We start from the raw sequence: 128,999 nt of genomic DNA, 5'->3' as shown, positions 1-128,999 counted from the left end.
ACAACAAAATTGTAAAGTAAGGTAGTTTAGGACAACAATTTTTTTATAAGGTAGTTTCTCGCAAAAACTTGAAAGTTAAAGGTAGTTTGGGACAAAAAATCCTAAAAATAATATGAACCTTTGCTCATATGTGGAAATAATACGAATTGTACTATTTGGTATAAATTATTGGGATTGCTCATAGACGACATAATATTATGATAATATATTGCCAAAAGCCTTTACAGAGAATACTATTTTGTTAACTAAAAATTAAAAAAATATGCTTACGTATATGATTTATTTTTAAATTTTTACTTACAAAATTTTCAGCGTAATATACTTACAATATTATGCCTGTTAGTTATGGATTAGGGGTCTAAAAAGTTAAAAATCAATACTCCGTGCGTTTTTATGTATTCTTTCTATTTAGAAGCTTTTTGATAGGCAAAAGAAGTCAAAATATGAAGAAAAACAAAAACTAATAACGGAGGGAGTAAGAAATTAACATTTGAAGATATTTTCTTATTGATAATTGAAGATATTAACGTTTGAAACCGTACATCGACAAGTGTGAAGTATAAAACGATCCAACTATTTCTAAACGGATGAAGTATCTATTAATTATGGACGGGCTATAATAAATAAAAAGTCTGTGTAGCAAGTATGCCTTGCATTCAAAGTGTAAGCTACTTCTTCTATGTCTTAATTTTCTACAAAAAGTCTGGATTTAGTACATGTATCCTCCTCTAACTTATGAGGAGAGCAGTCATATATGAGAAAAAGAATTAATTCCTGTGTTTCCTCTTTTGGTTTTTTTTATCTTCCCCCTTCACCTAGGAGGGGCCTAACTAGCCACTCGTATCAATTAAGAAACTGGCCGTTTAATTTTCTTAAAGAAGAAATGATTAATCCATGTGATTGGTTTTTGTCAATAGCAATTAGAAGTTAAACATGCATGTGTATGCAACTATGCATATTAATTTCATAAGTCGTCCAGCCTTTTTTTTTATTACTTTCTATATATATGTATTACCCTAAAAAGCATTCTCATTGGTCATTGCATCATGATTATTAAATGTTTAAATTGGCTCACATTTTAATGTGATTTTTGCATTCTTTAATTTGATCGGTGCAAAATAAATTAGGGTTATGCTATATGCAGCCTTAAGGGTTGCATATAAGACATAAATACATTGATTAAAATAGAATTTAGTTGTAAATTTATAACAAAAGTTTGCATTAAACTATGTAATAGATGATTAGTTAATGCTTGTTTTTTTTTTCATTTTTAGCTTTTTCCAATAAATTATACAGATTAGTTTTTTTTTCGTGAAATGGAATAGGATTACCATTGAATTCAAGTCGAGATATATATTACACATTGATATGAAATTTAAAACATAGCTAAACCGAATTATAGTACTTCATACAATAATTAGGAGGATTGTGGAAAATCCTAGTTACATACTTAATAAGACTAGTCCTTCTATAATGCTTTGCCATGAAAAGTATCACATACCATCATTTTTCACCGATCATCTATATTATCATCAAAGTGTTTATTAAGCGCTATATATAATTACAAAAATACAAAGATATATAATCTTAGTTACTTAGTGATCAGATTATCCATGATCAACTCAATTTAGTTTAATTTGCATAATAGCCTCTCGATAAAACACTCAACATCCAAAATGTAATTATCATAAATTGAACATATATTAAGCTAGGATATGTACAAGGAATGTATTACACCAGCTACACCAAATAAGCCTCATTACAAGAAAATAGCACATTTGCGATGAGAAACATCTTATTAACGACGAAAAATCTCATTCTATAGTGCCTATTGAAATAAATTTGATTAATGACTGTAATTGGTCTTACTATGAAAAGGAGGAGAGAAATATATTCATCCTAATGCGATGTAGCTTAAGGATGAGACTTCATTTTATGATGATCAAAGTCTCCTATGATATAGGATTGTTTGTAGGTCCATTAAAGATTTATACAATCTTTTTAGAAAATGGGACTTGTATGACATAATATACACAACCTTTAAGTACTAGAATCGGAAGTTGCATATGCCCCTTTCCTTAGGGCAAAGGCACCTTACATCTCATAATCTCATTACCCACAGAAATGGTAAGAGTAATACATCAAGCTAAGAAAAGTAAAAACTTTTCCTCGTGTATGCACCTAAGCACCTTTCTACGTACCCTTAGTACACAAACTAAAAAAACCCTAAACAAAAAAATCGAAAAAAAAATCGAAAATTTCATAAAACTATATTCTTTAATTATTTTTAAAAAAAAATTACCTTTTTAAAATTTTCTTTCAGAAAACTACCTTATATAACAAATTTGTTTCAATATACTACCATTTTACCTATAAATGGGGTTTAATCACTAATAATTGAGTCAGATTAAATTGTTATTCTTTCCTCCTTATCGTTTCTCTCTTCTTTTGTCGCTACTCCATCGGAAGCAACACTTAGGGCGATTGTCATTTATTGAATACTATTAAATATAAAAGTAAAAGGATAGTATATTGAAATGAATATTTTCTATAAGGTAGTTTTTTGAAAGAAAATTTCCAAAAGGTAGTTTTTTTCTTTTAAAAAAAGTTGGTTATAAAAGGTAATTTTTTGAAATTTTTACAAAAATTAATTAGGATTGGTTCAAGTGGTGAGTTTACTCATCTTACGTAGCAAAATCTAGGGTTTAATTCCTACCTCAAATATTTGCTTGGGATTTAAGAAAAGAGGGAGGTTTCGGATATGTGTGGCTTGTAATGAGCCGCTGGATAAGGACCCTATGCGAGGACAGGCCAGAGAACTTTTTCTTACCAAATTTTCTGAAAAATAAGAAAATTGAAAAAGACTAGCTAGCACGTGTCTAGTGGTTATATATGAGAACTGAGAAGTTGCCCTACTTATTAGTACTTGCTATCTTTATTAGAGTCCCATACTATATTTTTTAGAATTATTAATCTTTAGAGAGCAAATTAAAGTGCATTTTCCTGTATTTGTCACGTTAGAATGAACTTTTTTGAGCCATTCAGGAATCTCAACTTGTGCTTAGCTTGTGCATGCCCACATTACACATTCTCTCTTGAGTCTTGATCTTCTCTAATTACTTTTTAGCTCACTTAAGCTGTAAAAAAATCGTACCATTCATTATTCCTTAAATTTTGTAGATAGTGGTGTTGAATCAAATAATCAACCTTTTTTCCTCTAAAGAAATTATATTTTTTTAAACAGAAATTTTGTTTATTAGAAAAAGATACATATAGTTCAAATCCACTCACATAAAGTTTTTTCAGATTGATTACATGTTGTCTATATAAAAATTAGGCTATAGGTAGGTTTGTGGTTTTGAGACAAAATGCTATATATCCATGATTTATGGGAATCGAACAAATCTATGTAAAACGCTTCATTGTGTCTTTAGCTAATTATTTAACTAGACTAAATGAAATTGGAAGATGATATAGATATAAATGAAATTTGAATCCACTTATTTTTTATATTTACTCGTTTTAAAATAAATGAAACACTTATCTCATCTATGTGAGAGCTTTATGACATAAATGTTTTACTTATTTCAAAATGGAGTAAGTAAAATATAGCTAATCAAAAAGTGCATCGCATTCTAAAAGGTTGAGAAGAATAGGAGCGAACTTGTTTTACCCCTAAGGGTCCTTTTAATTTGATGGAAAACATTTTCCATGAAAATTGCAATTCTTTATTTGGTTTAATTAATTTGGTCATCTCCTCTTTTTTTGCACCCAATTATTATGCGATTTTGAGATATGAGAGTCAAAAGTCAGAAACTCTCATCACAAAATTTGAAAGGTGAAATCTAGTCATCTAGATAGACTTTATTCATTCTCACACAATCTTAGGGATTGTCCTTTTATCATAAATAATTTAAAAACATGTACATGTATATTTATGTGAATGTCCGGTAGCGAGGGTTCAGTTTTCTCGCCTAATTCATCTATGAGCAATGTTGTGCCAAGTTCTCATTTTCGAAGATCAACAAAGAAAAATCAATGTCAATTGCTTAATCACCTTGGTTTCAGTCATAATATGGAGAAGAAAAATGAGATTCAAGTTTCAAATAGAAGGTGTAGTGAGGGTTATCCCAATGGTTGATATGGTGTCATTGCTTCAAAATCGTCTCAAGGAGTTCATGCGTTCCATTGTTGTTTTGCTTGAAGTTGTCTTAGTTTGCAGTTTTTTCAGTTGGTGAGCCTGGGTGTTTCTTTATTTTTTTTTGATGTGGTAGTTGTGTTTTTTTCTAGGTTGTTCTAGTGGTGATATTGTTGAGGGGTTCTTGTTGTGTTTTAGAGCGTTTTGATTTTGGCGCTTTTGTATTTGTCTTTCAGTTCAAGGTGTCGTAGTCTTGACATTTCGATGTATGCCTTCAGAACTTTTAAGAGTTTTAATGAAGTGAACTAAATTGTCAAACAAAAATAAAAATGTGAATGTCTCACGCAATTTCAGTATTACCTAACACTCCTCTAACAAGCAAATATAAGCATTTCTCTTAATTTAGAATTTTAAAACAAATTTCCACAAAAAAAAAGTAATTTGCACAATTGATCCAAAATTCGGGGCATTAGGATTAGACTGGTACCCAAATGAATTTTCTGAAACAACAATATCGTAGCCTGTAACATAAACATTAGAAACAACGATAAAGGAAAACTCTAAAATTTAACAAAGAACACTAAATATCTAAGTTGATAAGGTCTTTTTTAAATTGATTCAATCATGAAATAACATGACGTGTGTAGCTAGGAAATAGTCCTTCAAAGTGAAATTTCCCTAGATATCCCTTTTAATTTGAATCAGTATTTGGGTGTGTCAGCTTGAGTTGTACGAGATGTTCATAAGCCCATGCTAAAGTTTCAATCAACTCATGCCACTATCCACGCTACGAAATTAAGAACATAAATCCCATAGCCCAAACAAGATATCCAAATAAAGGTTGTTACCCATAAATGCAAACAAGTGATCGATAATCGACGTGACTTTTTCATGGAATCTCAAGTATGAGTGTATGACTTCCCCTTCCACCCATGACCCAACCCACCCTTCCTTGCTTCCCTTGCACTATAACTCAAGTATTATGAATTCAAAAGGTGAATGCATTACTAATATATACCAATAACCTAGTCATCTCTCATAGCTCATATTCAAGTGAATCTTATTATTAAGATTGGGTAGATAGATAGTGCACTTCAAATTGCACGCATACCCTACTCAAATTCATTGAATTGACCTAGGCCAGGATTAGCTGCGCCTTTCATAAATGATAAGATCTCTATATAGGGACCAAACAAGCCAAATTTTACTTGATCCATCACATTCTTTCTGATATACACAATAAAGTTGGTCATTTCTTAAGAAATAATTGTGAATAAATGAATTAGTTGAATGAATGAAAGCTCATCTTCCCATCAACAACAATTCAATTATTATTCTTATTGACATTATATAAAAAGTTACATATATATTTATAATGGGATAATACCATTACACGAGGGGCTAAGTTGTTCATATAGATATGTAGGGCCTTAAACATTATATGCCTCTTGCCTAACTTGTTATAGTGCTTTGATTTGCCGACATTATGCATGTCTCAAATCCCATTTGAAGCCTACTTTTGCTCTTCTCAACTTGTCTTTTCTCGCCTTCCTCTCTTGTTATATTGCTCGAAAGCTGTCCTTCATCAATATGTTTTTGTTATACTATTTATTTTGGTTTAATAGCTGATCTTGTGTACAATGATAAGGAGGAATAATATCAACGGGTTAGCATGAGCGGTTAAGGGCTTCTCGCTTTCTAACTAAGGTCTCGGGTTCGAATTTTGGATATGGAAAAAATCCCATCTAGAAAGGATGTTGTCCTTTGAGATACCCATGCAATTTCCAGCAGGAGATTAGTCCACTCACCAAAGGCGATGGGAAACTCCTTGTAGTAGGACAAAAAAATAAAGGGGAATAATGTGTCATATATGTGCGTGGAAAATTCAATATACGCTTTTCTTTCTTCTGATGTCCTTTCATTCACTTATTTATTTTAATAATTAGTTAGATACGTTCGTTTATGACAATATATATTACTTAAAATGGTATATTATAAGTTATAATGAAAAAATGCTAAGATATTGCTTAATATTTTCACTTTCATTTTCTTATATGTAATTCTTAAGTCTGCATCTCATTTTGTATAAATTATTATCATGTTATTCGCACCTAAATAAACAGTTCATTCAGCTAGTTCATTACTATAAATTATAATGAAAAAATGTTAAGATATTGCTTAATAACTGTATATATGGTACTAGTTCAATTGAAATCAACTCACCTTAGTTCAATCATAATTCACTTTAGTTTAATTAAACAAAATTCAGTTTAATTTAGTTCCTAGTAATCCAAAAAAAAAAAACTACTCCCTCCGTCCCAATTTATTTGCTACAAACACTTTTTCACAAAAACCAAGGAGGGAGTGGGGACCATTGACATAAATGGAATTAACAAAAAAGCAAATAGGTAAATTGTGAACCTATGTATTATATATGGAAACATTTACAAAATCAAGAAGGGAGTGATGACAAATTTGTAAATAAAGTGTGGGACCTATGTACTATATATGAAAATATTTGCAAATGTAGCAAATAAATTGAGACACCCCTAAATGGCAAAATGTAGCAAATAAATTGGGACGGAGGGAGTACAACATTACGTAGTTCCACACTTCCACTACCAGTTGTGTGTTTATTGAATTACCCCCATGACTCCACGAGCACGTAGCGGAGTAGTAATTAAAATAGAAGTGTGTGTAGAAGTCAAACTGACATGGTCAGCTCACGTGCACGAGACACGAGGTCTGAGACACACGTGTGGGACTGACTTCGCCAGATTTTCAATTTTGAGAGGGTGGAAACTTGGAAGGCGACAAGAAGCATTTTTGTACCCAACATATATTTGCTACTCTTATTAGGCTAGTAGTTTAGTATTTCTTCTGTCTTAAAATATAGTTCATGTTTCTATTTTAAGAGTCAAACTTTAAAATTTTGATCAAATATTTTCACTAATGTATGTAAAAGAACATATTTATGTGGAATCTTGTTAGATTTGTCACAATGTGTACATTCATAATAACAATTTTTTATATTTTATCTAATACAGAATAGAAGATATCGTTGGTCAAAAGTACGTCTTGAAGATTGTGCAAAAAGTAACAGGAACTATATTTTAGTACGGAGGAAATACCATTTTCTTTTCACACACTTGTATATTTTTCATTGCTTAAAATCCTGTTCTTTTAGATTTATTTTCATTTCCGTTCAATTTAATTTTCGCTGTTCAAAATATAAGGTCTAAATAAAATATTTTTTTGGAGGGAAGACTTTAACTCTTACTAGTTTCCGTAAAAAAAAATATAGTATATGTTTTTTGTAATATTTTCACCTCAAAAATAATCAATTACATGTTTCAATATTACCATGATAAATTTAATATAACTGAAGATGGGTTAGGATAAGCCAATAAGGAAGAAGAAAATTCGATCCACTTAGACATTATAAATCCAAACGAGGGTTCATACTGAAAATCAATTGGCAATAGTATAGGAGTAGCTTCTCTATTATAATAATGAGTCTTTTTAGTTTATCTTCTTTTCAATTCTTATAAGAAAAAATAAGTTTAGATAAGTTCATATGGGTATAATAAGTTCTAATAATAAGTTGACCAGTTCAGCAAAAATAAACAAATATAAGGTCTGACACTCTCATAAAATAAATTCTAACACTCTCATAGAATAAAATCTAATATGTTGAATAAGGTTTAATAAAGTTAGATAAAATCTAATAATGACTAATAAATTCAAATAAGTAAAAATAAATAGAACAGGCACAATGTGATACTTTTCTCTTTACTTTTTCCGATACCGGACAATTAACATATACTACACAATAGAATTAATAAAGTCCAATAAATTTAGATAACACCAGTCTTGCAAAAAATAAACAGAAAAACAAGATGGGACGATCTCTCAAAATGACTAATAAATTTAAATAAGTAAAAGTAAGTTTTCCTAAAATAGCAAATTAATCTTAGGACGATTTACGTAATAATTAGGATGATTCTAAATAATTTTAAAACGATGAATAGAAGTTGAGAGTAGGAGTCGGAGTAGTGAAGTGGAGATAGAGATAAGGTGCGTTTACCAAGAAAATGGCAAAGGGTCATGAGATGGAGATGCGGGTCAAGCTTCAGCTCTGGCAAACTACTGCTGCTCATCACACGAATGAGAAGACGTAAGTGTCTGTGTATATGCACGTGTGCTTCTTCTGCTCACGACTTCTTACCTACTTTATTCACACATGTAGGAGAGAGACTGAGAAATTTGGGATTTCCCTAATACGAAGGTGTTTCGTGTTCTTTCATATATTTATGAGCCCTAATGCATACTTCGTTATCAAGTTAAGCTTTATTTAGTGGTAATAAAACTATAAAAGAACTTTCTAATTTAAAGTTAAGGGTTCGATTCCAGCATTTTGAAATAGAGTCTCCTCTTATTATTTTTCTCAATTTCAAAGTGTTTGGCCGCAAACTTAGATTGCGTTAACCTACGAGAGGTGTCGGTCTGGCGGCGAGCTTCATTTTACCACTAGTGGAGCCCCAAAAAAATGCATGCATCGTTTAGTAGGAAACTATAAATCGTAATATGACGAATTGAGGTGAGATAAACTGAATTGAAATGAAACTAAAATAAGTCTAAAAGAATAGGGCCTTACAAATATGTGTTTCTTTTTTAACAAATTTCCGTTATTAGTGTCTAATACTACTTTAAATATGATATTGAGCGGGAAGGGAAAATTCGTGAAGATATATATAATCATATGTTTGGAAATGAGATTAGACTATAACCCACACTTTTTTCCATTTGCAGACCGTTTTAATAGTAAATTTTGAACGCCACTTTTTAAAACTTTAACCAACTAAATTAGTTGACATATACGGTGAAATTCTCTTAAATCGTCGCAACTTGTCTTGTGGGGGAGTACATATAATAGGGATGATATGGTTCATCCATCCAACCTCATCAGGCTTTGTAGTCTGTAACGCAGTTTCATTGCAAGCAGGTAGTGAAATAAACAGGAGCTAACATGCCATTGATTGCTATAAAGTTGAAATTGGAGGATGAGGACAAGATGTATAGTCAATCATTATTATGATTTTGTCGGAATCAAGTCAATAAATTATAATGATTATGATCATGCAATTATTTCTTATCTAAACACATTTTTCTACACTTCAAAAAAAAAAAAAACACATTTTACAAGAAAATTTTACGTGATCCTTAATTCCTATAAATTCTTGGGCTAATATCTTAACCAATGAGAAATAAGTAAAAAAAAAAAAAAACTGTTTTATAGGCATAAGCATCATGCTCTTCATAGTTTCCGAAATGTGATCACCAATTTTATGATAGAGTATAGATCAATTCTTGATGCCTCAACCATAAGCTTAAGCTGATGGTTGAGGTCACAGGAATATATCTATACTCTATCAGATTCAACATGCATGCACTCTAAATTTGCTCAGCGAAATCGATTCAAACCGCTATCAAGTTGATAGGATCAAAGGACGGTTATTTGACCCAAATTTTCAAGTTTTAGATCCTTTTGGAATAGTATATGTCTGGAAAATAGATCAATACATATTGGAAATTTCCCATTTTGACAAATATGCAACTTTTACAAAGAATAATATAAATATTGAAAAATGTCGAGTGATTATTCGATCATCTTTTGATGACACAACATGAGTATATATTGCAATAACGGAATCATTTATTTATGAAGAACCTTGTATGATTACATTGCATAAAGCACTTCTTATAGGTTACACAAGACTTTCAATTGTCAATTACTTGAACTTTCGTTTTTGTATATCAACTAAACCATATGTAGAAGAAACTTCAAATATGATATTTGGTGATATTATCCTAAATTCCGAATATATGAAACATCATATATTCAATTTGTTTCTACTCACATACAAACTAAACGATCTGATATTTTAGATTATCCTAAATTTTGAAACGGATTGAATCAAATACTTTTTTGGTTGGATTACATGTGAATAAATTGTCATACCATTAGGAAAATACCAAAATTAATGGTTAAAGTAGCAAGTACTCCACTAAAAACAGTCAAACAAAGGAAGTATTGACTACTTAAAGCTCCCCTTTACAGTAGTCAAAATAAATAGTCATACTATTTTGACTAATAACCTACTAATTAGCTAACTCTTACACAGTTACACTAACTTGGAGTATTTGCTATTTTAAAAGAAAATAAATTATTGTAGTGATAGTTTGATAGACATATAATAGTACTTGCTTCTTTCCTGCTTCCATAAAGCCAGACATTGTTACCTTAATTAACATTGCCTTTCGGCATTTATCTTCTGCAACTGTTCTACTTAACAACCCCGGTCACACCATTACATATTATTACCCTCTCCGTCTCATTTTATAGCGTCTCATTTTATAGCGATCGTATTTTATTTTGAATTTTTTAAAATATTGTTCTCATTTTCCTTATTTTCTTATTATTTATTGAAATTATTAAGCCAATTTTAATCAATAAATAGTAGTAATAGATTAAAAAATAGAATGTGCTATAATTGTAGCATTATTAATTATTTTTTTAAAATCTTAATTATTAACGTTCTTGAATTATTCAATGGGTCAATATCGTATTAAGTGTTTATAATATTGCAAATTTTTCCACAATGTACGCATCGATAGTAAAACAATACTATGTACCTAGTGAGTGAATTATCCGTTGGGTAGGGGAGAAGCTATGTTGGGGTTTAAGAGGCCCATGGCCCTTGCAACCCCAACATAACTTTGAAAAAAAATCAATGGTAATTAATGGTTATATCTTGACTCTTGTTTTATATAAATTGGTCTTCCTCAACAACCATGTTTAGAATTCTCTATAAAATTAGCCCTTCTCCACATTCAAGCCTGGCTTCGCCCCTGTCGCAGGGTCAATATCGGATTAACTGATTGTACCCATGATACGTTGTGACTCTCTTGTAAGAGTGCAAGAATCACTGCGACAGCTCGACAAAATAATGCCTAAAGTGAGTCTTGGTTTGATACTACTATCAACAGATAATTGTCTTAGAAATAGAAATGGATGCTCTATAACATGATGAGGTATTTAATTATGAGAGTAATCATCATTAACAAAGAAAGGTACAATAATAAGAGTTTGTGTAAAAGATAAAAGCAGTTTGTTTCCTTTTCACTTTTCTCCTGTACCCCTTCTGTCTCCTTTATCGCTTTTGATTATAGAAGCATGATTTGATGTCAAAATGTTCAATTCTTGACGCAGTAATTTGATCAATAGTAAGGAATACAAGGAGGTATAATCAACTACAAAAATGTTGCGCCAAACCATAATATTACAAGTAATACAGATGGAGGGAGTATTTACGGTATCTCTATTATATAAGGCAACACATGGGAGACACCAAAAAATAGAAAAAATGAATAAAAGGGAAAAAAATAGAGGATAACTAACTATTTTATTTGAATGAAAAGAGGGGGAAAGTAGGATATTTAAACTGAACCTTAGTTTTTTTAGAAAACAAAATATAAAAACAATTTTTCTACCCAATTAATTTATTTTCTACTTCATTTGTTGTCACACATTATCGCACGCATTGCGTGCATGTAAGACTAGTAAATATAATAATGTAGCAAATGTAGAAAAGAATTGTTGATCAATATTAAGGTATTACATAGGTATCGATTTTGTTCAAAAAAATATCCCCTATAACCGTTAAAAAGCCTACGTGATACAAGTAAAAGAAAAAAAATTACATTTCTACCACTGAAACTATTTCACAAACTATATATATCTCAAAAACTAATTTAAATTAGCTTTTATCAAAATAACAAACCGCTAACGTTACAATGCCAATATTTCCTTTCTTCTTAATTTCATACCTACTAGGCTACTATGCCAATAAAATAGTACAAGGGGTGATATATTCAGCTCTATAGAGAAGTAGTTGCATCCCATATTCTTATTATCTAAAAATATGAAGTTCATTAGTCCATCTATGTAGAAAAGATAAAAAGCCCATTTATTACTCTCTCGAAAGATAAAAAGCCCAACTTAGCTATATTATGCAATAGACAAAATGCCAAAAGGCAAAAGTCCTTCCCCTCAACCCTTTACCCCACAGCGACACGACCCACTGTACCAGCCACTTCTAAAACCCCATATTGAAATTTCTAGATCCACTACTGAAATACATCCTTCGTTAGGAATAGTTGCATCGTTTCATGTTTTCACGCTTGCCGATGTCTGGTTTAAAACGTTAATATCTTCAATTATCAGTGAGTAAAAAATTATAAAAAGTTAATATTAAAAAAATATACAATGAAACGAATCCAGCAAATATTTTATATGATTATATTTTTCCTAAAATATAAATCATCAAAGATAATCAAAGTATAAAATGTGAATAGTAAATAATATGTAAATGGTGCAACTATTTCTAAACGGAGGAATTATAATACAAATGATTCACCCCTTAAATGACCTTCAATGAAATAAAACTCTAGTATCAAATCTAAAATATTTTATGTTCTATATTGACTCAAAGTCCAGCTAGCTTGTGGAATGTGGGCTACTAGTTTATAATTATGAATGAACCAATCACGTTGTACTTGAGATTCAAGTATCACGTTAGAGTTTGTGTACAACCTATTTTCACTTGATAAACAGGCCCGTATAATTGGGCTTGTAACGTTGGGCTGTTTCTAAAGATCGAGCTTTTTTATATTTGTTTGTAAATTTAGACCCAACTCCCAAGATAACAGCCCATTTTGAGACGACTGGCCCAATGTAGTGAGCCAAGCAACCATCACAATATTATAAGAAGTATTTAGGATAGAATAAATGATATTGTGTATCAATAATTTATTTGATAATTATAACTGATCAGAAACATCGTCTAAGACAAAATACTAATTTTATTGTAAGGGTGATTATATAAAAGATAGTGATATAGAAGTATCCTATAAGGGAACCCTTAGTACCTTGTTGTCCCTTTCAAATTCCCAATATACGTATACCAATTACGGAATATGTTTTTTGCACATCAATGCACGCATCGCCTGCATATGAAACTAGTTTTATATTATAAGTAATTTATGCGAGCCCTTCCATGAAGAATGGGTAGGTGGAATGAGTTTCATATTATTGTTATAACCATAAAGATTTAGGGTATAGTAATAAAAAAAATGATTCATACCTTATATAAAAGGATTCCAATTAAACTGTGATTACCGAATAAATGTTGATATAAGATCAGGACGGGGTGAGTATATTAGATCAAGAAATTGAATACCATTCATTACAGATGAATGACATCCTCAAATGAAGAATTAGAAAACGTTATAATTCACCTTATTTTTTAAATTTAATTTTCCTAACTTTTTTTTTACGAAAATTATGCATTGACACGAAAAGATTAATGTTATTTTTAGTATTTGATTCATTAACAATAATATCATATCTCATATTTAATGAATCACCCTACTTTTGCACATTGCACCTATATTTTTTCTTCACCTTTAAGCTTCAAAACCATCCCATTGAAAATAAATTTAAAAATGGAACCTAGTAGTTCTACCTTCCCATCACAATTGCACGTCTTGTCAGTTTTTTACTTCACAAAAAGAAAGTGAGAAAATTTAATGGGGTCATCCCAAAAAAGAAAGTCTTTTTAAAAATTAATAAAGAAAAAGGAAAGATTTTTAAGCTATGATGAAATATAAATAACTGTGAAAATTCATGAAAGTACTGTTTTTGTAATTTGTCCCTTCACATTTCTTTAATTCTTTGGTTGTTCCAACTTCAGTTTTTGCGCAGGTAATACACAATATTTCAACCGTTCTTCTTTCTCTCTCTTCAACTTTTGCACGTTTCATTTCATTGGGTATCTTACTTTATATTATCATCACATTTTGTTTAAATTCTTTGCGTATACTTCTGGAATCATTCTATCAACTTTTGCAAGATATCATCTTTAACTTTTTTTTTTGTTTTTTGTTTATGTTTATGATTGTTTTTCTCATCTGGGTATTTCCTGTGATTTTGGAAAAAGCTTGCTAAAATTGGGTATAATTGAAATTGGTGAGATGGGGAGGTTGTTTGTGGTGCATTTGGAAGGGAAGATCTATAGTTGCAAGCACTGTAGGACCCATCTTGCTGTCAGTGAAGATATTGTTTCTAAGGTATCAAAATCATCCCTTTATTTTTATTTTGAATATGATTAATTATGTTAATTTGATTTTTCATGTTGATTTTGGAATTGGGTTTTTTTGGATTTTCATGATCATGTATTATTTTGTTATGATTCTGTTGATTTTTATCTTGATTTGTTGACTTGATCAATTTTTTGGTGATTGTGGGTATGATATTGGAGGATTAATATTATTTGTTGATTAGAAATAAGTTTTTGCTGGATATATTTTTGGTGAATAAGTTGATGATTTTGAGGAGAATTTTTTTGGGTTGGTTTTGGAAGTTTGATTATACTCCTATGTACTAGACTTTGAGATTACTGATTGTTGATTTTGTATATTACTAGTTTTTGCTGCTACTTATTTTTGGTACTGATGAATCAAAGCAATCAATCTTCTGGAGTTGGTGATCAATGAACTTTGTTATGTTTGCTAGTTTCCCCCTTTTTTCTACTTACCTGTTATTAATAAGATCTATACTATCAGAAACTGGATGGTTTAGGAGTGCCTTATTGAATGAATGATGACCTTCATAAGAGAAATGGGTTCACTAGAATATTGCAATTCAGAAACTCAAGTTTTATTGGGTTTGAGGAAGTAGTTCTTGTCCTGTGGGTGTAGTGTGCATAAGATTGCTTTTGCTTGATTGATTCGTGGTGGGTTTTCGGATGTTTCTTTTGATTTTTGTTCTTGCCAAACTTATCCTTTCGATTGCTTCTAAGAAGTCATATCTGGAGTTGGTGTTTTCTTGATTAAACATATAAACAAGCCGCTTCATCTAGTCATGGGAAAGTGGGAAACCATCTAGTTCTGACTTGGAGTGGCTTTTATTAGACTGTCTTTGTTTTTATACTGATGTGCAGCACAAGACTATGAGAAAAGGATGTAAATATGATATAAATTGTTAGGAAGAATGGGGTGCTAGCTGTCTGCTTGGCATTGAGATAATGTATTGTAGGACCATTGTGTTGGATGATCATATCAAGGTTTTTGGTAATACAAGGCTCTCTGATTAAACTGTGAGAAGTGCACTATAGGGAAGATAAGAAGTGATACTTGTATAGTCGTATAGATTAAGATGACTGTTGTAAGACCATCTTGATTGGATCGTGCTGCACAGCTAGATATTGAATTATGAACCATTGTTGTCAGTGTAGGATTTAGGATTGTTGAAATGAGGGTACCATAGAAACAAGTGGATTTATAAAATATATCTATATTTAAACATATTTTTCCTTCTTAATAATCCCTACATATGCAGGTATATTGTTAAGAAAAACATAGCGGTGCATCTTAGTGTGCCCCGTGTACTCGTGGAGTGTGTGCTTGATATATGTGGATGTTGCATTTGATGTGATGAATAGGTGCTAAAAGGAAAAAAATTTGATGTAATCCATTATCTGACAACAGCTTTACATGTGTTGATTCAGTCTTTTCATAGCAGGCATGGAAAGGCTTATCTCTTCAACAGGGTGTAAGTTTCCAAAATCCAAACTATCTGAATTGTTTCTTTTATTAAATATAACGAGCTTTCTAGAAGCACCTGGATAGAGAACCTCACGATATTGCTTATATGACATGTCAAAGAAACAATTGTGCTATGTATTCATGTAATGAAGTTGTTCAGGCATTTGCCTGTTCCATTTTTTCCTTGTGCAATTGTGCCTTCTCTAAGTTCACACTATCTAGCTATAGCTGAGTCATTCTTCAGTGTGAGTTGAAATGTATTGATTCTTAGCCATTTGGATGAGCTATATATATAAAAATTGGTATCCCTCATGTCTAATTTGATATCCATAGACATGAAATATGTCAAACAGGAGTCATGGAATAATCAATTATTATGGACAAACTCACATTATCAGATACACATGTCTATGGCTGTGTCATTGGTTCTTTGATATGTATGGATAGAACCAATCGTTATCCATTTAGCTCCTTAGAAGAAATTTTCTCAAATTTGTTTGGCAGTGTCAATGTTACTCTTGGAGAGAAAGAAGATAGATTGATGATGACTGGGATGCATAGCGTGGCTGATATTTTCTGTGTCGGATGTGGATCAATTGTGGGATGGAAATATGTAAGCTTAGCAGGCTGAAATTCTATGAAACATCAATTCTCCTGTATGCTTGGACACATTGTTTGCCGTTAGTTACTGGTGTGGGATGTCTTCTTTCAGGAGACTGCCCATGAAAAGAGCCAGAAGTACAAAGAAGGAAAATCTGTTCTTGAGCGGTCAGTAGCTTTGTTAAGTTCAAGGAGATAAAGCGAGGCTAAATGAAGAACGGTTCTTTAACAAGGTGAAAGATGGCCGATCTGGTAAACCCACTTGGCATGGGCCGCACACCATTTCCGCTCTTTTCTTCACCAATGAACCTGTTCTCCATTTAGCCTTTTTTCAAGGAGAAACAAGACCTATCTATTACTTTGTGAGTATCGAAAAATTATGACGTGTGACGGGTCTTTTTGGTTAAGCAGGTATAAGGTGTTTGGCCCTGATGGTAGCAACTATTGGGTCACTCATGAAGCACATGTTGGCAGTAGTGATGCTGATGATGTTTGATACATTGCATGAAAAATAGATGGCTGATTGCCTCTTATTCTCTAATTGTACATAATTTAACCCCCAAAAACCTTTCAATTGCACTTGTGGATTCCCAAAATTGTTTGCTTATCAACTTGGCTGTCTTTATGGTTGGCCACATTGACATAATTGGGAACCCTCCATTGTTTCTGAATTTATGTACCATGTATTCTGTTTAAACTGTCTTTGTAAATTATCTCAAATTCTCAATGTTAAGCAATTACTTCAAACTATGTGTTTCTTTGTACTTTCTATCAAACGATTGGATTTGGCTCACATACCTTTTATAATTAATTGTCACATGCTTTGTTGGATCCAAGGATATAACTATTGCTATAAAGGTTAACTGTAAATTGGTCCCAAAAAAATTCAATACTTCTTGAAAGAAAAAAAAAACAGTATGAAGTACTACATATTTATGTTAAAAAAAGGATGATATAAATCCTTTTGATGAGAACCAAGAACCCTTGGGTCCAATAGTATCGCTTCCTATCTCTCACATGGGAGACCAAGGTTTGAATCTTGGTGGAAGCAAATTTCAATATTGTTGGGGAGGGGGAGAGGGGGGTTGGGGCTTGTTGGACCTCTGGGTGAGTGTCCCTGTGCGAGGGCAAGCCCAGAGGTAATTCATCTTACCATGAATCCCCAAATGGGGCCCAAAAAAAATCCTTTTGATGAGAACTAACTAGAATTGAAACATGGCACTTCCCCAAATCCCCAGTTAAGAATTCATTTATGACTAAAGATTTTGGTGAGGGATAAATTATGAATAGGACCTCTAGTGAAAAATTGCTGAGAGCTTTACTCGATTCAGAATCGTTCTACACATTTTTGTTCAGATCATAAAAAAAAGTGTATCTAGTAAAAAAACACTGCACATTTAATCATTATAAGATTATATTGAAACCAAAAACATCATTTTTTTTTTCTAATATACCTATTATCAATTTATATGTTAGATTTTACCTACTACTTGTATAAATATACAACCTTTTGTAATAAGTAAACTATTATTTTTGTTGAATATATCACCAAAAATTATCTTGAACATAATATGTTACATTTTTCAACCGTTCATTCTTAGAGGTTAAAAGAGATCCATATATCTAGTTGTTTTAATTTACATGTCGAGCATCAAACCTTAGTCGTGCACCAAGTGATGAAATTCCCCTAGCACTACTTCTATGTATTTCCTTGACCGAAACCATTGTTAATGACATTTATTCTATTTGCAAATTGCAAATATACCGTCGTTATAATATCAACATGTTTCAAGACATTGAAGTAAAGTAGCCCAGGAATCTAGCGATAAAGCTAATGCTATTAGACTATTCGAGTACTATTACATCGATAGCCTAATCTTGACATAACTACATCTATTCACTGGATAGATTACCCACTCCTAATAGATCATTAAAGAATAATTGTTAAATGTTGAGTTAGATTTCACCTTACATTAAATTATATTAGTAGTGGGTCAACCAAGTTTTATCTGCATAACCGTACCTCTCGATTACTTTCATACATCAAAAGTTTGCAATGACCAAAGATCATTCTAACTCGAAATTTTGAATGTGAGAGATTAGTCGAATTACTCGTTGCAAATACTTGCAATGCAACTTCCTATGCTACTTATATGCCTATATAGATGAGTGGAGAAATCAAATCATTTGCTCCATATGCAAACCTCACACATTTGCAATTATAAATATATACCCTTTTTAGGATTTGTAATAAATCATTTGCTCCATATGTAAATCTCAAACATTATAACCTATGACCATCGGTTACTCTTGAATAGTTGTTGACAAGACCTATAAATGTGATGTAGTGATGATAAAGACTACTAATGATGATAGTAATACCAATAATATGCCCATTATTGTCGATGAAACTCATCACTTTGTTGATACTTTGGCATTTTTCTGATTCCTTTAAGATAAGGCATGTGGATGGAGACATTTTTTTTTTGAGGGGATGTGGATGGAGACATTGTGGAGCAGGTCTTGGCAGAATACTTCTCACAATTACTTCCTCCGTTTTATTTAAAATGAAATATTGGTTAAAATGACACTATTTATTAATTAATTTCGAGTCTAATTTATCGTCATTATATAAAGAAAAACATAGTCAAGTGGGATCTTGTTAGATTCGTCTCGATGCATACTATCAAATTATAATTTTTTTATATTTTTTTACGTGTACACAACTAAAGATATTGATGATAAAAGAAGCGCGTTGGGTTGCGTGAAAAAGCAAACGTTTTATTTATAACAGAACAAATGAATATAATATTATGAGGATTTCTATTGTTTATATAAAAACAAGAACAAATGGCTAATAAATTTAAATAAAACACACAAACTTTTAACACGTTATCCATCACATAAGCCAGTTTTTTTGGACTTATTTTCAGTTCGGTTCCTCGTTGTTCAGTTTATCACAGTTTAGTTTAGTTCATACACTCTCTCATGTTCAACTTTCTCGTAGTTCAATTCATTTTCTCGCAGTTTAATCCATTTTCTTCCAATCCAGAAAACGTAGCCTATATCGTTTAAAGGTCGGCCACGTTTGGCTTTTCCGTAATCAAAATATATCAACATCAACAAAAATAAATTTTCCTTATATGATTGTAAAATTTCCTACTAACTATTTTCAATGGAGCACTTTAGAGGGTTTTGAAACAACACAAAATTCAAAATGGAAAATTATGAGAAATAGAAATGAGCCTCTTTTGACATGATCGACTAATTGCAAATATTAGTTGGTGATGCGAGTTGAACAAATTCTCATGATTATGAAGTTTCTTTTCCAAAAGGAAAAAAAAAAAAAAAATTTATTCATATGAGCCACAAAGGCAGTATACAATATAAGAAGGGAAGGGGGATTCGAACATGTGACTTATCGTTCACAGTACCTCAATCTTAGCCACTATGCCAAAATTCTTGATAGAAAAAAAAATTATTAGTAGTTATTCTCAGTAACAAGTAGGTAATTGTTCACGAAATTATTGCTCTTTTGATTGGTTTTCCAACTTTTACCAGTTATACTAGTTGATATCGATGCATTAATTTTTTTTGTTCGGGGAACATTTAGATATCTAACAATGAGATGAACGTCTTACTAGAAAACATATCAAAGCTACAAAAAACATGTAATCTATATCCAAAAAAAGTTAAGAGAACAATAAAAATCTCTTGATCACATAAGTATGCTCTTAAAGTAAAAACCTTGCAAAATCAGAAATGTGAACTACTATTACTTAGAAAAATGTTTGTCCAAACTTCTTTTCTAATGTGCAAGAAAAAACTCTGCATAAGAGAACATAATCCTAATGTCTCCAAAACTTTCTTAAAATTAGTACAAGATAATCTCAAGTGCATTACAATATTTGTGTAAATTGTAATTCTGCGATTACAGACGATCACCTTATCGTTCTCCACATAAGACGGACGTATCTCACTATTCTTACCCCTTACAAAAAGGAATGACGAGCAGACGAGGTATTCCCAGTTCCTAACAACTAAATAGAATTTGTTTACAATCGAGAGTTTTCGAGAACAAAGGGGATATTATAGAGGATTTTGGGAGAGCAAGAAAAATCATGGGGTGTTTTTGGGCATGTTAGGGACAAGTCTATATTAAAGAGGAGTTTATGAGTATCTGTAACTGTTAGAAAAGCTTACCTTTTTAAGGAATGACAGAGCTAGTAAGGATCAAATTGTCGATACGTCTTTATTCAGTTGAGAACGATTAGGTGAATAGCCATGTTTCTTCCTACTTGGAAGACCAGAGAATCCCACTGTCCTCAAAGCAATTCAGGGCGCAATGCGCTCTCAAAGGATCATGATCAACCTCCACACTTACACACCAACTAGGGGGAGCAGTGATTACCACATAACATAAAATGTAGGAAGAGTTGAAAGTAATTTTCAGTGCTGATCGATGAACTAATGATTTGAGTGATCTGGTGAATGACCAGCTTGTTTCTGTTGATATCTAAATGGCTTCAGCGGAGTGGATTGTTGTTGTGGTCTCTCTGCAGTCATCCGGGTACTATGACCTCGCGGACTAAACAATGATGGTCCTTTCATTCTGCCTTTAGCTTTCCCTGCAGAATTTGCTGTGGTTCAGTGAAGATAATTCAGTATGATATTTCTAGGCTTATTAGGGTGTAATTTTTTCTTATGACAACAGAAAGCAAATTTTCCCTAGTTTCATGACTCTCCGCCCCCAGGAGAAAGGCCTACAAAGAACTGGCTTTTAACATGAAAGTAACATCTACCAGTACTAAGCTATGAGATGATTACTCTACGATTAGTAAGACGATTTTGCATCAAAAGAGGGGTCTATCGACTACAGTTTCTTTCTTCCCTTAAAAAGACGAAAGTTATTGCAGTGCATTATAGATCATTCTGGTATAGTATATGACAGTAATATACAAAAGAACCTAAATGAGCAACCCATGTTATTGCGCAGTACTGACCTGGATCTTTGCTCGTTCTGGCACTATTAGATTTCCTCTGAAACAAAACCTTCTTATCTGGAAGTTTCTTTGCAGGGATCTCACTACATTCAGGTAGTGGTGGTGTCTCATCAGGAACTTTGAGAGAAGAAAGTGTGTTGCATTTCTTCAAAGGTGAAGATTTCTTCTCAGGAATTTCTGAGCAGCCTGACTTTGCAGTGTGCACTAGCAAAGACGAGTCACCAGCTGCTACACCTTTTGATTTCCTTAGGATCGGAAGATTATTCTCCGGGATTTCCTGAAACACGGACATTGTATTGCGTCTTTGCAAGAACTGCTTATTTGTGGTTGTGGTCAGGCCATTAATCCTCCTGAAAACTGAAAGTCTCTTCTCAGGAATCTCTAAGCACATAGACTTGGTGTCATGAGCTGGTGAAAATGAGCCTTCAAAAATACCATTAGCCATATCATCCATATGAGATGACATAACAACCTCGCTATGTGATTCCCAACTCTTTTTTTTACTGATCCCGTCATTAAGCTTCTCTTTCTCAGCTAATCTATAAGAAAACAACTGAAATGGTATCTGTGATACAGGAGTTACTGCAACATTAGCCTCTGACACGAACTTCTTCATGAAACCGGCCTCTATATCACAATAATCTACTTGAACTATCGACGGAATTTCAGAGTGAGCTAGATGAGGATTTATCACAATCAATCTCTTGATATAGCGTAGTATCCTACAAATTGATGAGAAATTTGGTCTCTGAGTTGGGTCTGTTTGCCAGCACCTCTTAGTCAGATTTGCAAAATACTTTGGCAAAGCAAATGGAAATAAAGGCCGCTCTCCTGCCTTTATATTTCTACTCATTTTATCTCCCTGAAGATGCCCATCTTCGAAAGGAACTTTTCCTGTCAAAACCTCAAAACAAAGCATCCCAAAGCTATAAACATCAGCTTTCTCAGAGTAGTACTTGAAGTCTTTTCCACTACTACTTCCTGCCTTTTCTTGCTCGATCAGGACTTCAGGGGCATGCCAAATAAAAGATGGTTGTATTCCATTTTGGTTCGGCGAGGAGGTCCTAGAAGCCACAGTTTTAACACCCTTTAAACCAAAACCAGAGATTTTAGCATGAAAGTAACCCTCTGAAGATGAATTTCTAGGCTTGATAAGAACATTCGAAGGGTTCAAATCTCCATGATATATCTTCTTTGAGTGTAAATATTCCATACCTCTCGCGATTTGGAGCATGATATCAACTGCAGCTGGGAAAGAGAAGGGCATCCGCCTTTTTGAACCACAAACCTCTTTAATATAGGAGTTAAGATCTTTGCTCATCAACTCCATCACAACGAAATACTCTTTCTTTTCCTCGTCATGAAATCCACAAAGATAATGACCTACATTAGGGTGTGAAAGAGACATCAATGAAGAAATTTCCGAATTTAACAATGAAGACTCTCCAAAAAAGTGTCTCAAAACAAAACTCTCCCCTAACCATTGTATCTCTTTACACTGCATTATTCCCCCACCTAACCGCCTTCTCACTTGATAATCTCTTGCTCCAGTTAAAACCGAAGTACTATGGCAGAGCAATTCTTCCTCATTCAGTTTCTTCACAAGTAAATCACTGAGTTGTTTACTCATGATAGACGAACCAGAAACCTTCTTCTCCTTGATCATTCCTATCAGAAGCCACTTATCCTCTTTCGGAGCATTATGCATTTTACTTAAAATATCATTGGAAATCAAATATTGTTTCCCATATTTCCAAGAGAATAGTTTTGGATCATTCCAAGTCATATCATACTTGTTAGAGAGTATGATTCTCTTCTTCTTCATCTCATCTATGTCAAGCCCTGATATCTCCCCAGCTGTTTCAATCGCTTCGATAACGATTGCAAAATAACACAGCAAGTCATGCATATGAAATTCAATACACTCTTGACTGTTATGAAAGTAAATCGCTTTCGCCCACCAATTTTTATTAGAATCCATGCATTGTTTCATATACAATTCTGCTTCTTTAAATACTCTATGAAGCTCCTTTAAAGGTTGATCTAATGCTCTCCATTTTGTGTTCTTCTCTTCTAATCTAAGGTTTTGCTTAATCTCTTCTGACAATGTCTCAAAGGCTAAATTAAACATGTCAAACAAAAAACTGCACTGCCTCTTGTTTATCTGAATATTGTCTTGTAATATCATTAAAGCTTTCATGCTTCCTAAAACTTCTCCAATTTGCCTGAAGTGTTCCATTTTATACCCAATTTTTAAGGGTACAAATTCTAGATATCTGTTTTTTTTTTCTTTCTGGGTCTTTTCTCCTAAGAAAAAGTGTCTTCTTTTGTGATCAAAATTTCTGGGTCTTTTCAGATAAATGTACCCTGTAACAAAATATTAGAATAATCAGGGGGAAAATGTAAATGCTAAAATTTTACCTCATATTGATCAATACTCCGTCCGTTTCATTTTAAAATCTACACCCTTACACTTTTCACACATGTCAATACAAAACTTTACGGACGTATATCTTTAGTTTTGTATTTATAAAAATCATAAAATGTACATATTAATAAAATACATGTTATGATGATCTGACAAGATCCCATATGACTATTTTCATCCGTGTATAAATCACAAATGATGGTCAAAGTGAAATTTGTGAATAGTGTAAAATATCAAAGTGTAACAATTAAAACGAAACGGAGGGAGTATAATTTAGCTTAACTGCAAAAACTATGAATTTGAACAATGAATGATAATCCAAGATAAAAATTAAAAAAGAGAAAAAATGTAATACCTGTTGATCAATGTCCCTGAAACGTTAAAGTTTCATGCAAAATGAAAGTTGTTTTGCCCGAATTACATGTAAAATCCCAGGTTGGTATCAAAAATCCTCCCAAAAATGAAGGGTATGAATAGGGGAAGAGAGAAAGATTGTAATAAATCTAGCAAATTTATCAAATAAACAACATCAATTTTTTTAGTTTTTTTGGAGAACAGTATTATTTGTATTTAGTTTTTTGAGATTAGTATATAGCAATGTAATATTTGAGGATTAGAGGGAAGAAATATTTACGGGATTACATAGATTTTTGATGACCGCTTATTTCACAAATTCTGGGATTATATAGTTGTACTACATTTATTAATCTCTATAATTTATTATGTTCATTTGAGGAGGAAACGCATAGCTTCAATATGTTAATTAAAGAGGGGCTTTTCTTAATGTTGCAATTACTTTGACTATTACGTGACACTTCGAAATTGCAGAGTCAAACGTGTTCGTCTTAGAAGGAAATAAGCTAAATTAGCTAACCACTCCTCAGATATTACTCCCCCTATTTTTGGAAATTTCCATAGATTACAAAACGATCTTTGATCAAATAGCCTTTATAATATTTTTATCAGGAAACAAATAAAAACTAATATTTTAATCCGAATGATAAGGTTAGTTACGAATGTATTACTTACTATTCATAAATTTCATAATTGATTATATTAGTTTTTCGTAATATTCTCTCTAGTGTGAAATTGAAAAATGGACACTATGGCATGATAAGTTGTTCAAAAAAAAAAACTTCTAAGAGATTGGAGATAAAAATAACAATTTTAATAAAAAGGTTTAAATCAAAAAACGTGTCTACATGCTTTTATAATTACATATAATTATAAGACTTTATAATGTTTTACTTTAAAATATTAAACATTCAAATTATAATAGATTAGTGGTTAAATTCTCACATTACATTTCAAAGGTTATGTGTTTGAATCCTAGATTAATCAGAAATCAAGAAAGTAGATGCAGCATCAAGCTATCAACACTCCGCACAAGGCTCGGCCTAGAAATTTGTTCAACAATTTATAACTATATGCATAAGTTGAAAAATAAGTCAGTTCGACAAAGGGAAGACACAAAGTTGGGATTGAAAAAAAAGGAGCTAATATAATCACCAATAGAACCAAACAAATGGGTTCAAATTTGAGTCTAGTTATAGTCCACAGCCTCATAGGAAAACAACCCCCAAATAGTAATACAACAACAAAGTTACTAATCCTGCTGAAGCAAAGAACTCCACGTAAGACATACCTCCTCCCTATGTGAGTGAGAGGAAAAGAAGAAAGCGGAAAGAAACTTGAACCATCCATAAGAGCACCCCTTTACATGCAAATACGCCGTATAATTGTTTCAACATTAGCATAACAATCAATGAAAGGACCAACAGTCACCATGGCACCTACATAGCAACGTTACCATGAACTCCCATGTCGCAAACCATGTTTAAAGATTAACGAAACTAACCAAGCAAATAAACCATTCTTTCTGAGAGCTGTGGGCCAACAACCTTCATGTATCTCAATAATTGTTTTTCTACTTGCGCTCGATCATCTGGACGAAGAGCTAGTTGCAAGTCCTTCAATTTAAAAAGGAAAATAAAGAGGAGAGGCATCGTCAATTGTAAATTCATATTGGTTCTCATTCCAAGATTGGCCAAGTAAAAACTTTAGAAACTTTGCTTGGAAGCACGCAATAGTTCTGTAAATTATAATATACCTGATATCTAAGACGAGTTCCCCTCAAATCAAGAAAAATGCGGCCAATGTCGCCATTCTCAATTGTAACAGCAGCATGATCATTGGTTTCAGGTAACAGTTCATCATCTGATGAATCAGAATCGGAGTTGAGTGTCTTCTGATCTCCACCTACATGAGAGTCATTCAAATCTCCATCACCAGGGTCATCATGCTGCTGATCCAAGAGCTTTCCCAATTCTTGGTCCGATGCTGAGTCCCCGTTTTGCATATTAGCATAGTCTGACAGCACGGCATACCGCGCTCTGTCAAGCAACGATTTCGCGACATCAAATGTGATCCACCTACAACAAGATCAGCTTCTGTTAAAGAAAGGAAATTAAGACTATAAACAAACTCTTCAAAGCAAGAATACAGACACAGATAGGATTTCCAGTTGATATGCCAAACTATCAACGCAAAGTGATATTTGCTACAAAAGCTCAAGCTTGTCACCCAACACAAACACAGGAAAAAAGAGAGGGAGAAGTGGCAAGCCCTACCTGCTCTTCCCAGTAATACAACTAAGGGGTTTTTTGGTTTGGGGGTTTCAAGAAAAGGAAAAGGAAGGAATAATCAGTGGTGCGTGACAAACAGCTAAGTGAGTTTCGGACTCAACCAGACAAAATGATGGTCGATTCATGGTCCGACCAGATTTCAGTTACAACTGACTTGCAGTGGCAAGTTGAACTCAAGGTCCAGTGAATTCATAAAATCAGTTGGCAGAGAGTTGGAGGGTGGGTTGACACTGAGGTGGTGGGAGATGGTCAGATGATGAAGGCAACAATGGACGAAGATGGTGACAGCAACGATGTTTCTCGGGGTCCATTGAACGACAAGTTGACAATAGTGTTTTGAGGTGTTAGCTTCAGGATGAGCTTTGTATTTTAATTCAGAAACCAAAGAGAATAAAAGGAAATTGGTATTCTTTCCCTACTTAAACCAAACAAAAGAATTGAGCTCCTTCTCTTGTTTCCTTTCTCTTGTGCGAACCAAGCTTCCCCTAAGACCTTAATACAGGGAAGGGAAGATTTGATAATGTGCATAATAACATGCTCAGGAAGGCACTAAGGAAGCACCGCACACTTATGCTAGTTATCACATTCAAGAAGAGAACTTACTTGTAACGGAGAGGACATAGAAGTTCTGATGGACGATAAGCTGCTTTATATCTCATCTTGCTGCAGGAGTGAATGTAATAGCCAAGATAGTAGTATTGAAGACTTGAACAATTATGTTGGTTCTCTTTTACACAACTTATCTCTTGTAGGACAGAGTATTTACCAAGTGATAGAAAAGCAAGATCAGGGTCCCAGAATAAATATTTGCTTGATACACACTGAGGAAGGATATCAATAACCCCAACTGCGATGAGTCGGCCATCAATTCGATACTGTTGATGGAAGGAGCCAAGCCCACAAGGAGGAACACTATCATCACCAGTTGGAGGAACATATATCAAGGGAGTATCAACAAGAAACCTCTTATAAGAGTGCTGCGTGATGCTACCAGGTTCATCATCATGAACTTTTGTTTGATATTTTTTATACAGGGCAAACTCTTCGGGATCAAAACTGGACCTATTCAAAAGTATCTCCAGTTTTCGTTTCTTTCTCTGAGGCTTTTCGGGTTTCACACCATGTCCTTTACTTTCTTGCAGTGAACATTCTTTGGAGAGAGCAACTAGATGAGAATCTTTATCAGAATGGACCTCCTTTACTGCAGAGTAGAAGTTTAAGTGTCCATTGCAGGCTTTTACCGATAAATCGGGAACTTCTACAAGATGCTGCAAAACATTTGCTAACTCTTCTGAAATGTATTTGGAGGATAAATTATATGAAGACCCATTTGCAACCAAACTATCTTTCTTTCCTTCTAACACCAGGACATCATTTTCATCTGACTTTTCCCGTTTCAATATAGCCGCTATCTGAAATGAAATATTGCTTGTATATAAGAGATCTTCTGATCCTTCAACTAACCGTCTCTTTTTGGTTTGTGAAACCATTTTTACTATACCTTTAGGATATTGAATATCACATGGTAAATCCTTGCTTTTAACAAATAACTGGATGGCATCATCAATCTGTTTGGATAGATAATCCGATAACTCTTCTTCCTTGGTCTTCTGTTCATTTCTTCCTAGAGATCCCATTCGAAACGAGTTGGACAATTCATCATCATGAACATGTCCTTGTGAGTTCCCAGGTTTTTCATCATGTTCTTGTTTTTTCCCATCCCATATTCCATCCAGGTACCTAGACATTAATCACAGAAACAATTAGCAGATTGGCAAAGCAATGAAGAACAGATATTATACTGTGTCAGGTGATTCGATAAGGCACATTCACCAGTGCACTAGAAAGGGTATCCACAGATGAGAAAGTAAATAAAAAAGATAGAAAAGGGTGCCAGATCAAATGAGTTCTTTGCCTTTGATGTAACATAAAGTTTCTAGTTTTCTTGTGCAAAAGCATTTTCTCATAAAGGGTTGAAAAAAGCGATTAATTAATTAAAAACTTGAAAAAAGAAATCTAGAAATCAGCAGCATAAGATTCACACCAATATAAAACTAGGAATATTTTGCTGTAAAGACAAGTACCAAAGTTGCATTAACATAAATTTCAAAGTCCAAATTTGAGAACAAGAGTCTTCGATCATACCTTTGCATTCGCTTGGACACCCGAAGTTGCTCTTTAGAAGGTGAGAAATCATTTGCCCTCAGTCTGATAGTATAAGCAGGGCAGCATGTCGTTTCCATCTCAGGTTTGTAAAGGAAACAACCGGATCTTCTCCAACCTCGGTCCAGAAGATCTGTGAAAGGAACATCAAAATTAAAAGCACCCAATGTAGTTTACCAAGAAAACATATAATCATTAGAAAGTCGGTATTCCCACAATGATTAGGCTGGCTATTGAAAATCAATGAGAACATTTCTCTGAGTTGTACAATGAAGAGTGTACTAAACTTAATACCACAAGAGGAAAAAGTGCATGTCGCCCTGAACATGTGAAGCCATTGGAAAAATTATCGAAACATCTGATAAATCTCTTTAGATTACAGATGTCTATTCTAACGCCACGGTCCACTCAGGATTACTTTATCTTGAGAAGGATTGCTGCAAATTTTGCAGTAAAGTCACATGTGACAATCAAATTGTTCTCTGACTCTCTAGGTGATCGTCAAGGTTTTTATTTCTTTCCAACCACTCCTTAAATAAAGCTCGAAGAAGCAACCAGGTAAGCGCATGTGTTTCCCTATTCAATGTCGAGCACAAGAAAGACATGCAAAATAAAAGGACAGGGGCAAGAGATCAGTTGAGTTTCTCCGTAGGCAACACTATGATCTTCAACTACTTTGAAGATAGTTAAACACATTGAGGCGAGAACTTTTAACCACCGCACAATATAAATAGTTTGAGCTGCAACTCTCCTGATCACAAGCCAAGCCCTTCCTGAAGACTTCACCTAATTCTCGCTTAGTGAAGTAAGGTGTTGAACACGCAGAAAATCATCCTCCAAGTGGGCAAAAGGGAGAGATAGGACTTGAAGCTTTAGTAAGGTGAGAATTTACTACAAAGGGTCAATCCTATTAGAGATTGGCCACCAAGTTTTAAGGGTCTCATAACTTTGTTTAGATGAATAAGCAGGGCCGTCCCAAGCGTTACAGAGACCTGTACGACTACCATTAAACGAGGCCTTAGTCGGTGAACATGAACTACTATTTAATAACAACTATTAGGCTCCCAAGTAATTTAAATTTTCATTTATTAACATTTTACTTCATATATATAACACCAAATAAGGTTATGGGATCAAATTTTATAAGATGCATTTTCTATATTTTTTATTATATGCGTGTTTATATAAATTAAACACACTAAAAGATAGCGCCACGTGGCATATATCCTTGCTTAGGAACACCTTTTAATATATTAGTATAGATATGTTGTTAAAGTTATAATCCATATATTTTGAGTTCTATTTTTAACCTTCTAACAATGAATGATAAAGCAATATTGAAAAAGGAAAATAAGAGGTGGTAAAGGGCCGTCGAAGATTCGAACTCCTAACTTCACAGTAACTTAAAAGAAGATGCCAACGATGCAAACTAATTCCTTAACCACTCAAACAAATATAACTTTACACATACTTACTATAACAATTAATAGGGCTCTCATTTTCCTGAGGCCCTGTGCCGAGGCCCATGATGCACATGCTCATGGCCGGGCTTGTCAATAAGCCAGGGGACACCATACGGACATGATGGTTTTACCTCTCATCCCATGAATCAACTCCAAATTGGTCGAGAGAGCAAAAGATTATATACGGGGTAATGGTAGGCAAAATGTGCCACAGTAGCCCTAGACAAGCATTAGTAGTTCCTCTTATTAGTAGTCTAGTAGTTAGTATCACATATAGAGAAGAAATCCTTGCAATAACAATATAAGCATCCTGAAGATTACTACTAGAGATTTAAACTATAATCATGTAAGTCTATTGTCATAGCCACTATTAGATTGATTCAAAGCACCTTTATACGAGCATACTGTCCATTGTCCAAAGATTATATGATCTTATGTGACAATAGCATCCGTTTTGAAACTATAACAATAATAGGATATTTTAACATTAGAGTTCATTTCCTGATCAAAGTGAGCCCGACCCGCAAAATGCACGGGCTTGGGCATTTTTTTGGGACCGAATTCTGGCCGGGCCCAATTTTTTTTGGGTTTGTGATAGGTTTTCGGCAACCTAAAAATCACTTTTTTGTTCAAATTTTTGGCCCGGTCTGATTTTGGCCCAAAAAGCTCGTTGTTTTTGCTCGAAATTGCGGGTTTTGGGGAACAAAATATTGGTCCGGCCCAACTAATGGGCAAATTTCTTTAGGCGCGGCCCGGCCCGACTAATGGGCAAATTGTTTGGATAAACATAAATATTATTATGGAGATCGAAGTGATAAGTCACAAAAGGTTTGGCATAAAAAGGCTCTTGATGCAAGCACAAAACAGGTAAACTACCTTTTTTAGACCAAACCTTTTTGTGACTTATCACTTCAATCTCCATAAGTAGTTCTGCTTCGCTAGTCAATTTAAAACACCACTTTGCATAGTTCTGCCATCATCTAATCAAAGAAGGTCCTAGAAAAGTGAGGTGTATTCTCTTCACCTGAATTTGACTTATCTTAACTTATCTAAACTAAATTGATATTGTAGTTGTGAATTTAAAGTAGCACTTATTGGAACTAAACTGAACTTGTTTGAATAGCTTGAAACTTATTACAACTTATTTGGATAAGAAGTTTCAAGGTGAAGTAAACAGAGCCGGGATGAATGTGCAATTCTCTTCACTGGCTAAGTGGCTAAAAGGTCAAAGCACAGAGCTAACTATAGTGCCAAACTTTCATGTGGTGAATTGAGCTTTGGTCAAGAGAAATTCTAAGTCTCTTTTGGATAAGTCTGATGTATAGTAGAGGCAAAGAGCAAATATGGAAGAAGCCTGGATTTCCCCTCTGGGCTCACCTATCCTTATTCCTTTTACTGTTTCAGAGCCAAGCCCTCACTCCAAATATGCCCGAGAACCGGCACAGCACCAAGAAAACCTATTCCTCTTGCTGAAGGAAAGCCTTAAATTCAGGGGTCACCAGTAAGAAAGTGGATAAGAAGCAAGAGGGAAAGGTTCTGCCAAGTAAGTACGTGGAGAAGACGCAAAATAGGAACAACTATTTTATGAAGACCACGATGCTAAGCAGTATAATGCATAAAGCACTAACTTAATCATGTCACCAGGTAAGAAAGTGGATAAGAAGCAATACGTGGAGGAGACACAAAACAGGAACAACTATTTCATGAAGACCACGATGCTAAGCAGTATAATGAATAAAGCACTAACTTAATCATGTCAATCAAGGCCTCATAGACCTCCATAATGCAAGATATAATACGATAAAGATAAGGGAGTTCATCAATATTTCACACAGGCACAAATCTCTATCACTAGGGATAGTAGTGATCTGACGAGATCCCAAAAAAAACCAACCTTGATAATCATAAACAGTAAGGCTGTTTGCCCATAAACCTGCAAAAATCAAACGTAAACATAAGTACATAAATCATAGCCCTTTGTCAAGTAAATGAAAAAGAAATTGAAGTTACAAGCATGATGATGCAATCATGCAACAGCGTAAACTATACTGATGTTTGTATTAACATTTCAGGAAACTTCATCAGCTTAAAAGAAGCAGTATTTATCAAACAATCTCATTTATATCTCACAATTTCAACACAATCATCACATGTTTAAAGGATATGATCTCATTAATCTGTTCAATTTCATGATAACTGACTAACTTCAAGTCTTCAACAGCATTTTCACTGTATTTCACTTTGAGGTACAACGAAACCACCGCTCTACTAGTATAATAATTTGCTGAGTTTCCAAAGAGTAATCAAGAATATCACATAACTTCAATCAAAAATCGAATAAACACATGAATCATACAGAAAATACACAATGATTAAACCATTACTTTGATACATTCCAAAATACATTACCATACATACCAAAGTAAATCTTAGTTTACATTAATAACAAACACATAACACAAAGAAAATCTAGGAACAGAAAATTTCCATAAACGTCGTAATTTTAAACAAAATAGAAAGAAAACATCACCGATCATCACATTTATCCACAACGACACATCAATCTTTCATACTTTTGTTATTTACCGTCAAACATTAACACTAAAATATTCATGATTATTCACAAAATTAACCGAGATCATCATTCATAACATCAAAAATCATCGTCAAAAAAATTGATGAAGCTAAATTCAAATCAAAGGAATATAAATTTACCATGAGTTATACTGGAGCGACGACCAGATTTACAGTAACCGCAGGTAGAGCGACGCCTCCCGACATCGGCGACGACACTTTCGCCGCTGCTGCTGCTGCTACTCGATTCGTTTCTCATCATTTGAGTAAATCAATAAATTATAATTACACCTTCAAATTAGTTCAAGAAATCGAAATTCAATAATTGAAAGGATTCAAATTCTACAAAATCGACAGTTTTAATTGATTTGATTCTCGTCTTTTTGAGAGCTGAAAAAGTTGGAATACTGCCGAAACAAATCGGAATTTCTAGCAGAATTTGCTAAGCTCAGTTTTTGAATTATTGATTCGAGTAAATTGAGGAGGATGAGATGTTGAATTTTAGAGATCGTCACTGATTATAAGGTTTGGGTTAAATTGTAGGATTGACATTAAAGAAAGACTCGAGCGGACAATAAAGTAAACGAATTCCGGAATTAGAAAAGAAAGAAATTCCACTTGGTAATGCTACTACACTCGAAGGCGTCGTGGGCGCGATATCGGTATCGAACGTAAGATTTGTTCATTTCAGATAATTCTATTCGTCAAAATTTAAAAATCATTCGAAGGTAGTTCGGTATCTTATTTGAAGTCCTGGATAAAAATAAATAAATAAAAAGTGATTGGGCTTCAAAAAGTCTAAAATAAATAGAAAAAAATTCCACTTGGTAATACTACACTCCAATGCGTGATGGGCGCGATATCGGTATCGAAAGTAAGGTGTGTTCATTTCGATAATCCTATTCGTCAAAAGTCATTCAAAGGTAGTTCGGTACCCTATTTGAAGTCCTGGATAAAAAAAATAATCGGGCTTCACAAAGTCTAAAAAAAAATTCCACTTGGTAATGCTACACTCGAAGCCTCGAAGGCGTGATGGGCGTGGTATCGATATCGAACATAAGGTGTGTTCATTTCGGATAATCCTTCGAAGGTAATTCGGCATCCTATATGAAGTCCTGAATAAAAATAATGGTCGGGCATCAAAAAGTCTAAAATAAATAGAAAAAAAATTCCACTTGGTAATTAATGCTACACTCGAAGCATCGAAGGCATGATGGGCACGGTATCGATATTAAATGTAAGGTGCGTTCATTTCGGATAATCCTATCCGTCAAAAGTTATTCGAAGGTAATTCGGTATCCTTGCGAAGTCCTGGATTAGAAAAATGGTCGACCTTTAAAAAGTCTAAGATAAACAAAAAAAAATGACAAAATGAAAGTTATTGTACAAAGTTTTGGACATTTTTGGTGCTTGAAAACAAATCTAGTAAGATGCAACGGTTATGAAAAGACTTTTGAATCAGTTTCATGCCTTATAAAGAAAATATGGTGAACTTTTTGAAATAAAATTATAAAAAAAAATAGGTTGTGTGAGGTGTTTAAAGGCAACGTAATAGGTCCGACCACTTAAGATTCATCATAAGTCATATCGAGACTCTCAATATATGAGGTTTTGGACACAAATAATAATAGTTCGTACAAACCAATCTTAGTTCAAAAAAACAATGATGGTTGTATTGTCCTTTATTTTCCAATCTTATCATTTCAATAACTTCAAAGAACATCTACATATTAGAGGTGATCATGGACTGGATTCTGGTCGGGTTGCGCCTTAAAAATTGCCCACTAGTGGAGTAAAAATTTTGTGCCCAAATCCCGCTATGCCGGGCCAAAAAATAAGACTGAAAAGTCCTTTTTGACTAGTCCAAAGCCAAAAAAAATTTGGACCGGACCCGACCGCCGACCAAAATGATCAACTCTACTACATACTATGAAGAACTTTTCTTGACCTAAAAATTATTGTTTATGATATATAATGTTGATCGATATATATACTATTGATGCATGATGAGATTCCCTTATGTTCCCAAATCTTAATTTAACATAGATAAAGAGGTATTACTAATAAATAACACAATTATTAAGGGTATAAATGACATTAGCAAAATCTTAGTGTATTAGTACGGTACAAATATATAACGGGTAATTTTCATATGAATTTTTAATTCAATTTTAGGTGGTTAGCCTTACCTTTAAACTTCCTCCATTTTTCCAGCTCTACCATTTCTGCCGTTTGCCAAAGTAAAATTTCAAGCATCAATATATTGAATTATACATACGCACAAATTTTAAAAAAGTTTATTTGAAAATATATATATCGAGACAAATCTAACAAGATCCTACATGACTGTGTTTTTTCTTACCTATAAATAACACAAGATGGTCAAACCGTCAAAGTGAAAAATTGAAATAGTAATTTAAGTGACCTTGTTTCAAATTTCAATTAATAAATTGTTAACTAATCTTAAATATATATATATGGATTAATGATAAAAATTACTAAAGTTGTAACGATATTACAAATAAGCTCATATGGAGTTATTGATGATGATATATACGAAGTACATAGTTAAGTACATATGTACAATGCCACATAATCACTTAAACGTGTGACGCTGGAAATAAAAAACAAGCTGACAACGCAAAAAATAAATAAATTAAGTAGATCATAAATTACTCACATAAATTACCATGCCAACTAAGTTCGAATCATTATCTCAATCCCCCCATACCCAGTCCACCCCCTTTCCCTCATACCTTCTATGGCTCAATCTTTAACACCTCATTCATCCAATTTCAAGTAACTTATCGACATAACAAAAACTTAAAATCGAATCACATTTACCACATTTATTAAACTATATAATTAATTCAAGACAAAATTGACCTCAACGTCCCGAATTATAGTCCGGGTGCACCCAACACCACCAACTATGACTAATAGCCTAAACACCACCAGCTACGGGGTGAGGTGCAGCCTGTACCATAAAAACCCATCGTCTTCAACAAAATTTTAGGCTTCCATCCTTTTTTGTGGTACAAAATGCACGCCCCACGCCCCCACCACATAGTTGGTACTATTTAGACACTAGTCGTAGCTAGTAGTATTGGGTGTACCCGATCTATAATTCAGAATGTTGAGATCATTTTTACATTAATTCAACCATAAAAGCATAAAAATCATTAATAGCAATAATAGTAGGCCCAAACCCCCACCCTTATTGAAGTAACAAGTACTCAATATCCCTGAGGACTAAAATGAGAATCCATAATTTTTCGAGTCCAACAAAAGACCAAGTCTTTTATCACTTGAGACACACATAGAAACCTGAGAACTTGAGGTTGGGGCCAATTTTATAATACACTTGATTAATAACTTCTGTAGTAGCGTAATTGATTATCTGTCGTTTTATCCTATCCTTCTTTCTCATAAATTCGTCTTTTACTTGTTTTTTTTTCTCTATCTCTCTCTTTCCTTAAATTGAAATCCAAACAATCCTTTCCTACCCTCTTTTTATTTTTCTTTATCTCCATTTTATCCATCATTTTCAAATCTATTAACACCCTTGCCACTCTCTCTCTAACTTTCTCTCTCCTCTTCAAAATCTCTCGATCTCTCTCTCTATCTTTCTCTCTCTTCAATGGTGGCTAATTCAAACTGAAGTACTCAAATTCAAAAAACTTTGCGATCTTTAGACGTTTATTGATTTCTGAAACTTCTTAATTTTTTCATGTGATTCAGGATATATTGTTGAAATTTCGCTGGAAAAAATACTGGTTGTTTAGTTATTCTTGAGCTGATTGAGTAAGTTGCGCCATTTTCAGCAATTTGGAGTTCGTTGTAGATCTTTTTCTTGATATAATCAGTTTAAAGAAAGCTGAGGTTTAGATTTTGGAGTTTAAGCGTTGTGTTTTTTTGGTAAGATTGATGAGAAATTAGGTATTTTTTGATTTGGTTGTTGGTGGTTGAGCTTCGTAAACTGTGCTAGGGTTTTTGAAGGTATTTTTGCGATGAATCGGAGTTTCAGAGGTCCGGAAACGCTAATGCCGTCGATTAGACCGAGAGTTCCACAGCTGAAGAGTCTTCATTCTTCGACGATGAGAGAGAAAGAAGATGACCTCGCATTGTTCCTCGAAATGCGAAAACGCGAGAAAGATAAAAATGATCTTCTTCTTCTTCAAGACGCAGACGAATTGGATGATTCTTTAGGTATTAAACTAAATTTTTTGAAAATTTCTTGCTATTTTGGTTTAATTTGATCTTTGATAGCGTATTTTAGTGTTTGTTGACTTCAGTAGTTGTTGTGATTGATGAGGAAAGACTCGTTATTAGGTCATATCTTTCCTATTTAATCGATTGATTTGATTATATTTGGAGTTATTGATGATTCGGCTTATATATTCACTATCTGCTATGAATTTGAATTTGAATGTTATTGCAGTGTCGCAACCTGGAAGTTCGCCGCTGTTTAATATTCCGTCCGCCACGCCGGCGAGGAAGACGGATGACTTTCTAAACGGAGAAGGCGAAAAGAATGATTATGACTGGTATATTGTAACATTATTCGTCTCGATGTATTTAATTTTTAGGTTATTAATGAATGATCCTCGTCATGTAGTTAAGGAAGAAAGATGATATGGTTTGCACCTGAATTTTATTAGGTTTGTTTGAGTGATTTTATCTTCCTTAACAGACCTTTAAATGGCATCTAACTACTCTTATGAGTTGCTGCTTGTATTTGAAGCAAAACTCAATGATGATTATAAGTTCCCTTCCAAAAGGAAATTTGAAAGAGATTGCCCATCTTCCAAGCTAAGACCCTAATACACTTTTCTGTAGGTTGTTGCTAGTGCACTTTTTTGATCTATAATAATTTATGACAAAGAGTGGTTTAGACTACATCAAAGACGGACTACGATAAAGTATGGAGTTCAAATTATCTGCAAGATGAAAATTTTAAGGCATTGTGGCTATTGGTGTACCATTGTCATCTTTAGGAAAAATACATGTGTCATATTATTAGCCTCCTCCTTTTTCAGGGTAGCAACTTCAGTATTGTACTTAATAAGAGCTATGAAGATGCTCGTGTGGAACTCTCTTTTAATAACAAATAGATAATCTTCTTGTATGCGGTTGGGAGTGATTCATACCGAAAATCAAATTTGGCCGTAGCGCATTGATTTAGAGTGAAAAGGAGAGGGATGGAAATAAAGCAGATTCAATTTTCTTGCTTGGATCTAACATGGGAAAAGGGAAGGAAAGAGAAGAGATATAGAGAATAGAAAGCATTCATTTTCCTTTCCCTTAATTAACGAAATCCTTCCATTGTTGGAAAGATTTGAAAGGAAAATCCAAGCTCACTTTCCCCCCTTCTTTCCTTTCCCTTCCATCTCTTACCTTTCCCTCCATGATTGCTATACGAACAAAGTGTTACCCCCATTTCCTAAATCAATGTATTGTACAGATGTCATGGATATTTCTTAATATAATCTGATGTAGGTTAGATTTGCAACTTGAAACAATCAAATGCTAGAAGAAAAAATAATAATTATTCTTGGAGATCCCAAAATGTAAGTGGGAATTTTATGTTCAGCCATGGTTTTCCTCCCTGTTAATCTGGTGTTGTTTGATTTTGTAATAAAACACTTGTCTTCTAAAGTTGCGAAACTAACATACTGCTTTTTGTTGCCATGTTATGAATTTGACATTGCCCACCAACTAGGTTTAGCTTAGTTCTCTTTACATGTATTTACTAGGTAGTGCACATTGAGCTTGATCTCCCTCTCCCTTCCTTTTCAATCTGGCAAAATTCTTTTCTTTAATTGTCGTATCCTATCTCTTTTAATTGAACATGGGCAGTTAGAGGTGGCATTTGTGTTTGAAGTTGGTACTATTGATGCTCCCATTAATGAATCCTGGTGATATGTGGACCCTGATCATAGATAGTTCTCTTTGGAATTGCCTTAGTATCAGGCAGGAAGTTGTCTATCTAATATCTAAAGATGGATGTGTATATGCTTCCTTTTTTTTTTCTACTGATGTGCTTACCGGCATTCTCTCTTTGGTTTCAGGCTTCTGACCCCTCCTGGTACTCCCCTGTTTCCTTCTTTGGAGATGGAATCAAGGAAAACCTACATGGATGATGGAGAAGCTCCAAAACCTCAACCTACTGTACTGAGATCAAGAGTAAGAAAACACACTAAAATTAACAGAAACGAGGTTGTTTACTTATTAGCCCCAGAGAATAGAGAGTATCTGTTCTATCCAAATGTTTTTATGACTTGTACAGTGAAGAGGGTAATTTAGTGACAAATGTTATGTGGAAAGCTATCCAAGTTCTTAAATTTTGCTCTCTGTAGCTGGTCTCGGATGGTGGCTTTAATTTTCCTCCTATTGTCACAAATGTGTCTGTAGTTTTGCATGTCTATCGAAATTTGATAGTCCATAGATGATTCCAGCAATGCAGCAGGATTTGTTAGTGGTCAAGCTGCTTGTTTTAATTATTTTTATGGTGATTGCTGGCTATTAGCATCTTATTGTTAGAGGTTGTTTGATAAGTCGTACAAAGAGAGAGAATGACTATATTTTTATTCTATTTTTTTTGGTGGGGGGGGGGGGGAGAGAGTAGTGGGCTATGATGTTTCTTATCCTTGTAGCATACTTTATATGATCTTGGGTTGTTCTAAGAGCATCTTTAAAACTGTTGTGCAGTTGGCAAACTCTCAGACAGAGACCACTGTGAGAAGTAGCTTGATGCCAAGGCAGCCAACTGCATCTGCTGGGTTGTCTTCTTCTATTTCAGGCATGCGGAGGCCTTCTTCATCAGGAGGTCCAGGGTCAAGGCCTCCCTCATCAGGGGGTCCAGGGTCAAGACCAGCAACACCAGGGGGTGGATCTAGACCTGCAACACCTACTGGTCGCCCTACGTCTACATCTTCTAAACCTTCAAGATCCTCTACTCCAACTTCTCGGAGTACAATGTCTTCTTCGAAGCCCACACTTCACTCCTCTTCACCCAAGCCCTCTGGTTCATTGACATCAGCTCGGTCCACAGCTTCTGTGACGTCTACCAGGTCTGCAGGTCCATCAAGGTCCTCGACCCCTACAAGATCCACTACTAGACCTACAGTTCAATCAGCTGGGCCATCAAGGTCATCGACTCCTACTAGGTCCACTGCAAGATCAGCTACACCAACAAGGCCTACTGCAAGATCTTCAACTCCAACAGCTAGGCCTACAGCTCCTACATCCCGACCCACATCCAGGGCATCGACTCCAACTCGTCGTCCGTCAATGCCCTCAAGTGGTTCTAATGTCACTGCATCTCTTAACAAGTCATCTTCTTCAATTAGTAGCAAGTCAGTGGGTTCAGCACCATCTAGGAACCCTGTGCCTTCTCGTGGTACCTCTCCAACTGTTAGATCGCGGCCGTGGAACCCATCTGAGATGCCTGGTTTTTCTTTAGATGCTCCACCAAATCTGAGAACTACCCTCCCTGATAGACCACTTTCAGCTACACGTGGTAGACCTGCAGCCCCCTCTGCCCGATCTTCTTCTGTGGAGCCTATCAGTAATGGAAGACATAAACGTCAGTCTTGTTCTCCTTCCAGAGGGCGGGCCCCTAATGGTGGCATTCATTCTAGTGGAAGTTCTGTGCCTGCAGTGAGTCGAGGGCATTCCAAAGTAAACGATGACGTGAGCCCTGTAGTTATTGGAACAAAAATGGTTGAGCGGGTGATTAACATGAGGAAATTGGGACCACCAAGACAGGATGACAAACATTCTCCTAGTTTATCAGGGAAATCGGCATCATCCCCTGATAGCTCTGGCTTTGGACGAACACTTTCTAAGAAGTCCTTGGATATGGCTATACGGCATATGGTGAGTTCATTAATCTTGCTCATCTTCTTTCTTTTTGATGGAAAATCTTGCTCATCTTTTTTGTTCAATTTCATGATCCGTTTTCGTAAGCCTATAGTATTACAGTATCACATATCCTCCAATATGTTTTCACTTGACTTCTGAACTCAGCTTCATTAATTGTAAATCACTTTTCATGTTGGAATCTTATGTTTCTATAAACACTTAGATGCCTCCTTGAAATGCAATAATCTATGTCATTCAGACTCGGGTATTCGTGTTGGACTTGGGTCCTTGTCCAAGTGTCGAATCTCGCCATTGGTGGAGGGTTCAGGGAGGTCTAGACATGTTCATGTCAAAAAGAAAAAGGCATATTTAGCCTTGCAGTAACTACGAAGCAGCCTAGACTAGTTTAGACTCTAAAGAGACGACTTCCAAGAGATCCTATTGTCTCTTTCCCAGACCTCCTGAGACCCCATATCACAGTGATGGATCCTTGCCTCTTGTGGACTATTATCAGTCAAGTTATATTTCACATTTTAGTTTGTGTGTATAATTGCTACATGTATGTTTGTTGTGTAGGATATAAGGCGAAGTATCCCTGGTAACTTACGACCATTGATGACAAAAATTCCAGCATCTTCCATGTACAGTGTGAGATCAGGGCCTACGGGAAGCAGGACAGCTAGTGTTTCTGATTCACCCCTTGCGACGAGCAGTGCCAGTTCCGAGCACAGTGTTAATAACCATGCCGGGCATGGTAGTGAATTGGAAGACGACCTCGCCAGTGAACGAGGTTGTCAAGCTTCACCTACCGCCGTACATAGGTGACACTTGGCAGTGTGCTCCGAGAAAATTCTAATGCATTTGCTTGTCTGTTGGTTTTTGATATTATCAGCAATCTGGGGGTATTTGGACACAAGGTGGTTTTTTTCACGGAGTTGCAGGCTGTTATGATGTTGTGTGTAAAGTTATCGAGCATCCACAAAGTATTTAAGTTTATATAATTAACAGCCCGTGTACTATTAGAACTTATTAGCTGAACTATCATTCTAGCTGACTTTTGGAAAAATCTTGCCAACTACTGATATATTGGTATGCTAACTATGAAGATCATTGATTAACCACAACAGCTGTTTTTTTTGCCAAGATTTAAGATTTGTCTGCCTACTAAATCCACCTACTACAAGCACGGCAGAAATTTCAAATGCTACTGTTAACGAAGGGTTAAGTTTTTATCAGCAGTGATAAACCTTATCTCAGTGACTCACCTCCATCTTCCTTTACGAGACTACTAGGGTGTTAATCAAGTGAGTCAATTGCGAGCATAACCCTGCATGACTCGATTCAAAAACTAGTCTATTGTGCTTGAATCGTGCTAGATACTTGTTAAGCTCAATAACCCGAAAAACAAGGGAAGTTGGCATTGGTAATATCTATCCTGCTTCCTATCCCACAAAAGACACCCTGCATAAGCTAAGATGTCATCAGAGAGAAAGCTAATAAAATTTGAATTATGTAGCTTTAGCCTTCAGACTCCAACCATGTCAAAATGCTACGTACATTAATGCCAATAAAATCTGGTGGCTTCACATTTTACTTCATACATTACACTCGTCCCACAGGTATGTAATGAGCCAGGCCATAATGAACTAGAAAATCATGCACCGTCAATGTAGCAAGTCACTGACTCTACATTGAAGCAACACAGTGAAGGCTCAACCATCTACCCTCATATACTTCTATAACATACAGAGACCTTCAAATGTAAATCACCAATCATGCAGCAGCTACAGCCTGTGGCGTAACAGCAACAGCTGCGGTCTGGGAGGCCTCAGGAGTGGTACCATCGGTTTTGGCATCTGCAGGTGGTGAGGCCAGTTTAAGGTGGATAGGAGTATTGTGTTTCAGCTTCACAAGTATTTGCCTCATCCTTGCAAGGTCAGTAGGCTTCCCGGGCTTTGGTCCTTGAATCACAGCAATAGAAGGCTTCTTCTCCTGCTCCTTTTTCCCTCTTTTCTTCTCTATAGTAGGGACTTCATTAGGAATGAGCTCTGCAATTGTCTTCCAGTAATTCTTGTCAGCCTCCTTGTGAAACTTCTCATGGTTGGCCATAAAGAACTGCCAAGGAAAAAGACACAATTCAGGACACAAATCACTTTAATTATTCTACTATCTAAATGAAAAAAAAAAATCATTAAAGCTATGCAACTGACAACACAACATGGACGGATATACGCTAGTCTGTACTTTCGATTTTTCAACCTGTTGAGTTAACACAAGTCACCCAATTGAATGATCAGGTTAGCGTTGAACTAACAAATACAAAATGAAATGCTGCAACCCGTTTAATTAGAATAATTAAAGAATTTTACAATTTCAACACAATAAAAAGCCAAAGAGTTGTCAAATCAAATCAAATCAATCACTTAAAAAATTGTACACAATAAAAGAGGTTAACAAATTGGCGAAGTCTGAAGTAAATAAAGGCCCGCAATGTGAAGATTCTTACTCTCTTTGGGTCCTGGAAGTCTCCTCATGAAGTTTTTGATGTTTGCTTCATTTATGCTTTACTTTGTTTCTAGCTTGTTTTACAATTATGTTCGCGAAACAAGTGAAATAGAAATAATTGTAGGTCCTTTCAGTTTAATTCCTCTTGAAAGGTTCATCTAGTTCATACTTCATAGTTACCAAAGTGCCTAGATGATTGAACCATAAAATAGGTAAATAACATGTCAAGTATCACGAACAGTTCGTAAAAACAAGTTTGGTTACTGTTAAGTAATTCACAGCCCATGTATAAATTTGACATGAACATGAACATCACTTGACTTGACATGTAACCTTAAAACTACAAACCCAATTTCGGTTTGGATCCAGTAGAGTTGTAAACAAAAACTCTACTTGATAGTTTGGCCTGACCAGCGCTTCACAGATCCCCCCTTTCCTGTAATCACGTTGTAATCTTATTTTTCTCCCACCGAATCAAATCAACCACTTCCCTCCTAATAAAATCAAGTTTTCTCCCTATATCACAATAAATTCAGCCGCAAGATATAATGCCAATCATGCTAAACACTAGAGATCAAAGCATATGTGTTTCTACTATATGAAATTGAATGATCATATCTCGTTGAGAGTTCATTGTTTGTGTAGTTGTACTGTGATTGCAGCGGTAAGAATTAAAATGCTCATTGGGCCTTTGGAGAGAAAAAAGGATCACAAAAAAGAAATGAAGAAAAACTAATGGACTCTTGTGTTATGTTCAGTGCATCGTGGAGTATATAATAGATAGAAGCCTAAAACCATTCAAAGGTTAATCAATTGTTCAAGTGCATGAAATATGATCCAACAACCATAGCAAGTGAAGTAAATATGTCCCAAATCATATCATTAATTATGTCAACATTTTATTTGAGTAGTACTTTTATTAAAATTTCATATCATTGAGGTTTGATTGTAGACAATTATTCTCCATATTATTTAAGGGTTGACAAACTTGTTGGTAATAACTTACAGTTAAATGGAATTAAAAGAATCTCCACGATTTATAGGATTTAGAATATATCTTCATCTTTCATGTCCAGAGGCCAATTTGATAAATATATTCTTACTCGGTAAGCAGCAAAGCACCCATCAAAAGTAGCAACAAATTTGGACTTTCAAACAATCATCAATTTAGACTTCCACCAATCCATTTCCAAACAAAGAATATGAAGTAGACTTCCCGAACTCAATAAGTAACTGTCAGTAGTACCTTAAACAGGCTCCATAAGATCACGAAAATGAACTCTTACCTTCTCCTTCTCTCTGTTGTTGCTTATATTGTTCTCACATGTAACCTTTCTCTTCTCATGAAAGGCAACTTTGTAGTCATTTGCTTCCTCAATGATCTGGCTCAGTATTTCTTTCTCTTTCTTCTCCTTCTCTTCCAGTCGAACAGCATTTTGCCTTACAAACCAATGAAAACCATCATCACAAGCAAGAGTTCATCAATTAATTTGCCTACTCGTGTCAAATATCATAAGTGTCTTTACTATAAAAAAAATCAAAAAAAGAAGCTAAAATGGAGTCATGTTCAGATTACAAATGGAGTGTGAAGCTGAAAGAATCAAAGGCTATAACCTAAGGGTTGTGCACTTAATGAATCAAAAGCCTTTCAACTAATAGCTGTCAGCACAGTAATACAGCATCCATGCAAGTAGCAAACTAACAATAGCATAGAGTCCAAAGTCAGTATGCATCCTGTCATCGCATTATAAGGTATCTAGGTATATGAAGTAGATCCTTAAACCCAACACATTTTTCGGAAAAAAAGATATTATTTGAACTTTCTAGTTGCGCAGCTAATTCTCTCAAACTTTCTTTCTTCCCAAGTGCTTACTGATCATCAATGTAACTCACTCAGTCCTATGATAGATCATCGCGCTAATAATCACAAATAGTGTACGAAATTCTGAAACGCCCATCCTATTTTTCTATTTTGCCTGGTCATCAATTAATGTATATTCAGTTATTCACACTAGAACCTAAAACCAATTGTCCATTCTCAGTATTCTATTTCTCATGTATACTTTTCCAATTAGGGCTACCACTTTGAAATGGATAGAGTATAACAACCATAAGAACCACCACGCACGGCCGCTTACTTCACTTACAGGCTTTACATGGCTGCTTTAGTAATCCAAATTCCACACCTATATACATTTACATATTCTAACTCAGGAAAACCTAGTAGACATGCTCGAAAGCACGTATTCGATTCAAGAGGCCAAAAATGGTGCCCGTTCCTCACGTCAATCAAGATCATATAAGTCATAACTCATAATTCACACCAAAACTCGTCTCACTACTCATTTTGCAAACACCGTGAAATTACAATTCCTTCTTCGACCTAAATTTCAGAATTCTATAATCTAATAGCAATAACCTAATTCAGAAGAGAGAATGATCGCACCTGGATCAAATCAAATCAAAATCTTGAGAAATTAACACGGAATGAAGTTAACTAGTGAGATCAACAAATAGATCTTACAAAATCACTCAAAATTCCAGTAAATCACGACTAAAATTGAAGAAATAAAGTAAAAGAAAAGAATTCGACGCCATTGATAACACGCTCACCTCCGCCATTCGCGAAGAGCAAAACCTTCCTCCTGCATTTCATCAGGAGGCGGCAAAATTGCACCGTCCGATTCGACGAAAACGTCATTATCCAGTGGAATACCGTTAGATCCAAAACCGCCATTGTTGTTAAAGAAATCCGAGTCTTCGAGCTGCGATTCCCTGACTGAGTCGGAATCGGCGAAATTGGAGTAGCCTCCTTCTGCAACGTAGCCATTGTCGTCATCGTCGAAGGGGTGAGTTTGCGCGACGGAATGTGAGTCGGGACCGAGTTCGTCGAACGAGTCAGGGAAGGAAGACATTTTCGAGTGGAGGAGCTTTGAAGATATGCGAATTGAGGGGAGTGTCAGAGAATGTGAAATGTTCGCAAAAAATTTATTTTATTGTTTTGGTCGGTGGTGAATGGTTGTCCGAAAGGAGTTAGCTTAGCTAGGTGATGCGATATAAAGTTTCGGTCCGTCTCATTTTACATGAGACCATAATAAGAAAGAAAGGCTAGTACACGAAGCTAGAATACTAGACAAAATGTTATTTATATCAAAAAGATAAATGACATTCTTCGATAGTCTATTGATGACTGTTTAACAATTGGACTCAAGGATGATGATGTTTTGGAGACCAAATCTTCGATACAATCGCACACCGATCTCTAATGCTTTTGCTTCAGCAACTTCTGGAGCCCAACTTGCACGAACACGATGTGTTGCAGCAAATAACACACCACCATGACTATCACGCACAATATCTCCTTAACCAACCCTGCCATCCACCGCAAGTGAAGTGTCCACATTTATAAATTATCTTGTGCATTCGTACTAGCGGCAGGCACCAAACTTTCGGGTAGGTAGTGCGAACTTGTTGTGGGCGAGAGTAAATAGCCTTGGCATACTTGCCTTGCTCTTACGCATATCTCTCAATCCTCTTCAACAACACGTGATTAGGAGTGGTTTATCATTGAAAACTTTGTTGTTTCTTTCTCCCCAAGTACACCACATGAGGTAGGCACCTTCAATCCCCACTTTCATCTCAACCTGTTTCCAACTCTCAAAAACATCACACATTTAGAGCTAGCATCCACCACTTTCAACCCCTCGCATCCACTTTCCCTCCATAAATCGTTGAAACGAGGGCACTCAAAGAAGGCGTGGGTGGCTGTCTTGGTCTCTCCATGAATCATCTTCTCCAACGAATATTCATAAATCAAGGTGGTCGTGAATAGAGTCACTAACAAATATTATGTACTTGAATCAACTAAAAACATCAATTCAAGTTGTTTATAAATGACTCAACTCTGAACTCAATATTATAATACGAGGTCAAAATGAGCTAAACTCCATAACTCGGTTTGTTCCATTCAAGAAAATTATAAGAAACCTAAAATCCTGTTACACCATGATGGTTATATCATAATGATTCTCAGGATTGTTATATATGTCTTAAATCCCACGAGATCCCAAGTATTTTCCACTGCTGAAGAGTTACTTGGACGTGCACTTACATAGCATGGATGGGCAAACCAAACTGGCGTTCTTGGTTAATTTTTGAAGTTTTACTCCATCAGATGAATAATATTCACATACATGTAAACTAGTCTTATATGTACGCGATGCGTGCGTTGATTTTAAAATAGTGTCTTATATCCACTAAAAATGCAAAGTTGAAATGGAAAAAAATCTTAATTTTTTTTATTTTGCAATTTTTTATTCTATTAAATTATTAAGGGTAATTAAGTTTTTTTAAACGGAACACCATCTCCTCCCCTTCTCTTAAGTATAATAGAAATTATTACTTATCATTTTATCAGTTTAGTTCAGATCAATTCGGTTCGATGGAATGAAATTCAACACAATGAGTAACATGGGGGGTGCACTTTGAGAATTTCACCCACCCTATCAAAACAACCCCAAATTCACAAATCACTCTCCCTACTCTCTCTCCTCTTTTTCTCTCCACCCCATCCCAAACATCTCATCTCATCTCATCTCATCTCATCTCATCTCAATGTCAAGTTTATGGAGAGCAGCACTAAACCGAGTCATAGGAACCGAAACAACCGGATCAACTACCTCACCCGGTCCAGACTACGACGGAACCGAATTCTGGACCGAACCAGAACGAGCCGGTTGGTTAACCAAACAAGGTGAATACATCAAAACATGGCGTCGTCGTTGGTTCATATTAAAACAAGGTAAACTCTTTTGGTTTAAAGAATCTATTGTGAACCGGACCTCTAAACCGCGTGGTATTATCCCGGTTTCTACTTGTTTAACCGTTAAAGGTGCTGAAGATGTTTTGAACCGGCAATTTGCTTTTGAGCTTTCAACCCGGTCTGATACTATGTATTTTATTGCTGATTCTGAAAAGGAAAAAGAAGATTGGATTAATTCTATTGGCCGTTCTATTGTTCAACATTCTAGGTCTGTTACTGATCGAGAGATTGTTGACTATGATAACAAGTGATTTTTTGTGATCCGTCAAAGTTCATTCATCATACATCCGAGTGTATCGTATCCCGAGTGTATCATGCTAAGGTTTTAATTATTGGGTGAGGGAATTTATTAACTAATGTTGTGTTGTTGTTTTTGATTTTTGATTTTGAGTTTCTAGGTTGTTTTTTTTGTATATGGAATTTGTGTTGTTAATGCGAAAGTGAATTTGGGTACTGAAAAGGTGTGATCTGCCGGAGTTCATTCATCATATACCCGGGTGTATCATGCTAAGGTTTTGTTTTTGGGTGAGGGACTTTATTAACTAATGTTGTTGTTGTTTTGATTTTTGATTTTGAGTTTCTGGGTTGTGTTTTTTGTATATGAAATTTGTGTTGTTAATGCGAAAGTGAATTTGGGTACTGAAAAAGTGTGATCTGTCAAAGTTCATTCATCAAATCATCATACGCTCGAGATATCATTGATAAGGCTATTTTTTTGTGCATTAGCTCGTCTACCTATTATGTGATTATGTTTAAGATGAGCAATGTAAAAAAAAAATAGTCTCGTGAGGATAAAAATAGCCTGATCTGTCATGTGATTGATGGTATTGTGATGTTAATTTTGTAGTGATCATATTGAATTTTGGGTATTTTGGCTAATTTTTGCAGTATTATTGTGAAATTGAATTTCTGAATTCTAATTTTGGTGACTACTGATGAATTCTGGGGTTTTGGGTTGTATGAGTTATGAACTTATGACTAATTGGTTGTTTATGATTATTATTGGTTTTACTTGTTATGGTTGATGTTTTCCATGTAATAATAATAAGTAAAATTATTACCAGGGGACGTAATTCCCGAATTTTGTCTGAGAAAACTTGTGGTATTGTTGTCTTAGAATTTACTAGAGCATTTGATTCTTGTTCTTTCCTGTTCTTTCTGATGAAACGGAATAGATTCTGATTTTGATGTTATCAAATTCAGTGTTACCTAATTCGCGGGGAATCGCGAATTGAGAAAAGCGAATTATGGTCGGTTTTGGTTCATTTTTGGCTCATTTTGTGCGAATTGACGATTTCAAAAGGCGAATTAAATAGCGAATTAGGTAACACTGATCAAATTCACTGAGTAGGTGCAACTTGCAAGTGAAAAGATGTTCATGGTAAGGGAACTTGTGAATTGATATTACAGTTCAAGATGCCTACGGCGCATATAATGCATGAGCTAGATAGCTAGCTAGTACCATGAAATAATGATTCTTGGTTGGACTAATATTGTTTTTCCAAACACCAAGTTTAAATCAATGGACAAATACCTTTGGTGTCTGAACTATTTAGCACAGTTCATATGAAAGATCCTACAAATCAATAGTCCCTACCACGATGTTAATAAATCTGTATGCAACTCAATTACTATTCTGATTAATGATGACATTTCGTAAAGATTTGCTCGTAGAAGGATTCTCTAGAAATACTGGTATACCATGAATGGCTTGGAAAGCTATTGTAGTGGAAAATGCCTTGGTTCCTTGCTAGTTGCTATCACTAAAGATACATTGATGATTGAGCTAACTTGGAGTACTATCTGTGGTTAATGTGATCCATAAATGGAGAAAATTATCGCATTTCGAGATCAGAAAATTTGAAATTTGAGATCAGCTGCCTGTGGTTAGTTTGATTTAGGTTTTATTTGGTAATATTACCTGAAATGTAACTGAAATTGATGAGATATAACTTAAACTGATAAGGTACCTGATTAGTTAATTGTTTGGCAAAACTAGTTACATAAGTTGATTAATTATTTAAATTTTGTAAATTTTTATTAGATGTATCTCAACACTAATTGTTTTCAATGTATTTAAATAATAGAATATAAATATAAATATTTGAAATTATAGCTCACTTGAACGAAAATACCTACATTAGGAAATTTCACTACTTCTCCATAAGCAATTATGAAACAAATTTCTTTAAATTTATACTGTCATATTATGCGTAGAAACCACCTTGATTCTTTTACAATTTGATATTGTCAATTCTGTAAAATATATTGTTTCTGAAATTGGTACTTCTAAACTTGTCCAAATGTTAAACTTGGTTTACAAAATTCTGTATTATCTGGGTACTAAAAGAATCGTCAGAATGTTGGACTCAGTTGAAGTTAGATTCTGCGGGTATCTGAAACAAATACTTGGAGTTTATTGAAAACTCCGAGCTGTGTCAATCAAAAAATTTGCTCAACAAAAGAACTCTATTCTAAAATGATCACATGAAAGGTTGCCGATTTTTACATATTTTAACGACATTATTAATCTCCTGATCAGCCATTGACAGAGATTTAGTTGGAAGAAGTTAATGAAGATCTATTTCTGGAATAGAACACGATTAAAGTTTGTTATGTAACAGCTAATGTTCTCTAAGTACTGCCTTGTCTCTCTTAAAGCCCCATTCGCTGCTAAGATGCTAGCTAGCAGATTTAGCAGACTCGCCAGTCCAAAAAACGAATCCAATCCACTCATCAGGTAATTAGCCGATGGGATCCTAATCATTAGTTTCAAATTCGCTGCTAAGAGGAGCGTTTAGAGAGAACGATAGTAAAATTAGCAGCCAAAACACGAGTTTACTTCCGATTTCTAAAAAGCTTTACTATCCCTCCCAGCTGCCACCCCCTCTACAAGAAGAGCCAGTTTCTCTGTTTCATTCTCCTCCATCTTCTCCCCCATCTCTTTCACAAAAGTTGAGAGATGAAGATCTCAGGATTCAGGCAAGCAAATCCATTGATACCGGGAACGTGGTACATGGCCACGTTCCAGGGGACGCGTCCCGAAACGTGGTACGTGATCTAGGAATTCATCTGGTTTACTCGTTGCGTTCCCGTTTCCGTACCACGTTTCGGAACATTCTACGTTCCATGTAACAATGAGCAAATCTCACACCCCAAAAATTCACAGACCCCTACATTCGCACATAGCAAAGTGCATATGCATTTGCAAAGTTGCCTGCCTAAGAATAAACTTTTCTCTCTTCAGAAAATGCAGACCACACAAGTGAAAACAATGGTGATTCTCTTGATAATATATAATTATATATCACCAAATCAATACAATATGATGAGATCAAATTGTCCTCTATAATATACTACCTCTGTCTTTTTTTTTTTTAGATGCAACATTTGTCTTTTTGGTGAGTGATTAAAATTATCAAAAGTCGGATCTAAGAAAAAATGGAGGTAGTTTGTGTACTTCAGCCATTAACAATTTATCATGGAATTGCCTGTTTCTATCCTCATAATCATGGTTGAGAATTCAGCTTAAAGAGCACCATCGTATTTGATGTTTTTCACAAAACCAAATTCAACACCAGCAACATCCTTCTGAATCAATGTGGCAGGAAAACTAGTGCTCTTATCAGCTACATAGCAGAAGTAAGTTCAAAGTCTTCAACTTAAGTGATAAGTCATCATATATAATATGCAGATGAGCAAAAAACACAATTTCTTCCAAACCAATAAGGTTTACATTGTGACAAGAGCTAAAAATCATAGAAAAGTAAACAACAATTACATTGACAACTCAAGTATCATCCTGGATTCTAACATACAGGTGGGGATGGGGGAAAGGATTACCTCAAGAAGAATTCTATTCAGAAGCAACATAAACTAATCATCATCAATCCTTCTTGACTGGATTTTCAGATGGATCCTCCTTAGGAAAGATTGGAGCTTTAGGAGGACCTCTTCCCTTGTTCTTGTTCCTAGGTCGCGCCTAAAATTTCAAACCAAACAGTCTATGTCAGCACTAACGCTTTGTTATGTTCAATATAAGTAAACAAAATCAAAACGACTGAAAGAACTTGTTGTGTACTCTATCTATGATGTGCTAATCCTTTGGCTGATCTGTTCCTTACCATCACTTGCCAATCTAAGAATTCAGGAAAAATCACTTGCAAGTAACTAGATTCCACAACCTGTAGGCTTTAACTTTAATCCGTAATAAGAGTCAAAAGCTTCTCTTGACAATAACAGCCTCGGTGACAATCCAAAGACTAAAGATGTGAGAGGTGATAACAAGCTATACTCATATAATATAAATTTCTTCTTCTTCTTTTACTAGGGGAAGTGAACGATGCAGCAAATTCTCAATGAAGCGCCAGGAGGTAGTATTTGTTTGCATTTGAAATGGTAAAAGTACTTACATCTGAACAACCTAGATTATGTGTTATTAAACTTGGTGCATTTGTCTCACATTGCCAATATTGTATATAACTTGAAGAATTTGCCTTATTACATTGAAATATTAAATAGAAAGTTGAAAATTAACTTTGTGTACAATCATATACATCTCTTAAACCATCACTTTCAATATGAGATAATGATGGATTTATCTCCACAATGCACTATAAAGATCCAATTTGAAATCAATATGGTAATTATACAAGAAATTTCCAGTTCATAGTCGTAAAAAACACCATTTTTGTTCATAGCATCTTTTAATGCAACAACAAATGTTTTGAATGATAAGTGTTATATATAGAATAAAAAATGCGGTACATAAAACCAAGGTATCACCATCATCTACTAGCTATATTAAGATGATTATAGTTTGGTTATACAATTACATAAAAAGATGTTATATACAAAAATGCTGATAAAATCATAAGAGTCAACAGTACAGTTCTTGTTCTGTTTTATGTTTAATATTTCCTCCGTAACATAATAACTGCAACAAATGTGTATTATTTGTGATGTATAAAACATTCATTTGTTCTACTTATTATGTTAGGGAGGAAGTACATTCTATTGCATATTATCCATGACATGGACATATACTTTCTCCCCCATAAATATACACTAAGGATTTGTTCTCCTCAACTTATTTTCAGTTCAATTCACTTCAGTTCCCCTCCAATTATTATTTCTATTAGTTATAATTTAATTCATTTCACTTCCGTTCAATTCAGTTGTTTTACGTCGAAGAAAACGGCCCCATATACTACTTCTAAGTTCTAATAAACTTCTATAATCACAAAAATGGAAAAATTGAAATAAAGATGAGAAAATCAACCAACAAAAAAAAAGAAACTCACATTTCCAAAGGAGTGATTGAAACGTTTGCCTTTAGCGGTCTTCTTATCACCTCTGCCGCAGTAAACTAACACACACGAAATAAAATGGTGAATCATATAAATAGTTGAATAAAAAAGGGGGGAAAATTCGAATTGAGCTTAAAATCGAAGAAGAAATGAAAATTAGGGTTTTGAATTGTGAAATTGGGAGGTGAAATTAATGGATGAATAGAGATGAAAGTACTTACTGAGTGGGAGTGCTGGAGAAGTGGAGGCGACGGAAGTAGAGAGAGATAAAGTGGGAGGAGAGGAGAGAGAAACGCCGGCGACGGAGTGAGATTGAGAGAAGGAGAGAGAAAATGCGCAGGAAGCCATGGAAGTGGTTCCCAGAATGAGCGAAGCCATTGGAGAATGGAGAGTTTGAAGATAAGCGAGAGGATAGAATGCAAGCGGGTGAGGTGACGTACACTAATATAGGCCTTTTTTGGGTTGGGAATTTGGGTTGGATAATCCTACCTATGTTTTTTTTTTTTTTTTTTTTTAGCCAGAAAGAAAACTGATAATCCTACCTATGTAACTATGTTTCAATATCGACGATACGATTTGACTTTTGCATATTTACATACTGTCTTTTACCATGTTTTGTGATTTTTACGGTTAGAAAAACATAATTATATGGATCGTATCTTACACCCTTAAAAAGTTGGAAGATGGGAACTATTCATTTCTACAGTGTTCTGAGTCACAAACAAGCGAAATTCACTGTTCATAAGAATGGGAAAATCTGAGCCTTCCATCGTTGCAACATCTAAACCGCACGATTAGTTTTTGTTCCTTCTCCCTTATTCCTCGTATCTCTCTGTCTTCTCCCTCATATTTTCCTCCAGGTTTACAAAAGTTAGGGTTTTAGCTATGGCAAAACACGGAGAATCCAAGGATGAATCAACGCCAGAGAAGATCATCAATGCGACTCTTCTTCTTCTACTTCTGATTCTGAATTCGTGAGGTCAGAATTCGTGAACACGATTTCTCTCTCCTTGAATTTATCATATTTTGTTGTGTTTCGCGATTTTCTAGATCTAGAAAATTTAGGGTTTTGGCTATGGTTTTGCACGCAGAAATCGAAGGCCAAATCAACGCTTGAGAAGATCGCCCAGAAAAATCACCAATGAGAATCATCTTCCAATTCCGATTCCAAATTCGTCAGTCAGTTAATAGCTCCTCTCAATTGTTCGCGGTCAAGGCGGAGGAGATAATGAGGAAGATAACAAGTTTTAGAGTGTATTTTGAATTGTAAGTAATATATTTCATTGAATTCGATTTTTTTTTTCAGGGTTTGGTGTTGATGTTGAATCTATAAATCTATAAATCTATAAATTTGGGAAAAAAGCTAATTAGATTTTCTAATCCACTCTTCTCTTCCGAACTCCCCTGTAGATTAAGAAAAAAAATCCCGTGTTCTATTTTGCTGCAGCTTCCAAACCTCTACTCACAGACGGCACACAAATCCAACGTTTTTCTCAAAGCGTGGTAGTTTTCTCTATTTTAATCTTTAATTTCTTCGATATTTTCAGAAATGAAACCATAATTTTGATGAATTTCAGTTTTCGTTGATAAATTTTAATTTCTGTTATATTTATTTGCGATTTCATAGGGTTTGTTCTGGCGGGTAAAGGAAGCATTTCTCAACTGGAATGTATAGTTTGCCTTTGAAGAAATTACATGAATTCTCATGGATACTCATAGATCTGGGTAAGATTAGCTTTTTGTTGGCGATTTTAAGATGATTTTGTTTTGGTTGCTTTTGTTTGTTCTTGTTTAACGTGATAATCAGGTTTTTTAAAAGAAAAAAAAGTGTCCAGAGATTTTCTTCTGTATACTACTAAAGATGGAAAACTTATCAGGTGATCTACAGTAATTGTTTTGTATATGTGAAAACAATCTTATGTGCCCTTTGGTTTATAGAAATTGAGGCGCTCTTTGGTTCTGTTTATTAAGCACCATTTTGCCATTGTTTCTTTCCTGTTTAAGTGTTTTCAGACAGGTTGTATAACTTTGCCTTTTTTTCCTTTTTTAAATTAGTACATGAGAAGTTTGTATGAGTTGAATTCACACACATTAATACCCATAATATTCATGCAACTGGTTGCACGTTGACATCAAGTATAGTAGCTGAGTTAGCCAAAGGTTTACTGATGCTATCACCTGTTAAGGTGTTCTTTCTTTAATTTTGCCGCTATCTCAGTAGGTGTCCATGTGTATTAGGAGGTCATTGATACCTTGCCTCTGAAAACTTGCAAGCTTTATGTGTCATCACTTTCTTCTCAGACCTATTTTTATAGTTTACTAAAAGGAGGATCATGACATGGTTATAATCTCATCTTATACATGGATCTAAATTAGGTCTATAGTCCATTCTTCTCTTACTTATGCTATCTCGTAAATAGGGTAACATTCAAGCAAGATGTCTTGGATGAAACTGGGGACATGGCTTTCACATCATTTAGCGAAGAGTGTGAGAACCCTATGCAAGCTCCCGTCTGCTGAAATTTACTCGCAGTGAAAGACGTAAGCATTTTTCTTTTTGTTACAGATCTTATTTTTATTGTTAGTATGAAACAGTGCAATGTTTTAATCTTTGTGCAATGAGGTAGTCTACAACCCATATGTTGTAGCAAAGAAACCTATAATAAGCACAATGTATATTACACTTACAGGCATCATAGATGCACCAAAGACAAACCCTCTTAGATGCATGAGCAAATACATGCAGACAGGAATACTCATATTCAAAGACTGGCTTACGGTAGCTTGTAGAAAATTGTCTTATTAGAGTTAGCCCATCATGATGTTCCTTTTCAGTTAGCATTGGGATAGGCTCTATGTTATCTTATGTCATATCATCAAGTTTGATGGCATTCATTCTTGCAGGTTAGCCTATTATATTCATGGATTAGGGTCTAAGGATAATGCACCTCATGAATATCACATAATATATGGTGTTGATTATTAACTCTCCATTTTTAGTTGATATGAGGTAAAATCATACACTTGTGTAAAGCATGAATTACAATTCTTTGGGTTTGGTCATAACCACTATCAAATCAATTGGTCGTTTTGAATTTAAATTAGTTATACTCATTCATTTAAAAAGGTGTTATGCTTATTATGTTATTCCTTCTTTTATCTTCTTATCATTTGTTTTTCTCTTTAGATCTTATAATCTTGGCTTTTTAAGTTGGAGAATTGACTTTCTTGGCCGGAATCCGGCATTGTGGGCTGTATTATATTCTTATGTCACTGGATAAAGGCATTGATATTGGTATGGGTTAGAGTTTAATCCTGGAGCACGGAAAAATTTGAAGACTTCAAAACAATAGATAATATGATAGTATCTAACCATATGTATTAAACAATTTTTCATTTATTTAAATACGTTTTTGGTGGGTAAACACAGAAATTAAGCTTTCACAGATTAGTGAAATGTCCTTCAATACAAAGGCACATAATTATGGATGAGTCTCCTCTAACCTGACTCTAGCTTCTCCAATTAGATTATATGTATTTGGTAACCTATACTTTATTTCTATATCTACAAGAATATCAATGTGTTGAATGCCTCACTTTCGATAAACTTGCTTTCATAGCATGTCTTGTCCAGAACACTGAATGTTTCTTTCTTTCAATCTCACTTTCATACTTATCTCTGTTGGTATTATATTTTGTCAACTATTTTGTTTTATTGATAGTTAGTTTTTGGGATATGTTACGATTTGATATGGAATATGTTGAGTTCTTACGGTGGTACTTCGCTGTTAATTTTCATCGATTAACACAGATGGGTTTTCTGAAATTTGCGGATCTTCACCGTTTTTGGTGTTTAATGTTATTAATGGTGTGGTCTTGGGGTAATGCCTAAAATATTCTTGTCTCTCTTACCATCCATCCCCTTTCCTCTTCGAAACTGAAACCCTAGACCTGCACTCCGCTTCCACCAATGGCGATTCCTCTACTTCGCCATCTTCTTTGGTCGCTTTGATCCCTCTCAGGCGAAGACGATGAAGAATACGGTGAGAATGACACCCCGACTATAAAATCCGGCGATAACTTAGGGTTTGACTACCTTGCTATCAATCCATCATCCATCAACTCTCGAACAATCATTTTCTTACAATTGTTCGCGCCCAAATGAAAATCACATCGTCCACACCAGGTTAGATACTTAGATTTCTTTCATATAATTGGGTTTTTGGCTTCTCAAATCATATGTTCTTTTTGTATTCTTCAGATCCTTGTTTTTTCCCTCTAACTTTGCTTTTTCTAATTTGTGTTTTGCTTTGGTTTAGCCGTTTAGGGTAATATGAATCTCATCGCATCCGCTTTTTCTCTCGTATGTTTTCTTGAATCTCCTCGTAGGATTTGTGTATGTTGGTTTCATCGATTCTTCTATGGTTTCAAATTGCTTTGTTGTTTGATTTTGAATTTAGAGTTAGGTCTGATTTAGTATTTTTTTTATTTTGCAATTTGTCGAGAAATTCCCTTTTCTATGCTTTAAGTGAATATGATAGTTCTTCTATTATAAAAGCAGAGAAAAGGAAAAGCCTTTGGGTTAGTCGTTGCCTTTTCTCTCTCCTGTTCTTCGCCCAGCTTCCATGGATGACGATAAGGTAATTCTTCTTCTTCTCTCTCTTCCTCTTTTCTTATTTTACTGTATCGTTTGTGTTTAGATCTAGGCCGCCAAAATTATTCTTATTTTACCTTTTTAATGCTCAATTCGACATCAATTTATGAGTTTTTTGATAGCTAATCAACAACATAGCATCGAAGGAAACAAGATAATAATAATAAACAGATCCACATCAAAACATAAAATTATACGTAAAATTAAAAGTTACCCAATAACACAATCAAACGATACAATTGCGGAATGAAAATTGAGGTAAAAATTTAACAATCGCAAAGAAAAAAAAAGGCCTGGGTAAATACTGATTTTGCTGGGTTTTCTTTTTACGAAGTTGTGAGTAAAAGACCTTCAAAAATCAATACTAATTTCTCTCTTCAAAATTTTACTTGTATGATGTAAATTGGGTTAAGAGTAGAATAAGGTAGATCTGCAACAAAGAAAGAGCTTCAATCATATACTACTTGTGTGTTGAGTATTTTATTTTAACCACAAAACGTATAAAATTGTCTTATTTTGTTCATCTTAGACCTTTTAAAAGTGGGAATTAGCCACACTATTTCTTTTATAGTGTTATGGGTGACGAAAGGTAGATCCAGGGTTCTTTCTTGATTTGCTATTAGAGTCCTAACCGGTGTAAAACGTGCAAGTTAATTAGTTGCATTATCTTTAGTTGCAGAATATATTAATTCATTTACTTTTTTTGTTTTAAAATTCTGGTAGAATTGTTAGAAGTTTTATAATAAGATGGGTGATTATCAAAAAAGGAAATTCATCTTGAAGAATCAAAAAAGGAAGTTCAAAAATTACTTTCACGGAAGCATCTCCATATTTTTAAAGAGTATATTAAGATTTAAGATAGAATTATAAGAACTAATTATCATCATTTCATCTTGGATATCGAGAAGTCTGCTGGGAACAATTGTATAGGAGATAGTATTATAGTCAAGACCTTAGCTATTTCGAAGCTGCAAAGAGTCGGAGTCAAGTGACAGTTACTATTATATATATATTAAAGTTTGTATGCCCTTTATATGCAGGCAATTGCTGTCACCACATGTATCCGAGAATCGTGGCCAGTTTTGTTGCTTACGCGTCTTCTTTGCGTCTGCATTGGGCTTCTGTGAGTACCATTTTTGATGTGTTATTCTTAACTGAAAGATTTGATGCAATGTATATTCATTTGTATTGTCATGTAACTATAACATAACGTATGCATACTTAAAGCTGAATCATATACTATGTAGTAGCAGCTGAATCATATAGGTATAGCTCTAGGTTATTAGCTACTGTATGCCTGTATCCCCTTGTAATTAAAACACCTGACACATGCTTTTGTAATTGCCCTCCATTAGAGAAGTCATGGTTTCCTTTGTCATCTTTTCTCCAAGAATAATCTTCACACTTTTCTGTTTGAGATGCTCCGATATGAACTCTATTGTTGTACAAAAAAAGTGTGAAATCATACACTGATGGAGGGAGTTAGTAATTTTCTTAACTATTTCTTATATCTTATATTCTATGGTGAATGCTTTTTTTTATTTCACTGCGAAATAATATCTTTAGCAAGTATATTGTTGCAGTATCTCTGGCCTCCTATACTGAAGAAGGTATTTACATATTGGCAGCTAAACCAGCTGCTTCAGGTAGCACAGAAATGTCAAAGCACGCTTGCTGACGTTGGATCTGAAGGAGTTTCTTCACAAGATCTACAAACAAACAGTAATATGTGAGTTTATTGATATTTAATTAAAGGAAATTAATGAGTCTAACAGTCCAATATGCTTAGAAATGCAAGACATGTTCCATCCCTTGTCAGCTTTTATCCGAAGGTTTACAAACAGTAGAGCATTGTGCGTGCCCCTACACATGTTTATGGATTTTGAAACCAATTGTCTGTCCTGAATCTGAATAGTTCAGATGCTTTTTTTTATAAGGAAAGAGATAATATATATGTTCTGTATTAAAATTATGAGTTCCCTTCAATTCTTGTGTGAGTTAATAATTCAAGTTTAATTATGTATGATGCAACAGGGTTGTAACAGCTGGTCATCAGCTTGCTAAGAGCTTGGAGTTACAATCACTCATTGACTTGGGATTCTCTAAAAGATATGTTAGTTTTTGTGCCTTTTAAATTTAGAATAGATCATGTTATTTTGTATTGAAGTCCCTAGATGTTAGTTGAATCCAATGACTTCTTTTAAAGCATTGAAATAAGTGGATTTAGTTAGGCAATTGATATAGCTTACAGATATACATCGACATCCTGTTGAAGTATACCTTACAGTAATTAACTGTGCTGTCAATTTTCTCAACTGCACGAATTTGCACTCTTTAATTACTTCTTTTTCCCTAATACTCTACTACTCCATATTTGTTGTGCTACACGCAATTATGTCTTATACTCTTATTGAAGAAGTTGTGCATTTAAAAGGAAATTGTTATTTCCTTTTGAAGTGATTATTATTGTCTACCTTTATGAGTTAAGAGATTATGGTAGTTTACGTAGAATGTTCTTCTTTCTCTCTCTGAACTAAGGTAATATTCTCAGTTGTCTTTCCTCAAAGTTAACATTTTCTTACTTTTTTGCGCTAACTAAATGTTATATCTCATCCGGGAAAGAAGGTAGCATCAAAGCAATATTTGCGTTTATTGTGTTACATGTATCAGACCGTTTTTGTGCTGGTTACTACTATTAGCAATGCTCTCATATCCTGGCAACTAAGATGCAAAAATCTGGAAACTTGTAACTTGACTGTGTTTCTATTTCTTAATTGCCACATAATGCATGAATTTTAACGTGGGAACAATTTATCTTCTGCTCTTGACATAGTGCATATGCTATTCGCAGGTTTAGAATGATATGACTGCTCCAATGCAACATTATTTCATATTTACAGGTCACAGTTCTTATTTAACGGGGATTCAACTAAGTAGCGACTGCAGTGATGTACCAATAATCGTCAAGGCGTTGCATAGAGGAGTCAAGGTGATTGAACTTGATATATGGCCTAATTCATCGAAGATGATGTTAATGTTCTTCATGGAAGGTTGTAGACTTGTGTTCTTTCTCTAAATTTAATATTTATGATGGTTTATTGTTTAACACCTAACTTACTTTTCCTTCGGTATCTTTTTCAATTGCTACACTTTGTTATCGCGCTTGGCAGCACAAAACTTTGACTATCAATGTTTCCATGTGTTTTTGGTGTTAAATAGAAGCAGAGGAAATACCTCTTTAAACTATACTGATATAGTGATATTTGTTTTCATGTGTTGGTGGTTAAAGGAAGCAGAGTAAATACGTCTTTAAACCTTCTTAGCGCTTACCTTTTGAACTTTGTCTATACTTTTAGGACCTTAACAGCTCCGGTATCAATCCTCAAATGCTTGAATTCTATCAAAGAACATGCTTTTGCAACATCTCATTATCCATTATTAATAACTTTGGAAGACCACCTTACTTCTGACCTTCAAGCTAAAGTTGCTAAGGTAGCTTTTGAGTAAACTTTTTACATTTTAATTATGTCTCCTACACCTTTTTGTCTATATCTTTTCATGATGACTTATTAACTTTACTTTTAGATGGTTACTGAAATATTTGGGGAAATGTTGTACTGTTCCGAGACTAAGCACTTCAAAATGGTTTGGACAAACTTAGACGTCTTAGCTTGAGTGAACAAGCTCTTGCAAGGGGTACTATAGGAGAATTAATCTTACTAAATACTGTCTTTCATTGTAGTCCAATTATATGGGCTCACTTTAATAATAATATCTACTTATGAGTGATAAAAGGATAAAGGTGAGAGGTGAGAGGAGGAGAGAGCGAGAGGATGGAGAGTTTTAGTAGGACAAGTCATTCTCATATGAATAGGATATCAGTGGGGAATCGGTCTTACTATATACTTTTTCTTTCCATTTTAGTGTAATTATATGGACTTATTGAAATCTTACTAATTACTTAGCTTATGATTGAAAATAGGGCAAAGGAAAGGAGGGAGCCTCGACAAGGAGGGAAAAAAAGCAAGAGGATGGAGAGACCATGTAGAAGGAAACTTTTTCATTTGAAGAAGGAATTAGCCTTACTAATATAATGAGGGTATATATGAGGGTAAGAGGGGACTTTCTAATACGATGAGAGTAAGAGGGGACTCTCTAATATGATAAGAGTATATAGAAGGGGATCTAGCCTTATTAATTACTTTCTCTTTCATCTTATTAGTTTAATTATATGGCATCGTTGAAATCTTACTATTCACTTAGTCTATGAGTGGGGGAGGGGAGGGAAGAGAGGGAGATGGTAGAAAGAAGAGTGGTTGAGTGTGATGGAGAAGATAAAAGATGTTAGAGGTTGAACAAGAAAGGAGGTCAGAATAACAAAAGGAGAAATAAAGAGTCAAGTGCACAGAGGAGATTTTTGACCTTGTATCTTAATAACTAAACACAACTTATTAGAAAAACTACAATAATTATTAAATTGGAAAAGACCCGTCACAATCACCTTGCCGCCACCACCACCACGCCACCACTATGTTAAAACCACCATCAGAACCAACACCACAACCTCCCCGCTACCACCCTCTTCCATTTCTTTCAAAATCTTTGTAACCTGTCATTGAAGCATTGATAGAAAATGAAGAGCTTATTTCTTCAATGTTTGTAACATGTCATTGAAGAACAAATGAAAAATCTCATTTGATTCTAAGCTTTTGTTGTTCAGTGTCATGCTTATCCCAATTATATTTCTTTCTCTATTTGGTTGTCTTCAGTACCTATATAAACTATCATGTTATTTGTCCATCTTAACTAGCAAAAGATATGCTACTAGGGAGTATTAGATTAATAAAATGATTCTTGGGACGTAAGCCAATATCAATAGTTAGATATTTAGAACAATTCTTCAATTGATTCTGCATTAGGTTGGTTAAGAGTTAGACCTTGATTAATTCTAGATTGGTTAATTAATAATGAGTCCATGATTAAAAAAAAAAGGACACAAATATTTGAGGTGTTCTATTTCGCTTGTATATCTTCTAAAGGTGATTGTGATTCAAATGGGATCAAGTTAATCTACTGTTGCTAGATTTAAAGTTGTTTTGCTGCTTATACCTGCATCATAAGCTTAGAAGGCTAGGGATTCTAGCTAATGTTGATTCTTTCTTCTTGAAAATCTCTAATTCGAACTCAAACATATTTTTGTGTTGATGCTTTCATCTCAAACAATCTTGATTTTTTGAAATTACACAGGATTTGGGAGAACCAGTCATATGATCGCAAGAGGAATCCTTTTGAAGGATAAGGTTGAGATCATCATTGTCAAGGATCCTCTCATCACCACAGATTAGATGATTTTTTTTTTATTGAAGTATTCATTTGAAGGAGGGGAAGAATGGAGAGGATTAGAGGAGCAATACAATGTTGAGTGTTTTTGGTAATCTTAATGTAGAGTTGGACACGTCTAATTTTTTTCCTTTTGTAGATTTTGAAAATATCATCGATGTAGTTACACGTGAAAGGTTTTGCTTTTTAATATTGTTTTTGGTAATCTTAAGCTTCAAATAGACTATTTTTCCTTTAAAGTACATGTTGAGTACAATGCTTTCTTTGTTAGAAAACAACATTTGCTTAAGTTTTCACAATGAACCTGAATAGTCTAGGTGAATTCAACTTATTTTAAAAGTAGGAATGTCTTTAAATTTCAAATTATCTTTGTTCTTTGTTTGGTCTTATGTGAATTACTTTTTCCTACTTCTCTCAATCATGACTATGTGAATTATAAAGTGGAATGTCTTCCAAATTTCAAGTCTCTAAGTCCTTGTGGATTTGCACTCTCTACACAAAGAATTTACCAGCATCTTTCATTCACTGAAATGATGATTTTTTTAATCCAAGTCACGCCAAATACATCATATACTAGAAATAGGGTGCTACGATGGGAAATTATAAACATCTTACGTTAATAAGCCAAGGCTCCATTGACAAATGCTTCAAAGACATGATGGAAGCCTCCATGTTAACCAGTTCAACATTTTATTATTATTGGAAATTGCTAGATATTACGTTCAAATTGTTCTTTAAACAACCAATACCATGCATTTTTTTCAACGTTATATGGACAAGTAACCAGTTTTAGTACAAGCACATACTCTTCGTGGTTTGCTAATGCAATTTAAACACATTACGTGCTTACCACCTATTTGAAACCAATTGTAAAAAATGTTATCGTACTAATTACACCTAATAAATTATGAATACCGAAATTACACTATTTTGGGGTGTTGTACGCGTAGAGTATTGAAATCTAAAATGCATCTGACAAATTATGAGTACCGCAATTACACTATGCAGTGACAAAATGCACCTAACAAATTTTAAAATTAAGTATTGAACATTACTATATTTTCAATTATCTAAATTCTTGCTAAACATGAACGCTTTGTGATTAGAGTAATACTTCCTGTTTTTATTTCCACCGACGACATAAACGCTATTTGATACGAGTCTTGATGGACATGCTGCATCTCAGGTGCGATGAAGTCGTACTATGTAAACACGTTCTATTTCGTTATAGTCTACTTATATAGGTTCGCTCAAATCTTTTTTTTTTTTTTTTTGGCAATTCAAAATTGTTATTGAAAACCAAAAAAATTGGGTACAACCAACAACATTAGAGTAACAGACTACTCTTAATGCCCACCATACAAGCCACAGTAGCTGTTTACAACACTAACATTTGTTTTTGCTTCTCACTACATCTAACTGCAACTCTAAAAATGATACTTCTAGCAAGTTGATTAGGATTCACATCTGAATCTCTAAAAAATTCGCATTTCTCTGTAACCAGATGGAATACAAACTCTCTGTATACATCATAACAAACAGTTTACTGCTATCCTTAGTACTACGAGCTCTCCTGATAGCCAACTCCAGTTCATGATGAGCATTACCTTGAGGCTGCAAATTCAAATATCTGAGAACATTGCACCAGACTGTATTGCTGTAATGACAGTTGAAGAACAAGAGGTTCGCTCAAATCTTACTATATACTTAACTTATGAGTGATACTTTTTTTTTCTCCTTGATGTCAGAAATAGGATCATGCAATGGAAGCTTATATCAATTTTGTGAGAGTAGGTTGACGGTCCATTCAAAAGCACTTTAGAAACATGTGAAATAATACAACGAAGCAATAAGTGTCAGTTTAGAGAACTCTCTATAATTGTTACATTTAATTTTTAAATTGCACTTCAAACAACCACCAATTAATTGTGGATGTACACCTTACTTTTGTGCTTTGCCCCATGCACTCAAAACAACAAGTACCCATTTGGAATAATTACTTTACAATCATCTTGTTAATTGAAACAAACGTAATTCGAATAAGTACGCTATTTCGGAGTGGCGCGCACGTAGGCACGCAGTTAAAACATCATGTTCACATCCTTGTTTCTATGTGCAACTACCCACTGTTAGCATTAACTTTCATAAACAGAGTGCTGCAATGGAGTATACTCTATATCTTGCGAGAATAGATTGTAGATTCGCTTTAAAAACACTCCAATGGCACGCGCAAAAGCTCCAAGTTACCAACAAGTTTTGAATCAAAGTTGTTAACTTAACTATTAGAATTTCACTTGAAATAAATAAACTTATTTATGTATTTCTTTTGCAAATGAAAGTTATGAGGAAAAAACCGTTTTTGCAAATCGTTATTAATTGATTTGCCTAATGCACTTAATACACCTTCTGTATGTACCACCTTTTGGAAATACGTGATAAACAAATATTTTACTACTCAATAATAGCAAACTACAAATATCACAAGAGAATTTGTAAAAATTCAAAAAATCTTAAAGGACAAGAGAGAAGGAAGGAAAGGAAAAGAGAGGCGAATAATGTTGTATTTGACGCTATAAACAAAAACATAACAACCAAGAAAGAGGGGAGGACAAAGAGAGAGGAGCACTTCCAAAGATCTTCTATAGTCGCAAAAACACATATCAGAAGAAGGATAAAGATCGAGAAACAACATATAGGAAGAAGGATAAAGATCAAGAGGTAGGAACGTAGGTTTGGGATTCTGATAGTTTAATGTATGCATCACACATGCACTCGCACGTACTCGCACGCGTGCGCGCACGCATACATCACTAATAATATCTAATATAGTAGAAAGCATCAAATATCTTCTCTTTTTAATAGAGAAAAAGCATCAAGTATCTTAGCATATAGCTTGACATTCAATATACTAATTATATTTAACTTTATTCGAATATTACAAATACAACATTCTTGGATCATTGCTGCCTATGAACAATATGAAGTGCTTTTCAAAATGCCAGCCGAACATATTAGCAATTTATCGACTAATGTAAGCACTCTTGCACTTAACACTTTTTCTTACTTTGCACACATACTCATACTTGATTTAAATGTACATTGATCTAATTCTTCGACTATTTGCATCCTCTTGCTAGGCCTTTACCAACATTTTTTGTGAACTAATGACAACAAGGTACTTGATGCACATCACAACAACTGCATCAATTTCCAGAAATAGGGTGCTGCAGTGGGGAGCCCACTATCTACAGGATAAATTATAGCTCCGTTTCAACAACACTTCAAAGGCACGCGAGAAACCTACAAGTTAACACCAAGTTTTAAATCAAAGTTGTTACATTAGCTATTGGATTGTACTTCAAATAAACTTAATTATGTATTCTCTTTTCAAATGAAATTAACGAGTAAATAAATCGTGTTTGCACACCGTACTTCATTGGTTTGCCTGATGCAACTAATACAACGTGTGTACTCAGTGTCTGTTTGGAATACGTGCTAAATAGATATTTCACCATTTAAGGCTAACGGATTACAAATATCACAATTATACTATTTTGGGGCGCCGTGCGCGTAGGCGCGCGGAGCAACAACTAGTTACATCAAAGTGAATGATTATAAGTTATGTTCTCCATCACAATATCGAATACAACCGTATTTTGTGCAACTATTGTTGTTGATCGCACATAGTCTATCCAAAGGTTCAGGTTGGATTGTAGCGTTTAGATATATATTTTCACAATATTAACTTTTTATGATTTTTACATTTAGAAAATTATAGATATTAATAATTTAAGTTATACGCTGGTAAGTGTGTCAAGTATTTTGAAACATAAGGAGTATAATTCATGTTGATAATTTTTGTTTATATTAATAAAGATGGTAATATGTATTGAATGAAATATAAAAAGAAGTGTTGAATTGCAAATGTTAATTTACCTAATAAATAGTGAAAGAGTTTATTAATCATACACAAGGGTGTATTAAGTGTACAATACACTTAAAATTAACTTTTGTTCATTTGCTCATTTAAAATTGAACTCTCCTCTCTTTTTTTTAGTATATTTTGCTCATTTTGATGATTGTTTTATAACGTTAAGATGACATTCCTTGCATAAGTACGAGAATTTTAGGGATTCTAATTTGCAAGGGCAAGAATCAAAACCTTGTTACAATGGTGGAAGGAAGGCCTCCAACCAACTAAGCTAACCTTAATATATATATATATATATATATATATATATATATATAAACCTTCACCCGGAACTAGCAAAAATCTACATTTCACCCAAAGGTTTCATTTTATTATTATCACCATCAATCCAAGAGCGGTTCAATTATTATGGTGGTTTAATGCTGGTTTTTTTTATTAAATGAGAAACTTAATTTTACAATGATATGATATTTTTTTTTTCAAAAAATAAAGTTGTTAACAATAACATCATTGTTGCATCAAAATGACTTAAGATTGTCTAACATGAACCATCACTAAAATGACAAATGGGAGACTAAAAATATAAGAAAACAATAAAAAACACTTTTTTTATATAAGAAAAATTCTCTTGCAATAAAAAAGAAATTAAGGATCCTTCTCACAATGGATGAGAATCGAACTCATATTACAACCTTACAGAAACAGGAGTGCCTCACAATTAATAGGTCGACCTCGATCCTTAAACTAATAAAAATAAAAGGAAAAAACTATATACAGCCCTAAAGGCTGCAATAAGAGCCTTAGAAGGGAAAGTTTTTGAAAAATAAAACATTGATTACATTGACTTACGTGTGATTTTATCGTAAATATCAAAATTTATACTCCCTCCGTCCCATAATATAAGTCTCCTTTCCTTTTAAAGTGTCCCAAAATATAAGTCTTGTTTCTATTTTCAATCAATAATTATACCCAAAATACCTCATGAAAATTATTTAACTCCCAAAAAGTCCTCATAATTTCAGCTTCCAATACACCATTATTAATGATAGAATAGAATCTCATAACCCATTAAACTCCTCTACACATTAAACTATGCAATATTAATGTTAAGTTTTTATTTTTTGCTAAAAAGAAAAAAACAATGTAAGTGTTTCCCAATAAAAATGAATCTTTTTATTTAAATACAACAAGATTCTAGTTTACCTTAATTCCCGTGTAAAAACAGAATCAGGACTTATATTATGAGACGGAGAGAGTACCATTTTAGAAAATGTATTTAATGCTTATATCTAACCCTAAGGACTGCATATAACATTATTCAAAATAAAAATGAGGGAAAATACACAAACAAAACATAAAAAGATAAAATAAGATTCTTAAACATTAAGTAAAGATATTACTAATTCACTCAAAAAGAAAAAGTAAAGATAATAGTACTATTTTAACCTTTTTGACTAGGAGTCGAGTATATACTACTTGAATCGAAGTCAAGTCATTAGTAATTCTCCGACGTTTCATGAGAAGGTTTTTAGTAGGTGACCATGAGCGACTCCAAGGTTTTCCCGCCCGTTTTCTCTTTCTCAAACTCTCCAACACCTTCATATTCACCAGGTAATCCAACATTTCTTACTTTCAATCCTAAATTCCTACATAATTCTTTGGTTATTCTTTCATCTCTTTACACACTTTATAAGTTATAATTATATAGTTTTGAAACCCTTATTTTCACTAATATGAAGACATGAAGTATATGATGTTTTTTTTTTTGATAATGATGAATACTTAACAGGAAATGAGAGATTCACATTTTCTGGGGACTTCAATAACCGAAGCTCCGAACGTCAACGACACAATAACTTCCGATATCAAAGGCGGTCATCTGGCCACAATAAATCGGCACCGTCTTCATCTTCTTCTTTTCAATTTCGTCCGATCTTTGGTGAGTTCATTCATCATACACATAGTCGGTAGTATTCTTCTTGCTCCGTTTTTTTTTAGGACTCGTTTTGACTGTTGATACTATTGACATCTGAACTTCTAAACCTATGTAACTTTGACTATTTTTTGTGATTAGTAAGGGAAAATATAGTCACGTGGGATCTGGTTGGATTCATGTTAATGTATATTCTAATACTTTTTGTAATTTTGCTTATTGATAATTAGTGATATAAAGATTTAAAATAGCGTATTGACACGTGTATCTAAGAAAAACGAGTCAACTAAAAACACAAAAACACACAGGTGATATGAAGTATTAGAATTATGTGTAACTTACGTCCTAAAATTGTTAATGTAAGTAAGTCTAACCACGATGTTTTTACGTTAAAATTTGTAATCAAAGGTCAATTTGTTAACTTTTTAAAATCTTCAATTTCTTGAATTACGTATTATAAAGAGATTTAAAAGGTTTATATTTTGTAAATGAATCTAATAACACATAGAGTAATAGTTAACAAATCAAAATTGATGAAGATGATTTAAAAGTTTGATCTTGTAAACGTTGATTTGGTACTTGGTAGGAGTAATAAAAAAATGGGGAGGGAGTACTCGATAAGACTTGAGTAGTGAAGCTGAGTATTATGCTCGACACTAATTAATGTGACTAGCACCTTATTGATGCCAATGTCATGCATCTATATTGACACCATTTCACCGTTCCTACATACTTCAACATACATTTTCTTTTTCTTTTTCAGTGCAACACTTTCCTTTTAGGAGTACAAAATTATCGTACTAATTGTTGGTGATGTATGTTAGCTTATACTCCCTCCGGTCTTTATTAGTTTATCCATATTTCTTTTTGAGATGTTCTTTATTAGTTTACCTATTTCTTTTGTTTCTATTTGGAATGGGACCACTTAGTTTCCATCACACATACATTCAACTTAAATATAAAATAATTGTATCTCTTTCTTTTTATGTCCAATAACATCATGTCTCCTAAAACTCTGTGCAAAAGAAACGGGTAAACTAATAAAGACCAGAGGGAATATTATGTAATTTCCCGGTCCTTATTAACTTGACACACCCACCCGATGAGGCGATAATTAATGGATGGGTTTGGATTATGCATTTGGTTGACTTTAGCTTTTAAGGTTTAATTAACAAGATTATTGTTGAAAAGCCGAGCTGTTTGATACTTTCAATATTTGATAAGAGAATCTTTATACTTACATAAACAATATTTTCCTTAAAATTCTTCAAACTTCTTAAAGTTTATTTAACTTACTTGGAGTAATTGGTTTATGAGCAGCTGATAATGGAGCAGCAGAAAAAGCAAAAGAGAAAGAGAGCTCCAAAGAGACAACACATGAAAATGGGATTCCTGAAAATGGTAAAACTAAATTCACAGTTTTATCAGCATTGACAGGGACAATTCCTTGTAATTTTGAAGGATCTAGCTATTCCTCCCAACCCCTTGAACGAAGCTGCTTTGCTACAGGTAAGTGGTAAATGAGCGACTAAGCACACTGATATAGACGGGATTCAATCCTAGGTTTTAGGTACCACGTACTGGCCACAAGACCTAACCAATTAAGCTAGATGACATTAACACCAGAGTGGTCATTTAGTTCCTATAGAAAGACATTGGAAATTATATGTCCTAGGAAATTGGAATTTGAAATGTTGTTTGACTAACAAGAACATATATGAAATATATAACTTATTACTAAGTCAATCACATAAAAATGTAGAATTTTGCTAACCTATGGGAAACTTCAAATGTGCAATTGTGATATTCATAATGGCATTGTGAGAAAAGTTCAGTGAGTAACTAGTTTTCTATGAATTATATATATATATATATATATATATATATATATATATATATATCCCTTTTTTTGTAGAATATGTAACATATGCGTCATTTATCACAAAATTACAAAAAATGCTATTGAAATATGCAACTTAACTAGTCACTTGATAGTTCTTCATGCAACGATCGTGGTTCATATTAGAATTGTGTTTATTTCAATTTGATATGTATTTGATTAGTTTTGATTTCTCTTGTAGATGTCGTATGACTTTGAATCAATGAATTAATGTTCATTTTAAAAAAAAAAAATATGTTTCTTGTGTCACTTGATACTAGCGTGCACTTTTGTTCATTAGTTACATGTTGTCTATTTGCAATAATCTGATTACTATGCTTGAACAGAGCAACCAATCAAGACAGAAAGAGACGAGAAATCTGTTCCAAACCTATCTGCATCACACTCACAGATCATAGTATCTCGTCTTCTGAAGAACATACCTCAGAGTCCACATTTCTGGCCCTTAAGAGCTTATTCAGAGGCAGCAAAACGAAGCTTGATCAATGCGTGGGATCGAATATTCGAAGAAACAGTTGATCAAATACAAAGTGTTCAAGTTAATGGCTTCGGCATTGATGTCAAGAGGCTGTGGGAGACAACAGAAGAACTACAAATGATGGGTTATAATGTAGTACCATTAAGAAGAAGATTGGTTGAGCTCACAGATGTAAGGAAACAAATAAACCAACATAGGTTTCGAAAAATGAGATTGAAGACCAAGGCTGAGCAACATATGATGGAGAAAAACAAGTTGGAATTTGAAATTGTGAAGCTCAAAGCTAAGGTTGAGGCAGAGAAGGCGAGTTTCGAAGATGTCATGGCTAAAGTGGCTAAGATGAATGATGAGATGCCAAGCTTCAATGCTTTGTTCAGTAAGCTAGCCATCAAGCCGCTTTGATTTCACTGCAGGATTTTGTTCTATGATACATTTTGAGGTATTTGAGCAAGCGAGGCCTTGCTTCAATTTAAAAGTGCACATGTTAGCTAAGGAGTATTTAAAGTATCTTAAATTTAGTTAGGATGTCCTTCGTTTTGGAGTAGTAAGAACATGTTGGATTAATTTGAACTGCTTGGTAAGGCTGAATGTGGCTAAATATATATCACAAGACCTTTTCTGATAATTTCTTTTGAACTAGTGTTCTTGTTTTTGGGTTAATATTGCACTCAATGGTTTTTTTTTTTTTTTTTTTTTTTTTTTTTGATAAGGAGAACAAACTTAGGCTAACCCCTTAATTTGGGGGCCAGCCTAAAACATCCTTTCGGATGATGAGGGAAAAATCCAAACAGTACGGGGGGAACCAGCACAGTAAGGAGGGGTGGTCATGCGCTTTCTTAGCCATGAAGTCAGCAGCCTTGTTAGCTTCGCGAAAATAGTGACGGAACTAACAGTCCTGAAACCACCTAGTAGCCACACCTGCATCTATCACAATGTTAGAAATTTCCCACAGAATACACCAACAATTCTTCATAGAATTAATGACAGCTAAGTTGTCTCCTTCAATAATAATATTAGAAATATGAAGAGAAATAGCTCCTTTAACTCCTTCTCTAAGAGCCCAAGCTTCAGCTTAGGAAATGGAAATATTGGGCCCTAAAGACTTGGCACCATCTAGGAGAACCTCCCCAGAATTATTACGAATAACAAAACCTAAGGAAGCATTCCCATTTCTAATTTTAGAGCCATCAAAATTAAGCTTACGGTAATGAAGAGGAGGGGGGGACCAAATAAGATTTTGGCCCGATCTATCTAACTTGATCATGGGCTTTTTAATGCTAGAGGTGGAAACAACACGCCATTGTTCTTTGTTTTCCCTTGGCATGGCAATTGGTCCAGGACCCTACTTAGATCCGCCCAGATCCTACCCCTAAATTAGGTTATGGATCTTAATCTTTTGGACCCTATGGATAAGGATAGGGTATGGGTCCTGAATCCTGATACTATCGGGTAAAGATAGGGTGAGGGTCCACTCCTCAAATATCCATACCCTATCCATGGACCCACACCAATTAAAATATATATTTTTATTTTTTTTAAAAATTAAAAAATATATATCCTTTCCGTAAAACTAAAACCCTCCCTCACCCAGGTGCCTTAGCTACAAATCGCAATCACGTCTCATCTTTCACTTTACTCTCACTCTCTGAGTCTCGCACTATCACATTGTCACTCTCTCGCGCTGCTCTCACCCTCTTTCTCTACTCTCAGTCTTTCACTATCACAATGTCACTCTATTTATATTTTGATATATGAGACTTTTGGGATGTGCAAAAACTATGTATTGCTATGGAATGTGAATATGTGATATTATGTAAGCTAATTACAAAATTAATATATAGAATTGTGCTTAACGATATTATATACATGTGAAAATGTTCTGTAGTGATGTATAAAGAGTAATAATGCAGACAAACAATGATAGAAAATTATGTATTCATAAACTATCACGAACCTGTATCAGCTAAATTAGATAGAATTTTACAAACACAAATCTCAATATATACTCTCTCTGTTACTTTTATCTCGTAAAAGATTTTCATTTTTCCCACGGTCTTATACTCTTATTTAATCATTAATATGTTTAGTTATGTTTTAGAATGGAAAAAATAATAATCTTCATTGACTATTCGTCACATTACTTGAGGCCTAGGGATAGCTTAATACTTAATTTCCAAAACATGGTTGATTATGATTTATGAAGGTCTACTTTCCAATTTCCATGTTGATTAAGATATATGAGTAATAATCTCCTACACAACTTTGGTGTAAAAGATACTGAAACCAGTTGATGGCATCATATGTCTTTGCGGCAACACTATTACAGTGTTGCATCAAACAGGCAGCCCAACTCTGTTTTTAGGGTGAAAGCAACACATCATTAGACGCATGGCCTGTTTTTTTGGGGGCAATGCATATGGAGTCATGCACAATTGTGAACGACTCTATTACAGTACACCTTCCACATCAATAAAGAAAAAGGAGGAAAAGATAAACTACAAAGGGAGTATTTGATTGCGTAAACAAAGGATCAAGTACAGTTATGCCATTGTTGCTATATCAATTAAACTTTATGTTATAATCAAAGATGTCTTGGCCTAATGGTTAAGATTAGGATGCTGTGAACGATAGGCCACATGTTCGAATCCCCCCTCTCCTTCTTTGCACTTTGTACTGCTCCGTGGCTCATATAGATAAGAAAAATAAATAATTGTTTCCTTCAATGTACTACATGGCTTGCACGAATCCGCTTTCTGCAAAATTATTTTTTCGTTATATTGCTAAATTTTTGTCATACGAGTTTTTTGTGGGTAATTTTGTGATTGCAATGATGAAGGTAATGCTAATCCTCTATTCTTATTAAATTTCAGCTAGATTCTATCAGAAAATAAAAATTGAGCTACCTAGAGTTTTCGTTATCTATGGCAAAGTTTAAGGAGAATAATTTGTGACTTGGGTTAATGAGAAACTGTTATACAATACAATTGAGGTGATCATAGGCCAAAATTGAGGCTTTTTTCGGGTCAAGGTATCAGGCAGGACTATTGCCTCACTTGCCTGTTATGGCTTTGCTATTTTCTAGCTTCTCTTTGGCTGTTTCATTGGCAGACAGTTCATTTGTTTTGCGATAATCAAGTGTCTTCAGACATGAGACATCGCTGGCCGCTGCCAATAATTCTTTTATGAGGGCACTCAACATATGAGATCGATTGCCATTTCACAAGACTAGTTGCCAGCATCATTGCGAAACGCAATGAGCTGATATATTTACCCAAGGCTTGGTTGCAATACGGTTTTGTTATCTCCTGTCCGAGCCAGGATTCCCTGATCTGCACTCTTTCGCTTGAGGGCGAGTATCTCCTGACTCGGCCTTGTGGCCGCTCAAGTTTCCGATCTTATCTTCTGATTTTCTACTTCATTTCTATATGTTTCCATTGTTTTACTAGGATTGCTTTGCTTTATACTGTCAGTGTAGTGCACAGTTCATAGCAGGATTCAAACAGAACAAACTTTTCTCCATATTCTATTTGCTTCCTCTGATAGAACAGTTCTAATACAGATAACACAAAATCTGGTCCTGCAAATTAACATTAGATAGAAAAAAATTCCAATATAGCTTAAAAGAGTCCTATGCTACACACAGCATGAGGACCAAATGCACTTCCAATTTTCCCACATCCACAACTAACCCAACATCAAATGTATATGTACCACAACTGAAGCATTTTCACAACTAAATATTGTCTGAATCAAACAAGAACTAGAGCTAGGCTTCGCCACGACAATGTTACAACTAGTATTCACTCATAAGATACAAAAAGAAACAATACTAATTACTGAGCTGCTTGTTGATCAAAGTATTGTATAAATACTTAATGGATCAGTGATGTGGTGGTGCTGGCGCGGCTGGAGGTGCTGGTGGTGGCTTGCACTGATAGCATTTAGCAAAAAGGCCAAAAGTATTAACTTGCCTAATGAAGTTCACCATGCTTGCCCACCCTCCAAATCCGAAACCCACAATAAATACCCAGACAACTATGAAAGTGTTGAAAACATATACTGCTGTCCAGTTTCGTAGGAAGAAGGGAGGTTTCTCTGCGGCATTCTGCATATTCTCAAATCGTTCAGATACTGCAGTTACTAGCAACTTATGCTTTACATACATATAGAAGAAGGCTATTTGTAATAATCTATGTACTCCCTCCGGTCTTTATTAGTTTACCCGTTTCTTTTGCACAAAGGAGAGCCTTACGCCTTTATCATTAAGTTCAACTCAATTCACCCTCAACATACATGCATAAAAACAACAAATGGCAAGGCTCTCACCAAAGCAAGGTTAGGGAAGAGCAAGCAAAAGGCTAACAATTGGATATGAGATGACAAATGATCAACTAATCATAGAATATCGCGTATTCTAACTAACTACATCTCTTAATCATATATACATGGATTCATTCAAAATTAAAAACTCTAGACGCTTCACATATTATAGTACTAAACCTAACATACTTATAATCGTCATATTATAAACCTAACATACATTATAATGATAGAAATCTCGTTAACATGTGTAGATTATAAGTTAAAGTATTAAGTGAACAACAGTTCTCCATTTAGCCTCACTCAGTCACTCGCTCTTATATTTGCGAGGCGAACTTGTCAACATTTGCATGCTAACTACTAACTACTACGTGACTAATATTTCCAAACTTGTACGTACCACTCCACCTCCATATATCAAAGAAACCGTTAGAACTCAGATCTAACAAAATAAGTTGGATAAAATTATCAAAAAATCGGTGACTGACAACTACACATGCAAGAAGGTCAAAAAGGACGAAATCTAGTTAGGGGAGTCTTCAAGAAAATCTAAGTTAGATAGGGTATTATTTTCCCTGACTTTTTTTATCTTGAAACTCTATAGGTCCCACAATTTTATTTCATTCATATGTCTTGTCAAAAAAGATAAAAATCCAGCCTTAAAGTTAGGCAAATCTAGTAGAAGTAAAACCAAATCTAATAACAACACTATAAGAGTACAAAAATCATTCAAATAGACGGTCTAATTTTAATATAAAAGTAGATCTACTCACTAAATAGATTAAATTAGTCATCGAAAGAAATTAACATATTCACTATTGAGCTAAATTGCTTTTTAATATTGGACTTACCATTACTTAATTTTAATTTAAAAGTATGCGATCTTTTACAAGACAAACTCATAAGAGTATTACCAGAAATCCAATAATTTGCAAAGGCAAAAAAAAGCAGAAGAAAGCAAATAAGAGATGGGTCCAGAAACTGTACCTTACGGGCCTGGGCCGATCTGTAAGTGAGCATGTGGGCCATAGTTGGTATAATGTAAACAGTGAAGCTGACTAAGAAGGCCCCAACAGTAGAGTTAATGGGCCCAAAGAAGGGAAATATGATTGCTAAGAACCATATTGGTATTACCACTGGTAATCTAGCTATTGCCCTTAAGCATAAACTCTTGGTGTCATGTACCCCCACCACTTTTTCCCACACAAAGTACAGAGGTGTGCACGCAAATCCAAATGTTATAAACTGTACATGACAAAAGGAAAAAAAAAAATCATCATTTATATTCCTCGAAACCGTGTCACACAATTTTAAAAAGTTGTTGTCGAACATAGAGTCCTTTCTGAAATAAGTGAAACACGTCTTCTTTTTTTATGTGAGATTTTTGTGATTAGTGTTTCACTTATATTTCAGAACGGAGAAAGTATCAAAATTACAGTAGAGAATTAAACCTGGTGAATGAGCATTAAGATAACGGCGGCATCACGGAAACGATTACGAGGGAGGAGAGAAAAGGCATTGGCATGAGTAAGGAGTTCATCACCAAAAGCCCAGTAGACAGCAGCAGCAGATGGGAGTGTAAGGGTGAAAACATAAAGAGTTGCAAGTAAATAAATGTACTTGAACTTCTGTGGTTTCCACATAGCATGCATAATTTCCCTGGTAAATATAAATAACATAGGAGAATTTTATCAATAAGGACCCACAATTGAATCATAGTGGATAATTTCAAACTATATGCGTTTTTTTTTTTTAAGGTAAGATGAAATCCCTCGCAAAGAAGGGGGGAATTGGGGATCCCTCATTGCAAGGGGTGAGACAAGATCCCTTGACCTCTGAGATCGGAGATTTCAGACTATATGAGTACCATACTATATATGAATATGAGTATATGTCAATTATTACAAGTATGGTAGACAGTAAGTAGAACCATCATTCCTTATGGAGTATGGACCAAAGCATGAAGCACAAGTATCTTGTCATCATGAAGTCTATCTTTTTCAAAAAAACATCAACATTATAACATTTCCTACTATAAAAAAAGAAAAAAAAAGGCTTATCTCCAACATAAAAGGGCATAGTCATTGATTTAGAATACTACATAAACCTAACTTGTTTACTCTTTACTCTTAGTACTTGTATTACAGCTCAGGAACCTCATATCAGGTTGTACTAGTACTATATCAAAACTCAACATGTCTATTGGATCTAAGTGTCCCTTATCTAAGGGCCCGTCCGACATATTTCATTATTTTTTTTCGTTTTTGAAAAATCATATAATACATTCTGTACGAGAAACTTTTTAAAAAAACTCATATCCAAATTATAATAATCATGTTTGTTTTGAAGACTGACAATCAAAAACGTGAAACTATGTATTTTACGTAAAATTGTTACAGTGGCAATTAAATCGACGGTGAGTTAAAATTTTTTAAGTGGCTCCTAGCCTCCTACATATATTGGATCCTATAATATACACTTACTATTACTTACTTTATCATTGCTCAATCCAAACAAATATGAGTCAAAACTTTATCCTCAACAAGGCAAAGCATGCAATAAAAAAAAAAGCCAACTTTTCCAAAAGTTCCCTTTAAACCTATAACTACTAGCTAACATGAGAAGTTTACTAGCCTAAACCAGCCAATAAAAAAAACCCATTTGTTAATGCACACAAATCACACCTATTGGTCTTTTGTTAGGTAAAAAGCCATTAAGCAAAAGATTTGGAACTAGCCAAATATCAAGAAATTAAATTAATTAACAAATCACTAATCATGTTTTAAGAAATATGAGAACCATTAGTGACTAATTAATGAGAAAAGTTTATATATTAAAAAAATAAAAATTGACTAAAAAAAAAAGAGAAAAAGAAAAGGTAATAAGCCATGCATGTATCCAACATAGTAATAATGTTTGTCTACCACAAAATCCCTAAAAACAGGGTAACAAAAGCTAATAAGAATAAAGTCATGATTTATATAATTAATCTAATGGAAGAGAAAAAAAGGTGAAAAATAAGAGGATTTGCACTTACACAGTAACAGCATGTCCACCAAAAGTGTAGAGGATATTGGTTGCTCCTGTGAAATAGAGCACCAACTTTTTTGGACCAGAGTGGATCACACCTGGTTTCTGTAACAAGGTGTTTTTGCACATTAAACTTTCAAATTTTCACTTTATTACATATATACTTCCTTCGTTTCGAAACAGTTACACCATTTATATAGTGTTTACTATTCATATCTTGCACTTTCATCGTCTTCGATGATTTATATTTTAGGAAAAACATAGTCATATGAGATCTTGTTAAATTATGTATATTATTTTAATATCAACTTTTTATAATTTTTACTTATTGATAATTAGAGATATTAATGTTTGAAATACTGAATTAACAGACGTGAAAACATAAAATGTTGCAACTATTTTTAAACGGAGGAAGTATATATAACTATCCAAGATAAATCTTCCTAAACAGACAAAAACTTACGCAATTTAGGGGGGTGTTATGTTGATGAATGATAGTATGATACTTTTGGGAAAACAGTGGTTTTGTACGGCACTCAATTTTATTTTTTTTGCATTTCTTGATTGGTTAACTTTAATATTTTGTCTTTTTTCAAACAAAAAAAACATGCAAGGGACAAAATTCATGTGACTACATACCTAAGGAGTAACATTTCGTACAAAATTAGATAAAAGTCGAATCTTTGTAAATGATAGAATAGGATATTGTACAAATATCTTATGTGTATAAAAAAAAAGTATATTTTGAACGTCGATTGTGAGAACACTTTAATGTAACTATAGTATGATTATAATTTACATGTAGTTTCTTTTACAAATGAGATCGAATATGTATAGATCGGTGTATTTGTTGACGCGAAATAAATATATTATAATTTGGACTATTAATGTCAATTTAAGAAAAAAAATTGTACAATAAGCAAAAATTCAATCCTTAAAAAAAGACAAAGTTGATTACCTGGCCATGAACAAGGGCACCAATGGTCAAATACCAAGCAGTGTAAGTGGTCATTCCAAGTCCAAGGAAGGACCAAATTCTATAATTGTGAAAGGAGGGTATAAACACTGTTGTGGCACAACATGCCCCAAATATGTATGTCCATGTCCTTTTGTCCAAATGATCATTTATGTAGTATATATTACTGCAATTAAAACCAGGAAAATATTATATTATGATCTCAAATTGAACTTGCATTAAAAAAATTGGCATGAAATAGCAATTCAATTTACTTCCTCCGTTCTGTTTTAAATGAAACGTTTGTTTTTTCACGAAACCCAACGTGCTTCTTTAATCATTAATTTCTTTAGTTGTGCGCATGTAAAAAATATAATTAAAAAAGTTATAATTTGATAGTATGCGTTGAGACGAATCTAACAAGATCTCACTTAACTATGTTTTTCTTTATATAATGATGATAAATTGGATTCAAAATTGATTAATAAATAGTGTCATTTCAGTCAATGTTTCATTTAAAATAGAACGGAAGAAGTATAAGAATTATGTACTTACTAAAAAAATAAAAGCAGTACTAATCTAACCTTGCACAAGCTATAAGTTGTATCACAGATCCAAAGAGTAAGAATGTGCAATTGAAACCCAATCCAAGTCCCTTCCAGACTGGCCCTAGCAGGCCATCTAACACCTCAAACCACTGCAAACCACACAAAATGTTACAATCTGAACAAGAGGCAATAATACAAGTCCCTATTTATTAGTATTAGCATCGAGAAACACATAAATGTAATAATGTAGACGTGATTCGATTTCGAGTTCTGAGAAGAAATATGAAGAATTTCCCAGCTAAACTACCGAGCATCGACACATAATAGTTATTTAGAGTAACTAGGAAAATAACTTTTAGTATATATTAAAAAAATTCATTTTGGTTTCTTTTAGTTGCAACATTTTGACTTTTACAAGTTTAAATGCAGATTTTTTTAATCATTGATATATTTAATTTTCTTTTGGTAAATTTTTTGATTGAATACTTTGAAATTATATATTGGCATAAACCCAACAACATTTTACATATTAATTTTTGTTTTTATACATTAGAAGAAGAAAAAATCAATCAAAGTTGATCTGAATTATAGAAAGGTCAAACTGATTTGCTTTATTTGGTACATGTAGACACAAGTCAAATTGTTGCCATGGAGTAATAATTAACAAAAGGAAGGAATATAATTTTAGAAAAAAAATGGAAAGGTATGCTCAATTTTAACTTTTTAGTAAGCATAAAGAAGAAATATAATCCAAAAGTCATGAGCGCATTATAAGACTATCACTCATTGTTAAAACAACTTTTGAAACTCGAGTAAACTTCTCTAATCAACATTAGCCTTATTTGTTCAAAAAGTAGTCTGATTCTCACCTAATCAGAGAATTAACATGTGACAAAGTTATTTTAAGTATTAACCATGAAAATGGAGATATTCATTTTTAGAGTATCTAAATAACATGTGAAATGAAATATCTATATAAATATATTAAAAGGCGTTTCTAGATAAGGAACAATGCCACGTGACGCTTTTCCTAGGAACGTTTACTTTATGTGATTCATGTATAAGAAAATTGCATAGTATAGGATTTGATCATGTGACCTCAAGTTCATATGTATTAAAGTTTTAATCACTAGACCAAATTGTATTTAATTTTAACATTTTAAAGTACAATATTAATAAAAGAAAATTTTCCTAACCCGAGGCATAGCATGAACCTGATAACTAGTTCTTATTCAAATAGTGTAATAGTACTTACTTTTAGAAAGTCACATAGAGGCGAAACAAATTTAAATCTCCTCCATTAGGCAAAGGACAAGACTAAACTTGATTAGCCTTATTGGAATTTACTACATGATCAAACCTAATCAGACTTGATCCGACCTAATCAGTTTTTATTGGACCTGAAATTTATATTTTTTAGGTGAAGAGACCGCACCCTAAATATATACATTATCTTAGCTCCTAATTGACACGATTTTCTTAAAAGGGGAGGGGTTGTTGTAAACATTTACATTTTTAATAACGGCTACTTAGTTCTTGAATTCATGGTCAAAATTATTCATTAAACAATCATTAGAAATATCCACGGGATGTTTTTAGCATAATTGTCTTGGACAAAACTTGTATAATTAACCAACAAAGCTTGAACTTAGTTTAATGATTTGCCATGATCATGGGTCCAGTCGTAGCAATAACAACAAAGGACAGAATAAAAGAAAAGGAGGACTTAGAATTATTAGGGAAATTCTATTATTTAGGGTACACAATTTATTAAAAAAAATCTTTAAAATATCTAGAAAGGATAATTATAATAGTTTGTCTTGTAAGAGACCGCCTACTTTTAAATTAAAATTAGGCAATGCTAAGCCCAATATTGAAGCCCAATAGTTACTAGGTTAATTTATTTCGGTCACTAGTTTAATCCATTTAGTTACTAGGTCTACTTTTATATTAAAATTAGACCGTCTCTTTTAATAATTTTTGTAATTATAATGACTTTAATGTTCCAACCACTCTTTTATTTGATTTATTCAAGGACTGTTCTTCACAAAAACTTGTAAGGAGGGGCCATTTCGATAAATTCATTTGACGTGGGATCTCATTAATTTCTCATCTCTATTTAGTGGAAAACAAGTTATTCATTTAGCCTATTTCTTTATGAAAAAAATATAAGAAGCATTGGTTATAATTTTACTTAGGTTTTCACAATAATTTCAAACATTTTGATTGGTCACATGATACTAAAATTAGCAACTTCTTTTTGCTAAAGTGTGATCTTCGTTCATTAAGAATTCGAAATTAGCATATGAAGATTGAAATATGATACACAATAGAGTTAGTCTTGTGAGAGACCGCCTATGAAATTAGGCAATGACAAACCCTATATTAAAAACAGATTTAGCCCAATAGTGACTAGTTTGATTTCTTTTCGTGACTAGTTTAATCCATTTGATAATTAGGTTTACTTTTATGTTAAAATTAGACCGTCTCTTTTAGTAGTTAACCAAAATGTACTCCCAATTCTTTTTATTAGAAGTTGCATATTTAATGATGTGAATTTTGAGACAGAAAATTGGTAAGAAAGGAAATATGATAGAGACCTGAATGACATGGTTCTTGAAGCTGGCACCTTCTTTCTCTCTTCTGCTTCTATACTCAACATAGAGCACACTGATAAGATAAGCTGTCCAACTTCCCAACAACCCATAAAACACTTGAAGTACTAGTCCTGATACCATCCCCATTTGTGAGAATGAGTATGGCAATGTCAATAACACTTGAGCCACCTTCAATATAAAAAAATTCGGAAAAAATTAGAGCACTTGTCTAGAAAACGGATATAAAATAAAACGGGTTGTACACGATCACATAATACTAAATAGAAATGAACGATCACACAAAAAAACACTTCTTAGTTAACCTAGTCGAACTAATTTAGGAATGTAAATGGATCGGGTTTGACCCATTGATTCAACATACTAATAATTACTCTTATAGATTCTCGTAATGTAGTGTATGCATTACTCACATAGTCGCATACATGTAATTTTTTGAGCCAACTTCAGTATAAAAAAATTCGGAAAAAATTAAAGCACCTATCTAGAAAACGGATATAAAATAAACGGATTGTACACGATCACATAATACTAAATAGAAATGAACGATCACACAAAAGAACACTTCGTAGTTAATCTAGTCGAACCAGTTTAGGAATGTAAATGGATCGGGTTTGACCATTAATTCAACATACTAATAATTACTCTATAGATTCTCGTAGTGTAGCGTATGCATTACTCACATACATGTAATTTTCTAGATCGAATCTTAGATTGTCTTTGTTTAAGGCCTTGAAGGGCAATAATGTAAGTATCTTCTAGTAAAATAAACTATACTTTTCATATTTTTATTTCAATTTGGTTTCTATGAGAAGAATAATATTGTCGGGCTGAAAATAGTTTTCCCAAGGTTCAAAAATAATTTTCCTTATTCATAAATTAAATGTAAATACACTTCTTCAACCACTTTCATGCCTCTAGTCTCTCTTTCTCTAAAATTCTAAAACTAATCATTTTGTTGAAATATATTTTCTTAATTCACATAAATATATTTCCCTCCTAACTTAACACACTCTTAAATAACGAAACGTATTATTCATTTAAATTTTTCCATATGCAATCAACTCACAGGATTTTTATCATATAACCGAGTGTATCATATTATATCATATTCATAGTACACTCAAGGCTTTTTTTTTTTGCTTATTGCTTATTTGAAACCCTCAAATCAACATAATCGCATAATAAGTAGAGTTTCAACCTAGCAAATGAACAAAAAATAATCTTGAGTGTACCATGCACATAATACACCCGAGAGTATCCCATTCATGTACACATAATGCTTGGTCCATCAATAATATACCACTTCTGTTTTTTAAGTTACAACGATTAGACATATTCTATTCACACTTTATGTCGTTGCAACTAAAAAACACAGAGGTGGTAGTTTGTATATAGCCACACTTTGAGAGCTACCTAAAATGACCTTATAAGCTACCAGGTTGACTTGTGTGAGGTTCCGATCTAATAAGACACCTATAGCGACAAGTTACAACGACTACTAATAAGAAGTAAAAACCTGATTGGAAGCGCAACTAAACCAAGCATCATAAGCAGAGCCACCATGCCATAGAAAGTTCTTAAAGCTTGATTTCTGATTTTCTTCCTCTATTCTTCCTACTACATTTTCTCTCTCCTCCACTCCTCCATCAATTATTTGATGATCATCTGTTTGATTCACCATTGATGCTGCTTCTACTTGCTTAACAACCTCTGTCATTTTAACTCACTCCTCCAAATTCAATTTTTCTTTCTTAAAACAAAAGAAAGTTTGTTTCAGAAATTCTTAAAAAAGTAACCTAAAAAAGAAGAAAATCAGTTACATAAACTGACAAAAATCAAACTCACGAGAATTATCTCTTAAAAAAAGATGCAAACTTTAAACAAGATTATGTTTCTGGGTAGAAAAATAAATACAAGGAAATTTATATTAGAAACTCAACTACCCAACAATTATTCTCGTTTATGATTAAATGAGAAAGAAAAAGGAAAATGACATAAACCCAGATGAAAAAAAACCCAAATGAAATTTATGGGTATGAAAAACTTCGAATAACAGTATATTTAGGATTGAAGTAAGGAGAGAGAGAGTGTGAGAAAGAGACAACTCGAAGTGGACAAATTATCTGATTTTATGAAAAAAGAAGAAAAAAAAAAGGAAGAGAGAGAATTTAGATTTAAGATTTATCTCTCTAATTAAAGTTAGGGTGTGTTTGGCAGGTGAAGAAGAAATGGGAAATTGGAGCTATGAATTCTGAATTTTCTCACTCTAATTTTTTACAGAAATTTCTGGGTTTCAATTCAGAGTTTAGTGTCTCTCAGAATTCAGAAAAAGAAAGCGGCTTCAGCAGAAGAAGGAGAAATAATCATGGGTTTTTAAGGAGTTTTTTTTTTTCTTTTTTAGTGGGGTAGTGTATGTTTTTTTTAGATTAAGAAAAAAGGAAAATTATACATAGACGAAGAGTTATGTATAAGGGGCTTAAAATGGAAATAAAATATTAAATCAAACATTTATTACCTCAGTTGATGTGAAAATGTGTCTTGAATTCTTAAACTGTTTCTATTAAAAAAAATGTATTTAATGCTTATATGTAACTCTAAGGGCAACCTATAACATTACCAAAAAAAAAAAAAAGCAAAAGCTAACAAGCGTTTATAAATTCTGGCATGCCAGATAAGATAATTAAAAATGAAAATATCAAATAAGTTTAGACATTTATTATATCGATTTAATGCATGATTTTGGAATTCAATCCGAGATTTATACCATTTTTAGAAATATATTTAGTACTTATCCAACTTCCCGACAGTCTATTAGCTTTTAGCAAGATCTTTAGAAAAAATATCGTTGAAAATATTGTTGTTTTTTGGTGGAAGATATAAAATTAGTGTCTTTATTTAAAATCGGCGTGAAAGGAGAGCAGATAAAATAGTGGGAGTTGGGCTGACAGCCTCCAATGGAAGAGAAGATTAAAAAGTCTACTATACTGCCTACACTCTTACTGGCTACTACTGGACTAAAGTAGTTACTACTACTACTACAAAGTAGGGAGTGCTGAGTATTTATTGTATAAGTAGGGATGGAGTTAGTTTCTGCTGCAGTTTGCTTTCATTACTGTGTTTTTTTTCTCTGATTTTATTACTATCAAGATTGAAGTCTGAAGATACTATCTTCTTCAATGTTACTACCTTGGTTATCTGTTTGTATTTATGTACCTCTCCTCCATTTCATATTGTACCTCAACTAGGGTCGTACTAGTTGCTGGGGAGCTCGTCGCGTTTAATGAGGGCGTTTTGGTCATTTTCGCAAAAAGTTTACTAGTGAAAGTGGTTTAAACGGAGGTGTAATTTTTTAGTTTCGGTTACTTCACTTTTAGTTAGAGATGTTAGTGAGACAGGTTTGATGGAGATCCGTCTAGCATTTGTCTAGATTAGGTGGAGATAGGGTGGAGGTTTTGTGGATGGTGGGGTAGGATCGAGATGAAAATTGTACTCATTGGTGAAGATGGGGGCGGATGTGGATTTTATATTGTGCTCGGTACTCGCCTTATCCTCATGTGCCCCATTTACATCTTTTTTTGTTGACATTGTGTACACCTAAACTTATGTTTCTTATCTTCATACCATGTATTCAATTTATTGCACAATTTGCATCGTCCTAATATAAGTAAGTCGAGCAGATAAATTGAAACATCAATGAATTAAGAGCTCAATTTTTCATAGAGAATGGAAGTCATTTCCATACAAAATGTTAAGAATGAAAAAATTATCACCTTAATTCGATAAAAGTATATTTCACCCTTTTCGATTGCTAGCAAAAGACTGTTTCTAAGGGCAATGGTTTAGGCAATAAGAGATATGTTATTGTCAAGGTTGAAAGTATTAGTTAGCTAGAGGTGATCAAGTTGAGTCCGCCCCCGCCCGAAAATGGACAGGTTCTGGGCAAGATTTTTCGTCCCGCGGTCGGACTCGATTCGACTCGGCCCGGGCAGATTTTTGGCAAAACATTGGGACGCGAGCAACCTATTGAAAAAGTAGGCCAAATTTCGTCCTAGCCTGAAATAAGCTTTATTTGGCGCGGATTTTTTGACCCGGCTCGCAACTTTGGCTCGAATTGGGCTACTTTTTTTTGCCAAAATCCGGCCCAACTCATGATCACCTCTAAAGCTGGCTATTACGATCATATCATTTTTAGTTTGTTGATGCCTTGAAGCCATAATAAAGTTTGATAGTTTAAGTTTAGGAGTGGAATAAGAAACATTAATAGTTTTAGAAGTGGGTTTCACATTGTGATGGGAGAGTAATAAGCCTGCGTCTTTGTAAAATCAACATTCGCTCGTTCATACGGTCTCATAATTATTGTAATATTTTCAAAAGGAATTATATCTTTCCTCCAAAATGTACTAATAGACCAAATTCACAATAATTTATTGTGCATCCAAACTGACATTATCAGACAAAAACTGACTATATTAGGAAAAAAACCCGATTATATCATACGAAAACTAACTATATATATTAAAATTTTGACTATAATACAAAAAGTGATTATGTAAAAGGTGATTATATCATATAAAAACTGACTATATCAAACGTAAACTAAGTATATTAAATAAAAGCTGACTATATCATATAATTTCCGATGCACAATAAATTATCGTAATCCCAGTTCATTGAAGTTTTTTCGCTCTCCCTATGAGGAGGGTTTAGACATTAGAGTATAACAAAGTGATGCTTGGCTAAGCTGAAGGAATTATAGTACTACATGAGTCTACAAGATATGAAGAGGGTTTAGAGATTACATTTGACTATGACTAAAGTTTTTATCTTCTCAATAAGTTGATAAAGAGTATCGTGTTCCATCCAAATAATTTCTTTCCTACATACAAAAGCAACCAAAACACGAGTCATGATTTCTATAGATTCACTATGAGTACTTGCCAAAATTCTGTCAATTTCAGCCATAAAATTTAATCATCACTCTTGATTAGTTCTTTTAATTACACGATGAGGGTTGTTATTCAGTGCTTTATTCTCTCTTTAAAAATTCACTTTAGCATATGACCATATCTTTGTTTCTTCTCTACTTCTTTGACCACCATAAACTTCGATGTTCAACAACTTAATTGGATAATCCGATTTTTTTAATTAATTAACAAAGTTTTGGTGGATAATACTAACTATTAGTATTATATAAAATCTATTCAAATCCAATTCCATCTTATCTGCATTAATGTCTGCCTTATGTAATTAGCTCCCTTAAAGGGGGAAAATTTTCTATTTGATATAAAGGAAAAAAAGTCAAATACTCTTTCTCCTTAACGTATGCTAACGTATGTCAATAAAACTTTACCTTTGTTTTTATCAAAACTCAAAAGTTATACCATTTCTGTTTAATATTATTTGCCGTGATTAGATATTTTTTAATCATACTTTATGTCAAATCGTTGCAAATAATATAAAACGGAAGTATTATTTAGAACGTTCGATTTGGTAAAATACAATTATCGGCAATTAGCTCAATATTTCGAATAGTTGATGCACCAATTATCAGTTGATATGTGAATATTGGTTTTGGAGTTGATTTTATCTAATGCCTCAACAGATTATTTCGAGCTAAAATTTAATTTACCTTAAAACTCAACTTATATTAAAAATTATACTTATTACGTACATATATTCTATAAATAGGTTTAGACTACTCACATTGAGTTTTTCAAAAGTATTGCGCATTATTTAAGTATAAGTTTTCATTTCATTTCTATAATATGAGAATATAGGTAAAACATATTTCAAGACTGCTCATGAACATTTTGAATCGAACTTTATTGTACTCGGCTCTAGAAAATTTTAAGTTGAGTTCGAATAGTTTGCGAACTAGTCGTTAGGCTCATTAATACCCCTTGTGTGGGATAAAGGCTCGGAGAGAAACTTTAAACTAACTTTGTCAAGTTAACATTGTTTTTTTTTTTTGTGAGGAAAAAGTTGACATAGTTTATAGTAGCATATTATAAAGTCTTACTAACCTCCACTCCACAAAAAAAATGCAAAATTTGAGTTTTTATGGGCTCCAATGTACAACTTTGACCATAAATATCTTTAATTACGTATTAATAAAAATTATCAAAAAAAATTATTTTAAAACTAAATATTAACATGAATATAATAAGATCTCACATGACCATATATATATATATATATATATAATATATATATATATATATATATATATATATATATATAGTGATGGGAATTTATAATCAATACTTTTTAAATTCGACTCTAAAAAATACAAATATTGCATTCTTGTTAGAACGGAGTAAGTATATCCCTAGAGATTTAAGTGACTCTAATTCCAAAAACAAATGATAATACTTCATCCGTTTCGTTTTAAATGCAATAAAGGGGTACTATTTATGAGATACAAAAAATTCATTTGTTGCATTTAAAACGAAACGGAAAAAGTAGTCACTAGCAAGCGGAAATTATATCGTCCTCCACCTAACAGGGATTGTGTCGTATCGCGTATGTGACCAGTTGATTCCTATATTAATAGACGAACAAAAAGTAGTTATTCATCATATTGGGGGTTTTAATGACAATCATATCTTTTAATTTACACTTGGATTTACTTATGTTAATGGAGTATTAAGTTTAGATTCTTTCTCTAAGTGGAATACATATTTTTCAATAATATCTGGAAGAACAAAAGATGAGGGTTTTGAGGAGTATATGCCTAGAAAATGTAGACATGACCCAAGGTTTTGTAGTGCGTAGCATGAAATAATAAAGGTATTCTTCTTAGTGATTGAGCATCATAACTTTTTTTCCCAAAGGAATATCATCAACTTTGCCATCAATCAATTAATAGGAGTTTAACTTTGGTGTTTAGTGGAAGATGTAATGATTAGTAGTAAGTAATATTGATGAATTACTAATAGTTTTTTTAGGCTCCATCCCATGAAATAGTTTGCACTGATTTATAGTCATAGAGGGACTTGGATTCCTATCACTACTTTTGTGAACCTGAAATTGAAATTACGCAAAAGCTAATAAGTGTTCTTGGAGTGTTAGATAAGGATGATTAGAGATGGTCAATCGTGCAGGCTAATCCAGCCCAACCCACCTCGTGGGCCGTATGGGTCAGGTCGGCAAAAAGCTCGGTCCAACCCAACTCTAACAGTGAAATTGGAGAATGGGTCGTGGGCCAGGTTTCTTGAGCCCAACCCACTAAAGCCCGCTACTAAAACCGCCAACCCGGACCATGAACCGGACCAGCCCAGTCCAAGTAAATATTGAACCAAATTGTGTATATTTTAATCATATTGTATATATTTTAATCAAATTGCACATATTATAATTTAATCAAATTTTAAAATAATGAAATTGTTCATTAATATTAATAATTGTATATATTTCAATTTATTTTAAAGATTTTATATAACAATTATGAATAATTTCAATGATTCAATAATTTTTTTAAAAAATTCTCATGTCGGCCCGCCAGCCCGGTCTAGCCCACCAGATTCACAAACCGCCAGATTCGCTTCTCGGACCGTGAAAGCCGCTAACAAATCGATGTGGGCCAAGATTTTTCAGCCTGCGAACCTGCCCGCCCAACCTATGAATTTTACAGTCCAGTCCTGGACCGTGAGATCTCAGCCCAGCTCGCACCAGTGACCATCACTAAATAAGATAACTAAAAATGAAAATATTAAATTAATCTAAACATTAATTATATCGATTGACTCATAATTTTGAAATTCATTCTAATATTTATACTATTTTTAAAAATATATTTAGTGCTTATGTTAACGCTCCGAGAATCCTAACCATTATTCCAATTTCTTGCATGTCCCTACGGAGTAGGTTAGTCAAGAATAATTAGGCTACTACTACACCCTCTCTCTTCTCTCTTTCTCACCTAACATATCTACATTCTACAGGGTTACGCTTACCAAATATTCCATTTACGATATTATTTCATGTTTATGTTTTACCTAATTTGTAATGTAGATGATTTGGGAGCACTAAATGATGAATCTAGTCGCACTAACTTAAGTCAATATAAATATAGTTACACAGTATGAGCTGAAGAACAAATGAAAAACTTACAGTAAGAGTAAGTTTATTATATATATTTACAGTAGATATTAAGACAAATCTAATAAAATTTTAAATGACTATGTTTTTCGTTATGTATAAATCACAAACTATGATCAAAGTAAAATTTGTGAATAACAAAAAAATGTCAAAGAGAAAGAATTTTTAGAAATCGGAGGTACGTATTACTAGGTTAATTAATCACATCTATAATATATCTCAAACAAGTCTACGATATATGAAAATTTTAGTAGTTAAACAACTCTTAATTGTTTTTAGTAGCTCTTAAAGTTGTACATTTTACCTTTGTTCAAATTGAATTTGAATCATGCTAATCTTAAAATTATATTTGTTTCAACATCACCCATTTTCAGGTTAGTTCTTCATAATACAACTTTATATTTACCTTTTTCGGTATTTGGCTAAGTAAAATAAAGCCTTGTTTGGTTGACAAAATAAATCATGAGAAGTGCAAATTCCTAGAAAGTAGAATTATATGAAGTTGTTTGGTTGGCAAAATCATGGGAATTTGCACTTCCTAGGAAGTTCTACTTCCTCCAAAATGGAAAAAATAACTTTCTAGGAAGTATGACTTCCTATATACAACTAAACGATGCCTAAGAGTTTGCCTTGTAAAACACCGCCTACTTTTAAATTAAAACTAGGCAATGGTAAGTCCATTATTATAAAGAGAATTAGTCCAATAGTGATTAGGTTAATGTCTTTTAGTAACTAATTTAATTCATTTAGTTACTAGATTTACTTTTATATTAAAATTTTAGTGCCTCTTTTAACATTTTTTGGTAAAATAATGTCTAGAAATTAACAGACAATCTTCTTGGTTGCTCGAATTAATCTCTAGTAACATGATTGCCAATGATACTGGGCGTGATTAGTTAGGCATTGGACCGTGCTTTTATTTGCCTCCCCTGCATCAATCCTTAACCTTTTCATTCTTTTTAAAACATAAACAATGGAGTAATAACAAAAAGGCTCAAATTAGTTTACTTATCTAAAATATTTTATGTTGATAGCTATAATAAGGGTGCTTAGGTGTTTTATGTTACACCATAACCTATTACTCCCTCCGTCCCATAATATAGTGCTTGTTTCTTTTTTCACGGTCTCCAAAACGTAACTTTGACCTTTAATATCTTCAATTCTTTATTAATAAAAAATATAAAAAGTCGATATTATGAAACTACACATTGAGACGAATCTAACAAGATCCTACATGAATATGTTTTTTTATATATATAAATGAGAATATTCGGTCAAAGATTTTAAAGTTTGACCACCAAAAATGAAATAGGCACTATATTATGGGACGGAGGGAGTATATAACAAAATTTCATACGTATATAACGACACATTCTCCAACAAAAATGAAATAGATTATACAAATAATATCATGAATCTAATGTCATTTTTGTCATTTGTTTCAATGGCATTTGAGTTTTTATATGCAAAAGAAGTGGTGGTTTTGGAATGTTATACTACAAGTTATAGTGTGATTGTTACTCACAATTATTTATGTTTAAAATAAAAACCAATTATTAAAATCATTATTCAAATCTTAAAATCTTACTATTTTACGATTCAAAATATGGTATACGATTCGATTCACAATTCTAGACGAATTTTATACATTTCTGTTGACTAGCGAAAAACTCGCAGATCTAAATCATGCTAACAAAACAAATAATAGATATATATTGTTAGTTATTGCCAAAATAGTAGGTTAACTATTTTTTTCAATTTGCAGGTCTTTCAACTTATAATTTTAGCATATTTAATAAAGATTGAGTTTAATATCTTAATTATACGTGTTTGTAGAATCTTATTCTACAATTCGATTATAAAGGTCGTTTCCGCTTCGGAAACTAGAATCTCGATTTTAACAATTTTGATAAAAACAGTTGAGTAATGAATACTCACCAAACAGCACAAGCACGGCGAATTTGATGATGTGGGGATGAGAAAGAGAAAAAAGATGGAGAAAAAAAACTAAGAAAAGGAAGAAAAAAGAAGGGATTAATTAATGAAATTCTATAATGCAGGCATTTCTCATACGCAGTCACGCAGGGACCATTTATAATCATTAGAAAAAGAAATAGAAAACAAAAAGCGCTTTTGGAAGACCATGTTTAGTAGTCTAATCTCATCTTAAATATTGGATACTCTATATCAGATAAGTTCACACACTAAAAAAAAAGGATCTTTTTTTTTGGTTACAAATGGAGATACTATAATTTAGAATTTGAGGAATGATTGACTGCTTAATGTGCAATAGTTCTTTGAAATGACATCACTATGCATAATTGTTTTAGGAGTCCGTCGTATTAGAAATTGCCTACTTTCAAATTAAAATTAGGCAATGGTAAATCTAATATTAAAAAAAAAAAAGTAGTCCAGTACGATTAAGTTAATTTCTTTCGGTGATTAATTTAATTCATTTAGTGACTAGATCTACTTTTATATTAAAATTAAACCGTCTTTTTTAATAATTTATATAGTTTTAGTAGCACATATCCTATTTATACTTTATTGGGTTAATGAGATGGACCAAATCATAGTTGGTGAGATTTTAGCTTAATTGTAAAGGTGAATCGAGGTATATGGACACTAAGCTCGAATCGACCTTTGAAGTTTTGAATTTTGATACACAATGTTGATGAGATTTGAAATATTATGTTTAAGTGATGTTGATGAGATTTTAACTTAATTGTAAAGTTGCTTGAATGGAAATTACAATAATGTCAACAAAGAGTGGAATTTTCGCACGCACTTTCTATGAAATTCTCTCCCATCAAAGAAGTGTTTTATTTACTTAATAGGTGAAATTTGAAGATGTTAAATGATAAAGGAAATAATTTACGTAATTTGAATATACAAGTTATGTTGACAAGAGATTATCACAATGATGGGTATTTGAATAGTAATTTTAGAAAGTACAATAGTGAAAAATATATAAAATAGTGTATAACAATACCTATGTCAACCTTAAAAAGTATAAGGCCCTGTTCTTTTATACTTATTTTGAGTTCAGTTCAGTTTAACTTACTGTTTTTTTTTTTTTGTTTTAAATATTACTATTATAATCGTTATTATTATTCATATTATTATTAATATTATAATTATTATTTTTATCATTATTTTTGTTATTATTATTATATTTTAGAATTAAAAGTATTTTTATTATTATCTACAACACCAACAACAACAATTCAATAAAAATAATAAATAATAATAATTAGTATTGATAGTATTATGTTAACAACTACTGATTATAATAAATTATTATATTTCTAGAAATTAATTATACAGTTCAGCTCATTTTAATTCAGTTTCTCTCTGTTTAAAAGAACAAGACTAACTCTTCTTAGCTAAACGTTTCGGCATGATAGTTCGAAAAATTACTAGAGTATCCCTATTCCCTAATTAATAACGAGTGATCTGCATTATAAGTTATAACTTTGTGTATCTTGTAAAAAGTAACATACCTAAATGTTTGGAATTGAAATCAACTTATTACCAAAACAACTTACTTAGATGAAAGAAGAAAATTAGGGAACTAACATTTACTAGAAGAAGACAAATGTGTTTCCAATAATAGAATATCCTAAACTTGTCACAAGATCTTAAAAATCTTGAACAAGCACTTTCATGACAATTGGCAAACCATTTTTTTGGCCCCCTTTCAGGAACCCGTGGAAAGATGAATTTCCTCTAGGCTGTCCTCGCAAAGGGCCACTCACCCAGAGGCCCAACAAGCCTCAAACCCCTCTCTTTCCAACAATATTGAAATTTTGCTTCCAACAAAATTTAAACCTCGATCTCTCATGTGAGAGATAGGAAACCATATCATCGAACCAATGAATAGACTGCTAAATGTACGAATCCTTTGTGTATATCAATGATAAGAAAGAGCGGGGTAAGCATGCATTACAAAAATACTAATGCTGGCATTGTTGTTACGTTGATAAAGATTAGGCAATTTGAGGCCCATAAACACATGAACCAAACTTATCATCAACCTCATTAGTCCAATCGAAGCATGACTGTATGCACAGCACTACTACAACTTTATTCTTCACCATCCAAACTCTTTGGTCTTTACTCATGGTAGTTGGATTTGGATGGGTAGTTAATAATGCACTACCCTAAATTCTTTATGAATTCTAGCTGTTACGGAGATTGCATGGACTGAGAAAGTATGACTGACCATATACGGCAAACAAGATCTTGCACGGACCCATGGACTAAGAAAATACAAGATATATATATCGTGTGGCGCTCGTTGTAACGATAGTAGAATTTGCATACGGAGTCGTAAGGACAGTCAAATAGATGAGATTCGATTCGATTTTATGAAGTATAGCACCAGCATCAAATCCTTTTGTTTTTCAATATTAAATTTTTTGATATAGTAATTTAATAATTTAATATACTTTTGGAGATTCCCACGAGAATTCTCTTTTATAGTGAGAACTGGACTTTTTGCTTTTTTTTTTTTTTTTTTTTTTTTTTTTTGCTTATTTTAAGTAACTTTTGCTCATTTTCTGAAGTCTTTGTATATATCATGTGTCAGTTGTTTAAGGAATATAGACACACTAGGTAATTTATACAGTACTTCCTTGCTAGCTCATATCTTTTTCTTTTTTTTTATAATTCCTTGCTAGCTCATATCTAGAGGTAGAAAAACACTAGATTTACTTATTTTCCAAAATTTGAAAAATAAATTGCTCATAAATTTTTAAAAGAAAATTAGATTGGTTAGAAAAATAAGTAAAGTTCATAAAGGTTAAATAAAGTTCAGATAAATCAAGATTGATTAATGAAAAGTACGTAAAATTCAGCAAAAATAAGTTGAATAGACCTGAAGGTTATATTACAAGGCGACGATTAGGTGGGTTGAAAATTGAAAGGACTTCCTTGCACTAGCAAAGTGAATTTTACATCACACGTGATGAGAAGCTAGAATCTTAAAGCAGAAGCAAATGGGGAAGTAAAAGCCTAAAAGAAGAGCATGTGAATTTAGGCATTATAATGGAATTTAACAGAAACGATTTAGATAGAGCACTATGACAGACACAATCAGCTCAAGTTTCCATTCGCAATCATTCTAGCACTATTATGTCTGCTTAGTGCAAAAAAATTTAGTTCAACATTTTCTAGTGCTAACAAATGTTGGACTTCAGAAAGAGAAACATACAACATTCAACGCAAAAGTCATATTTCAACTTTTATTATGATTTTGATTTTGTTCTTACTAGTTCTCTTTCCCTATTACTACCCAATAGAATAATACTGTTTTACATAAATTTAAAAGTTGCAAGACAAAATACTTCAGCATTTAAACAAAATCCTATCTTGAACTTTCATATATGATCTAGTTCAATGCATCTAGCATATAGCAATGCGAAAAAGAGTCTTTATGTTTACTATTGGAATTGAGCATCAGAATCAACTCACTTCAAGATCTAGTATTGCTAGCCTATTAGGGCTTGCGGTGAAGATAATGATACGACTTATCCTAATACGGGTGCACCGATGAGGATGGAGCATGCGTCGAGGATGCCATGGAGACAGTGGAAGTCATCGTTGTTTGATGGGAATCGGCAATACGAGCGGAAGCGAGGCAAGAAACGTGAATAGGGTTGAAAGATCAAATATTTCTTGCTCTTGATACCATGTGAAGATAATGATACAGCTTACCCTAATACGGATGCTTGGGACTCATATATATAGTATATTATACAAGAGTACAATTACAAGAATACCCTTAATATATCTCTATTACTTGCAATGAGAATGGACATTGGCGATGAATTCAGGATTATAGTTTGGGTTAGTAATCTCATCAATGTAGCCAACACATGTACCAATTGTTACCCAAGCTATCTAATGTCTCGTGGGTCATTTCTAAGAACATAGCAAAACTGACCTGAATCATACTCGATAACTCGAATGTAACCTAAATTAAGTAACTACGTTATAAATCGACCTCACCAAACGCAACCAGTAAATTTATTGACAATAGATCCAAAATTTGACAAGCTCAAGCCACACCCAATTACTCATCTCCCACCTCAATATGACCTAAACCAAACACAATGTAAAAGAGTCGTTTGCCGGTTGTATCCTATTCAATCACCAAGCTCTCTCCCTCTGCAAAACCGTAATCTTCTTACAAGGTCACAATTTAAGAATACCCATTGATTAGTTAAACTAAGATATTATTATCATCCTAATTTTTGTCGAACAAAACAAGTTCATGATTTTTCTAATGAAAAAAGAAAGTGGAAAAAAATAAGTATTCATGATCGAGTTCTTGTTTCTCTTTTTTCATGCTCCACAAAAACACCAACAACGCAGCAACTCTTTATTCAAATTTGACATTTGATAAAACACTAAGCAAATTCCCTCCTGTGATGATTTATCGACAACAAAGTTTTGGTAGCACCGAAGGAATTAAACATTCATTAGTGATAAAAATCTCGGGGACATCATAAAGAGGGAAACATGATAAAGCATGGCATTAGTTTAGTGCACAATTGCACATAGCATTTCTGGCACATCAGATTTCACAGTTGATTCATTGATGTGAAGTAATCACATCGAGTTTTCAAGTTTCTGAGCACGTACAAACGCACGAAATTGTCAAAGTAGAAAAGCAACTAATGCCCTTCCATTTAGAGGAAAGTGGCCGATTCTCAAACAAACGATTGGATACATTTAAAGATTAAAGCAAAGCAAAGAGATATGGACTCTGTTTTTTATGCTTTTCCCGAGCTTTTGGACATTAGAATTATCAAGTCTTATAACTAAAAACATTTTTTCAATGAGAGATGTTTGAACATTAAATTGTTTATCATCAAACAAGCGAGCGGATTAAGGGTCCATTCTGTTCAACTTATTTTAACTTATATAAGATCAGATCTGATAACCTCAGATAAGATGTTCTGTTAACTTATCTGCACTCATTTCAGAAAAAGATAAGATCAAATAAGATTTTAAAAGTTCTTATAAAATAAGACAAAATAAGTCGAACATAACAAACCCTAAAGAAAGGATATTTTGGTAATCGATACTTATGTGGGTCCCAATCCCTAGCCTCTTTCTCATTTTCTTGTTTGGTAAAAATAGTTATGGTGCTTAGCTATAATCAACCTTAATGGACTTTAAAGCACAACGATTATTGTATGTAGAGGTGAAAATAACGTGAGGTCAGGTTTAATTCAGATCATATCTAAATGATGAATCATTTGGTTTAATTCATGTCACATTCTAGTTATGTTAACTTTTGGTATAGATTGGTTTTGGTTCTGGTGCCTGCTGCACGCATCATATTAGAGCTTCAAAGAATAAGGTGCCTGTACTTTCGCTGAGACAGAATATACTGTATAACAGAAATCATAAGAACGGTCACTCCAAAGGTTAATCAACCAAAAAATACACTCTATAAACACATAAACAAGTGCATACAGCCTCGTAAGAAAGGAGGAATTGGTTCCAATATGCCCTTAATCCGTTATATACGCTGTAGAATTGCTTCTCTCAAATCAAATACAATTATCTATTTCTATTTACATGACATTGCGATACATCCTTAGAAGTGCCAAAAGAATTGGTATTTCAAAACGGAAGCTAAATATAGAATGTTACGAGCCTGGTTATGAAACTCATACTAGACGATGAAGAAGACGAACACCACTAGGAACAATATTAGAACAGCAAATAGTTTGATAAGCAATGACCTGTTTGAAGATATACGGGTCAAATGTTTTAGTAAAGCATTGTGAGCACCTTCCACATTAGTCCGAGATTCTTCCATGTTATCATCAATCCTAATCGCAACAAAAGAAAGATGATACAAATTATGATCAATTTAAAGTCAAACTCAATGCAAATGTTTGAAATATATGGATGACTAAACAGCAAAAAGAATTTGGATGATTAGCAACCTAGAGATTCTCATGTACTATAATTTCCATTTCTAAATCAGTAAAGCCGTATCAAATTAGGCGTTACATTAAGGTGTGACAATCATAGTTACAAGACCAACCTAATAGCGAGCTCCCCCTGCTGTGCCACCATTGTAGCCAGATGAGTAAAGATTCCACTTAACTCTGAGATTGTAGATTCCACATTCTGAAGAGCTGAGGCACGATTTTGTGAATAGTTCACTTGCTCAGGAGCAGCCTGCTGTAGCATAGACATTTCCATGTTGTTGGATGGTATAGTCTCAGTACCCATCCTCCGCCTGCCTTAACACAATACGATTATAAGTAGTTAATGGTTACTATTCCAGCAAAATCTCCAAAATGTCCAAATTGATAAAAGTGGAAATACATGATCCATATTAATCTGTTAGTCTTAACGGCCCATGAGGTAGATGGTAATAGTTGGAGGTAATGGTAATCAAGTTACATTTATTTTGTACAAAAGTATTATGTCAATATTTATTGCAATGTTTTTCCACACCCAAAAAATTGTGATTTTTTTCATCAAATTCCATTACCATCAATTACCGCTTTAGAGGTGATCTTGAATGGAAATGGAAATTTCCAAATTCCATTATCACCCATTACCATAGTAATGAGTAGAGGATTTCCCCTGCAAATTATATATGATTTCATTAATGATACTGGTTAAAAATATCACCTGAGTTGACTCCCTGCCTGGATTCCACTTGATGGTGTTCTGCAGGGCAAAACACAACAATATTAGAAAAAGGCCTATAATGGAATCAAAGCCTACGACAGATGCAATGCTAGAAATCGTTGTAGTGATATACTGATATGCAATGGCATTGTGAACACAGCAGGTGTATGAAAGTTTGGATAAAATTACTGACACTGTGGGTTCCATAGATGCAGAAACATTTGATGAATTTGACCATGGAGGTGGCTCAGTTATGGGTTTGGTGGGGTGCTGAAACGGGTTGTCTCTTGATGCATTAGCTGAAAATAACTGTTTCCTGGTTTCGTGGGCCCTGATATTCTGCATAGTAGAAAGAAAATACACAATTCTTTATAACAACAACAAAAAAGGAGATCACAGAATTTCAAACTTCCACATAAGACTTGCCTGTGTTCTGGCGGTTAATACTTCCTGGAACTGTTTTGTAGCTGCCATTAGTCTGTTTTTTATGTCATCACATATAGCATTTGCATGAACGGCCTTATCATCAGAATAACTACTAGATGTCTCAACGCTCTGAAGATTTTGTAGATCTACAACTGCTACATTTAGTGCTGTGATATCACTCTTTATCAAGGCTGTTAGCTCTTGAATTTCCACCGTAGGATCATTGAACATTGAAGACTTTTTTTCCACTAAAAAACAAATATGAATAAGATCTAAAATTTAGTATAAAATTTAAATGATCACTGACATATATTATCTGCTTCTAATGACTTAGTATATTAACTTGTAAGCATTATAAAAGTAGATAAATAAAATAATTTTTTTTAAAAGAGGTGGAATTTGGAAGGTGAAACCAAGCTTCTATAAAATCTGCTTAGTTAATGTCATGCTAACCAGATCGATATCTGATCATAAGTCAAAGGTTATATACGGGACCCTTGGTTCACAAGAGACTTGTGAAAGAGTAACAAAGTTACAAGAGACTTGAACACCAGCTTTTCTTATAGTACATTTCAGTAACATCATGAATATATATATATGACTTTCACCCTGAAGGCAGATATGTCATTGTAACAACACACTAATAACTAGTTCTATACGAAGATAATACAATCCTTGCAAGTTGCAAATAGCACATTGACAACTTAAATTGGAGAAGATGGTTTGGTGAATGATGAAAACAGTGATATGTTACCTTGACATGCTCCCCCCACCAGGCTCCCTAGGAAACTTAAAATCTAAGAAATCCCTTAGTCATCATTTTTTATATGCTCCGTTACAGAACATCCCATTTTAGATGAAACAAGCACATATGTAAACAAACACGCAAGTGCACACACATTAGAAGTGATCTGCATGAATGTATAATTACAAGAAAACTTCGGTTAGTGCTAAAAGTCAACCTCTTGCCTTACGAATCAAACCTCCCCAGGGTTCGTCTCAGTGGGATTAATATGGTTGCTATTGTTTTGCTTCTAGCATCTATTTGATTAAAGATATCCTCAAGCAAATACCCTCAACTCATTTTACCATCCATCAATCATAACCAACACACATTATGTCTGTAAGGCAGTAAGGCTACAAATCTGCATCACATACTGCATACACCAAAATAATTATTTCCTCACATGATGATTGCCGATTTGAGTGTCGGAAATGGGTAAGGATCCAAGAGTCTTAAATGGAAAACTCTTAGGATAGCATGGTAGAGTTACAACTTACAAATGTCAAAAGCTACGAAGTGGACATAGGGACAAGGATGATTTCATTTGTATTCAGAAATATATGATAGTATTAAAAAAGCCTAATTCTGGAAGTGTCTTAAGTGTCCATACCCATTTGAGTGTCAGAATTACCACATGGTCCACATATATTGCGATAGAATGAAGAGTAATGAACCCCGAAAAGGTACTCACTAATCAGGGCACATTTTAACCCTTCGAACTATTTAGTCCAGTAAACACTGATCTTTCTTATATACTTCTCGGATACCCTTGATTATTAAGCACATATTAATCCGCTTCGGCCTTCAGCTACACATTATCCTATCAAAGTAGCCCACGCCCACCTAAAGCACAACCAACTACTTACATCAGCTTAGAATTCAAATCTCATACTCCCTCCATCCAAAATGTTCATAATCTCCAACTAAATCCTACTTAGGGCATTTTGCATGTTTCCAAACCCATTATACTAATCGTATCCCTCCTACCATCTTTACCTCAATCAAATAAAGCGACAGTATCACGAAACACTACTCAAGATTTACCACTACATAAAAAGTTGGACAAAACTTAATCTGGACATCCCAAATCCCAATATACATACTCATAAACATGTTCTATGTCACTATTATTTTCGGACAAAGAGTGTAATAATCAACTACATGTTCATATTCCAAACAATCACTCACTCTCAGCATATATCTCCTTACTTTAGTCCATAAATTCCTAGAAAACCTAAACTATCAAATCAAAATATCACAAGCCATCAAAAACAAATATTCTAAAATTTCAACAACCCTAAATTTCATAGCAATTTAATATATAAACAGCTCATAATCGCAAAATTCAAAATCAATCGAATTACATGACGAAAAAAACAGAGAAAAAAAATTAGGTCATCAGCGAAAAACTTTACATTGGGCGAGGCGGGCGATTTTCCGATTAGCTTCATGGATACCTAACCCGATTCGAGAAGCTTTAGTGTTGAATTCCGATCTATACAACGACGCCGCAGTTTTTTCCGGCGAATAAATCGACGTTGAAGGATGATTTCCGGCAGAATCGACGGCGGAAATGCCGCCGATTTTCTTCAATGTTTCTGAAAAAGATCGAAATTCCGCCGTTCGATCTCGATATGATGTAATTCCGATAGAAGCCATTGATGAGAAAAATCGATTTGAGGAGAGAGAAGAGTTTAGTCGTTAAGAAATGGAAGTTGGGATTTCGTTTTCATTTTATTTATTTTTTTTTTTTGATTGGGAAATTAAGTCAGCCCAAGGGCTAACCCCTACCAAAGCTACTAGCCTCGTAGGAACTACCAGCACATTGGCTGGTAAAGCATGCAAAGCATGCTAAGGAAATATCCCAACATAATGTTGGGGGTAAGGATCGAACCCCTGACCTCAAGGATCAGAGGGAAGTGCTCTACCACATGAGCTAACTCCTCATCCTTTGGGATTTCGTTTTCATGTGCTTGACTCTTTTTCTATTTCCCTCCATCTATTATTTTTCTCCCGGGGGAATATTAGATTTGTAAAAATATTTGAGGAAACTATTTTTTTTTCTCTAAAGTTTAGTAGAAATGTAAAATAGCAAAAATAATATCTCCTCCGTTTTATTTTAAATAAAACATTTGTTATTTTACGAAATTCAACGAGCTTCTTTAATCATTAATATTTTTAGTTGTGCACACGTAAAAAAATATTAAAAAGTTAGAATTTAATAATATGCATTGAGATAAATCTAACAAGATTTCACTTGACTATGTTTTTTCTTTATATCATGCGATAAATTGGAGTCAAAATTGATCAATAAATAATGTAATTTTACACAGTATATTATTTAAAATATAATGGAGGATGTAATAAACTTTTTTTATATGTCTTTATTATTCTTGTGAAGTGGAGGTACTTGGACTGGAGAGATGTAGAGTAATAACATGAGGTATCAAATTGAGCAATTGGAATACAATTTGTATGAATTAGAAGATACTAAATAATAAAGTAGGCATGATGAAAGAAAATAGAAATTCAAAATTCGAGTGAAATTACAGTTCACTATGAATTCAATATAAAAGGATGATTTGATGGTATAGATAGATTTTTCTTTTGAGTTATCTAATCTTACTACTTCTTCCTTTTTTTTTATTTTATTACTTGCAAGTTAAAAAAAAAAAAAAAAAGAAAGTATATGATTCTCCAACGTCGATATTTTAAGAATTACATGCCACAACTCCCAAATGGACTAACCAATGTATCTACTATATGGCTAAATTAGGATTGTAAAATAATGCAAAAAATGTACGTTGTGTGAAGACTGTTTGCTTAGAGCTCGGTTCCCTATCTACTCATAAACTTCTCGATTTAAACGATTGAAAATCCTTATTTAAACGAGCAAGCGTTTTGAGCTAATTGCATAGTTTCTTAGTGCATTTATTTAAACCCATTTGATTAACCATCTCCATGAAATCTAAAAGATTATCCTCACCCTTTACGCATTACTCCCAAAAGCTTATTTAAACGAGCAAGCGTTTTGAGCTAATTGCATAGTTTCTTAGTGCATTTATTTAAACCCATTTGATTAACCATCTCCATGAAATCTAAAAGATTATCCTCACCCTTTACGCAGTACTCCCAAAAGCTTAAGATGCAGATACTAGACCAAGGAAGTAGAAGCCTTACAAGTTAAGGTTAGGTCAGAGCACAAATGTTATTTCCCATACTTTGTTAGATTGAAAGATCTACCCCATCAATAGTTATTTGATTCGGCAATGGATTATGTTGTATTGATTGTCCTGGTTCATTATAATTTATTTGAAGACGCATTTGATATGATATTGCTTGATTATATCTTATTTTTCTATAATACCAATTGTAAATGTGTTTGACCTTTGAAATTTCACTTTTTAAAAAACGTTTTAAAGAAATTTAATTTAGACTAATTCATAAGAATTCGGGTGACGAAATCATGAAAACTCCCTAAACCTCAACATTTTTTTTTTGCCTGTTGCTCATTTGAAACCTCTAAATGACCATAATCTATACAAATATATTAAAAGGCTTGTGTAACAACGACGATGTGCCACGTGGCACCCTCCTCCTGCCACCAGATTTTGCCACGTGTATGTTAACCAATAAAGTGAACCCCATACCTTATGTAAGGATTTTCAAAGAATCACCATCTCATCTAACATCTCTTAGTGATCCATGTTTCCACAAAATTACAAATGTGTGTTGTAATTAGTTCATGTTATTAAACATATCACTTGCATCCTTAACAGTAAATAAATTTGCATGTTCATTAAAATAATTATGTATGCATGATACCATTTGAAGAGTAGTGTTGACCACTACAGTACTACCCCTAGGGAGTTTTAGTTCATAATAGTACTACCCGTAGAGAGTTTTAGTTCATGTAATCTATGTATAATAAAAAAAATTAGAAATTGCGTAGTATAGGTTTTGATCCTGAGACCTCAAGTACATATACTAAAGTCTTAACCACTAGGCTAAGGGCCTGTTCTCCCCAGCTTATTTTCAGTTCAGTTCAATTCAGTTCAGTTCAATTCAGTTCAGTTCAGTTCAATTCAGTTCAGATCAGTTCAGTTTAGACCAGTTCAGTTCAATTCAGCTCTTGACAATACTTTTACTCTCACATATCACTATTCATTTAAGTTCAGTTCAGTTCAATTCAGTTCAGTTCAGACCAGTTCAGTTCAGTTCAATTCAGTTCAATTCAGTTCAGCTGTTTTATGCCGAAGTGAACAGGCCCTAAGTTGTATTTATTGTTATTATCATAAAGTATTATATTAATAAATAAAATTATTTCTTACCCGGGGCATAACTCGGGCCTAATAACTAGTTTACGAAATAAATAGCTTCAAATGAGTAAGAAAAAAGCTTACGCCCAAATGTAAGGCCGACAATCATATCGTTTTGGGCCAAATTCAGATCGATCTATTTACAAAAATGGGGCAACACCCCAAATCTCGAACCCGCCCTGTTCAGTGTTCACATAAACAGGTCATAAATTTCAACTCGAACCCGAATGTCAGAGAGCTGGACCTCCCATCTTCGAATTTTAAATCTAGGAATACCAAATCAAAATTGGGCCTTAGATTCTATAGTTATTAAATCTCATAGTTCAAGTCCCTTCTAATGGGACTTAACCCACACACTTTATGTCCAAAACAACCATCGGATCATAACCATAAAAAAAAACCCCAAACCGTCAGATCTAGGTCAAAACCCTAATCTCTCTCCTCATCTCCATCTTCCAACTATAAAAACCCTCTCATCAACATCCTCACTTTTTTCGTAGCTGTAAAAACCAAATTCTAGGGTTTATAGAAACTCTCTTCTCCCCCAAATTCCACAGCAAAATCTCCAGAGGTTAAAGAGACGGCGCCACCTCGCTGTCCGCCTTGACAAAGCACTTCTTCATCGCTTAGTCTTGGCCCTCGATTTTGTTTTTCTTTTTCAAAAAACCCCAAAACAATTTACGACATAAACCCTAATTTCTCGAAAAAAGCTTCAATTTTTAATCAACAACAATGGCGGTGAAACCAACTAAGGCAGAGAAGAAGATCGCCTACGATCAGAAACTATGTAATCTTCTCGATGAGTTCAGTCAAGTTCTCATTGCTTCAGCAGACAACGTGGGTTCGAATCAGCTTCAAGGTATTCGAAGTGGTTTAAGGGGTGATTCTGTTGTTCTTATGGGAAAGAATACTATGATGAAGAGATCAATTCGTCTTCATGCTGAGAAAACTGGGAATGATAATTTGCGTAAACTTGAGCAACTTTTGGTGGTATGTTTGTAATTTTTTTTTTTGAATTTGGGACGAATAATATTTTATGATTTAATGTTTGATTTTTTTTAATGGTTTTTTGGGGTGTAGGGTAATGTTGGGTTGATCTTTACTAAGGGTGACTTGAAGGAAGTTAGAGAGGAGATTTCCAAGTACAAGGTATATTCTTAATTTTTTTTAATTTAGATGTGTTTTTGCAAGTTATTATTATATCATTTGTTGTATGTTTTTTGAATTGGGTTTTGTTGTTTGATATTAAGTTGAGGTGATGTTTTATGGTATTGTTTGTTGTATCATTAATCATGCTTCACTACATTATACTACTACACACTGAAATATTTTTCGAATTACTTGTGTGCATCTTAATGGGGATTAATGGTGTTTATAGTAATGTTTGTTGTATAATTAATCATGCTTCACTACTTTATATTAGTTACACATTGTGAAATAGTTTCCAGATTACTTGTGTGCATCTTAATTGGAATTATTGGTGTTTGGAAAGTGTTGGTTTTTTTAGTTTATTTGGAACCTCTATTGTTAATGGAACTGTGTTGGATAGGAATTTTCTCACCTATTCATGTTGGATGCCATATTTGGGATTCTTCTTCTGGCGACCAACTTTAGAATAATTGGTTATGGTTATGTAGTCCAAAACCTGTTATGCCAATAACACAGGCGACCATTAGAGTGTGATATGGCGACCGTGAGAGTGTGATATGGTGACCGTGAGATATGGCGACTGTGAAAGTGTGATATGGTTGTAATTTGCTAGGTATAGTATGGGATTTGGTGATTATAATTTAAGATATGTTTTCTCAAGTCCTTTAATGCATTATGCTTATAGAATATGATAGCGAATAATTACCAAGATAATGGTTTTTGGAGATGTCCACTTATTATCTTTATTCATATTTATTTGGTGATTCAATTGTGATTCTATGCTGTATTGAACTTGATGCAATGTTTCTGAGTAGGTTTAACAATTTAACTGGCTGATTAGTGTATTGTTAAGTCGCTTGTAGACTTGTTCTAGTCTCTGTGTAAATTGTTTACTTGATTCTTCTTTTTGGTTGTCATTGACAAGTTTGATAATTTGAACAGGTTGGAGCTCCTGCTCGTGTTGGTTTGGTTGCTCCAATTGATGTTGTTGTCCCACCTGGCAACACTGGTCTTGACCCATCCCAGACATCTTTCTTCCAGGTTCTTGCCATTTATATGTGGTGACAGTAACTCTTTCTTATGATGGTGAGTTTCTTTTTAACTTTTATTTCTCCTTTCAGGTGCTTAACATCCCTACCAAGATTAACAAGGGTACAGTCGAAATTATCACTGCTGTCGAGCTTATCAAGAAGGGTGATAAGGTGGGTTCCTCTGAGGCAGCTCTTCTTGCAAAGCTTGGAATCAGGCCCTTCTCATACGGTCTTGCCATCGAGTCTGTTTATGACAATGGGTCTGTATTCAGCCCTGAAGTGCTTGACCTTACTGAGGAGGACCTTCTTGCAAAGTTTGCATCTGGTGTCTCGATGGTCACATCTCTATGTCTTGCTATCTCCTACCCGACTTTGGCTGCTGCTCCCCACATGTTCATTAATGGGTACAAGAATGTCCTTGCTATTGCTCTTGAAACCGACTATGACTTCCCTGAGGCTGAGAAAGTTAAAGAGTACCTCAAGGTTTGTGGTTGAATTCTCTATTCACTAACATTTCTTATGGTATATGGAATGTCTTTACCTTGCTACAAAGTGCAATGGTAGTAGGGTCAATATCATACATTGTTACACATATTTTCATACATAAAATTGTATTTGATCTTCGTGTTACTTTATTTTCGGGTTGCAGGATCCTAGCAAGTTTGCTGTTGCTGCTCCTGCAGCTGGTGCTGCTGCTGCTTCTGGTGGTGGTGCTGCCGCTGCCAAGGAGGAAGAAAAGAAGGAAGAGCCTGCTGAGGAATCAGATGATGACATGGGTTTCAGCCTGTTTGATTAAGTCTTGTAACTTTTGAGTATCAAATGTTCCATTAGGAGTTGATGTCCCAAAAGTCTTTTATGTTTTAAGTTTTAGACCAACTTTGAATCTTCAAGTTTTGTTTCTCAGAATGGCGGATAATCTCATTTTTTGATAGTTTTATGAAGACTAGCTTGTTTTTCTTCATCCTCTTTTTTGTTCATGTTCTGTGCTGATTCACTGTAGTTCATATATGTGTGGAGGATTGTGTTCCATCAGCTGCGGGCTGCGGCCATTAGTGTTAAGAAGGGTGGAAGCAGATCATACCATTGAGTCAGGACAGAAAAATATACTGACAACTGCATGAAAATGCCGTTGTTTTAGCAACCAGGGTCTCAAGAGTGCATTGCCTTGTATCTGAGGGGTTGTCTTGCTTAACATGGTGGTGTTTATGTTGTGGAATATCTAAGGACTATTTTCTTGCTTGTTTTTTTAGTAAGGGGACTCTGGAGGAAGATATCAAAAACAATTTCATTATGTTTACGGTGCACTAACAATGTCGAAGGTTCTGCTTTCAGAAAGTGAGTTGAGCGCTAAGCCTAGGCTGCAGTGGTGAGTACTATCTATAGTGAAACCAATCCTTGCCACTTGGTTGTGCGGGTAAGCTGGGCAAATTTCTGTGGTACTGTGTTGTTTGTGGCAAAGGAGGTTGGGTTCGTTGCCGCCTTTCAGGTGGTGAGGCGATGTGTGGTTTGCTGACACTTTTTCGATTGTAGGTGGTAATTTTTGGTAGTTCAGTATCAAGAAAAGAAAGAGGTGTATGGGTTGAGCAGCTGTTCAGGTTGCAGGTAGCAAGGTAGAGCGTCAGTTTGCGTTGATTCAGCAAGTTATGTGTTCAAGTCCAATGAGAAAGTCCTCTGATACAAGTTGAGAAAGTAACAAATTGATGAGTGAAGGAGGGAGAGAGAAATGAGAGGGAGAAAGTATAGATTAATAAGCAGGGAGAGGTATTGTAAACCGAGAGTGTTTGGTTGGGAACGAGTGTTTATCTGAAATTATATTTTCATACTTTCCTTTTGTTTGGTTTGGGTCGGACTTGAGAGGGAAAAATCCGGAGCTAATTTTTTTCCAAGGGCGGAAAATCACTTTCCTCTTGAGGTAAGGGAAGCCGTACTTTTCCTTACTTGTTTTAGTTAGTATTTTTTCAACCAAATAAAGGAAAATTTATTAGCAATTAAGTTCTCCTTTTGAAATTATTTTCACGGAAAATCAATTTCAATCGAAAATATTTTCCGGCAAACCAAACACACTCTAAAACTTAAAGACACTGAACTAGAAAGAATAAGAGAAAGATGAGACTGAATTGACATTCGAAATACCTAGTTTATTATAGCTCTTTTTGAAAAGAAAGAAAAAAAGAACGAACATTAAGGTGATACGTTTTGTGTATTTTTAGACGACTAATATAAATTGTAGTTATTAATTGAGCTATATTTGCTTGAAAAAGTTATATGTTTTTTGTTGAAATATGTTGACCTATTATTATTCATACTCTTGAGCAATACAATTGCTTAACACAAGACAACATGTTTATGTATCTTCATGAAGCACACAAGAAATGATTGAACTAACAAACATATTGATATTCCATCACTACATTAAAGAAGATATTATCTTAATTATGTGTAAATTTCTTTCTTGTATAATTATAGATAACTGTACATCTATAAACGTGTATTCAGGTGAGAATCATGTTGGCCTAGTAATTGTAATGCATTCCTTCCACCCTTGCGATAGGAGTTCGATTCTCACTCTTTGTAAGAAGGATCCCCAATTTCCCCCTTTCTTGTAAGGGAATTCTTCAGAAGCACCATTAAGTCAATCATATATAGTTTATGGACCACTAAGATTGAACTAAAAATGTAGTCTTTGTCCAAAAGTTGAACTTAGATACATGATTTTCGAAATTTGGCATTGACCATACAGTGTGTGTTTTGATAGTTTTCGGCAATTCGCCAACATATTGTACTAGATCAGAATTTGCAAAGCACTACTTTGTGGTGGTTGTTATGCACCTCTTATACATTATCTTATCAGAATTCGATCCTAATGTTTGATGTGATTGTAGAAAAATGGTAAAGAGGAGATGTTTTTCTTTAGGTCTAAGGATTAGTTAGCATAGGCGTTTACCCCTAACCCCTACGTTTAAGATAACAATGGTAAGACTTGTAAACATTCTTATCCAAGTCAAGCAACTTTTATCCGAACATTAGACTTCTTCCTAGGCAATTAGGCTCAAGCATGCTCAATATCAACACCACCAACCATTTTCTGCACGAAAATCGATCATTTCATTTTCAGATAAAAGGCGTGCATAAGCATAATCATATAACGGTATAAGTTAAGAACACATAACCTTTATTTTGTTAATGTAAACATAACCTGAAAGTACGAGGATAATTTTCGCTTAAAAATAATAAGTTTTTTTTTTGTAAGAATTGTAACTCCTTACAACAAAGATGTAACAGACTTTTATTACGAGACAACTTTATAATAAACAAATCTTCCTCGTACTCTGTTAATCGATCAAATAATTTATTTATTTTTGAGAAATCAGTATTATAAAAATAAATTCCTTTTGTTAATTTTTAATTCATAAATTGTTAAAAGAGATGGTCTAATTTTAAATTAAAATTATACCTACTAAATGAATTAAATTAGTCACCGAAAGAAATTAACATAATTACTAGTAGACTAATTCTCTTTTTGAAATTGAACTTACTATTGCTTAATTTTAATTTAAAAGTAGGCGGTCTCTTATAAGACAAACTCTTATTTATTATTTAAAGATCTTAATCCGGATTAAAACTTTTGTCCGCAAAACACCCCTCACGACCTCGATGGGAGTAAGGATTCGAAACACGACTTTTATGCTAGAAGGTGAAATGATAATCGTTTAGACATTTATTATGTGAATAAGCTAAACTAGTGATGTAACTATTAGTTGTTAATTATTGTAGTGTTTTTCTTTCTAATCCAAACTTCCATGGGTTACGAAGACTAGAAGGGATGAATTTGGACTTTGGAGCCCACCTATATTGACCAATTTTGCCATATACTTGTCTCGTTAGGCTGAACAATGAACCCAAATTCCAACATCATGACCCGATTGACTACCGAGTTGACCCTTGAGCTTAGCCTTCATGCATAGGTTAAACATTACAGGAGTACCATAGGTCCACATTAGCCCTTCTCCAATAACTATGGTATCATAGAAGTATTAATAGTTTGAGATACTTAACCTTTTATATAGATATGGATGACATTCAATTTACTTGGTAAAGTCTTGTATGAATGGTACCGAGAATTTGAAATTGAACCATACTACATCAGTGCGGCTTTATAACACCTAAAAACATTTTCATAAAAAAACACCAATTACTTTCATGAATTCACTTGCTACATAAGTTGCCTTAAAATTAACCTATCTCCTTAATTTGGGTGCCCAAATGGCTTCTCACTTTAGGACTCTTCTTTATATTCTCTTACATTAGAGGCGATTAATGTGCCCGACCCGAAAATGGGCGGGTTTTGGCACGATTTTTCGATCTGTAGACGTGATTTCTTTTGGCAAAAAGGACAACGTGCGACTTAAATATGAAAAGTTAGGGTAATTTTTGTGTGACTCGAAAATATTCTGAAAAGCACGCATGATCTGGCTCAAATTAACGGGTTTTGATGCGGGAATTTCGAATCGAGGTTCGAGACTTTGGCCCAATAAGGGTCGCTTTTTTTGGCCAAAGATCGGTCCCGCCCGACCACTCATAGATCTAGAAAATTGAGTTTAATAAGAAAAATGCGTTGTTTTACTAGAATTAAAGAAAAGTTTATTGTTAAATTTAACTTTAAGCTGCCTTGTCCACTAAGCCGGCCCACAGGGTCTTTCTGTGTAGTTACATGTCTTCTCGCATCTTAACGTCTTCAATCCAATTAAAAAAAAAGTATTGGACGTAATTTCGTAAAAGATCTTATAATAGTAATGGTGTTATTTTCAATCAAACCAACAAATGGTGGCCACTCTATTATTGTAAATAATCCTGTACTTTTGGAGGCGACTAATTGCACGAAAAGGATGGACGTTAAATGTTGCGGAAGTGCAAAAGCATAAAACTTCAATACAATGCATATGCTTCAGAATCTTTTTCATTCTACAATTCTACCGCTCGCTACAGAATTTTTCATCCTGCTGTGTGCGTTCACGTTACAATGTTTTGTGATACATATTCTCAGTTGCTAATTTTCTTTTTCAAAATTGGTAAGAAGAATTCATGTAGACTGTTCTTGTACAGGGCCCTTTCTCAAAGATCCATTACAAGTCAGACGCCCCCCAATTCCCCTCCGGCCCTCCCCCCTTAAATCCCAAGCAAGTGCTTAAGTTAGGAATTGAACCGTAGACCTTCTAGGGAAGAAAGATGAGAAAACTTACCACTTTGAGCCAACCCCAATTCCTATACTCAGATGTTAAATGTCACACTAAAAATTATTACTAACACCATACCTATTTTATATTGTATTTGTATATTCTTCTTTTACTATCTCCCTCACTTCCCCTTCTTCACCACCGCTATGAATTGCATCACTGGAGCCACCACCACCAATTTTCCAGCGAGCTTGACATTATCGCCAATATATATATGGTGAGGCATTCACCAAGAACGATCCCACCAAAAGCACATGCATTCATGGTAGGCATCTACACCCGTGGTGGGGAGTCCATGTGCATGCGCCCACCATGAACACATGTGCCTGTAATGTGGAGTCCATGTTGGACATTGACCATATCTTTTTTACAATTTTTTTTTTCAAAAGAATGAACCTTAGGATCGGAGAGAGATTACAAAAAATGCCCCAAAGGCCAAAGTATGATATGATGGTGGTGGTGGTACTACGACGACGACACTAATGGTGGTCTGGCATCGATAGTACGGTGTGGCAGCAGCAGTGGTGGTGTGAAAGAAGAAGGGGGTGTGAGGGAAGTTGAAAAGAAATGGAAGTATGCATATAAAGTATAGAAATATTATATTTAGGGTGTTTGTAAAAACTTTTAGAGCGTACACTCTATAGTTTATATAGACCTATATTGAAATTTGGAAGTATAATCAATCACAACGTGATCTAAAATACAAGTATGAGTAATTTTAAGTTTATTAAAATATTCAATGCGCCTACACATACATAGACCCTACATTGGAATTCGGAAGTATAATCAATCACAAGGTGATCAAAATTCAACTATTTGTCATTAAGAAATAAGAACCACTAAAATAATACAAACCTAACAATCCTTGCTTATAATAAGTTATTAACAATTATTAGGGCCTATTCTCACCAATTTGATTAATATAAAAGCAAATGTCATACTTCCTTCGTTTTTTTTTACATATGTTACACTTTTTATTTTAGCAAGTTTCAAATTAGATGTTACACTTTTATTTTGGGTGATACCTTTCTCTATCTCTCTTCTATCACATGTCCAGATGAGACATTTTTGTTTTCTTTCTCTCTATCTCTCCTAGGGGTGTTCGCGGTCTGGGTTGGTGCAGTTTGGGATGTAACCAACCTGAACCGCAAATATAGAGTTTAACATTTTCCCAACCCAAATCGCACGTCACTTTTGCCTAAACCAACCCAAACGGAACCGCGCAAAACGATTTGGTGCGGTTTAGTTTGCAGCTTATCCATTTTTTCTGTGCGACATTAATTTTGTAATCTAAGATTAAAAAAAATTGTTAATAAATATAAAGAATCCAAATTAATGTGAAATTGATTTCATAATTAAACTTAAATAATAATATATCAAAACTGTCCAAATTCTTTACCTTAAACTTATTTTTCAGTTGTATACTTGTATGTCACCTTGTCAAGTGTATTTTAAAAAAATCATATAAAATTGCGATTTACGGTACGGTTTTGATTTACAAAAATTAAAATCCAACACAAACCGTGGCTTGCTTGAAATCATAACCCAAACCGCAATTTTAAAAACGCAAACCAATCCAGACTGCGAAAAAACGGGTTAGGTTACTGCTTGGTTCGGTTTAGACCGCACTCTAAACATCCCTAAATTCTCTCCTATCCAAAAATTGCCTATCAATTCGTAATTGGAAAAGCGTAACATATTAAAAAACGAAGGAAGTATAAAGATACAACAATTATTCTTTCAACTTGAAGATATGGTGAAGATAACGACCGTCTAGAGACATACATATCTTAACTCAAAATTTATAACTCTAGATCTTGGCAAATCCATGTGACAATATGATATAAATGTTGGGCAAACAACGCATATGGCCAACTTTTCTCTATGTATACAAATTTCCAATGTTGGGCATCTTTGGATAAGAAGAAAGCAAACGAATCAATCTCATCATCTTCTTCTATATATCATCAAATTATATGCTATTCCTTTCCACCAAATTAAAAGAACACAAAACCATGTTTATTTTAAAAGTATGCAAATTGTACAAGATTGGATATGCGCCGAAAATTCATCACGTGCTTAACCGCGTTTTTCATGGAAAAAAAAATTGACCCACACCACATCCATCATCATTTTTTGTGATCTCAAAATCTAATCTTTAGAAAGTGGTCGTATATAGAGATTTAATTCAGTGGATTACCCTACCTTTTGACTACTCTAAGTCAAAATTTAAAATAATTGTTCTTCAAACGTCTAGAAACAAAGAATATTAGTAGGAATTAGGATATTATATTTGGTTCATTCTTTGATGGTTCTGCTTAGAAGCATATAAGGCCATGTGTAGGGTGAGCAACTGTACAGGACCCTCGAATTACAAGGGTTAAATTCTATTAGCTGTCCGTCTTAAAAATAAACCTAAATCTAATTACAAAATTAAAGAAATTAATTTCGATTTGTTATTCTTCTTCTTCTCCTATTCTCCAAAAAATCTCATTTATAACTCTTCCGTCTCTTCTATTCACCAAAAAAAAAAATTAATTTTTATAATTTATTTTATGAGACGGTTCTAATTCTGCTTTTTTTTTTTTTTAAAAAAAAAAAAAAAACTACTATATTTAATATTTTGTATACAAAGATTATATCGTTCAACCTCTAAGGAAAGTAATAGAGTACTATGCACTTCTCTTGACGTGATTTCCTCAAATACTGATGAAGCTAAAAATAAGGTAGTCGTGTCGCGGAGAAGTTGTCAAAATACGTGCATGGCTTGATATATTTTAACGTAATGTCGTGATCTATGTTCATGTATGTGTAAATTGATAACTTTGGAAGATACTTACTATTTAAGTTAAGAGATAACTACGAACTTATTTGAATTTATGTTTTTCTTTTTAGGTCATTCACCTTATCTAGTGACTAGAGGTGGTGGAGACCATGTAGATTGTATTGGAATTCGAAGCTATACGATACGAACTAACGGTGTAAAAAAGGTTGATCAACCTTCAATCATAATTAATAATTAGGTCAACTATAGTTTGGGTAAAGGTAGGCGGTTAAAAATTGTGTTTGTGCGTCTATGAAGCACAAGTATTTCTTTTAGGTCACGTACGTACTCATATTCATATCCGTATTCGATACGATATGTATTCTCTATAGGTACGTGTATCCATTCCCAAAATTTCAAAATCTTGTCGTTTTCCGTTTCCGTACTCGAATCAAACCCGTTCTCGTATCCGTCTGTATGCAATCTAGTTGTCCGCTAGGAATTTGACCTATCATTCTATTGCTAAGAGGACCGCCGGTAGTTAAAGTGTCATATATATCCGAGTTAGGATGGAGGCTTAATTGAGCAAATGCAAGATTGTCATCTCTAAGGCCTTGTTTGGTTGACATTCAATTACCTAGGAATTGCAAATAAGAAGATGTTTGTTTAACTAGAGTATAGGAAGTGGAACTTCCTAGGAAGTTCTACTTCCCACACAATGGGGATAGTTGCTTACCTAGTCCTCCTAGGTAAGTGCCACTTCCCATGGGAATTCCATCTTCCCATAGTCTACCAAACAATTTTGCTTACTTCCTAGGAAGTGAAATATCATGGGAAGATCAACTTCCCAAGTGCAACCAAACGATACCTAAGTTTTTCTAACTTTGTGGATGCCAATTAAGTTAAGTTGATCAGACCTTTTGAGGTGTTATATAGGGTTTTATCATAGTGATAAGGTGACATGAGCTTAATTCTGAATTATTAATAACTTACAGTTTATTAATAGCTTGATGCTATTGATTATAAGATGTATTTAGCGCGAGGAATTTGTTGTCTGTAATTTGCATCTTTGATGTCCCACTGAGACAATAAATAAAAAAAGTGCAAGAAAATCTTGTCTCTAACTAAGTTTTAAATGTTGATGTTGATGTAAAATTTTAATTTAATGGAGGCATTATATATATAGTGCAGGAATATATGGATCTTTTATCCACTATGAGAAGAGATGGGGAATTGGAGATGGTATTTGGCTTTATTGTGGAGTATGGACCCCCTGTATCTTTATCTTCCTCTAATCCTCTCTTACAAGATCATGTTGTGCGTCACATAGTCTCTTTTCCTCTTGTCTAGGAAGTTCTTATCATGAGTTATAGTGGTAGTAGTTTTTGGATATAATTTGAATCAAAAAGTATTGTATTTATATATAGATTAAATAAGGTTTTATCATATATGATATATATTATATTACTTGTCTTTCTTTCTTTTTTTTGTTAAAATGGCATGCTTCGATAGAAGTTAATCAGAGTTATGACTTGCATTGGGAGCCTACAACAATCTGATAATAATAATTCATTTCAATCACTAGAGGGGAGGGGTAAATCCCTAACAACATTTGGAGTACTAATATGCCTTCTACAATCCCGAGCAAGGTAGTCCGCTGGCTTGTTCTTCTCACGTATGCTTCACGTATGAGCTTGGTTTCCTTGAATTCTTGTTTGTGTGCCCTACATTTTGTCAACACATTATGGTACATGTCATTATATATAACTTCACCCGATAGTGAGTTGATAGCCTGGGTATTATCCGAGAGAATTGTTACATAATCAAAACCTTGGCGTTTGGCCAACAATATACCTTCAAAAATGCTCAATAACTCTGCCATAAGGACATCAACCACATAGCATTTTTTTTGAAAACCTGCTAACCATTCAATGTGGTTGTTTCTTAACCAAACCCCAAAACCAACATGGTCTTCGCTCTAATAAAGGAGGCGTCCATACTTACAACTCCACAATTCAGAGGAATGATGGCTTGGTAAATGTTGGAAACCCAATGATAGCCCATTTGTGAGTGTTTTACATTGGAGATAGAGAGATTGTTACACTTTATAAGGTAGAGGAGTCACTCCTACTGTCACCAATTGATTTTAGTATGGAACCTCCTTTGAGCTTATAAAGTGGACCAAATCTCTCCTCCTCCTTGTTCGGGTCACCCATGCCCGTTTCATATTGTTTCTGAATTTAACATGGTATCAGAGCCCAGATTGCCGGTCTCGTCTAAACTGGATATTTGATCGCTATTGGATAATGATTTACCTCGATAGGATGTCCTGCCCCTAAAAGGATTATTTCTCTGACCTTTCCAGTTAGCTCTGAATTTCTAAGGACACTCACAAGTGAGGGGGTATGTTGAAACCCATTGATAGCCCACTGGTGAGTGTCCGACATTGGAGAAAGAGAATTATGGCTCACTAAGGTTTCGAGTCGAGTTGAGTTCGAGTCGAGCCAACTCGAGTTTTGACCGAGTGTTGATCGAGTCGAACTCGAGGTGTTCGTGAGCTGCTCGACTCGATTAACACCCCTAAGTATAAATATGAATTTTTGTAGGTTTATTATAATCCTTTATATCATATGACTTATTTTAAATACACCATTCTTAACATATCATAAAGAGAGGTAAACAAGGTAATATATCGTGAAATATCGATGTAAAGAATGATACTTATCAAGCTAGTGATTCATTAACAGCTTAATTACGATGGAATGGTGCTAAAAGACCATCAATATAATCCATCATGTAATGAATTTGGTAAGAGTCTATTTCAAACATTACTCCACATCAACTATTCATATACTTTCTAAGCAACCAAAATCTCACCAAAACTCTTGAAAAGCTTACGAAACGTATGCCACCTCAACACAAATTTATGTGGATATGGAAAGTATTAATATTAGTACGGCCGCTTTCTTGAGTTAGCTAGACTAACTTTTCCTTTGTCTACCCCACCTCCATCTCCAAGCGTGGAAGTCAATCTAACCGTTAGGTCCAACGGTAACTCCATGTGGCTTCATCTTAGCGGCTGTCTATCACCGCCAATTTTGCCTATCAATGATGAGACAAGTCAGATGATAAATTCATAATCAAATATTTCAACTCTTTTTGGGGAGCATGGGATAAGGCATCCCTATGTAGAAAAAGAAATACTTTTGATTACGAATATATATTTTTTAAGGTAAGGATAAAATGTCTTAATCGAATCGGAACTTCGCACAGGTCATCCAACTCGAGTTCGCAGGTAAGGTTCCTTAAGAGTAGGAGGAATGATAAGGGGGAATCTTCACCCTCGAAGTGTCTCTGGTGGGGTTTGATCCCACAACCTTGAGGTTGTGAGATACAAATCAAACCATTAGACCAAGTACTACTTTTAATATCGTATATAAAAAATAGAAGAGACTTTTAATGGTGTTAAGTCTGTAATATATTTCCATATATATAATGTTAGGGTTAATAAATCTAGGTTAACATAATTCATCATAATTACTTGTACAAGATTAATAGAAGGTTGATAGATTTTATTAGGATTAATTGGGTATTTTTAAAAGTAATATTGCAAATTTTCTAAAATTTTATCAACAATCTACGAAATAGCATTTTAAAGTGGAATCGATAATTCATAAATTCGCTCATGAATACTCCTTTCGTTTTATTATATAACTCTCATTCCTTATTCTTCACATGAATTAAGATCTTAAAATGCTATAACATGTGTTTCATATTATATTTATATTGGAGAATAAATGACTTTTGTTTTTTTTTTAACAAAACAACACTAATTGAAGTTTTTGGAAATTTTTACTGATTATTTCAACTAATAAAATTAATTAAATGAATAAATATAAGTAACAAAAGTACAACAAAAATATAAAAAAGTAAAAATGAGCATATTTTGCTAAAGACGCTTAAAAACATGAGAACTACTATATCATAAGACGGAGGGGTAAATGACTGTCAATAAGATGATAAGTCGGCCGGCGTGATTAACTGCCATTGAGTTTAAGAAAGGTCCCACCTTTGATCATACGTGTACCAATAACCTGAATAGCAAATCAAACTTTTCCTCTAGCCAACCTGTTATGAAAGCAAAATAAATTGGTAGGAAATCGGCAAAACATTTTTGCGAAGGCTGATCCAAAATTGACCTAAAAGTTGTTTTATTTGTGCAATTTCTGGCTAGTGCCCTCTTTTTGGACAAAGCGCAATGAAAATTTGGTTGTTTTTTTATATGTTAGATAGGATGAATAGTTACTATTAGTAGTCTAACTAAACTTCCTTAGAAATTTTGCATTTGGAGGCCCGTTTCTAGAATAGATATAGAGTACCGTATCAAGATATGTCTTTTATAGCTACATATGTAAATTTACACTAGGGATGGCAGTGGGGCGAGTAAAGTAGGAGACTCGTAACAGGTGGTGGAATGGGTGTGAATTTTATGTTATACCCGTCCCATCTCCGCGCTGCCCCATTTCCGCCTACCCCCGCGCGCCCCGCATATTTATTATTAGAATTTTATTTATATACTTGTATTATTAATAATTTTATCTTACAAAATATAAATATGTGTATAACGAGCGTACGAAGCGGGTGCGGCTACCCATGCGAGTGGTGGGATGGATATGAAGTATGTACAACGTCGGTGCGGGTATCCATGCAGATGGTAGGGCGTGGATTGATTTCAATACGTACTTGGTGTGGGACGGAAATGGATTTGGAATTTTTCCCGCAATGAGTGGTGGGGAGGGATGGAGATGATAAATTTATGCGGGTACGGGTGTGGAGGTACCATCCTCCGCACCCACCCACCCAATTGCAATACCTAATTTACACCCTATATGTTTCCTCATCAATTGTATACATACATGTGTAGATGGAGCACATTAAGATAGAAAGTATATTCATTTCACCCGTTTCAAGTTTTTATGGGTTTATTCATGCCACATGTTTTGTTGCTCACCAAAAAAAAAACTTGCTTGAGCACATTCCAAAAGAGCGCATGAATTATACAATGCTTTGTTTATTTAAATAAATATTGTATGAGAAAAGATGATTTTAGGAGAGAGAATAGAGAATAATTGGTGAAAGAGCATTAATTATAATATTTTGGTTGAATAAACAAAGGAAAAAATAAAATTCAAGAAGCAAATGAATGATAAGACACGGTTTTTCTAGACAAATTACGAAAAAATGTGGAACTAAATATGAAAATAGAAACTATATTTTGGGACACCTAAACTAAAAATGGAAACTATATTGCATAAAGAAAGTTATGCGTCAAAAGAAAAAGGGATTGCATAATCCAATCCGAATATTGCATAATCTTTCTGGTTAGAGTATCCAAAGCAACACCCATGAGATTTATATTTGCAACTTATAGTTAATTTCCAATTGCACTTGTTTTATATAGTCAGCTTTGTCATAACCTTCGTTATATAACACAAAAAAGAAATAATTGTACGCCACTGAGTACCTAATTAAAGGGGACAATGTGAGAATTGAGATTACACAAATCTTTGATGATTTGCTTTAGATGTTTCTTCACCTACTGAATCATTATTTAACTTCTATTTTACTTAGGGCACAATCCATGAAAGAACAGCAAGAAAAATAAAGAAAGTTATGCGTCAAAAGAAAAAGGGATAAGCATATTTATTCATATCCTTTAATAGAGAAAAACATTAATCAGCTCATAGATTTCGAAAAGTGAAATAAGGCCTACACAAATTATTAAAAGAGACAGTCTAATCATCAAATAAATTAAACGAGTCACTGAAAGAAATCAAACTAGTCACTGTTGGGCTAAGGCTATGTTCAGTACGTTCACCTTATTTTTGCTTATTTCAGATCTAATCAGATCAGATCAGATCAGAAAAAATAAGTGCAGATCATGCTTATATTTAAAAATCATTATATCTTTCATTACATATTAGTAAAAATTATAATAATTGAATATTAATAAAGTACTCATTGAGACGAATCAAACAAGCTTTTAATATAGGGTTTGTCATTGCCTTATTTTAATTAAAAAATAGACAGTCTCTTACAAGACTAACTCCTAATACTATTATAAGTTCTAGTAATTGTCACTAGCTTTTATATCTAGGTGATTAGACCATTTGAGACTTTAATAATTATTTTCGAAAAAAAATTCAAGATAGAATTTGAATAGCTTATTGACAAAGCTGACTATATAAAACAAGTGCAATTGGAAATTAACTATAAGTTGCAAATATAAATCTCATGTTTGCCTTCTTATATTACGTAACTCGATTCTTGACCAGGAGCATGTCCTTTTATTAGAGGGTAGTGTTTCATGCATGCAGCCTTATATATATGGTGTAAACAACAATGGTTTCAAAGGGCGCCAAATTTTGGATGGTGCTCTCATTACAAGTGAAGTCATAGAAACATGTAAAAGACTCAAAATCAAAGCCAACGTCCTCAAACTTGATTTTCATAAGGCATTTGATTGTGTATCATGGGAATTCTTATCTTGGACACTTGAACAAATGGGCTTTCCGGTAAAATGGTGTCAATGGATAAAGGCTTGTGTCATGACGGCCTCGGCTTCGATTCTCATCAACGGGTCACCATCCTCTTCATTCAAACTCCATAGAGGCTTGAGACAAGGGGACCCACTATCACCTTTTTTTTTCGACCTTGTTGTAGAGGTACTAAATTTGGTGATTGGCAAAGCGGTCTCTATGGATCTTTGGACCGGCATTGATATTGGTTGCAATGGAGTTAACATAACGCACCTTCAATATGCGGATGACACCATTGTGTTTTGCCCGCAAAATCTGGACTTTCTTCAAAATATTCAAAAGGTACTCATTCTATTTCATCTAGCTTCCGGGCTTCGAGTTAATTTTCATAAGTCATCTTTGTTTGGAATTAATATTGATGCATCTTGGCTTCAACTCGCGGCTCAATCACTTCATTGTAAAATTGGTACCTTTCCATTCTTGTATCTTGGGTTGCCTATTGGTAGTAACCCTTCAAGATTATGCCATTGGGACCCGATTATAGAAAAAATGAAAAGGAAACTTGCCTCATGGAAAGGAGGACTATTGTCAATTGGGGGCCGGTTAATTCTCATAAAAGCTTCTCTCTCAAGCTTGCCTTTATACTACATGTCACTATTTCCCATTCCAAAGGGGGTAATAGAGTAGATTATTGCAATACAACGGAATTTTTTTTGGAGTGGTTCCCTTGAGAAGAAAGCACTGCCACTAGTAGCATGGGAGGTTTTGCAACTTCCGAAAGATTTAGGTGGGCTTGGAGTGGGTAACATCCAGCATCAAAATTTAGCCCTGCTCTTTAAATGGATTTGGCGTTTCATAACTGAGCCAAATGCTCTTTGGAGGCGGGTTATTCAGGAAAAATATGGGTATGAATCACATTTCTTTCCTTCAGCTCTAGCGATCCCGGTAAAAGGTGGTTTATGGCGAAATATATGCTCAGCTCTTTTGAATAATGAATCTTCCAGATCAATCGTGTGTTCAAAAGTCCGCAAGAAAATTGGGTCTGGAGATAACACTCGATTTTGGCTTGATTTATGGGTGGGTGATTGCACCCTTAAAGTATTATGCCCAAGGCTCTTTCTTCTGAGCTCTCTTCCGCATGGTATGGTATCATCTTTTGGGTTTTGGGATGGCTCCGGATGGAAGTGGTCCTTTGAATGGAAACGAGGATTGCACTCTCGTGACAGTGAAGAACAAAGTTCTCTCCTCTCCATTCTCCAGCGTGTTTTTTTCGAACCAAAGGACCAAGACTCCTTCATTTGGTCTCCTCACAAATCTGGCAACTTCTCAGTTAGGTCTTTCAAGGCAGAAATGGTGAAAGGCTCTCTCATCACTAATCATCCCCCCATTAGCGGTTTTTGGAAAGGCCTAGTTCCCTTCCGGATTGAAATTTTTGCGTGGTTCGCATTACTTGGCAAACTAAACACCCGAACCAAATTGGCTCGAATTGGTATTATTCCTGTCGATGATACTTGCTGTGTGCTATGTGGGGTAATTGCTGAGGATACGGATCATCTCTTCTCTCACTGTGAATTCCCGAAAAAGATTTGGAATTGGTGGCTCAATTTATGGGGAATCCATTGGGTATTTCCTTGCGAATTGCGGGACTCTTTTCTTCAATGGAAACCTCCCTATGGTGACAATTTTTTCATGAAAGTATGGGTAGCGATTTTTTTCATAATATTGTGGTCCTTATGGAAGGAGCGGAACTATCGGATTTTCAGAGGCTCCGCAATGACCCCATCCCAGATTCAAGATTTGATATTATTGAGAATAGGGTGGTGGATTAAGGGATGGAACACCCTATTCCCTTATAGCCCAGAAGAAATTCAAAGAAATCCCAAATGTCTCCGATAGAGTTCGCGACAAGCATTATCCGTCGCGCCAGGCCCCGATCCCAAACTTCGGGTTTGGTCACCTCCACCCCTCTCGTGTCTAAAATGGAATGTAGATGCTTCATTTCATCCCACTCTTATCAAGGCTTCAATAGGTGGTGTGCTGCGTGACTCATCCGGGAAGTTTCGCTGCCTATTTTCTTCCCCCTTGCCTTTCATGGAGATTAATCTTGCGGAGATTTTTGCCATTCATAGAGCTCTTAAAATATCTCTAAGCAGCCCGGAATTCTCAAAGTATCATCTTATAGTCGAATCCGATTCAGCTAATGCGGTAAAATGGTGCAACGAAAAATCAGGGGGTCCGTGGAATATTCATTTTATCCTCAATTTCATTCGAAACATCCACAATCTGGGGCTCCATGTCACAATTTGTCATAAGGGAAGAGCCTCAAATGGAGTCGCGGATGGGCTAGCAAAGCAAGGGCTTGCAAGGTCGGACGATTTCATTGCTTGGTTGTAATCTCACTAGCTCGCTTATGCTTCTATGAATATTGATTGTTTTCTTCCATTCATGTAATAGATGGTTTGAAGCCCCTGTAGAACCATTGTATGGATTGTCTTCAAGAAGCAATAAAATCCCTATTATCAAAAAACAACAATGGTTTCAAAAAAAACACAATGTTTTGAAACTATTTCTAGATTTTTTCAAATCCGGCGGTTTTTTTTTTTTTTATTCGGGACCTTCTTGAGGGCCTGAAGAGTTTTGGGAAGACTTTTAGTGGTTGAGACCTTCTATATTGTCTCAATATGCTTTTCGTAGCATGTTTTGCATGTCTCTCATTTAATCCTAAAATAACTTAAAAAGGTCGATCACCATATAATTGTTTTTAAGCATGTATTAGATTTTTAAATGGTCTCCAATAATCAGACGTTGGATTATTCCTTAGGGTCGATTCATCAGGCCTCAAAAATGTTTAGAGTGTGAATAATAGTGTTGTGGCTATTTTTGGACTTTTTAGAACTTGACGATGTTTTTCATGGAGCTTCTAAGGGTCTCTCGAGGTCTTAAAATGATTTTCGGGTGGTTGAGATGATCTACATTATTGCCGTAAAATGCCTTTACAACTTGTTTAGTAATTATCACTCCTTAAATCCCATAATAGTTCCAAAGGCCCCATGTGCCCATTCTTGAGGATAGATTTCAAATAGTTTTCTATGACTCTGTTATGCATCCTACACATTCTGATCTCGATTTCCAAAACTATCAAAAAGTAATAATTATAATTTTCAAATTTGGCTATTTTTGGTTTATATTTGGACTTTTTCTAGACTTGGGGATGTTTTTCCTTTAGGCTCTTTTCCCAGACTTCGGGAGGTCTTGAGATAATTCTTGTATTGTTACGAGTTGGGAGTACTAAGGATGGAAATGGGTGATGGATGATCCATCACCCGCTTAACCCGGTATTTTAAATGGATGGAAAGTGGGTGGTGGGTGAGAATTTTTTCATCCATCACCCGTTTAACATCCAACTCATTACCCAATTATTAAATTTTACGTGTAAATTACTTATATTGTATGTGTTTGATATAATTATTTTATATTACGTCACTAATTTCTTTTTAAAATATACTAAATATCATCACCCGTTTAGCACCCGACCCACCCGTTTCACCCGATGGATGATGGATGGATGGATGCGGGTGGAGTAAACAATTGCGGGTGGTGGATGCGGGTGATGTTCCACCCGCCCCGAATCCGATCCATTTCCATCCCTAGTTGGGACCCTCTTTATTCCCCTAAAATGCCTTCTAGAGCTTGTTTTGTATATCTCCTATTCAACCATAAATTAATAGTTTTGACGCCCATCATATATTGGTTCTTGAGCAATTATATTCAGGGGCGGATCTACTTAGTAACAAGGGGTAGCACATGCTACCCCTAAAAAAGAAAAAAAAAAAAAAAAAAAGCGCTGGAAGAAAAAAAACTAAGGAACATATATATTGAACAGCGAGCGATATGTTATAGATTAAATGAGTTTGGCCTGGTTGTAAGAGAGCGTTTCCCATGACTCTAAGGTCTCAGGTTCGATACTCCTTGTGATGTTTTGTTGTTTTAAGTTTTTTTTTCTTTCTACGCTATATTCCAAATATTTTTTCCTTTTAGAATTGTAGCTTTGAATTTTTTTTTATTCTATATTGTACCCCTCTGTTAAATGAACTTTAAGTTTTTCATTAGTTTCTTGTTTTTAGTTCTTCAAAGAAAATTCTCCGACTTGATAAGAGATACGACAGAGTAGTAGGGTACGTAGAGTTTTTACAGAAATATAGTATTATGAACCATATAATAATATAATATAGCGTAGAAAGAAAAAAAAAACTTAAAACAACAAAACATCACAAGGAGTATCGAACCTGAGATACGACAGAGTAGTAGGGTACGTAGAGTTTTTACAGAAATATAGTATTATGAACCATAAAATAATATAATGTCGTATTTTTAAAAGGGTTATAGGTGTAGGTTAACGTAAATTATGTTCTATATTATGAACCATTATTTGGTTAGTTATACTATGCTACCCCTGAATGAAAATCCTGACTCCGCCACTGATTATATTTGTAACAAATCTTACACAATCATACAACTCTAGTGCGAATTTTCCATCAAAGAGTGGTAAAATTTAATATGGGATGAAGGATAAAACTCATTCTTCCCAGTTCCCACTACCAAAGCAATGCGTAGATGGTGCACCAAGGTGTAGGATGAGCATCCTGCACCTTGTCCAAAACGCAAGGCAAGAAGAATAAAACACACAATTCAACATGCAAAAAGTAATTGATTTGACAGCCAATGTACATTCCCCTTACATCCAATGTACAAAATCGAAAATTCAAAACGTAAATGATTTGACATTTACTGTTCACCATTTAATAACTGATTTGATGTCCCCCCATATACTGTTCACCACTTCTCTCTTTTCCACACTCAACCTCCTTGTACATTCTTGGCTTCGTGGTTGTTCATTAACAAAATCAAAATGTACAATGACAGCCCCCCAGCTGAAAGTAACCCAATTACTGAAACTGATGTCAAGTGAGTAATTTGCAATCTTTGTACACTAGGTGTGTTGATGTTTGTTCACTAATGAAATTCAATATGTACAATTACAGTCTCATACCGAAATTCACCACTTCTCTTTTTTCCACACTCAACCTCCTTGTACATCCTTGGCTTTATGGTTGTTCATTAATAAAATCAAAATGTACAATGACAATCCCCCAGCTGAAAGTAACCCAATTCATGAAGTTGATGTCAAGTGAGTAATTTGCAATCTTTGTACACTGGGTGTGTTGATGTTTGTTCAGTAATGAAATTCAATATGTACAATTACAGTCCCATACCGAAATATGTCAAGTGAGTAATTTCCATTCTTTGTACACTGGTGTGTTTGATGTTTGTTCACTAATGAAATTCAATATGTACAATTACATTCTCATACCGAAATTCAATAAAATCACAATGTACATTGATGGTCATTGCTTTGATCACTGAAAATCCCTAAATGTACACTCGTAGATTATTGTTCACCAAATCATATGCATTTGTACATTAAAAAAATTGTTTCACGTGATGAGAGAGAAAGAGCTGGCCCACTTTCAAAAATATTGCCAAAAGTCAGCCACATGGGAAAGGTGTAGGATGCTCATCCTACACCTCGGTGCAGGATCTAATTTGCGCTACCAAAGTGGCTGGTTAGATAAGAAGATCCATTAATTAAGCGATGAAAGAGGAGGCACAGTAATACGTAGGCAGAAAATGAATGACCAGATTTTGACCAATTTAGAAGTTGGCAAGTAGTATGTGACAAAGGAAAATGAGAACAAAATATTGCGCAACAGATTTGCGCCACAAATTCAAAGATGTAACATTCAACATAGTATTCTTCTATATCGTCCTCAAAAGGTCGCATACCGTGAAGATCAGGCAATATTTGATCTGCTATCAGCCGCAGACGATGAAATTTCGTAGTATAATAAAACACTGTAATAATACATTAATACTCCTTTCTTCCTCCAAAATTACTTGCTACATATTTCGATATAATGTCCCAATTATTTGTTACATATTTTCGGACAATTTTACAATAGCTAAAAAAAAAAAAAAATTAGTCACCTTAACTTATGTAATATAATATGTAGCATTCATTTTAAAATATATCAAAATTTTACTAAAACGTACCTAAGATATTAATTGTTAAAATTATGTAAAAACTCAAATGTTGTAATAAATAAAGAATGGATAAAAGTATTACTCCCTCTGTCCCATAATATAGTGCCTATTTCATTTTTGGTGGGTCAAACTTTAAAATCTTTGACCGAATATTCTCATTTGTATATATAAAAAAACATATTCATGTGGGATCTTGTTAGATTCGTCTGTAGTTTCACAATATCAACTTTTGATATTTTTTATTAATACGGAATTGAAGATATTAAAGGTCAAAGTTACGTCTTGGAGACCGTGTAATAAAGAAACAAGCACTATATTATGGGACGGAGGGAGTAGTTGATAAATTTGGCACTAGTGTTTTGAAGAAAAGTTTATATTATCCTTTGATTTTAGAACTGGCAAAAGCTGACCCACCTTGATAACCCAACTCGAACTTAATCTAAATTTTTCGAATTTGAGTTGAGAATTTGACCCGCAACAAAAAATGGGTCGACCCAACCTAACTTGAAATCTAAACAGATTAGGCTCAGGTTGACCTTTTAAACCCGCACAGTCTAATTTATAATTTGGGTTAGGTTCGTGTTGGTCAACCAGAAATTAACCCGACTTTTACAATTATGTCACCTATTTTCTAATTATAACTTGTTTTGGGAAAAAGTTATTTTTTTAATTTGAAGCCCTTGGCTAAATTATGGTTTTGAAGTTTGAATCTTTAATTCAATAACATTTGAAATTAAGATTTTCAATACTTTAATTTTGTAATACTACATCCGTTTTATATTATTTGCAATAATATGATATAAAGTGTTAGTAGTAGAAAATATTTAATCGTTGCAAATAATATAAAATGAATGTAGTTTATAATTATAACAATTATAAATTATAAATCAAGTAAAATTAGTTTCAGGTCAATCAAAAACCTAATAGATCAACTTCGGATTTATGATTATTGACCTAAAATTAATTAAAATCAAGTCGAAATTAGATGAATGGT

General features: G+C 34.0%; 12 protein-coding genes across 20 annotated transcripts; 6 read left to right on the top strand and 6 right to left on the bottom strand.

Moving 5' to 3' along the window:
* The first annotated feature begins 13,765 nt into the window (after positions 1–13,765).
* Positions 13,766–17,198, top strand: LOC104903463 (protein yippee-like). Of its 4 annotated transcripts, none has more exons than XM_019248227.3 (6): positions 13,766–14,031; positions 14,200–14,329; positions 15,703–15,812; positions 16,310–16,418; positions 16,518–16,573; positions 16,817–17,198. In XM_019248227.3, the coding sequence occupies exons 2-6, from the start codon at positions 14,234–14,236 to the stop codon at positions 16,899–16,901; spliced, it is 456 nt and encodes a 151-aa protein (XP_019103772.1). In that variant the 5' UTR covers positions 13,766–14,031; positions 14,200–14,233; the 3' UTR covers positions 16,902–17,198. The 4 variants fall into 4 exon arrangements, with proteins under 4 accessions (XP_019103772.1, XP_019103771.1, XP_010689802.1 ...); XM_019248226.3 differs by having other exon boundaries at positions 13,769–13,964; XM_010691500.4 differs by having other exon boundaries at positions 13,801–13,964; positions 15,769–15,812.
* Positions 17,199–20,259: 3,061 nt separating this feature from the next.
* LOC104903468 (uncharacterized) lies at positions 20,260–25,089 on the bottom strand. 2 transcript variants are annotated; one of them, XM_010691506.4, is made up of 3 exons: positions 24,192–25,089; positions 21,409–23,775; positions 20,260–21,045 (listed from the first exon to the last, which is right to left on the bottom strand). In XM_010691506.4, exons 2-3 carry the CDS (start codon positions 23,645–23,647, stop codon positions 20,873–20,875), a joined length of 2,412 nt encoding a protein of 803 aa, XP_010689808.1. In that variant the 5' UTR covers positions 23,648–23,775; positions 24,192–25,089; the 3' UTR covers positions 20,260–20,872. The 2 variants fall into 2 exon arrangements, with proteins under 2 accessions (XP_010689808.1, XP_010689812.1); XM_010691510.4 differs by having other exon boundaries at positions 20,260–21,033; positions 21,409–25,089.
* Positions 25,090–25,317: 228 nt separating this feature from the next.
* On the bottom strand, positions 25,318–33,388 carry LOC104903479 (arginyl-tRNA--protein transferase 2). Its single transcript, XM_010691518.4, has 6 exons — positions 32,823–33,388; positions 32,002–32,040; positions 28,627–28,777; positions 27,085–28,221; positions 25,947–26,268; positions 25,318–25,806 (listed from the first exon to the last, which is right to left on the bottom strand). Exons 1-6 carry the CDS (start codon positions 32,941–32,943, stop codon positions 25,690–25,692), a joined length of 1,887 nt encoding a protein of 628 aa, XP_010689820.1. The 5' UTR covers positions 32,944–33,388; the 3' UTR covers positions 25,318–25,689.
* A 2,705-nt stretch (positions 33,389–36,093) lies between these two features.
* On the top strand, positions 36,094–41,671 carry LOC104903483 (cell wall protein RBR3). 2 transcript variants are annotated; one of them, XM_019248215.3, is made up of 6 exons: positions 36,094–36,485; positions 36,670–36,890; positions 37,123–37,228; positions 38,753–38,867; positions 39,393–40,562; positions 41,124–41,671. In XM_019248215.3, exons 2-6 carry the CDS (start codon positions 36,692–36,694, stop codon positions 41,370–41,372), a joined length of 1,839 nt encoding a protein of 612 aa, XP_019103760.1. In that variant the 5' UTR covers positions 36,094–36,485; positions 36,670–36,691; the 3' UTR covers positions 41,373–41,671. The 2 variants fall into 2 exon arrangements, with proteins under 2 accessions (XP_019103760.1, XP_010689824.1); XM_010691522.4 differs by having other exon boundaries at positions 36,095–36,890.
* Positions 41,672–42,086: 415 nt separating this feature from the next.
* On the bottom strand, positions 42,087–46,052 carry LOC104903491 (clathrin light chain 2). The gene is made up of 3 exons (XM_010691531.4): positions 45,666–46,052; positions 44,339–44,492; positions 42,087–42,662 (listed from the first exon to the last, which is right to left on the bottom strand). Exons 1-3 carry the CDS (start codon positions 45,965–45,967, stop codon positions 42,321–42,323), a joined length of 798 nt encoding a protein of 265 aa, XP_010689833.1. The 5' UTR covers positions 45,968–46,052; the 3' UTR covers positions 42,087–42,320.
* Positions 46,053–47,529: 1,477 nt separating this feature from the next.
* LOC104903500 (pleckstrin homology domain-containing protein 1) lies at positions 47,530–48,513 on the top strand. Its single transcript, XM_010691542.4, has one exon. The coding sequence runs from the start codon at positions 47,667–47,669 to the stop codon at positions 48,123–48,125; it is 459 nt and encodes a 152-aa protein (XP_010689844.1). The 5' UTR covers positions 47,530–47,666; the 3' UTR covers positions 48,126–48,513.
* Positions 48,514–51,569: 3,056 nt separating this feature from the next.
* LOC104903509 (30S ribosomal protein S31, chloroplastic) lies at positions 51,570–53,616 on the bottom strand. Its single transcript, XM_010691550.4, has 3 exons — positions 53,405–53,616; positions 53,178–53,242; positions 51,570–51,856 (listed from the first exon to the last, which is right to left on the bottom strand). Exons 1-3 carry the CDS (start codon positions 53,559–53,561, stop codon positions 51,761–51,763), a joined length of 318 nt encoding a protein of 105 aa, XP_010689852.1. The 5' UTR covers positions 53,562–53,616; the 3' UTR covers positions 51,570–51,760.
* Positions 53,617–57,344: 3,728 nt separating this feature from the next.
* Positions 57,345–60,836, top strand: LOC104885343 (probable transcriptional regulator SLK3). Of its 3 annotated transcripts, none has more exons than XR_008968473.1 (5): positions 57,345–57,546; positions 57,745–57,823; positions 58,878–58,960; positions 59,466–59,566; positions 59,872–60,053. XR_008968473.1 is itself a non-coding variant. In XM_057393115.1 (5 exons), the coding sequence occupies exons 2-5, from the start codon at positions 58,895–58,897 to the stop codon at positions 60,692–60,694; spliced, it is 252 nt and encodes an 83-aa protein (XP_057249098.1). In that variant the 5' UTR covers positions 57,345–57,823; positions 58,878–58,894; the 3' UTR covers positions 60,695–60,836. The 3 variants fall into 3 exon arrangements, 2 of the variants coding, with proteins under 2 accessions (XP_057249098.1, XP_057249097.1); XM_057393115.1 differs by adding an exon at positions 60,689–60,836 and having other exon boundaries at positions 57,345–57,823; positions 59,872–59,950; XM_057393114.1 differs by lacking the exon at positions 59,872–60,053 and having other exon boundaries at positions 57,350–57,823; positions 59,466–59,567.
* A 7,739-nt stretch (positions 60,837–68,575) lies between these two features.
* LOC104903512 (uncharacterized) lies at positions 68,576–72,044 on the top strand. Of its 2 annotated transcripts, none has more exons than XM_010691559.4 (4): positions 68,576–68,719; positions 68,898–69,047; positions 70,362–70,442; positions 71,268–72,044. In XM_010691559.4, exons 1-4 carry the CDS (start codon positions 68,650–68,652, stop codon positions 71,819–71,821), a joined length of 855 nt encoding a protein of 284 aa, XP_010689861.1. In that variant the 5' UTR covers positions 68,576–68,649; the 3' UTR covers positions 71,822–72,044. The 2 variants fall into 2 exon arrangements, with proteins under 2 accessions (XP_010689861.1, XP_010689857.1); XM_010691555.4 differs by having other exon boundaries at positions 70,362–70,550.
* Positions 72,045–74,991: 2,947 nt separating this feature from the next.
* On the bottom strand, positions 74,992–85,535 carry LOC104903521 (auxin transporter-like protein 2). Its single transcript, XM_010691564.4, has 8 exons — positions 84,407–85,535; positions 82,873–83,058; positions 80,309–80,421; positions 79,728–79,911; positions 78,777–78,874; positions 77,191–77,398; positions 76,727–76,984; positions 74,992–75,524 (listed from the first exon to the last, which is right to left on the bottom strand). Exons 1-8 carry the CDS (start codon positions 84,605–84,607, stop codon positions 75,300–75,302), a joined length of 1,473 nt encoding a protein of 490 aa, XP_010689866.1. The 5' UTR covers positions 84,608–85,535; the 3' UTR covers positions 74,992–75,299.
* Positions 85,536–98,430: 12,895 nt separating this feature from the next.
* Positions 98,431–102,832, bottom strand: LOC104903526 (syntaxin-31). Its single transcript, XM_010691572.4, has 6 exons — positions 102,283–102,832; positions 100,084–100,331; positions 99,851–99,996; positions 99,658–99,696; positions 99,059–99,256; positions 98,431–98,840 (listed from the first exon to the last, which is right to left on the bottom strand). The coding sequence occupies exons 1-6, from the start codon at positions 102,524–102,526 to the stop codon at positions 98,681–98,683; spliced, it is 1,035 nt and encodes a 344-aa protein (XP_010689874.1). The 5' UTR covers positions 102,527–102,832; the 3' UTR covers positions 98,431–98,680.
* Positions 102,833–105,654: 2,822 nt separating this feature from the next.
* LOC104903535 (60S acidic ribosomal protein P0) lies at positions 105,655–108,327 on the top strand. Its single transcript, XM_010691583.4, has 5 exons — positions 105,655–106,176; positions 106,267–106,335; positions 107,278–107,376; positions 107,457–107,849; positions 108,016–108,327. The coding sequence occupies exons 1-5, from the start codon at positions 105,919–105,921 to the stop codon at positions 108,160–108,162; spliced, it is 966 nt and encodes a 321-aa protein (XP_010689885.1). The 5' UTR covers positions 105,655–105,918; the 3' UTR covers positions 108,163–108,327.
* Positions 108,328–128,999: the final 20,672 nt, after the last annotated feature.

The sequence above is a fragment of the Beta vulgaris genome, chromosome 2 (assembly GCF_026745355.1).
Source record: "Beta vulgaris subsp. vulgaris cultivar EL10 chromosome 2, EL10.2, whole genome shotgun sequence".
Taxonomy (NCBI): domain Eukaryota; kingdom Viridiplantae; phylum Streptophyta; class Magnoliopsida; order Caryophyllales; family Amaranthaceae; genus Beta; species Beta vulgaris.
This window is presented reverse-complemented; position numbering and strand designations above follow the sequence as displayed.

Excerpts from the sequence above, each read along its gene's own strand:
- LOC104903463 (XM_019248227.3), top strand. The coding sequence starts at position 14,234 with ATGGGGAGGTTGTTTGTGGTGCATTTGGAAGGGAAGATCTATAGTTGC. Across the intron at positions 14,330-15,702 it reads GTGAAGATATTGTTTCTAAG|GTGCTAAAAGGAAAAAAATT; the intron begins GTATCAAAATCA and ends TGTGATGAATAG. Across the intron at positions 16,419-16,517 it reads CAATTGTGGGATGGAAATAT|GAGACTGCCCATGAAAAGAG; the intron begins GTAAGCTTAGCA and ends GTCTTCTTTCAG.
- LOC104903468 (XM_010691506.4), bottom strand. The coding sequence starts at position 23,647 with ATGGAACACTTCAGGCAAATTGGAGAAGTTTTAGGAAGCATGAAAGCT. Across the intron at positions 21,046-21,408 it reads CAGAACGAGCAAAGATCCAG|CAAATTCTGCAGGGAAAGCT; the intron begins GTCAGTACTGCG and ends ACTGAACCACAG.
- LOC104903479 (XM_010691518.4), bottom strand. The coding sequence starts at position 32,943 with ATGATGAGAAACGAATCGAGTAGCAGCAGCAGCAGCGGCGAAAGTGTC. Across the intron at positions 32,041-32,822 it reads TCGCTCCAGTATAACTCATG|GTTTATGGGCAAACAGCCTT; the intron begins GTAAATTTATAT and ends TGATTTTTGCAG. Across the intron at positions 26,269-27,084 it reads CTATGTCCTCTCCGTTACAA|GTGGATCACATTTGATGTCG; the intron begins GTAAGTTCTCTT and ends ATCTTGTTGTAG.
- LOC104903483 (XM_019248215.3), top strand. The coding sequence starts at position 36,692 with ATGAATCGGAGTTTCAGAGGTCCGGAAACGCTAATGCCGTCGATTAGA. Across the intron at positions 37,229-38,752 it reads GAAAAGAATGATTATGACTG|GCTTCTGACCCCTCCTGGTA; the intron begins GTATATTGTAAC and ends CTTTGGTTTCAG. Across the intron at positions 38,868-39,392 it reads CTACTGTACTGAGATCAAGA|TTGGCAAACTCTCAGACAGA; the intron begins GTAAGAAAACAC and ends ACTGTTGTGCAG.
- LOC104903491 (XM_010691531.4), bottom strand. The coding sequence starts at position 45,967 with ATGTCTTCCTTCCCTGACTCGTTCGACGAACTCGGTCCCGACTCACAT. Across the intron at positions 44,493-45,665 it reads GCTCTTCGCGAATGGCGGAG|GCAAAATGCTGTTCGACTGG; the intron begins GTGAGCGTGTTA and ends TTGGTTTGTAAG. Across the intron at positions 42,663-44,338 it reads ACAACAGAGAGAAGGAGAAG|TTCTTTATGGCCAACCATGA; the intron begins GTAAGAGTTCAT and ends TTTCCTTGGCAG.
- LOC104903500 (XM_010691542.4), top strand. The coding sequence starts at position 47,667 with ATGTCAAGTTTATGGAGAGCAGCACTAAACCGAGTCATAGGAACCGAA.
- LOC104903509 (XM_010691550.4), bottom strand. The coding sequence starts at position 53,561 with ATGGCTTCGCTCATTCTGGGAACCACTTCCATGGCTTCCTGCGCATTT. Across the intron at positions 53,243-53,404 it reads TTCTCCAGCACTCCCACTCA|TTTACTGCGGCAGAGGTGAT; the intron begins GTAAGTACTTTC and ends CGTGTGTGTTAG. Across the intron at positions 51,857-53,177 it reads TCAATCACTCCTTTGGAAAT|GCGCGACCTAGGAACAAGAA; the intron begins GTGAGTTTCTTT and ends TTGAAATTTTAG.
- LOC104885343 (XM_057393114.1), top strand. The coding sequence starts at position 57,582 with ATGTTGGTTTCATCGATTCTTCTATGGTTTCAAATTGCTTTGTTGTTT. Across the intron at positions 57,824-58,877 it reads CTTCCATGGATGACGATAAG|GCAATTGCTGTCACCACATG; the intron begins GTAATTCTTCTT and ends CTTTATATGCAG. Across the intron at positions 58,961-59,465 it reads TGCGTCTGCATTGGGCTTCT|CTAAACCAGCTGCTTCAGGT; the intron begins GTGAGTACCATT and ends ACATATTGGCAG.
- LOC104903512 (XM_010691555.4), top strand. The coding sequence starts at position 68,650 with ATGAGCGACTCCAAGGTTTTCCCGCCCGTTTTCTCTTTCTCAAACTCT. Across the intron at positions 68,720-68,897 it reads AACACCTTCATATTCACCAG|GAAATGAGAGATTCACATTT; the intron begins GTAATCCAACAT and ends AATACTTAACAG. Across the intron at positions 69,048-70,361 it reads TCAATTTCGTCCGATCTTTG|CTGATAATGGAGCAGCAGAA; the intron begins GTGAGTTCATTC and ends GTTTATGAGCAG.
- LOC104903521 (XM_010691564.4), bottom strand. The coding sequence starts at position 84,607 with ATGACAGAGGTTGTTAAGCAAGTAGAAGCAGCATCAATGGTGAATCAA. Across the intron at positions 83,059-84,406 it reads TTAGTTGCGCTTCCAATCAG|GTGGCTCAAGTGTTATTGAC; the intron begins GTTTTTACTTCT and ends TTTATATTGAAG. Across the intron at positions 80,422-82,872 it reads TCAAGAACCATGTCATTCAG|TGGTTTGAGGTGTTAGATGG; the intron begins GTCTCTATCATA and ends TGTGGTTTGCAG.
- LOC104903526 (XM_010691572.4), bottom strand. The coding sequence starts at position 102,526 with ATGGCTTCTATCGGAATTACATCATATCGAGATCGAACGGCGGAATTT. Across the intron at positions 99,257-99,657 it reads CAGGCAGGGAGTCAACTCAG|GCGGAGGATGGGTACTGAGA; the intron begins GTGATATTTTTA and ends GTGTTAAGGCAG. Across the intron at positions 98,841-99,058 it reads CAGGGGGAGCTCGCTATTAG|GATTGATGATAACATGGAAG; the intron begins GTTGGTCTTGTA and ends TGTTGCGATTAG.
- LOC104903535 (XM_010691583.4), top strand. The coding sequence starts at position 105,919 with ATGGCGGTGAAACCAACTAAGGCAGAGAAGAAGATCGCCTACGATCAG. Across the intron at positions 106,336-107,277 it reads AGGAGATTTCCAAGTACAAG|GTTGGAGCTCCTGCTCGTGT; the intron begins GTATATTCTTAA and ends TAATTTGAACAG. Across the intron at positions 107,377-107,456 it reads CCCAGACATCTTTCTTCCAG|GTGCTTAACATCCCTACCAA; the intron begins GTTCTTGCCATT and ends TTCTCCTTTCAG.